At 39.3% G+C, this 140,511-nt stretch overlaps 3 protein-coding genes across 5 annotated transcripts; 1 reads left to right on the forward strand and 2 right to left on the reverse strand.

Moving 5' to 3' along the window:
• Positions 1-13,234: 13,234 nt before the first annotated feature.
• On the reverse strand, positions 13,235-25,461 carry atp6v0e1 (ATPase, H+ transporting, lysosomal 9kDa, V0 subunit e1). The gene is made up of 4 exons (NM_001171686.2): positions 25,240-25,461; positions 23,556-23,603; positions 14,419-14,540; positions 13,235-13,798 (listed from the first exon to the last, which is right to left on the reverse strand). Exons 1-3 carry the CDS (start codon positions 25,341-25,343, stop codon positions 14,447-14,449), a joined length of 246 nt encoding a protein of 81 aa, NP_001165157.1. The 5' UTR covers positions 25,344-25,461; the 3' UTR covers positions 13,235-13,798; positions 14,419-14,446.
• A 7,772-nt stretch (positions 25,462-33,233) lies between these two features.
• Positions 33,234-40,088, reverse strand: rpl26 (ribosomal protein L26). 2 transcript variants are annotated; one of them, NM_001005104.2, is made up of 4 exons: positions 40,053-40,088; positions 38,378-38,550; positions 37,440-37,580; positions 33,234-33,395 (listed from the first exon to the last, which is right to left on the reverse strand). In NM_001005104.2, the coding sequence occupies exons 2-4, from the start codon at positions 38,543-38,545 to the stop codon at positions 33,267-33,269; spliced, it is 438 nt and encodes a 145-aa protein (NP_001005104.1). In that variant the 5' UTR covers positions 38,546-38,550; positions 40,053-40,088; the 3' UTR covers positions 33,234-33,266. The 2 variants fall into 2 exon arrangements, with proteins under 2 accessions (NP_001005104.1, XP_012814308.1); XM_012958854.3 differs by lacking the exon at positions 40,053-40,088 and adding an exon at positions 39,456-39,532.
• A 6,565-nt stretch (positions 40,089-46,653) lies between these two features.
• Positions 46,654-114,343, forward strand: jakmip2 (janus kinase and microtubule interacting protein 2). 2 transcript variants are annotated; one of them, XM_002936708.5, is made up of 23 exons: positions 46,654-46,819; positions 77,268-77,317; positions 78,231-78,484; positions 79,928-80,425; positions 81,256-81,465; positions 82,921-83,019; positions 83,353-83,499; positions 85,585-85,725; positions 86,685-86,741; positions 87,972-88,091; positions 89,268-89,396; positions 90,389-90,472; positions 97,013-97,075; positions 97,609-97,707; positions 101,503-101,601; positions 103,835-103,888; positions 105,177-105,242; positions 108,441-108,509; positions 108,807-108,884; positions 109,012-109,215; positions 110,189-110,254; positions 112,107-112,174; positions 113,031-114,343. In XM_002936708.5, the coding sequence occupies exons 3-22, from the start codon at positions 78,356-78,358 to the stop codon at positions 112,155-112,157; spliced, it is 2,463 nt and encodes an 820-aa protein (XP_002936754.2). In that variant the 5' UTR covers positions 46,654-46,819; positions 77,268-77,317; positions 78,231-78,355; the 3' UTR covers positions 112,158-112,174; positions 113,031-114,343. The 2 variants fall into 2 exon arrangements, with proteins under 2 accessions (XP_002936754.2, XP_012815259.1); XM_012959805.3 differs by lacking the exon at positions 112,107-112,174.
• Positions 114,344-140,511: the final 26,168 nt, after the last annotated feature.

Below are 140,511 nucleotides of genomic sequence, written 5' to 3' on the forward strand. Positions count from 1 at the left end.
AGTGACGTACCCGCCCCGCCCACCAGCTGCTTATATAAATAACCTGCTTTCAAGCGTTAGTTCCCCATATACAGGTATGGGACAAGGGAATCTGCTTAGTGCTGCAGCTCTAGCGCATGTGAAAGCTGTGCCAAACCGTGGTAGCTGCGATTTATGTGTCATTTTAGGGCCAGAATAAATATATATATATTTACATTATGAGGCCAGATTCACCAATGTGAATGAAACATTTCCAGCCTAAAGCCCTCCAGTTGTTGTCTGTTTAGCTACTAGCCTCAGTATCACCACATAAGGCCTTCTTATGCCTAAAGGTAGCATATCCTTGACATAAATGCTAATAATCATAAGTTTGTTTTGTGACCAAGCTAATTTTTTACCATAGGCCCCACCCACTGGACTTTTGGTGCTGAGATAATTCTCCCGAACTGTCTTAAAGTGGCAGTATACCCCCTTGTTTAAAATATTGTTTGGCAATGCAAATCTGTGTTTTCTATTATTTTTTTCAATAATTTAATATAATAATTTGTTAGAAGGAGTCTATTGCAGTGGTAAATCTAAATATCTACTTTGCAAGGACCAAACACAAAGTAGCAAAACCAGAGATTTTCTAAGTATGTTCAGCACAATCCTACTAATTGAACTCATGTTAAACAGGGGTGTAACACAACTTTAAGGGCTGGCATATCTGAGATGTGCATTTCCCTGCGGAGAAGTTCTCCTGCGTTCCACCACAAGATGTAACACATCATATTCTTTCTTATGGGGCTGTACTGACACAGGCCCATGTATGTGCCGAACACAGCATTGCCTGACATACTGAGGCTCATTTAGCAACACTGCACAAACTTTCTGGGGCTCTGCAATTAATGGGAGAATTACTGAATAAGGGGGTAACTTGTGGGCCACTGCCACATGGCAGGGGCGTACATGCTCCAGTTGCAGCCTGTCTACACATTCTCTGCCTTCTGACTTGATGATCATATCACAATAGGAGGGTGATGGGAGGTAATTAGTTAGGTTGTGGGCAGCTGGCCTGACATACTGGGGCTCATAGATCAACACTGGACAAATTTGCACATGAGCAGTAACCCATAGCAACCAATCAGTGATTGCCTTTTTTTTTCTGCCAGCTGCAGATAGAACAATGCCATAATTTGATTGGTTGCCATGTGTTACTGCCCATGTGCAACCCAGTGTTGATAAATGACCCTCACAGTGTAAGCATTGGCAAAGCTAAAACTGCAAGCTGAACCAGAAATACCTTAAGTGAAGCTGGGGGAAAAGCTAATGACTTTAAAGAGAAATTAATAAATAAAGGTAGAGTCAACCTTTATAAACTCCAAACTTCTTTCTGTGGTTCTTTTGGAAGAGTTGACTCAGGGTGAATTAAAGAGGTTGAACATGATGGACTTTTTTTTTTGTAACCCAATGTAACTTGTAAAATCAGTCTAATTTGTAGCTTAATCCACGTACTTAGTTTCTATTTTAGCTTCTTTAAAAATAACTATGAAAACAGAAAGTGTATTTTGACAATTTACAATTTAACTCATCTTTAATGATTTAATGAATGCAAGCTTGCAGAGAACAAGATATATGTTTTCCTTTGTCATTTGTTTTCCCAGGAAACTTACAATTACACAGTATGTACTGTATGCACTTGAAACCTAGTAATGCACTTAAAGAGCCCCAGCACTCTATGTGGCTTGTAACGCCGGCAGTAGGGAGTAAACTGCCCACTTGAAAGATCAAAGGTACCTGCATTTCTTAACCATAAGTGGACCTGTCACCCAGACATGAAAATCTGTATAATAAAAGTCCTGTTCAAATTAAGCATGAAACCCAAATTCATTTTTATATTAACACATCCAAACCCATTATAAAGGCATTTAAGAATCACAGCTGTCAATCATATATTGCTTGCCCCGCCTCTATGCCTTAGGCATAGAGGCGGGGCAGACAATAACTTTAGCTTTCCATTCAGCACTTCCTAGATGTCACTGCACATCTCACTTTCCCCCTCCCTCCTCATCATCTAACTGTGTAGCCAGTGCATGGGCCTGGGCATCAGGTCCCCCATTCTGGCACATAAACAAGATTTTGGCATGATACAAAGCTTGTCTTAATAACAGTGTCCACAAAATGGTGCCTGCCTGCTTGCTTTGACTGAGTAATTCCAAGACAGAAGGAAACAAGATTTATATTATTTATATAGAGTAAGTAAAGTTTAATTTGCTCAACTAACAATATAGAAAATAATTTGGACTTATTTCTTAGGGTGACAGGTCCGCTTTAACCATACAATTTGTGTATTGGACAGCAACAACAATTCCCAGTAATGATTATACTTACATGCAGGCAGAGCTGGGCTTCTGGGGGTCAAGCTAATCACTGCAATGGATATTAACCAACCCATACTCAAGCTCAGGTCCTTACTCTGGTGATAACATCCATCGCACTAACCCTACTAGCACGGGCATGCTAGTCCTCCTTATCTTCTGATGTTATAAAGCCTATCACAGAATGCTAGCCCTCTCTGTCTATCATGTCACTCAGGTCTAATTCCTGGCTTAATCTTCTGATAATAATACCTATACCTATAATACCCCAGGCTATCTGCACACATCAACTTTTAAAGCCTAACTTCTTCTCAGCCATATATACTTTCAATTTTATTCCTTTCCTTCCACAGGGTAGGTATTACACACCGGGTGGAGCTACCCTAAGCCCTCTCAACAGATACATTTTTTTGTATCTAAAGGGAAGCTGTAGCTTAAGCATTGTCACCTTTGGCCTCAGGTAAGGAGCTCTTCTCAAACAGCCTGTCATGATATCAGAAAGCCTGACCCCATCCACCTAAAATATGCCTCTGGGTAATGTTGAAACAAGAATGGGCCTGGGCTGATCAACTAGGAACATTTCTCTCAGCAATTATGGTTTTATAAAAGACCTGATTTCACAGCAGAGAAACTTTATACAGTAATGGAAAACTTCAGATTTTCGTAATCGTTAGCATAGAAATGTAACGATATGCTGGATTTTCTGCTATGTCAAACCCATTACTAAAAGAGAAAATTTAATTTACTATAATTGAATTACCTGGAGATTCAGAGTGTTTTTATGTGTTTAAAAAGTTATTAAATAATCTAATATTATAGTTTATCTTCTAGTTTTAGTATTATGCATAAGCATATTGCTTGGCCCTTGAATTTACTGCAGTTATGTAATTCCTGCCCGAAGGAACAACAATTCAACTTGAATATTGACGAGTTTGCATTGAATTGTTGTCTGTGGCTCCAACTAATCATTTAGCTAAATTTAGTTCCACATTCCCACCATTAATCAGCCCAAGTGTATCCCTTTCGCTGGGGCCATATAAAACGTGTGCACACCATGATAATGCAAATAAGCAAATGCACACTGTTTACAATAAACCAACAAACTTTAATAGGAGCATCAACATTTAGCACTGCATATCTATTGTGGCTAATCAAGCATATTAATTATATACATTGCCAGGGCAAGAGGTACTTCCACCAAAGTGAATTACCTCTTGTCCTGGCATTCACTCTCCACAACCCCACCCCCCCACGGTCTTGCTGCAACAGCCCACCACTTGTGCACACCCCTCCCACTCACCTTTCAGGAACTTGGAGTTTGAGCCAACTATGTTCACATATGCCCCATTCACTTTCCTAATGTGGAAAAGGGGGGTATACTAAACTACCCCCTTAATGTGTCCACTGGCAGTATCCATGCTGCATTTTAGGCAATGGCTTGACATCAGGCTGCATAACTCAGGTGACATCTATATTCTATTAGCTTTCAGGGGTGCTGGGAGTTAAAAGGTCAAAAGTAGATAGAAGACTGGCATATTTAGGCACAGCAAGAAAATATGCTCTGTGTAGCACAAAAAGTGCATTCGGTTAAAAGTCGGTCATGGCAGCTGGGTGACTGAGAGACTGAATCTTGGCCCACAGGAGGAATTTTTCTTTCTCAACATTGAGGAAGTTCATTCTTATGCCAGCAATGCTTCTGATTAGATCCCTCTCTGATTCAACAAAGAAGGCTTTGTGATTTTCTCTCCCTGTTTGTTTGCTTGTTATGCTTTATTCCTTCAAACGCTGACATTACAGTGCCTGCATGTTTCAATTCTCCATTTATCATTGTCTTTTTTTTCTGGAATGTATTTTTTCCCAGGGATTTCCAATAAGCAGGCTAAGCTAACTGAAAGCGACCCAGATGTACACTCTATCTCTAAACATTTACAGCCAGTGAAGTAACTTGAAATGGAAACCAGGCATTTCTCAAACTTGAAAGCAGGCCAAGTCACGGCAGCTGTTTTATTACATTATATAAGATTTTCTGAATGTGTTCATTAATTTCTGCTCTTAATGCAATGGCCATTCATGTGACAAAAGAAACTGTTAGCTTAATAGAGAGGTTTACTATGTTATTTGAATAATACATGCAAGTTATTGAGTTACACTGATTGCAAAGGAGCACTATTATAAAGATTTTTTTTTAAAAAATAGTTTTATTAGTGTGCTTTCTCAAACAAAATAACCAGAACTCTTGGCCTTCAAACCACCAATTTTATCCAGATATAAACTACTTTTATTTTTTAGTTGTGCTTAGTCAATACAGTGGATATAAAAAGTCTACACATCCCTGGTAAAATGTCAGGTTCCTGTGCTGTACAAAAATGAGACAAAGATAAATCCACCTTTAATGTGACCTATAAACTGTACCACTCAATTGAAAAACAAACTGAAATATCTTAGGTGGAGGGAAGAAAACCAAAAAAACTAAAAAAATGTGGTTGCATAAGTGTGCACACCCTCCTCTAACTGGGGATGTCGCTGTGTTCAGAATTAAGTAATCACATTCAAAATCATGTTAAATAGGAGTCAGCATACACCTGCCATCATTTAAAGTGCCTCTGATTAACCCCAAATAAAGTTCAGCTGCTCTAGTTGGTCTTTCCTGACATTTTTTTTAGTCGCATCCCACAGCAAAAGCCATGGTCCACAGAGAGCTTCCAAAGCATCAGAGGGATCTCATTGTTAAAAGATATCAGTCAGGAGAAGGGTACGAAAGAATTTCCAGGGCATTAGATATACCATGGAACACAGTGAAGACAGTCATCATCAAGTGGAGAAAATATGGCACAACAGTGACAATACCAAGAACTGGATGTCCCTCCAAAATTGATGAAAAGACAAGAAGAAAACTGGTCAGGGAGGCTAACAAGAGGCCTACAGCAACATTAAAGGAGCTGCAGGAATATCTGGCAATTACTGGCTGTGTGGTACATGTGACAACAAGGGGAAAGCCTTTTCTTACCAAGACAAACATCCAAGCCAGGCTACATTTTGCAAAAACACATCAGAAATCATTTGTGGGAAAAGGTGTTATGGTCTGATGAAACCAAGGTTGAACTTTTTTCAGCTAGAAAGCTGAAGATGAGGAGGAACTTCATCTTTCAGAATGACAACGACCCGAAGCATACATCCAAATCAACAAAGGAATGGCTTCACCAGATTAAAGTTTTGGAATGGCCCAACCAGAGCCCAGACCTGAATCCGCTTGAAAATCTGAGGGGTGATCTGAAGAGGGCTGTGCACAGGAGATGCCCTAGTAACCTGACAGACTTGGAGTGTTTCTGCAAAGAAGAGTGGGCAAATCTTGCAAAGTCAAAATGTGCCATGCTGATAGACTCATACCCAAAAAGAGAGTGCTGTAATAAAATCAAAAGGTGCTTCAACAAAGTATTAGTTTAAGGGTGTGCACACTTATGCAACCACATTATTTTAGTTTTTTTGTTTTTCTTCCCTCCACCTAAAAGATTTCAGTTTGTTTTTCAATTGAGTGGTACAGTTTATAGGTCACAATTTGCTTTGGCTGTTGGCTTGTGGGCATACTCAGTTGTTCCAAGCTCAGATTACTAAATACGCCCTCCAGTCTTGCAGCCAGTAAAGAGATGGCATTGCTGGTTCCCATAGAAATTCAGCTCTAGCTGTCTTCTTCAGTTTTTTTCTTCCAACCAACTCCTGAGCTCAGCTCAAACAAAGCAGAACTTCAAAGACAGTTCTGCCAGTGTGAGCTTGTATTCTTGATGAAATATATGCTGAATAAGGGTCTGTGTGTGTGTGTGTGTGTATATACTGTTTGCAGATTTAAATGTATCTGATTATGTAATCAGATGAAAAATGGCTACCAGGTGAGAGCTGCTATTTGCTTTAGGATGTGATGGTGCTAGCAAATGAAGGGGATATATGCAGTACAAATAATGAGGTGAGGGAGACGTGCCCAACTGATATACATTGTAGGCAAATGTAGGCTTTACATGTCCTTTAACAAAGAATAGTCAGAATGCATGCTAGTTTTTATTAGGCTAAGTAATCCACATTGAAAATATCCCACTACTTTCCCTGGTTCCCTGATAGCAGTGAGAATGCTGCTATTAAACATAGAAGTTATTGTGGAATTTTGGCTTTATATGCTAAGTACAGGGCGCTTTTATTATTATTATTACCATTTATTTATAAAGCGCCAACATATTCTGCAGCGATGTACAATAAGTGGGTTTCATACATTGGACATACAGAGTAACATATAAAGCAATCATAACCGATACAAGAGGTGAAGAGAGCCCTGCCCAAAAGAGCTTACAATCTACAAGGAGAAAGGGTTGAGACACAAGGTTTGGGAGTGGGCAAGACCAGAGTTGCAGATTGCACCCCCGACTGCATTTAAATGACATGTTAAAGGACCAGTAACACAAAATTTTAATACCTTATGTACCCCAAAACATCTCTAATAATAGGCCTAGCCTTTTCCCCCCTTGTATTTTTTAAATGCTCCAGGTATAATTTTAGTTACAAACAGCTCCGTAGCAGCAAGGCAAAAAAGCTGACAGGTGCTTGAATTTCTGTGTGCGCTGAACCGGAAGTTGGCTTCCCATCTGAGGACCTTCGGCACTTATCTTTTTTTTATCAGTTGCACCAAGTTTTTAAAAAAAACTCTTTATGTGTAATATCTTGTATTTAACGTACTGCACCATTTGTTTTATTCTTGTTTTATTTTTCATGCGCTTCCTATATGTATGGATATGTCTTGAGGTCTTATTGAAGCTGACTTTTTAAGGAAGCTGCGGGCAATTTTCAGCACATCACAAAGAAGTGTTCATCTAAAGAGGCCCGTTTAGTGTTGAGTATTATTGTCACATAAGCTTTTTATCAGTGCCTGCCATTTAAATTTATGTTTTGGTTTTTCGGACAGTTTGGGGGGTAATGTTGTGATCATCAATTTAAACTGCAGGCGCAGATAAAAAAAAAAACAAAAAACTACTGACCTCACCAAACAATAAAAATCTTACAACGTATGGCCAGCTTTAGGTCTAAACGCCTCAGGAGATTTTGTAGGATGGTGTTGGATCAATAAAATAAAGTTGCACATCGATAAAATAAAGTTGGATGTAGTCGCATGGGTCAAATATAAAGGGACTGATACAAAAATCTGATGTGTAAACTACATGAAAGGATTGCCATCTGTCATGACACACCTGTCGATAAGGACAGCATGCTGCGTCTTCATCCGACGAGATAAAATCTGATGGTGTCTGACTTTATCTGATCCAACTTTACATTACAACTGATGGAGATTGGATTTTGTAGGATCCTACAGAATCTTGTGCTGTTGCTTGGTGTTACATGGTGCCGTACGATAGTATCGGTGCGTGTAAGGCCAGCTTTAGTCTCACTTCAAACTAACCACAAATGTAGCCAATCCCAACCTTTCCTGCTCTATATAATAGCTACTAAGCAAAGGACAAGAGAAACAATAGTTTTTATTGTATGTGCATATTATAAATTATGATAAAATATCTGAAAGATTAAAATGACATGCAAATTCAGGCTCTCCACTAGTACTACACTTTGCATCCATGTGCCTGTGAAATCTAAACAGATTTCCATTCCAAATGGTTTCCTAGCATAATAAATGCTTAGTACAGAAGGTGCTGTTCAGTGTTAGCAGAATTAAAAACAGAAATGATGCTCCAGGCAGAAGCCAGAAAGCACATAACTGCTACATGTTAGATTTGATGTAGGGTACAAAAAATCTAGACTGTTAAATAAATGCATTTTTTTTTAAATACTTTATTTGGTTTATCCTGGATTGAGAAAAAGTATTTTACAGTGGCTTAAACCAAGATCTTGGCAGGGTAAAAAGCTAATTAGTGGGCCCCTTCAGCCCACTGCTCCCAATTAATTTGCCCTCACCCTACAATACACACATCTGGACTGATAACCCTAACTTGTACCTAACATTGTGACTTAGCCTTTTCTTCTCCTTTAAAAAGGTTGGTTACCTTTCAGTTAAGAGTGTGACATTCTAAGAAAATTTACATTTGGTCTTATTTTACATTTTGGTCTTGTTTATTTAATAATTTCAACTTTTGTTCAGAAACTTCAATACTTTTTCGCCTAACTCAAAGCTAGAAAGAGTCAGAAGAAGGCAAAAAAAATAAAAACTATAAAAAAAAAAAAAAAAGAACGTTGCTTAGAACTGGCCATTTTAGAACAAGCTTAGAGTAAACGTAAAGGTGAGCTACCCATGCCTCCCTATATTGACAACAAGGAAAAAAAGAAAAAACAATTGTTGCCAAGAGAGTATTCGAACGACAACAAAACATGAAAACATTCAAAAGAGATATTGCCACAAACATGGATTTATTAAAGGGGACCTGTCACCCTAAAAACTAATTTCAAATCCTTTTCTATCATGTTAGTTGAGTAAAATAAACATGCATTTGCCTAGGCGATATCTAGGAAGTGCTGAATAAGATACTGACAGCAGAAATAAAACTGTTGTTTTTTAAATATATTATAACATGTCTTTGCTTGCTCTTTATAATTTTGCCTTAAACGTATTTGCCCAGTGCTTTTACATTACCTCTCTGATCCCCCATGTTCCACTATGAGGGGGCTGCCATATTTGTGCAGCAGGAGGCCATTAGCATTAGAAGCTATAACTGACAGGCTGAGAAGGGACAGTCAGGTTCCCTAAACCTGAATGTTTTATGTAACAATTACTTACAAAAGTGAAACATTATCAACACAACCTATAGGTGACTTAATGTACACTAATATTTTAAAAAGTAGTTTTTTAGTGTCAGTATCACTTTAAACTAATTATGTATGGGGGCAGAGAGGCGAGGCAGGCAAAATATGATTGACAGCTCAGATTTTTAAATACATTTATAAATGAATTTACATAAGAGATATGAAGTTACTTGGTACTATTTTATATTGCAAGCTATTAGGATCAGTACTTTGTTTCATAACACATCATTTTGATTGTAAACTCTGATGAGCAGAGGCCTTTTTACCTCTTGTATCTGACAGTATTTGTATATAGTCTGTTTTTTTTTATATATGCACCTCTGTATTGCACAGCTCTGACACTGTTGGTGACTGTTATTACCAAAATAATAACAGTAATAATGATAATGTGATGTAGCTAGTACACACATGGGCAGACACAGACATGCATACAAGTGCCCACGATGCTTATGAAAGGGTCACTCTGAAGACTGCATGCTACCAGCCATTCTTGCAACCTGCTGGCTGTTTGTCAAATCTGAAGTGCTAACATATGGTATTTCTCAGGCCAGTGAAATAATAGCAGCACAAGCTACAATCATAGGACAATCTTTCAGAATAAGACTTCAGACTGTCAATAAATTACAGTTCAATAAGGGCTGGAGTGATACAGGCTGAAAAGTCCTACTGTAGCCATAACAGAACGGCTAATTTCTACTCCTTAATTTATAATCTGTGCTTTCTCTAGATGGTCTGTAATTAAACCGAGCAGAATTCTGGCAACATACCAGTTTGACCTTTTAAAGTATTCAGATGCTATAAGAATGGTTGCACAACTTCGGTATGTTTATCTTAAAAGTGCTTTTCCCCTAGATGAGTGAAATAAAATTAAACAAGTGCAAAAGAATGTAGATCACTAATTTCTGAGAAATTAGAGACAAAAAAAAAAAAATACCCAATCTAATGATTTATGTAAAGTTTCAGTTTTTACGATTTCTTCACACAGGGATGGCTTTAATATTGAAGTTAAACATATATGCATATATAGATTAGATCTATGCATACAGTGGCAAAAGTATACGGCCCCCTTGAACTTTTCCACATTTTGTCACATTACAGCCACAAACATGAATCAATTTTATTGGAATTCCACGTGAAAGACTAATACAAAGAAATAACTGCAAAGTGGGGTGTGCGTAATTATTCAGCCCCCTTTGGTCGGAGTGCAGTCAGCTGGGCATAGACATTGCCTGATGAGTGCTAATGACTAAATAGAGTGCACCTGTGTGTAATCTAATGTCAGTACAAATACAGCTGCTCTGTGACGGCCTCAGAGGTTGTCTAAGAGAATATTGGGAGCAGCAACACCATGAAGTCCAAAGAACACACCAGACAGGTCAGGGATAAAGTTATTGAGAAATTTAAAGCAGGCTTAGGCTACAAAAAGATTTCCAAAGCCTTGAACATCCCACGGAGCACTGTTCAAGCGATAATTCAGAAATGGAAGGAGTATGGCACAACTGTAAACCTACCAAGACAAGGCCGTCCACCTTAACTCACAGGCCGAACAAGGAGAGCGCTGATCAGAAATGCAGCCAAGAGGCCCATGGACGAGCTGCAGAGATCTACAGCTCAGGTGGGGGAATCTGTCCATAGAACAACTATTAGTCGTGCACTGCACAAAGTTGGCCTTTATGGAAGAGTGGCAAGAAGAAAGCCATTGTAGAAAACCATAAGAAGTCCCGTTTGCAGTTAGCCACAAGCCATGTGGGGGACACAGCAAACATGTGGAAGAAGGTGCTCTGGTCAGATGAGACCAAAATGGAACTTTTTGGCCAAAATGCAAAACGCTATGTGTGGCGGAAAACTAACACTGCACATCACTCTGAACACACCATCCCCACTGTCAAATATGGTGGTGGCAGCATCATGCTCTGGGGGTGCTTCTCTTCAGCAGGGACAGGGAAGCTGGTCAGAGTTGATGGGAAGATGGATGGAGCCAAATACAGGGCAATCTTGGAAGAAAACCTCTTGGAGTCTGCAAAAGACTTGAGACTGGGCGGAGGTTCACCTTCCAGCAGGACAACGACCCTAAACATAAAGCCAGGGCAATAATGGAATGGTTTAAAACAAAACATAACATGTTAGAATGGCCCAGTCAAAGTCCAGATCTAAATCCAATCGAGAATCTGTGGCAAGATCTGAAAACTGCTGTTCACAAACACTGTCCATCTAATCTGACTGAGCTGGAGCTGTTTTGCAAAGAAGAATGGGCAAGGATTTCAGTCTCTAGATGTGCAAAGCTGGTAGAGAGATACCCTAAAAGACTGGCAGCTGTAATTGCAGCAAAAGGTGATTCTACAAAGTATTGACTCAGGGGGCTGAATAATTACGCACACCCCACTTTGCAGTTATTTATTTGTAAAAAATGTTTGGAATCATGTATGATTTTCATTCCACTTCTCACTTGTACACCACTTTGTATTGGTCTTTCACGTGGAATTCCAATAAAATTGATTCATGTTTGTGGCTGTAATGTGACAAAATGTGGAAAAGTTTAAGGGGGTTTAAGGGGTAGTTCACCTTTAAATTCAATTTTACTATGACATAGGCAGTAATTTAGCTTTTTGTTCTGCAGCTCTCCAGTTTGGTTTTTCAACAGCTAACTGGTTGCTAGGGTCTTAGTTACCCTAGTAACCAGACAGTGCTTTGAATGAAAGGCTGGAATATAAAAAAAAGAGAAAAAAAGTGACAATAATAAAAAAAATTGTAGCCATAGTTGTTTTTGGCTGCAGGGGGTAAGTGACCCCCATTTAAAAGCTGAAAAGAGGCAGAAGAGAAAGGCAAATAATTAAACTATATATATAAAATAAATAAATAAAATAATGAAGATACAAAGTTGCTATAAACATAGTAAAAAAGTTAACTTAAGATGAACAACCCCTTAATTTTTTCTAATTAAAAAACTTTTCCATAGACAATAGTTTAGCAATTATACTTTATTAACTAACAGTTAGATAAGCAGCTTTGGACTTCCCCGCTATAGAAGGGGGTCAGTGATTCTTTTTCTCTGTAATAAGCAGTACCTTGTCTTTGATACCAACTTAGATATAATTAATCCTAATTGGAGGCAAAACAATTGGGTTTATTTAACGTTTATATTTTTGTAAACCTAGTATGGTGGTCCAAATTACCTTATACAAAACCCCAGGTAGGTTCAGAGCATTCTGGTTAACAGGTCCCATACCTTTACAAACAAATGACATGGTAAATACTAAAAGATAGCATAATTACAGGGAAATATACCATAGGAGTATGCTTTCTTATACCTATATATAGCGAATGAGGCCAAAGTAATCTTCCTGTTTGTGTTCATTCAAATGACTGGGTGAAGCCATGACCAAATCATGGCCTGTGTTGGTAAAATGGTGGAAGGTTTGGATAGATTTACAAAAACAGTACATTTAAACAGATATGGGAGTACTTTTTTTTTTTTTTTTTTTCAAAGGTGTTTATTTATTTATTTGTAACATAAAACAACATAAAACTTTGACATTGGTTCTACAAGCGTGTTCTTTTCATGCCAGAATGTAACGGTACATTGGGTTAAATAATCAGTAGTGTCCTACTCAAAATGGTGTTCAGATTCCTATCAAGAGGGGGAGGGGGAGGGGGAGGGTTTAGGATTACCAGTGGAGGTTCAAGTTCCCCAAAGAGGCCCCTGTGGCGTTATTCCATGGCTTCGACCCATGTTCCTCATACCTTATCATATTTTTGAGGGCATCCTCTTGCTATATAGGTGAGTTGTATCAGTGGTAGGAGGGCTTTAAGTAAATTGAGCCAGCTGGCAGTTGTTGGGCGAGAGTGTGCCATCCACTGAAAGAGGATAGTTTTGATATGGGAGTACTTTTAAGATACAATTATTGACCCTTACGCTGCTTCAGTGTCTTAGGAGTATTAAGAACAGAAAATTAACCCCAAAGAACACTGAAGCAGGGTACGTGTTATGCTAATATTCTCTAACTTATGTGCCAAAAGGTTCCAGACCAAAATATTAAACATCAACTTGCATTATTACAATTACTATTTTTCACATATGATGCAATCAATCTGCAGAAAAGAAAGAGCACTTTGTTTAACTTTGAACCACTTTTATTTTCATAAAAACAAAACATTTTCATCCATGGAATCAAAGGCACGCCGAGAGCTGAAATGGCAGTAAAGAGCAGTCAGAACGGAATGTACTTAACAGAAAATTGTGTGGAAGAAAAAAAAAAAAAAAACTAGAATCAAAATTCAATATAAATAAATAAGATGTTCTGTTTTCAGTGACTCTTTTAGTGCCGGAGGAAAGGAGATTGTAGACCTTTAGCACAATATGATTTAATTCACATATATTCCAATGAAACGCAATCCCTGTAGTTCACGTAATTAAACTATGAAATAAGGGGAATGTCTTTGCAATGTAAAATGATTTAATAAGAAGGGACCTAGAGACAGAAGCCTAAAATGACCTCCTCATCATAGAAAACGTAGATATTTAACAGAGCTCTCTGCAAGAAGGAACAATACTGTGTCTCTATGGAAGAAATGTACGGTTCCAGGAAAATGTCTTATAATACGAAGGTTAAGGCATTTTGTGAGAAAATTTGGTATTCAGCAAGTAGATTTAAGGCAATCTTTCAAACACTCCCCTGGAAAACAAAAATAAATAAATAAACCTTTATGCTAAGTGATCCTATTAAACATGATTATTCAAGATTACATATGTGATTGACAAACATATCTTGGTTTATACATCTATGTCTGATTTAGATCAGTGCTGTCCAACCTTCTTTATGCAATGGGCTACCTAGTTAATATGCCCCCTACACACATATGGTATACTAAATAAACAATGTTACACAGAGAAGTGAGGGAAACACTTTGGCAGGCTAGAGTGGTAAAAAATCTCTCAGAGGGACAGGCTTTTCTGTAGGCCTCAATTGACCAGCCCCAGCAAAACTATACAAGGAATGGATGCTAAATAAGTGTAATGTATTTCTAAAAATTGTTTAGGAAGATCCTTAAAAAATCAGTTTCAGTATGCTGCTTCTACAGAAACAAATATCTGCTGTGCTTGGCTACATATCACATGACTTCTCTTTAGGTAGGTGTAAAACACTATTTTTGCACCAGTGTTGCTTACATGTTGGCAATAATAAATTTTTATGGCAATGCTCATGTGTAAAAGGACAAGTAAAATATAAAACGTAAAAAAAAACAGCACCACCCTTTATTTGTGGTCTTATTCTTTTGTAGTGTGCAAGTTTACCTGGAAAACTCCAGAATGCAGTATTAACTCAGGGCCAGTGGTTTTTCAGGTAGTAAATAGTTTCAGAAGTCAACTGTGGTCCAAACAGAGGATTAAGCTGGGCCAGGATAGCAATTAGCCAACTGCAAAGCAAAAGCACAAGCCAAAAGAAGATTATCAAATGTCCTCAAGCTATTCAGCATTATTATTATATACACATGTACATATAGGCAAAAGAAGAAACCCTTAACACCACTGGAATTCTTCTTACAAGTGTTTTCAAAGATTATTTTCTTTTCAATAGACAAAAGAGCATGAAGTCAGTTTATGTACACATCATATTCCTTTTCCTTCATATTCACATTTATACATGAGTGGGAACTGGCAATCAATGTTGGCAGCCCCTAGTGTTGATACACTGCTAGAGCTGTTGCTCGGTTTGGAGAATTTTCATATTTATCTCAGCAGATGCCTGCAGTATGGCACCTCCCAATAATAAATATAAAATTAACTGTAAAGAGGGTAAATATGCTATACATGCTAGTAACAGATTATCTGCTATCTCCAAAATCATTTGGATTACATAAATTAAGTCTACTTAAAAAAAAATTAAAATCCAATAGGATTATTTTGCCACCATCTATATCTCCGACTTTGTGAATCAATTGTATTGAATCGAATTGTTTCTAGCTTCCAAACAGTGGAAACTTCCAGACATATATAAATGTCAAGAACGATCTGAGCCATGCGTGTGCCAGAGTGGGTACTGCCCAGGGCTGCAGTACCAGGGCTGTGGAGTCGGAAAAAAAATGAACCGACTCCGACTCCTAATTTAAATGGGAATAAAAAATAAATAAATAAAGCAAGTTTAAATGTCCCAATTCACAAACAGTCATAATTAATTACTTCTCTGCTATAAGAATAAAGCCCAATGCACGCAGTGCATAAACGAACACGTTGAGTGACCATGAAGCTTTTCATTGACTGTATGCTTCACTAAATGGGACGTAACACACAGTTAAGGTGCGGCAGCTCCACTACGTCATGTTCCTCTGTTACAGGGAACACAATGCCCACTGTGAACCTAGCCTAACTCTCACTGATAACTAATTAAGTAAAAAAAATTTGCAGGACTAGAAATACTTGTATACGTGAAGGGAATGGATAGTCAATAGTTTAAGACTGAAGCTTTTAAACATTTGAAAAACTGCTGTAATTCAGCTGTAATGTTAGCTTAAACTTTAAACATGACTATGGGATTCTAGGGAAATCATTAGGAGTAGGAGTATAGATAAAATTGTCTATCAGTTTATTATCAGTTCAGTTGTGTTTTAAGTGCCCCTTCCCCCCTGCCCCTTCCTGGATGTATAAAATACATTAGCACAGTGCTGTCCAACTTCTGCGGTGCTGAGGGACGGAGTTTCTCGCGCATACATGGTGGAGGGCCGCTAATGGAAGCCAGTTTTGACCACTCCCCCTTTTAAACCACACCCACTTCAAACCACACCCATTTTATCACAATGGTGGTAGTGCAGCAAAAACCCAAAGGCTTGGTCCTCACTGCAGGGATATCAACCATCATTCATATGTGAAAACATTATATTATGTCATATTAAGACACACCCTAAAATCCATATGACTCCTCCTCCCCTGTGGATAGCACAGCAACCCCCAGCATATAATTACACACCTTAGGGACCATTTAATGGCTATTTCCAACTGCAAACAAACTCCCAGAACAAACCCCTGCCAGGTTCACCTCCCACAGGCAGCATAGGGTAGAAAGAGTATATGGCACACACAGGCAGCACTCTGCCTGCCCTACGCTACCTGTGTGTGTCATACTCTGCCTGCCCTATGATGCTGTGTCTGCCCTATGCTGCCTGTGTGCCATACTCTGCCTGCCCTATGCTGCCTGTGTGCCATACTCTGCCTGCCCTATGCTGCCTGTGTGCCATACTCTCCCTGCCCTATGCTGCCTGTGTGTGCCATACTCTCCCTGTCCTATGCTGCCTGTGTGTGCCATACTCTCCCTGCCATATGCTGCCTGTGTGTGCCATACTCTCCCTGCCCTATGCTGCCTGTGTGTGCCATACTCTCCCTGCCCTACGCTGCCTGTGTGTGCCATACTCTCCCTGCCCTACGCTGCCTGTGTGTGCCATACTCTGCCCTACCCTGCCTGTGTGTGCCATACTCTGCCCTACCCTGCCTGTGTGTGCCATACTCTGCCCTACCCTGCCTGTGTGTGCCATACTCTGCCCTACCCTGCCTGTGTGTGCCATACTCTGCCCTACCCTGCCTGTGTGTGCCATACTCTGCCCTACCCTGCCTGTGTGTGCCATACCCTGCCTGTGTGTGCCATACTCTGCCTACCATTTGCTGCCTGTGTGTGCCATACTCTTCCCTACCCTGCCTGTGTGTGCCATACTCTCCCTGTCCTATGCTGCCTGTGTGTGCCATACTCTCCCTGCCATATGCTGCCTGTGTGTGCCATACTCTCCCTGCCCTATGCTGCCTGTGTGTGCCATACTCTCCCTGCCCTACGCTGCCTGTGTGTGCCATACTCTCCCTGCCCTACGCTGCCTGTGTGTGCCATACTCTGCCCTACCCTGCCTGTGTGTGCCATACTCTGCCCTACCCTGCCTGTGTGTGCCATACTCTGCCCTACCCTGCCTGTGTGTGCCATACTCTGCCCTACCCTGCCTGTGTGTGCCATACTCTGCCCTACCCTGCCTGTGTGTGCCATACTCTGCCCTACCCTGCCTGTGTGTGCCATACCCTGCCTGTGTGTGCCATACTCTGCCTACCATTTGCTGCCTGTGTGTGCCATACTCTTCCCTACCCTGCCTGTGTGTGCCATACTCTCCCTGCCATATGCTGCCTGTGTGTGCCATATTCTGCCCTACCCTGCCTGTGTGTGCCATACTCTGCCTGCCATATGCTGCCTGTGTGTGCCATTACTCTCCCTGCCCTATGCTGCCTGTTTGTGCCATACCCTCCCTGCCCTATGCTGCCTATATGTGCCATACTCTGCCTACCCTATGCTGCCTACACACAGGCAGCATAGACCAGGCAGTACATACAATGTCTGAGGTGTGAACAGACGAACAATGTGGGTGATTACAGCCTGAGCAGGAGGTGTGAACAATGCAGGGGGTGAACAATGCATAGATTAAAAGGTGTGAACAGTACAGGGGGTTAGATGTTTAAACAATACAGAGGGATTACAGCCTGAATCTGTGGTAAGAACCATGCAGTTAATCTCAGTACTGATACCATTTAAAGTTTACACAAGTCTAAACCATCAAAGCAGCCAGACAGGTGGGGGGCCACACAGAGGGGGGCCCGCGGGCCGCCAGTTGGACAGCACTGCATTATCATATTAAAAACAGAGGAGTCGGAGTCGTGGAGTCGGAAGTATCAGAAACTGAGGAGTCGGAAAATTTATCTACCGACTCCACAGCCCTGTGCAGTACAACAGCTTCATGCAATATAAATGAAGGCTCTTCAAAGCCCTGACTTGCTCTTCCCTAGATCAGGGTGCACCCCTAGAGAGTGGCATTTTTTTTTTGCCTGCTTGTGTGTCCAGAGCACCTTTGAACTCTGGGTGGCTCTGTTGATGCAGGGCAGGACTGCACATGGCCAGTTCAAAAAAGGTGTATATATTAGTCGGTGCACACAGCGTAGCATTGCTCAGTGGTATGTTTTGTTCTTTAAGGGCTCTGGCACACGGGGAGATTAGTCGCCCGCGACAAATCTCCCTGTTCGCGGGCGACTAATCTCCCCGAGTTGCCATCAGTTGCCATTCCACCGGCGAAAATGTAAGTCGCTGGTGGGATGGCACACGCGGCGGCGCGATTTCAGCAAATCGCTGAAAATGCCTCGCGAGGCAACTTCGGCGATTTGCCAAAATCGCCTGCGCAGCGTGTACCATCCCACCGGCGACTTACATGTTCGCCGGTGGGATGGTAGTTCGGGGAGATTAGTCGCCCGTGACAAGGGAGATTTGTCGCAGGCGGCTAATCTCCCCGTGTGCCAGAGCCCTAAAAGGGATTCTGTCATGATTTTTATGGTGTACTTTTCATTTCTAAATTACACTGTTTACATAGCATATAATTCACTCTACCATTTAAGATTTTATTCTTGAACCAATAAATGTATTTTTATTTGTTGTAATATTGGTGTGTAGGCATCCATCTCAGTGCATTGTGCCTGAGTCTGAGCTTTTAGAAAGAGCCAGCCCTACACATTAGAACTGCTTTCAGATAACCTATTGTTTCTCCTACCCACATGTAACCCCTAAGATGGTTTTGGATTTCTAACAATTAAATGCTGATCTGATCAACTGGGAGCTGCTATCTTGCTACCCTCCCATTGTTCTGCTGATTGGCTGCTGAGGAGAAGGGAGGTGAGTGATATCACTCCAACTTGCAGCGCAGCAGTAAAGTGTGACTGAAGTTTACCAGAGCACATGGCTGTAGCACCCTGGGAAATAAAGAATGTGGATAACCCCATGAGAAATTTCAAAATTAAATATAAAAAAAATCTGTGTTTTTGAAAAACAGATTTCAATACAGGATTCTGCTAGAGAAGCTCTATTAACTGAATCATTTTGAAAAAAAAAAAAACGTTTTCCCATGACAGTATTCCTTTAAAATCCTTTTTAAAAACGACACAAACGTAGCACCACAGTCTGTGTGACGCAGAAGGGTTCTGTACACCTGGAGTCAGTTCCTTTATGAACAACACTGGCCCCTACTAGTATAATTAGCTTACCAAACTGTGCCAAATAAATAGCCAAATAGGAAGGTACCTCTGTTTCTTAAGACTGAATATTAAGTGCATATATTGTGCATTTCTCTTTCACATTGCTGTCAGCTGTACAGTGCTGTCTATATTGTTGGCACACAACAAATACATATATATAGGCAGACATGCATGAAAAAAGATGACATGGGGTTAAAGACTAACAAAAAGAAGAGATTTCCCAGCAGGTTTGCACACAGCACTTTTCCCACCCTCTTGTTTGTAGCATTGCAGAGTTTCAAAGGCAAAAAAAAAAATCCAAGCTGAAGACTGCAGAACTGCTGGCACGAATAAGGTTATATAATACTGCCCCAGAAACCTCAGCAATTACTTATAACAGGCCCCGCCATGCCCTCCAGGGTAACACAACATTAAGGAGCTGCTGGGCTTAGGACCAAATATAAAGAATCTGCTGTTTGGTGAATGAAAAAAAAAAAAAAAATCTTTGTTTATTAGAGGCGAACAAGCAGACAAGGAAGTGTGCAAATACACCAGGGTAGGATGGCTGTGGAATTCTCACACTCTGCCTCCAACTGTGATCCTTTTAGCCTTTGTAATAAAGCAGAATCACTCTGGTCCCAGTGTATAAGAGTTACATTGTGGATTTACAGTTGCTATAGACTGGTTACTTAACGGCACAGCCTGTAGAACTGAATTGAGGAAGCGTCCCCTTTACAATAGAATGTGTGGAAGAATAATAATTAGCAGCCTCCCTCTGGGGGTAAGGGATTTGATCTAAATAGTAATTAAACCAAAATGAATGGAAAAACACAGGGGTCATAACGATTGAGGAGGAGCATGCCATTAATAAGAGGCGGGAAGGCTGGATGCAAAATGCAGCCCAGTGGGAAGGCTTCCCAGGCAATTCTGAGCATAAAGGAAAAACCCACATTCTCAAGGTATGGGAAAACTCAGGCCTTTGTTTCTCCAGCATTAGCCTGTTATGATTAGGTAAGAGAGGCAGCAAACAACACTTAGGCATTTTGTGAGGAGAAAAGAAGAGAATGCTTTCATAATTGGAAACAGAATAAGCAGAAACAACATTGCAAAAAAAACAAAACAGGATTTTAAAACACAAAGGCATTATGTATAGCAGTATTCTAATGTGACCTGACTATATAAAGCTATGAACTACAGTTATATCTACAGATTAGTGTCTGAACTGTGTGGTAACTGTCAGACCCATTAGTCACCCTGACCACTGCCCTGGACCCTATATTTGCCCAACCAGCAAATCATACAATAAAGACAGCAAATTAATTAATCATCAATACCCTAATAAGAACCTTCTGGACAACAGAGTAACAGCAATTGATCTGCAGAAATCTTAAATCCTCTTTTGGCAGCCATTGCTAAGGACGTTGCCCCACCCCTGCTATGGATGCGCCAAATATCTCATCCAAAATTCAGGACTGAATTCAAATAAATTACTCAAATCTTAGGGTAATGGCACACAGGACTTATTGTGCTGTCACCTGTGCTAAAATGCAATGTTAAAGTTGGCGTCAGAAGCAATTTTGGGTACTTGTTACCGACTCCAACTCCTAATAAATTTAAATTGTAATTTAATGTAAGGTAATAGTCATAAAGTACTTTACTGCTGTAAATAAATTTAAAAAAAATCATTTTTTTTTGTTTTTTGTTTCAACTTTAGGTTTAAGGAATGTTGTTTCTTTAAGAAATAAAATGAAACAATGACAAAGGCTTAAGGTCCCTTGGACCGATTCGGCAGCTAATCGGCCCGTGTATTGGCATAACAGAGCGGCCTGGCCGACTGATATCTGGCCTGAAATTGGCCAGATCTTGATCGGCCAAACGATCGGATTATTTTTTTTTTAAGTTACTTGCTACCCGATATCGCCCACCCGTAGGTGGGGATATCGGGTGAAGATCCGCTCGCTTGGCGATCTTATAGTGTATGGGCACCTTTAGTTATAGATTTAGGTCCAAACTTGAACAGTATCCTCATTCATGTTGGCAGTGACAGGCCTGGATGGCCAATAGGGCAGTGGGTCAGCTTCCTAGCCAGTAGTTTTATGGTTTGTTCCCAAACGCAGAAACAATCTTCATACAGCTTTAAAATTGCTGAGCTTTGGCAGTGATGAAATGGCTTGTATGTTGTGTTGTTTCAATCAACATTGAACATACATGAGTATATTTAAAACATAGGTTTTAGGTACCATAAACTGAAGTCGCAGACAAAAGATTTATGTACCAACTACACACCCATGAGTTCAGAGACTTCAAATACTCAAACAGCTCTGCAAAGGCCAAATATAAATCACCAGTTAATAAAAGCCTACAGCAGCCCCTCTGGCATCTTAGAGTTTTCAAACAGCCAGTCCAAGCCTAACCCCCAGGTAATAAAAGACATTAACTTAGTATAAATTATTCTGGACTATAGTTTACCATTAAAGGGCATAATGTCATTGCAAACATAGAACACAATCACTCATTGTTCACTCATATGTTGCCCTGGACCCATGCTTATCACGTGTGGTGTCAATGTATTTTCTATGGCACCAACCTATTATTTTTTAAAAAACTACCCATGGCATATAGTGGGCATTTAAACAGTCTCCGGTTGCTCACTAAGGGCTCTGGCACACGGGGAGATTAGTCGCCCGCGGCAAAACTCCCTGTTCGCGGGCGACTAATCTCCCCGAGTTGCCTACCCCTGCCATCCCACCGGCGAACATGTAAGTCATATTATGTTCCTGGGGGCACTTTTTTGGTTGCACTACGGTATCAGACCATGAAATGTATAAAAGTATTACCTGAAAACCTCATGGGATTTTGTATTTTCAAAATAAAGTATGAGTATTATCAATACAAATCTGCTTGCCATGCTTACTGGGTTCATCACTAAGAACTAAGGTGCTGTTCTATGTACATCACAACTAAGTATGTGTACACAAAATACACATTAAATAGCCTGTGTTAAATAAAGGACAACAGTGTTTACCCATAAACTAAGGGCCTTTTGAGAAACAGCCAGAATGAGACAGGAATTTCTTGAACAATTCAGTTAGGTCAAGCCAAGAGTTAATAGAACACAGTGTAGAAATACTACTATACTGACCTCACCTATATACCATTTTGGAGTCAACTCTGGTTCTATGCCTTACAAAGCAGTCAAACCAATGTCATTTTTAGAACATTTAGTAAGTAATCAGACTTTCTGGCTTTTGGGTCCCTTTGCTTTGCACAAAATAGATATGTCAAATAAAAATGTTAAATGTATACTAGAAAGTTGCTTAGATTTACATCTGAAAAAGGATTTGAATACAAGAATTACAATGTTAATCTGTATCAAACATTATTCAGAATCGTTGATTCCACTGAACAAGGTGATGTGTTATCAGTAGATTTATTTTTTACTTAGAAGGCATCTAACCCCAAAATATAAACTGATACTTGTATTTTAAGCCTGCTAATACCAGAATTTTGGCTCAACTGCGGCAGCAACCCAAGGGTTAACGGAATCCAGAAAGTGAATAGACAGTAAGGGCAAAGACAAACGGTGATTAGTTGAAGGGACTAATCACTACATTGCTATAACAATGCATGCAGCATATATCAGACGCGGCGACCTTTAAGTTTGCGTGTGGAAATAGCCATTGTGGCAATCAGATTTTTAAAAACTGTGGAGACTAATCGCATCATTTGTCTTCGCACTTAGGGTAGCTGACACTCAAGACACACTGTCGAGTTGAAAGCCTTGCCTAGCAGTAAAAACTGTCTAAAACTGCTTACATCCCATAAACCACTAAAAATATGACTATAATTGCAATATGTAAAAATTCTCAGAAGACCACTGTGAATAGGTTTGCTTTTATTCATTACTTGCGGTTAGTTCCCCTTTAAGTACTCAATAAGGCAATAATCAACAGCAAAAATATATGCATTTAGATGAGCAGTATACACCAATATAATTCTTTCTTAATGAGCAAAAAAAAAAATCTGCCTTTGTGATTTAAAAAAAAAAATCCATAATCCTACTGCAATTTATTATAAAGCAGCTGAGGATTGTTTTTTTTCTGTGTACACTGTAATGAAATAATGTGGCTCCATCTCAGTCTATGGCGCAGGCCCATGCTCCAAGGAATGTTCAAGACAGCAAGTCTTTCTGAATTCTTAAGTATTATAGAATTGAAAAAAGGAGAGTTTTTTTTTATATTTGTATGATAATTGGACTTTGCCTGAATATGGTCAGTTTGACTAAATACTTTTTGTTTCCCCTTGGTGTTAAGTAGTTAATAATGCCTGCTTGATAGCCATCTGCCTGTACACACAGGGCGGGGTAAAAAAGCCAGACTAGGCTGGCTGACAATAAGATTGTTTATACTCACAACAGATAGCAGCATACTGAGCACGTAACCAACATGGTATTGATGACCCTGAAACAAAAGGGAGAACTTTTAGAGACACATAACGTCATCAACTACTATAGCCAGTGGTCACTGTAATACAATATTTTGCCACCAACTTGTCTTCTGTCCGACACATAACGCTTATTATACAGTATTATATTTGTATTTTTTAGAACACATACTTGATGCACAATACAGTACAAAAAAATAAAACACATACTGTATTAATGAATGACTTAAAATGTTGCACTTTTAACTTTTAGGGTGAAGACACACGGAGCTACTTGCCATGGCTATAAAAATAGACAATCGATAATGTACTGATTATTGTCTCTACGTGTGTTTTAGCAGAGGCCATTCTCAGTATTGTTTTTGGCAGGGTATTTTCTGGCATTTTGTATCTGCCTCCAAGTAGCTCTGCATGTTTTCGCCCTAAAGCCCTAATGCAGAAACTTAAGTGCTGTATGACACAAATGATACATTATATGATCTTTTTTCCTATCTACCTGAGATTCTGTTATCTTACAACTGATTTCTGGGCTTTCATTACAGACAGAATGGCAAGAGTGTGCCCTTGAGTTGCCCTCCAAACACAGTGCATCACTGATACAGGAACAACTCCTTCTATATTTATATTTATAAGCACAAGATTCCAATGAAAATGATAGCTTTGGACAACAATAATAATGCCAGTTAGTAGGAATTGATAGACACTCCTTTGCCTTCAGGGGTATGGGGAAGACAAGCCATAAGCAGAATCAGTTACAAAATGCACAGGAAAAGCAGAAGTTATCAGACTTCTTTTTTTCCAGTTTGTCATAAGATCACACAGGACTGTGCAAACCGGCATGACAGCCTCAGGCATGGAACAGGTTAAACCAAATTATGGCAATAAACATAGTAACAAGAGACATATCAAATTTTTACTTAAGTGTAAGATACTAAAGCACACACTTTTGGTTATAATGTAAAATGCATGGATCAAACTTGCAATTAACTAGACAGGCTAGAAAACAATATTAAAGATGGGCAACATTTAGCTATTATGGGGCTAAAGAGCATTGCAAATGAAATCTTAACTGTGGTTCTTAAGGGGATCTAAACCTAAACAGAAATTAATGTCATTGCTATTGTTAAATGGCACTTTTGCAATTTGCCTATATTTTTTGTTTTTAATGTTTTAGCAGCTTTATACTGCAGGCAGTATGCTCCACAGCTCTTGCAGAGTGACATTAACTATGTGCTGCATAATCAGTTAATCCTGACATCCTGACTCTAAAAAAGAGCTGTTGAGCTGAAAGTCTACATTAAAGCAGTCTAAAACGGATGGTATCTCAGGAACCACTAAAAACAGAAAAGTATGAGAAAGTTTACATTTATTTTCTGTTTACATTCTCTCAATATCTTTTAATACAAATGTATTCACTTAAAGCTCCCAGCATTCCAGGTCAGTCTCGCACAGTTGCACTGCAGTAAAGATGATTTAAGGAAGTACAGGCTCCTTGGCATATTAGCTGAGGCTACAGCCCGCAAGGAATACTTAAACCAAGTGCCATTTTTAATTACAAGTTGGTTGATGTAATTAGCCTCCAGTCAAGTTTGATGGCGAAAAACCAAAGCAAAAGTCTAAAATAGTCTGCTCTAAGTATTAATCAAAACTCACCCCCTGTTCGGTCCCTTCGGTATAAACCATGGCAAAATAGCGCCGATAAAGCCCCAGAACACGGTCATGACGATGATAGGCACAGTCAAACCAGAGTACGCCATGATTATTCACACAAGAAACACTCCTACTGGTGTTACAGCAACTCCGTAAGAACTAAAGTTCTGCCTGCAAGTCATGTGACAGCTCAGCCATCAGGTGACGGGCACCAAAGCCTCGCCCTCTTCTGTGACGTGGCGAAGCAGAGAGTCCGTCACGTGACGTGTAAAAATTTCTGAAGCTTTGGGTTCACACCTGACTTGTGCTTGTAAAGCTGATAATAAGGGAAATACAGCAGTACAAAATGAGAAGCTGTTATCATGAAAGGTATTTCCTAAAGGGTTTGTGAGTACTGTTTACACCTTATTTTCCCCTACACGCAAGCGCAAATGAGGACGTAAATAGGTCATATAGTTACAGATTTGTATCTATTCCAACATGTGTCAATACGGCAGGGGGATTCTATATATATGGTTTAGAATAACTAATGAGGAGAAGAGCAAGGAGTGTAAAAAGAAATGGCTCAAATACAGCTACCCAACCTGTGGCCTTCCTCATGTCTCAGCAGAATAAAACTCCCAGATATTGTGAGATCAGTTCAAGTAATTATTAGAGATTGTTGGAAGAACGTCACTGTGCTCTACCTAGGGGCCGATTTACTAATCCACGAATGGATCGAAAGCGGCCGAATGCATTTTTTTTGTAATGATCGGTATTTTGCGATTTTTTTCGTCGCCGTCGCAACTTTTTCGGAAATTGACGCAACTTTTACATAGCCGTTACGACTTGCGCAAATTGTCGCGACTTTTTCGTAGTCGTCGCGAACAAATCGGAAAGGTTTGCCCGCCGTTTACTAGCGCTCAATACGAAAAAGTTGCGACAATTTGCGCAAGTTGTAACGGCTACGAAAAAGTCGCGACAATGGCTACGAAAAAGTCGCAACAATTCACGAAAAAGTCGCGACAATGGCTACGAAAAAGTCGCAACAATTCACGAAAAAGTCGCGACGGCGCCCAAAAAATCTCACAAAAGTCACAAAATGTTAGTTTCCAATCCGATTTTTTCCCATTTGGGATTCGGATTCGTGGATTAGTAAATCAGCCCCCTAGAGTTGCCACGCCTGGTTCTGAGCTCTTATACTCCCCAAAGTCGAGTTTTAACAAGTCCAACTTTATATTTTTCATTTTATTTAAAAAGACATAAACACAAGTGTAGCTCTGTAACCATATCTACAGTAAAACAATTACAACTAGTTAATTATGAAAGCTTCCAGGAAGGGACTGTATCTGTAATATAGTATATATAGTAGGGAGAGATGGTGCTTATAGTAGCAGTGGGATAATAGTCTCTGGGAAGGGACTGGGGCTGTGGGATAGCAGGTATAGTAGGGAGAGATGGTGCCTATAGTAGCAGTGGGGGGATAATAGCCTCTGGGAAGGGACTGTGGGATAGCAGGTATAGTAGGGAGAGATGGTGCCTATAGTAGCAGTGGGGGGATAATAGCCTCTGGGAAGGGACTGTGGGATAGCAGGTATAGTAGGGAGAGATGGTGCCTATAGTAGCAGTGGGATAATAGCCTCTGGGAAGGGACTGTGGGATAGCAGGTATAGTAGGGAGAGATGGTGTCTATAGTAGCAGTGGGATAATAGCCTCTGGGAAGGGACTGTGGCTGTGGGATAGCAGGTATAGTAGGGAGAGATGGTGCCTATAGTAGCAGTGGGGGGATAATAGCCTCTGGAAAGGGACTGTGGCTGTGGGATAGCAGGTATAGTAGGGAGCAGGGCCGCCATCAGGGGGGCACAGGGGGTACGACCGTCCCGGGCCCGGGCATTTTTAGCTGTAAAGGGGGCCCGGCCGCGCCAGAGTTTCCGGGCCCCCTTTCATCAAGCCCGGCCCGGGCCCAATCTTCAGTTGCGTCTTCCTCTACGTGCCGCGGCTCTCTGCTGCATCCTCGCTTTTATAAGGTTGCGCCCGTGCGTACTGACGTCACACGCACGGAGCACAACCTTATAAAAGCACAGAAGCAGCTGGGAGCCGCGGCACAGAGAGGAGGACATCATGGGAGCAGGACGCTGCTGGGAGGAAATTGAAGGTGCTTGGGGCCCTGGGGGAAGCTGAAGGATGCCCTGGGGGAAGCTGAAGGATGCCCTGGTGGAAGATGAAGGATGCCCTGGTGGAAGATGAAGGATGCTTTGGGGGGGGGGCCCTGGTGGAAGATGAAGGATGCTTTGAGGGGGGGCCCTGGTGGAAGATGAAGGATGCTTTGGGGGGGTGCCCTGGTGGAAGATAAAGGATGCTTTGGGGGGGTGCCCTGGTGGAAGATGAAGGATGCTTTGGGGGGGGGGCCCTGGTGGAAGATGAAGGATGCTTGGGGGGGGGCCCTGGTGGAAAATGAAGGATGCTTGGGGGGGGGCCCTGGTGGAAGATGAAGGATGCTTGGGGGGGGCCCTGGTGGAAGATGAAGGATGCTTGGGGGGGGCCCTGGTGGAAGATGAAGGATGCTTGGGGGGGGGGCCCTGGTGGAAGATGAAGGATGCTTGGGGGGGGGGGGCTGGTGGAAGATGAAGGATGCTTGGGGGGGGGGCTGGTGGAAGATGAAGGATGCTTGGGGGGGCCCTGGTGGAAGATGAAGGATGCTTTGGGGGGGGGGGCCCTGGTGGAAGATGCAGGATGCTTGGGGGGGGGGGCCCTGGTGGAAGATGAAGGATGCTTTGGGGGGGGGGGGGCCCTGGTGGAAGATGAAGGATGCTTGGGGTGGGGGGGCCCTGGTGGAAGATGAAGGATGCTTGGGGGGGGGCCCTGGTGGAAGATGAAGGATGCTTGGGGGGGGGCCCTGGTGGAAGATGAAGGATGCTTGGGGGGGGCCCTGGTGGAAGATGAAGGATGCTTGGGGGGGGCCTGGTGGAAGATGAAGGATGCTTGGGGGGGGCCCTTGGGGAAGCTGAAGGATGCTTGGGGGGGCCGGAGGATGCTGGGGGTGCCCTGCGGTATGTGTAATTTGGGGGAGGACCACTGATGTTTTAGGGGGCCCTGGGCTGGCTAGCAATGATTTAGGGGGTACCTGCCCTGGCACCAATGCAAAACGTAACCCCTGGCTACCAATGTCTGTATGTCTTTTGTATTGATGGGGGTGTGTGGGAGGGGCCATTGGGGGTGTGGGAGGAGGGGGGCCCAGAAAATTTTTTTGTGAGGGGCCCCGTGATTTCTGATGGCGGCCCTGGTAGGGAGAGATGGTGCCTATAGTAGCAGTGGGATAATAGCCTCTGGGAAGGGACTGTGGCTGTGGGATAGCAGGTATAGTAGGGTGAGATGGTGCCTATAGTAGCAGTGGGATAATAGTCTCTGGGAAGGGACTGTGGCTGTGGGATAGCAGGTACAGTAGGGAGAGATGGTGCCTATAGTAGCAGTAGGGATAATAGCCTCTGGAAAGGGACTGTGGCTGTGGGATAGCAGGTATAGTAGGGAGAGATGGTGCCTATAGTAGCAGTGGGATTATAGCCTCTGGGAAGGGACTGTGGGATAGCAGGTATAGTAGGGAGAGATGATGCCTATTGTAGCAGTGGGATAATAGTTTACTTTCTGCAAAGGGACTGTGGCTGTGGAATAGCAGGTATAGTAGGGAGAGATGGTGCCTATAGTAGCAGTGGGGATAACAGACTCTGGGAAGGGACTGCGGTTGTGGGATAGCAAGTATAGTAGGGAGAGATGGTGCCTATAGTAGCAGTGGGGGAATAATAGTCTCTGGGAAGGGACTGGCTGTTGGATAGCTGGTATAGTAGGAAAGATGGTGCCTATAGTAGCAGTAGGGATAATAGCCTCTGGGAAGGGACTGTGGCTGTGGGATAGCAGGTATAGTAGGGAGAGATAGTGCCTATAGTAGCAGTGGGGGGGATAATAGCCTCTGGGAAGGGACTGTGGCTGTGGGCTAGCAGGTATAGTAGGGAGAGATAGTGCCTATAGTAGCAGTGGGATTATAGCCTCTGGGAAGGGACTGTGGTTGTGAGATAGCAGAAATAGTAAGATGGTGTGTAACAATGGGCTTAGAAATCATTGGTGTGGGTTTGTAGGTAAAGTATGACAAACAGTAACACTATTGCAGTACATCATTTCTGTCCCTTGCTGAGGGTTGCTAGAGCTCAACTTTTCTTAATCGTGAGCTACAGTCAAATGTAAAAAGAGCAACACAAGCACCATAAAAGTTCATGGAGGTGCCTAATAAGGGCTAAGATTGACTATTAGGTAGCCTCTATGCACACTATTAGCTTACAGGGTGCTTTATCTGGTAGTAAATCTTGTTTTTATTCAACCAAAACTTCAAAAATAACTACCTGGATTGGGGGCACTGAGAGCAACATCCAAGGGATTGGTGAGCAACATGTTGCTCACGAGTCACTGGTTGGGGATCACTGCCTTAGGGAAATAACAGAAGTAAGTGTATTTATACCCGATGCTTCACTGTTACTTCTGTCATTTATCTTTGAGAAAGGCCCTAAAGTGTGCCAAAACGTTGGATGAACAGATGCACAAAATAAAAACCACTGCAAATTGTAATGCAAGTCCTTTTGTTATATATATATATAATTTGAGTCTCTGCAGTGTCTGCACTCCAATGCCAAAAACTTTGTATCTTGTGGGGTGCACAGCCAAATTTAATTATTTTGCAATAAATGTTCCACAACCGGCACACTCTATAAAAAACATTTTATATTTTATTTCAGCCCTGTTGAGGACCGAAACGTCGGATATTTTATATGTTTGCAATAAACTTGACAATTTTACAGGGTGTGCCAGTCGTGGAATATTTATTGCTAGATATATATATATATATATCATAAGAACCACTAATAATGTTCCAGTGCACACCTGATACTCTTTTGAGGCACAGTGCCTATAACCAGACACCAGTGTCAAGCGGTCACTATGGAATGTTTGCTTGTGATATATTGGAAAAACAAAACCAGGGCAAAAAGGACATTTCTGGCATTGCAGAAAATACTATTAAACAGACATCCAGGATAAAGGAGTGCATATAGCCTGGTAGCAATATGCAGTTACATGGCTGGTAAATCTCATTTTCTGCTTCTGAACAGCTGCCCAAAGCACACTGAGCATGTGAAGTGTCACTCACACTCCTAGCAAAATCCATAATCACTAAGATGGTGAGCTCCTGCCTCCTTTGAAGGTCTGATCATTGTAATAGAGATGCCGAACCTTTAGGCTGCTGCAGTTAAGCCAGCATATAAAATGACATTTCTAAACATTCATTTTTAGACCACTTTTCCATAAAAGCCTAGTTTCACAAATGCAGAAGGGCCACTCAAGGCTTTCACCAGTTATTTATACTGCTCAATTGATCAGTGTTATATATGTACAGTTGCTGTACTTAATGTACATCACTTTGAAAGCAAACACAAACTGGTATGGGTTTGTCAACTGGATATGATTACATAAAATGTTATATAATTAAGCAGTCATATAGCCGCTTTAATTCTTTACCCATACAGTTAAGGAAAAGAGGTGGATGTCCGTGCTGCTGCCCAGTTTTAGGCAACGTCAGGCACAATGCTGGATTTGATGAAAAACCTGAAAACATGAATTTAAGTGCTGAAAAGATTTAAAACATTGCTGCCCAAGAATATTTCTATCTGGGGTAAAGCAAAGTTTATTTAACCCAACTAGTCACCTGTGTGCAATGGTGTTATTATCAAAGCAAGTGCTAATTTTTTTAATTCCTGGCTTGATGGCACATTTTGGTGGAAAAAAAAAAAGTCTACTGCCTCTTAATGTGGGGGTGCCTTAGGGCTCTGTGTTTGGGCCGTTGTTGTTCTCCCTTTACACGCTGTCTTTGGGAGATCTTATCCGTTCATTTGGCTTTAAATATTATCTGTATGCTGATGATACCCAAATTTACTTTTCGACCCCTTCGTTAACACTCGAAACTTAGACTCAAACCTCTAACTGCCTCCTGGCCATCTCCAATTGGATGAATCAACGCCACCTCAAACTCAACCTAACAAAAACTGAACTAATGATCTTTCCGCCTAAGCCTGGTCCTATTGAAGGCGCCCTTATCAACCTGGTCGATTCGGCGCATTGTTTGGGGGTGATCTTTGACTCCTGTCTCTCCTTCTCTGACCACATTAACACCACTGTCAAAACCTGTCACTTTTTCCTGCGCAATATTGCCAAAATCCGTCCCTTTTTCTCAACTGCAACAGCTAGTCTGCTCATGCATGCTCTCATCCTATCCTGACTTGACTACTGTAACCTGCTACTAATCGGCCTCCCTAACTCCCATCTTTCCCCCCTAGAGTCTATATTAAATACTGCTGCCAGAATTCTCCTCCTCTCATCCAGGAGAGTTCAGGCCCTTCCCCTGCTAAAGTCCTTATCGTGGCTTCCTATTAAACAAAGAATATTTTACAAACTCCTTCTCTTAACCTTCAAAGCCCTCCATTCCTCACTACATCTCTTCCCTTGCGTCTCCGTAAGTTCCTGGCCGACTCCTTCGTTCCTCGCAGAGCAATCGTTTGGTTGCGCCCCCCACTACTACTGCTATTTCCCACCTTAAAACCTTTCTGCCTCTTACATTTGGAATGCCCTCCCTGATTTCCCTCCGGAGAGAATCCTCCCTCAGTCTTTTTAAAACCAAACTAAAAGACTACCTTTTGGAGCACTCACCCAGCACCTGACCAGGGAACTAGCACTTATATTGTAATGTCACCCACTGTGACCTACAGCACTTATATTTGCCTATTTGTGTCTGTAAGTTACCCTCCCAATATAGATTGTAAACTCTTCGGGGCAGGGACCTCCATCCTCTTGTGTCTTTGACTCTATCTTATTACAATTGTATCTTTTATTTATTTGTGCTTATTGCAATACTTTGTATTTATCTATTTTAATACCCCGTTTATATTAATGTATTCTACTGTACAGCGCTGCGTACATAAGTAGCACTTTATAAATAAAGATAAACATAATGCCAAACAGCCTCCTGTAGGCTGCCAGTCCACATAGGGACTACCAAATAGACAATTATAGACAATATTTGACACCCCTAGGAACTTTTTACATACTTGTGTTGTCCCTGACTGGTTTTACATTTATATGTGGCTCACAGGTTAAAAAAAAAGTTGAACTCTGCTCTAGGGGCACCTATGTCCAGTCAACACCAAAGCTGTAGTAAGACTTCACGGTCATTACTAAGTACACTATCTTTTCAATGCTACATACACCAGCTTTAGAATAAGACTCCCTCGTCAAATGGCGCTCCACAAATGGCTTATCAGCTATGTAGCTATGTAAGTGGAGAATAACTTGGTAAAAACACATATTCCAAAAATTGTTTATATGGAAAGTTCTATATAATTAATACTAGTTAAAAGGGGATGTTTGCCTTTGTTAAAGTAAATAGGAATCACTCCAGTCTGTAGAGCAGTGCTTCCAAACTGTGGGTCTGGCCTAAGCCTGAAGGCATTTTTGGATACTGTTATAACAGCTTGAAGGTCAGTTAGGGTGATTTTTAAGTTAAAAACATTTAAGATACTATATAATCCTCAAACTATATCTAACCTGCTAATAAAAGAAGTCATATATTTGTAACCTTACTATAAGCTAAGAGGACCACATTTTGGACCACAAATGGGGGCCTGGACTGAACACTGAAAATCACTGCTGCTTCTTGCAGATCTGACAAAAAAAAAAAAAAAGTACCCATGCGGATGTCTGTTTATTGCTTGTATGGAGACACTGAATACCATTTATAATTTGTGAAAAATCCCAGTGAAAGTTTGGCCTTGTTGAAGGAAGTTTGTAAATGTGACATAAGTAGAAAATGTCTAACCTATTTTCCTTTGAAAGGGGAACATTCGTTTTATAGACTACATAAACCTTAAACATACATTTGGTATAATAAACATACATTTGGTTAATAAACACACGCACACAAAGCATTGTAGAAACCAAACAGTATATTTATTGACATATTACTCTTGCATCTTTTCTATGGTTTCTTCCTTGTATTTGCCCTTCTCTTTGCCAACTTGGCGAGACTTGGCCTTGCGCTCCAAGATCTTCTTGCGATCTTTGTCAAGTTTTAGTCTTGTGATCACCACCTGTAGAAAAGAATGCAATAAAAGGTAAAGTTTTAGACAAACAGGGGGACCCAAAAAGTCATCTGGTGACCTGCAGATCACAGCAGCCAACTCTGATGCCATAACTTCACTGTAAATAGATCATGCAACGGTAAAGTCTGGGATACAAGGTATTCAAATTTTAACCCGTTTGTGGTACGCCCAGAGAGGGTCAAACACCTGCTAATCATTATTGGTCCTCTTGCTTTCTTGACAATATGAAGGCCACCTCAAATCCACAGATTATAGTGTATCCTTGTGAAGGGCAACTTTTGCCAAAGAAAATAGACAATTGGCAAGTAGGTGTTTTTAAAGGGGACCTGTCACCCTAAGAAATAATTCAAAATTATTTTATATTGTGTTTGTTAAGCAAAATAACCTTCACTTACACTATATAAGTAATATAAATCTTGTTTTCTTCAGTCTGGGAAATGACAATGTCATCAACATCAAGCTTTGTATCACCCCAAAATCTTGTGTATGTGCCAGAATGGGGGGGCCAGATGCCCAGGCCGATGCACTGGCTACACAGTTAGATGGTTAGGAAGGAGGGGGGGGAAGTAAGAGCTGAATTCAAAGTTAAAGTACTTGTTTGCCCTGCCTCTATGCCTAAGGCATAGAGGCAGGGCAGGCAATATTTGAGTGGCAGCTGGGATCTTGTTTAACTTGAAAAGGACTTTTATTATACAGCTTTTTATGTCTGGGTGAGAGGTGCACTTTAAGCACTCTTAACACGTAAAATGCTTATAAAAGGTAAACCTCATGTCAAAAGGAACGAACAACTGCTTGTGGTTGACCAAATTTTAATGCTCACAGAGCAACTACAGTTTAGTATTTCTATGTACAGAGTTGGTCATTCCAAAGCAAACAAAGTGTATCCATCTATGTGGAAAGGTGTATAACAGATACAAGATAACATGTTAAAGAAGAACAAATTCACCAAGTATATGGTGTGGTCTAGGTGCATCAACCCCAAACCCTCAGTAAGGGGAGCAGAAACCCACATATAAACCAAAGACATGGCTGGCACTTAGAAAACCATACAGGTCATCAAAAAATATATTAAAATTCTCTGTCATAGAAATGCTTTCTAGGATGTCAATATTTTTTTCTAATATTTAGACATTTTTGGTGACCAGTGCAGTTTACAAGTGTCTACCCTATCTTTGGTTTATATATGGATTTATGCTATGAGAAAATGTATCATGAAAATTTACATGACAGGAGGGAAGATATAACCTTCAAGTTAAACTGGTCTTATATGCAATAGAAACTACAACAGAGGTTTGTATCCAAGGTGATCACTATTAATCATGTAGGCCATGGGCTTACCCTAAACAGTTATTAAAAAAAAAAAGTTTAATTTGCGTTTAAACATTTGGCACACCAAGAACAGTAAAGAAACCAGTACTGTAAGGAAAAAGTTTTTTCAACAAGCAAGATACAGATGCATAAGACCTTACTCGCATCAGCATTTCCGTGACTCAGTTCCAACTAGTTTAGCATCACTGTAATGTCAGAGACATGTTGAATAACACTTGTTTGAGCCGAGAGCTAGTTAATATTTTGAATGGGAATCTTGCGATTTTTCTGGCACAGGGTTTCACTCAGGAACACAAACTTTATGATATAAAATCGGCCACCATCAGATGGTGTGTATGGGTATTTCAGGAGCACTGCAATTTTTTATTTTACATTAAGCCAGAGCAGTACTTAGACTTAGGTTTTTTAACTGGGGAGAATTTGTATTTTAACAGACACACTATAAGCGATATTCAGAGCAATCATTATTAAACTCTGCCAACTAGTCAGATTCTATATAGCACAACCATAATGTGCACTGCTTTATACATAATTTGCATAATGTTGCTTCCCTGCCATAGTGAAGCAACATTCTAAGGTCCCTAACACACACCATAGACCATTTTCTATTAGGAGCCAAATAACCTGCATGTATGTTTCTGAGGTGTGATAGGAAATCCATGCAAACACTGGAAGAACATATAAACTCTTTGCAAGCAGTGATGTGGGCAGAATCCTACCTAGGATCCCAACCCTCCAAGGCAGCCTAGCTAATGACGGCATAAAACTGGGTTGTGCACATAAGACAGCAGTTCATTCATGCATCCGATAGGTTGAAAAAGGTGACACATGGCATACTCTCTAGCACAAATATTTTGAAGAAAATACTGGTTTGCTATCCAAGCATATTAAAGATGGGGCGGAAGTCTGACTGTATTCGCCTTAGTGGAGAAAGCACACGTGACACTAGCCTAAGGTCCACAGCACACCAGGTGTTTCCTCCACCACTGTATAAGCTGGGAGAGAAACCGCTGATCCACCTTTTTCTGCACTGACAGGAACTGCAAGGCACAGATGGATTTCAGCACTAAAAATCAAATTGCCCCAAAAAGGCCAGTCAGTCCACATTGATGAAGATCTGCATTTTCTCCTTCAGTTTCCCATGCAGATATGCCAGCTCATAAACACCTACTGTGACATGGCCCTTAAATCTAAAAGAAAAAAGGGAAACACTAACAAACAGTCCCTCTATGGTCCTCTGTCTCACACCACGTCTAACAAATTAACCAAATTTCTTAAAAATTTCAATGCCTTAAGGATTATTTAAAACAATGTTTACAACACAAAACAAGAGTTAAAGGAGTAAAGCAATAATTAGTGATGGTGCAGAACACTAAGAAATCTGATTTCTGATAAAGAAATCAAAGCCACTTTCACTTTCTACCTTTCTGGTAGGGAATAAGTGAAAACATCCTTTTGAAATAGCAACAGTTTTGCCATGTATTTCCTGTAACTGAATACTATACACAGGCTGAAGCACTGAAGATTCAGTTTTAAATGAAATGTGCTAAATGTACTTTAGAATTAACCAGCTTTGAAAGGCATGGCACAGCAACAATGACACTGAAGGAAAATAACTGCTCTCATCTGCAGCTCCTGAGTGCAGCTACACAGCGGAGATGGGGCTGAAAAAACACGATTATCTCCATGGAGGAGCACTCAGAGGCTGTGGATGAGAGTGGATCTGTTTCTCAGTTTGCCTACAAAACAGGCAAAGTAAAGCAGAGCATAAGCAAGGTCTGACAATTTAATTTATACACAATGTATTATCTTGGCAAGTTAGCTATGGCAAGTAAAATCAAAGATTATTATCTCACCTTCTTAAAGTAGACATTGTATATAAAAAAAAAATCATTTTCAGTTATGTGTCATTCATCAAAATATGTAATGCAGAAAAACGTTTTGAATGCATTTTACCTCAAACTATAAATTATATCAGAGCTGCAGAGAGAACATCTCATGTCTGTGTCTAGGCTAAAATGAGCTAGGAGTGTCTTCATTTTCCCACAGGAAGTGGTCATAGCATTGACTGATAGGCTGTGTCCCAGCCTGCATATAGCTGTCTTATGCAGCTGTTTGATCTTGATTTTTGGGGATTTTATTTATGTAACTTCCTGTATACAGATCTCAAATTCCACAACACTAGCAGCTCTGATATTTTCCTGTAATTCCCTGCATCCTGGGACAGTGTTTCTAAGCATCAGTATCAAGTTCTCCAATTTAATATCAACATGCAGAGACACTATATCATTGTTGCAGGGAGTTACAGCAAAAGGTAGGTTAAAGGTTTTTGAAACAGACTATATGATACATTGTGGACTCCTTATCTATATTCATTTTATGAACTGGAGAGCTTGACCAAACGCTGGTAGGTGCAAAAACAGGCACTACACAGTGAAATAAATCATCAACTTTGAGTGGAAAGAAACATTTCTTTTGTTTAGAGAATAAACCCTTTTTTTTTTCTTCTATCTCCAAAATTACTATTAATAGTGTGCAGAACCACATACCTTTAAAAACCATAAACACCAACTTAAGAGAATAGGTCCATCTATAACATACTAAGCATTCATAGTAAAGCTCATCTACTAGAATTGTTTCCCTCTGAAGTCTGGATTCAATATAGTCTATAACATCTATATGTCCCACTATAAGAGCACATACCTTGCTAGGGTGAATTCCGACATGAACAGTAGTGCCATTTGCCTTTTCACGCTGCACGCGTTCAATGTAGATGACGTATTTCTTTCTGTACACTTGTACTACTTTGCCAATCTGCTGGCCTTTGTAATGTCCACGAACCACCTAGAAGCACAGACAGGTTATTATGTAGTCAGAGTTATGATGCATAAATTAAAGAAAGCAAACAAAATCCTATTTATTTCTCCTGCTCATGAGGTGCAGAGTCACTGGACAAAACACCGCTCCAGTCCAGAAGAATTAATCTACCTCCCACTTAACAGCCCTCCATACACAGGTATAAAGGGGAAGTCTCAGAAGGGAGGTGGAACATCTACGCTATAAGAACTGAAGTATTATAAATGCAGTTGTCTACAAAACAAAAACATAGAAGTAAATTAAATGTAAACATGTAAAATTACAGAGCTCTTAATGCAATTTTCAAATTATTTATTTGCTAGCTGTCAAGAAATTAGCGGTTTTTACACTGCCTATATAATTAGAGTCCTGCATCGGGTCAGGTACCCATAGAACACTCACAAAGTAGTGAGGTTTTAGAAAGAAATTTCCACCAAGCGGGCGGCCCGTACCCAGGTTGACTGCAGGCTTGCATTCCCCCCCCCACCTCCAAGCGGGTGGCCGTACCCAGGTTGATTGCAGGCTTGCAATCTGCTTAACTTCATGCTTCTAAAACTCACTCAGAATAGAAAGCTACAAACTATGCTCATACATTACTGCCTGCCACAGTATTAATTGAATTACTCACAATATACATTTATGAAGTCAAGTCTAGAGTTTAAGAAATTGTCCCTAAGACCAGGCTTAATAAAGAGCTAAACCTTTAGAACCGTTGAATATTCTCTTAAATGCAAACACAAAAAAGCTGGACAAAAAAATGCAAAGTAAATTTCACAGGCTCTTACCTGCACTTCATCATCTTTGCGGATAGGCATGGAGCGGACGCTGTATTTTTGCCTTAGCTCCTTAGAGAGGGGAGAAGACATGATCTTTCTGCGCACATGGGAGGGGGCATTAAAGTGCCTCTTGCGGTTCTTGCTGCGGTCTGAGGTGACAAACGGACTGAACTTCATGGTTACTATAAGAAAAAAGTGTAATAGACACATAAAGGGACTATACAGAAATTTATTCTACAACTCGTGTATTAAGATATTGCCAAAAACCCCCAACAAAATATTGTATATTCCTGTTAACTAAAGTGGCATTTCTAAAAACCAAAGGAGTTGTTTAAAGTTCACAAGGCAATTTGCCAGCAATTACCTAAATTACTTCAAAAACCATTCATTAAAAAAGCAGAGATGTTAAATATCCGCAGTCCTCTAAGTACAATACATCTGACCATTTAGTTTCAGTAACCCCTTACAGGATATGCTGCACATTTGTAGCAAAGTTCCCCAGCTTATGCCATTTTGCCACAAGACAAAAAAAAAGCTGATTATAGGGTATATTCAGCTCCTAGTACTGATCATAAGGTAAACCCTGCACTGACCTATGCACACCTATTCCTAACTCAGGTAGGCACAGAGCAATATAAAGCCTTCCAATATAGACTTTCACCCATACTACCCCAAAATCTACTAATACTGCACAAAGTAAAGCTGGCCATACACAAACCAATAGAATTGTACAAAACCTAGTTTCGGGCAGGTTAGAAAATTTTCGGTCGGCTAACAATATAATCTGTGCGTGTACTGTGTATCGGACAATATGCTTGGGGGACCTACAATGGAAGTCACTTTCGTACAAACATCCTTCGATTTGTATTTTAAGGGCTTAATCCTACAATTTCAGTCTGAAGACTAAAATCTGAATACATATGGCCACCTTTACTCCAGTAGCCAATTGCAAATGATTTTTCATAGTATCTGATCAGAACACAGGAGCTCCCAAAACGTTGCAGTCATTTGAAGAACTACCTGCATCTGAGCATTTATTGGTCAAATAACTAAACATTTGTGGAACCAGAGTGCCAATTAAATTTACCAGTGACCAGCAGAAAAGTCCTTGATCCGGCAGAATGTTGCCTATGCACATTTCTTTGTATTTAGATGAAAGCGGCACTTAACTGTTGAAAAGGTTACAATAGATTAACAAGGCCATAGGTTTTAGAGAAGGGCCGTGGCTCTAAGCCATTAGGACAATATATACTGCAAACAAGACTCAATTCCAAGTTATTTTCTAATAAATTTATTGTATGATCAGGTTTACCCAGGGAATTCGGTAAGATCAACCCTCTGATCCCATTGCCCATACCACTCCAAATTCAGAATAGTAAAAGCCATACGAGTTATACTTTTAATGCATTCCAGGTAAAACAAAACAGAGCAATGCCGCAGCACGGAAACATACTAATGGGCACTGCTAGCGCACAGACAGGCCACGGCGCATACACACGGGAGATAGAGGCTCCGATGACAGTTCAACCTCTCCCGTAAAATACATTTAATCCCAGCCATACGCGCCTATAACGCTAGTCAGGACTCCATTTAAGCTGCTGAGACACCAAACCAGAACACAACGAGCACCCAGAGGGCAGATGGCTGCGGATTTTAACTCTCCCAAACCCCGATAACGCCTTACCCAGCCGCTCAGTCTACTATGGCCGCCGGAAAAGAGAAATAGTAGCAACTTCCGCTCGCATTAGTCGAGCAGAGAAGTCTCGCGAGAACCATGTGCATGTACGAGATTATCTCTGGCGATGCGTTTGGGCGATAATAACTAGTGTGTGATAGTTGCGCAGGGCCAAGGAAAAACTGCAAAGGATCGGGGGTGTTGCGATGAATGGAAAGTGCTACAGATTACTTGTTATTAAACGGCACTGATGCTGTCGTGTGGCATAGCGCTCTACCATTGGCTTTGAGTTACTGTGGCGAAAGGCAGTACCGGTGTCTTAGTGCTCCACCGATCTCTTTCCGAATCCCAACTCAGACAAGCGTGAAACACGAGAAGTATATCAGCAGGGGGCTAATAGTATTGTGAATACGTTATTAAAACGTCTCGGACATGTTCACAGCACGAAGTTTCAATATGTAGTTGTTACAGAGCCCCATTATCATCATCAGCCATGCTAAACTTTGGGAATAAGACATTTTTCAAAACTATACTGACTGTTTATCAGTCAATGCCCTCTTGGGCCCCCTAGACTGTCTGGGTCCCCAGGCCCAGCAGTCGCAAGGCATGCTTTAGTGGCATAGCTACAATCTAATGTCATAATGCATAACCTAGCAAGTCATAACGCAAGTGTTCTCTGCCTGTTATTATGTTGTCGTTTATACTGTAGGCAGACTTAGGGGCTGATTTACTAAGACACAAATTCGGATCCGAATTGGAAAAATTCCGATTGGAAAACAAACATTTTGCAACTTTTTTGTGTTTTTTTCGGCGCCTTTACGACTTTTCGGAAATTGTCGCGACTTTTTCGTTACCAATACGATTTGCGCGAAAAAACGCGAGTTTTTCATAGCCATTACGATTCGCTTGTATCTTGTCTCGACTTTTTCGTATTGAGCGCTCGTAAGCGGCGGGCGAAACTTTCAGACTTAGCATGATTTTGGAAGCCTCCCATAGGACTCAATGGCACTCTGCAGCTCCAACCTGGCCCAAGAAAAGTCACTATACTGAAGCTTGAATGAATCCGAACGCTACGAAAAAATCGCAACATTTTGCGCAACTTTCAGAATGGCTACGAAAAAGGCACGACTTTTCGCGCAAGTTTTAACGCTACGAAAAAATCGCCAGATTTTGCGCAACATTCGGAATGACAACGAAAAAGTCGCGATCATTTTCCGAAAAATCGCCAAATACCGATCATTACGAAAAAAAACGCAATCGGACGCATTCGGCCCGTTCGTGGGTTAGTAAATGTGCCCCTTAGAATTAGAACACATAATGGATCCTCCCTGTATGTCATAATAACTGAAGACCACCACTTTCCAAATGACATACTCAGTTAATTTTGTAAGTGTAAAGTAGTAACAACTACTGAAACAGAAATATTGTGGGGTTTCAGGTCCAACAACGTGTGGACTCACATTTTAAATAGGGTATATATTTTTAATATTTTCATGGTTATTTTAAGTACATACATGGATTGAGTGATTAGCTTTTTTTATAGCAACATTATAATATTTATTAATATTACATTCTTCAAATAAAAACACTGTGAATAATGTCTGCATAGTTTGTCATGGTTACGCATAAGGACTAATGCAGTTTAGGTCCCTGAGCTAAGAATACATCTCAATTAGATAGGCATCCTCTTTCTATTTGTACTTGAACCTTTTGGAAAGTATCCTTGCCTCAGTGGTTTATGTGTATTTCTGTATTTGCATTACCAATGTAAAACTTGGTGTTTCATTAAAATCAAGGCCATTAACCTCTAGGTGACTGTGACACTGTCTTCAAAAGTGCATCTGAAATTTAATTTGTCTTTTTACCAATCCACAGATTTATTATTTGATCAAAGAAACCAAATGATATTAGTGTGTTTTCATGCTGAATTCCATATATTGAATAAAATGGGATTGCGATTGTGTGTTGTTATGTGCCATGTGTAAATAAGACTAATAATGGGGTGTACCCCCTGCTCTCCGATTATAAAAGTAAATCTGAATGGACAAAGTAGGACTTTGCAGGGCTCTACAGTTGCTCCATGCTTTTACCAATCTCGGCTAAAGGAATCTAAACCCTGAAAACAAATTGATGTAAAATTGCTCTTCTAAGCATGTTTGCAATTTAAATACATTATATTTTTCTAGATTTCAAGATATTAGACATTTTTACACTGCTAATATAACTAATACATCTATTTTTAACAGGCCATCATAATGAAATTGACACAGTTCTGTCAAATGGCCTGACAGAAAGTTATAAATTCTGTGGTCTTTTGTCAGCAGAAATTTAACTTGTCAGTAGTGACCTGCAGGTGGTGCTGTTTTTCAATTTTATTATAATACTGTAATAAACACCTTATGATTTAATAGGCAAACAGATGCTTTTAGAAAAACATAGATACTATTAAGAAGTGTACCTTGCAGTGGAGTTTTAAACATGAACTACCCATCCACCTTTTGTTACTGGCACAAGGATAAACAAATTGTAATGGTTGCCTATTAGAAATATGAATGTTTTATTACATGAAATTAGTTGGCATTCTACTACAGTTTTTTCCCAGAATTCTGTGTTTTTCTTGTGACACAGCAGTGATAATGTAATTTTTGGACAAACAGTTTAGAATTGGTATCCCCACAGTAGCAAGAGTGAGTTCCTATGCTTGTATTCTTTGGCTTCAATTGATTTTTACTTTTTGCAGGTAATAATTGTAATAATTAAATCTGGCATTAGGTGTTGAGATGCAAGACATTGCAAAATAATACATAATGATATCATAGGAGTTAGTAAATGGCAGTCAGAGCAAAGCATCATGCGTTAGGTGTTTTAATTCTAACCGTGGCAAGAGAGTACATTATGACAAAATAGCTAGGACAAACAGTTTGGATAAACAGTGCATTATGACATGAATAAAAGTAAAACCTGCATTATTGGAGAAATGGGAAAAATTCAGGCAACAAGTAAATTCTATCAGTAAAAAGGGGTATTACAAATGGATGATCGCCAGCATCAGTGTGATTGTTACTGGTGAGAGATGGTGCTGCCAAAGAGAATAGCTGGACTGTGATCTAAAGCAATTCTGAATTAAACAGAGGAGAGAATCAGACACATACCTTGCAAAGAAATTTTAATCTGAACAAGACTGAAAATGAACATAAGTAAATATCAAATGCTTCACAATTAACATATATGGTATATATGTACCTGTAAGTAGGCACAATACATTTTGTGAATAAAAATAAAACTGTTACTCATGTAACACAACATGCTTTTGGCCATTTAGTATTTATATCGCAATATGTATGTTATCAACTATAATATAATGGTAGTAAATTAAAGGCAACCAATTGTCTCAATTAATTTTCTAACTTGTTTGTCAGTTTACTACCAGTAAGTTTCAATACAGCAAAAGTGATCTGCATTGAATAAAAGAGGAGCAGTAACATTGCATATGCTAAATCATATAAAAATGTGTCCATAGACACAATCTCTATATCTGACAGTTTTCTGCTAACAACTTTGAATAAAGCATAACTGCCCTGAAATAAACAGGAGAGAATCAGACACACATCTTAGGGCAGTGGCACAAGGGGATATTAGTTGCCCGTGGTTAAATCTAGGCTACCACAGGCAACTTCCCGAAATACCTTCCCACCAGCAATAAAGGGAATAGTTGGTGGGAATGCGCATACGGTATTACACTTTCCGAAGTTGGTCGAAGTTTCCTGCACAGGAAACTTTGGCCAACTTTGGGAAACAAAGCTTAGTGTCTTTTGCCACCAAGAGAGATTTCTTGCCAGTGATAACCAAGATTTAACCAAGGGCAACAAATCTCTCCATGAGCCACTGCCCTTAAGGTAGCCATACATGGGCTGATTGTAGTTGCCAATATCGGTCCCTTGGACCAATTCGGCCTTTGCAAGGGCAGAATCGATTGGGCAGGTTAAAAGATTTAGTCGGATCGGGGACCGCATCGGCTCGTTGACTGCGCCCATTGCCTGATATCGCCCACCCGTAGGTGATCCGCTTGCTTGGTGAGGTCTTAACGTTTATGGCCACCTTTAGGGCTCTGGCACACGGGGAGATTAGTCGCCCGCGACAAATCTCCCCGAACTACCATCCCACCGGCGAAAATGTAAGTCGCCGGTGGGATGGCACACGCTGCGCAGGCGATTTCGGCAAATCGGCGAAGTTGCCTTGCAAGGCATTTTCGGCGATTTGCCGAAATCGCCTGCGCAGCGTGTCCAATCCCACCGGCGACTTATATATTCGCTGGTGGGATGGCAATCAGGGGAGATTAGTCGCCTGCAAACAGGGAGATTTGTCGCGGGCGACTAATCTCCTTGTGTGCCAGAGCCCTTACTCAGTTGCATAGAGGTTTTAACCTGATGTCAATAAGGCAAGACTGTACTCTCCCTCTGTAGGATTCTGAGCAAGATAGTTTCTCTGCTCCCTACTATTGCTCTGCAGCTGGTGGCAGCTCCAATAAAGCACTTGATGTGCCTCATCATTCACATACTAATTACTTGATGATCCGTTCCTCTCCCAACAGGTCTATATAGGCCCCTATTATGATCTGATTGTTGGCCCAGGGGTTAATTTAGGTCATGCTTTGGTGGGCTAAACCTCAGCCTTGCCAAAATGAGCTGATCTTATCATGTATGTCTAGCTTTATCCTGTAATAATAAGAACAGAGCAGGTGCCACATCTAAATAAACACCATTTATTAGTTTCACCCTCCAAACAGTTTTTCCAGTTCAGTTGTTATCAAACGGTACATTTGCTAAAACAGAAACTTTAGCTCCTACTGAAGCCCATTCTGAGCCTTACTGAAAGGGGAACTCCGGCTTCCAACCCAAAATTTGTTAAAGAGCCCCACACAACACAGAAACCTCTAATATACCTATCGCATGAATAAAGACCATTTTTATATGCTGAAATCCAGCTGCAAAACAGTTCTCTTTTTGCATAATTTGAAATCCTGGCAGGGGAGGAGGGACTAAAACACTGACGTTACAAATTGTAACAACTTCTCCACAGTTTACAGAGAGCATGCAGGAACTACATAATCCACAATACATTGCACTGTGTTGTTACTTTCCTTATTGACATCAAGTTTACAGGGAAATGTGGAATTTGGAGGATGCAGGCTGAAATCTAGCTGAGGACAGTTATCTGTTACATTTTTTTGAGTTTCAAAGTAGTCAGCCAGATCAGCAGGAGAACAGGGGCAGGCTTGGGTAACTGTTCCAACCCATATTATTTAGAGATTCTGGATTCAAGCCTTTTTCAGCAGGATTCAGATTAGGGCTAAATCCACGCTCTTGGCCGAACAGGATCCTTAAAATTATGTGCCTTTTTGTCACATAAACATGGAAGTTGATTTTTTTTTTCTTTAACCATTCCTTGTCCTGATTTGCATATGCAAATTCTGATTCGGTTCAGTATTCGGCCGAATCTTTCACATATGTTCAGCCAAATCTGAAAATAGTGGATTTGGTTCATCCCTAATATTATTACATTAAAAAAAGGCTGCATATTTTTTAATTGGTTGCTTGAAATTATGTTTACTATTCAAAAAGCTTAACTTGTGTTTCTGTGGGGTCCCCTTGAAGGCTGTCACAAAGCAATTCTTACAGGTGATAGATTTGTTACTGGTATTTCTTGGATGCTGCTGAGATATGTATCAAGTAGTAAAGCAAGCAGCAGAGGGAGCAAAAAAAGAAAAAAAAACCTATTACTTTCACACAGAAATCACCGTTTAATACTTTCACTTACAAAACAGCTCTCTGGTATCAGACAGTTAGCGCAAAAATTCAGCCACGCTCCAATTGCTTGTTGCAATTCCTCTCTAGACTCCAGGCTCCCATCTAGCACCCTGTCCCAAATATTCCTGGAGTAAATGAAGGGTGTAAATGGTGAAATGAAAAATAGGGTGAGAAAAAAAGTCAAAGAAGGTATAGTTAGATACAAAAAATGATGTAAGGTCCTTTTAAGAGGTATTTGGATATATTATTGACATAATATATGGACATGTCTCCATTTCTAGCGCTAACAATCCCATATGCTTTAATAAATGATCAGTACTAAGATTAATGCTATTGTTGTGCTTTCTGGGAGCAAGGTGGCAGTAGCTGCCTTCTTCAATCCTCACTTCCTGTTCAGGAGGCTGCAGGCCAAGGTCTGAGTGAGGACACCAGATGTTGTGAACTACAAATCCCAGAATCCTCATGCAACAGCTGCTAGAAAAATTGCTGATCCACTGATCTGGGTAAGTAGCTAATTCAGCATCACATAATCAAAAAGAATGCATGTATTATAAATATGCAGATACACATAAGAAGACAATTATACATAGATAGATTATTTCCACTATTTCTTAATATAAAGGCAATATGATGATTCTCATAAATGCCTTAGTGTTCATGTTCCTTTAAGGTACCACGGGCTCTGTAGTTGATCCCCTACAGAGCAATCCTACATGTTGATGGCAGCCCAGTTTCCATAGGAACCATTTAGGGAGGGAGACTGCAGTTCGAGGCTCCATGAGCTCATTCTGTGTCTGCCAGTACTGGAGGAGGAGGGAGGGGCAGCTGCTTTCTTCCCTGCTGCCTGCCATCCAGCCATCCTCAGCATCATCACAAGCACAGCTGCTGATGTGTGGCTTATACAGTGAGCAGCAAGATGGACACTGGATTCACATTGCTCAGCTTATTTCCCTGCCAGACCTCAACATGGTAAGAATGCAATGTCCTATTCCCCTTTGCCCTTCCCATGGAAGACAGTAACCTCTATACTGTGATACTCAAGGATTTCTTTATAATAGGTTTTAATTTATTACCGGTTGGAAAGAAACTGCTGGATTTGAATATATATTGTGCAAAAATTGATGTATTAATATCTGACATAGGTATTTAAGGTAATATGAACAGGGAATGCTTTTGTACAGCTAAGCAACTGATATTCTGATTCCAGTCCATTTAGGATGGGCCTTTAGCTCCTGCTTATCTGGTTAAATATGTTTTTCCTTTGACTCGAGTTCATTTATATTTATTTATCATATATATATGAGATGAATCTGTTAGATTTTCACTTTAGCGTTCACCTATTTTCTTCTTTTAAAAGAATGAGACAGAATATGAAATATCTAGAGCCATTATTATTGAAAAATGGCTGCAAGGTGTGTAAATATTTTATAAGAGAAATACCTCTGTACATCTCTGGCTTGGAAGAACATTATTATTTGCTGTTGTAAAAAAGAGATATGACAAGGAGATATCAAGATAAATAAGAATATAATGATATACCTTATATTTGGTATTTGTTACATCTCTAAAACCATTGTTTATAGCTTAACCCAATATGAAGTATGTAATAGCTTGATAAATATGGTGATAACGTGGTGCTGTACTTATGCTGTACTTGTGTGCCTTGTATAGAGATTTGTGTGTCTGTGTAGTAAACTGTTTAATGCTGTGCAGCAGGCATGTCCCAGACACAGCACTGCCTTTAACTATCTGACAATAATATACCCTGTTTGTATATGCCTGTTGTCTTTGGTGTGTCCTTGATTATCTACTAGGAGATATAGTATGTTTATCGCTTATGAATTCATATGATTCTACATTTTAGCCTTGCTAAGAATGAAGCCTAGGTTGGATCTTGTTTGGTATCTCACTTGCTTATGTATCTTGGTGAGAAACACATGGATATCTGCTCTGCACCATTTTACCGCTAGATTACCTTTTCTACTACAGTGAATAGTGGATGAGCTAGAGGCCCATGTAATTCAATGTGTGTGCTTTGTGCCAGCAATGAAATATGTACCATTCTAACTGCATTTTTGCTTGCCAAACCGGTTTTCAAAAATCAATTTACTATTCTGCTATAACCATGTATTTCCGGGAGCTAATGCTGTAAAACACTGACTGGATATTGCTTTTTTCAATTATTATTCTTTGTTCTGGAAAGGCTGCTCATGTCCAGGCATGGGCTCTTGTGTTGCCACCATTTTTTTTTACCTTTGCAAAGTATATGCCAGAATATTACCCTGGAGAGCTTATTTGAATTAAATCAGGAGACAGATTGGCTTTGTGATGGAGCAACTGGGGTCTGTCGCTCAACATTATAATTGTCAGCTCTACTGAGAAGATTTATCTGTTACACATAACACTCTTTAACCAGTTAAATTAATCTCATCAACAATTGTCAAATTGTCTTGCCAGTGTAACATATTTAATGCACATCCTAGTTCTAATCACATGTCGAAAATTGGGTAAATAGCAAGTATACCTTCCAGGTACACTATACCTCTATAGTTGTAATTTAGTTTACACTACATTCTTTAGCTATAATTCACTGTGCAAATCTGAACAAAGGCCCAAAATTACATTATCTGACAAACAGTTTGTTGTCTTCAGTCCATGTACTGACTACTTTATAAGTAGAGTGGAAGTGACCAAGATTTCAGTAGCCATATTATTATCATTATTATTGTTATCATGTATTTCTAAAGCGAAACATATTCCACAGCACTGTAGAATAAATGATGTTGAATATACAGATTTGCATAGAAAAACAACCAATGCCCAAATAAGCTTACAATCTGAAAGGAGAAGGGGTATGAGACATAGTATGTGTGGATGGGCAAGATCAGGAGATGGCAAGGTGAGAGATGTGACATTGTACATTGCATTTAGCAGCAGGTAGTGCACACTGAGACAATTCTAAACTAGATGAGAGTAAACTTCTCTAAAAAGCAGGGCCAGAACCAGGGGTAGGGAGAAAAGGTGCCTGCCACCTAGGGCGCCATAGTGGGGGTGCCAACTAGGCACGTATACACACAGACAACAACAAACAGAGGTGTGTGGGGGACAGCAGTGGAGGAAATTTTGTTGAATGGGGAGTGTAAGTTGAGGGAGACTTTGAGGGGAAAGGTGAGTGGGGGAGGGAGGAGGGGATCTTGCCTTGGAGGTCCATTTGCCCTGCTCTGCCAAACTGGGAGAAAGAAGAATTGAGAGACAATTCTAGAGAAGGGGCACAGCCCTAGTAAAATCTTAAAGGGCATGTCAACCCCAAAATAATTTTTTGCATAATGAAAGAAAACATAATTCTAAGCAACTTTCCAATATGTAATAATTAAAAATGTGTAGCGCTTCATACGTTATTTGTAAATGTTATTGCTATTGAAAGCAGCATTTGCTGAACTCTTGGTTGTTACATTTTAAACAATGTTGCAAAGGTCTTGATTCTCCAGCAATGCAGGTCTGTCATTCTGCTGCCTTGTGTTACATTGTTTCAACAGTCAGAGCCACCAGGGCAGAGAATAGAAAAGGACAGGTAAACACTGCTTCTAATAGCAATTATAAATACAAATAATTCAAAAACCATTACAAACTTGTAATAAATGTATAAATGTATAATGTATAATTATTATATAAATATTATATAAATATTTAAATTATATAATATATTATATATATATTATATATATATATATATATATATATATATAATATATATTATATATATATATATATATTATATATATATATTATATATTATTATAATATATATTATTATAATATATTATATATATATATAATATATTATAATTATATAAATATTATATAAATATATTATTGCAAAGCTGCTTAGAATTTTGGTTTCTTTTATTAGGCAAAAATTATATTTTGCGTTGCCTTGTTCTTTAAATACAAGTGTGTCAGGAGGTAATGAGAGAGAAGTTGAGGTCATAAGAGGCACCAGGCCTGGGTTAGTGGAAAGGTCACAAAGGCCCGGGCCTAGGGCGGCAGAAATTTAGGGGTGGCATGTTCATGCGCGATCAGGGAGGGGGGGGGAATGAGCCTTGGGGTGCCCGGAACACAAATCCAGTGCTGAGAGGCACATAACAAGCAGTTTGGTGAATACCACAAAGTGGCAAGGCAGAAAAGAGTGGTTGCTGAATTGTATAAGCTTAGAGGCAGTATTTACTATGGCTAATTGGTCATATATGCCCAAGTATCCACCGACTTTCACCCATTGATAAATGTGCTTCTAAAAATCCCATAGAAATAATTATATATTAAGTTCTAAATGCACATTCTAGGAAAATCTGTCCCTTAGTGTTCAGTTGAACTGAATATGAACCCTAAAAGTTATGTGACTGGACTGCTGAAAGTGAAACATTTTACCCACATGAGGTAATATTTGAGGGGACATTGCTCAAACTGAAAATTTAGACTTTGTTCAGTATTTGGCCAAATAAAAACATTATTAATGTAGTGCATGTCTAAATCAAACCTAAACAGAAGTTTGTTAGAAAATGTTAATGAACTGTTGCGAGGTAGTTGTAGTATGAACTGAATATATCCTCTTTCATAGGTGGTATACCTTTCTTCTAAGCCCTTGTTTTTTTTGAATGGTGGTTAGGTGGCTGTGCAGTACAGTACAGTTTGCTGCAGACCATATACAGTAGCCAACATGGTCCTTATCTATACTGATTACAAATATTGTATACCATTGTCCTGTTTTATGGAAAATAATCTTTAGTTGGTTTTCTTGCACCCTATTGATCATGACCATCAATTCTTAATTGCAGCTTGCACTGATCATTGTGTACAGACCAGAAGTGTATACCAGAAGTGGTATTGAAAATCTCTGGTCTTGTCTCTGGTCTTGTCATAATACAGTAAACATTGTTATTCATATTTTTATCAGTTTCGGTTGTACAAAAAATACATATTGTTTTTGTTTCCTTACACAAAAGGAAATTTTGACCACCACTATGTTCTGTGGCTATAAAAACACATTTTCCCACCTGACATATGTTATTTTGGAATGGTGTTTTGCTGGTCATACTGGGCCCACTAATAAGGGCATATTTACTTGAGGCATAGATGTAGTCTTTATTTTCAGCTTGAAAAATTCACTGTAAGGAGCAGAGCAAAGTGCTGTCAGGACCTGCTGCGCCCTGCACCTGCTGGAACTCTCTAACCTATGAACATGAACTGGTCAGACGTTCCCTGGGCCTATTGGAGAAAACCTCCCTCCAACAAGGCATAGGTGGCAGAACTGAGATTGTTAAGCAGTAGGGGAAGTCAGCTTCTTGGGTCCCCTATGCTCTAGGTGCAAAGGGCAGAACAGGATGAAAACTTTGAAAAAGCATCATGATTTACATCTGTTTTTGCACTTTGCACCTTACACTACATTTTGTCAAATGCTGTAAATGGACTAGAATTCATTGTTTAATGAGGGGGCTAAAGTTTGGATTTATGGACTTATTTTGTTGTCTGCCTCTTTGCCACCTTCAATATATGCAACTAGACTGCAAATTATTGAATATTTGGCAGTATAATCAAAAAATATGTGAAATAAAAAGGAAAATGTAATAATAGATTTATAGGCACTAACCCTGATCAGAGAGGCAAATTACCATATTCCTTTGTTACCAAGATTGACATGATACTTGGTATGGGAGTATTATTTTAGCGGCAAGAATTAAGTCTTTAAAGGGATACTGTCATGATTTTTATGGTTTACTTTTTATTTCTAAATTACACTGTTTACATAGCAAATAATTCACTCTACCATTTAAAATTTTATTCTTGAACCAACAAATTTTTTTTGTTGTTGTAATATTGGTGTGTAGGCGCCATCTCAGTGCACTGTGCCTATCTGATCTTTCAGAAAGTGCCAGCACTACACATTAGAACTGCTTTCAGATAACCTATTCTTTCTTGTACTCCCATGTAACTGGAGGAGTTGCAAGCCGGACTTGGATTTCTTACTATTGAGTGCTATTTTGATATCTACTGGGAGCTGCTATCTTGCTACCTTCCTATTGGGAGCTGCTTGAAACCCACCAACTCTTGACAGACCCAGGCCCCTTTGTCAAGCAAAAATACAAATGAAAGCTGGAAAGGCACAGCATACTGTATATACTGTTAGATTATTGAAATAGGTTCACTGTGCGATCTAATTGTTGGCCCAATGCATGGGTGGCAAAATATGGCAGAGATGCGTTTGTTTGGCAACCTTGCCAAAGGAGCCGATCTCATCCTATATGGCCAGTTTGACATTGCAACCAACCTGTATTTTATTTAAACCTTATACTCGTAAGCTACCATACAACACTTTTCTTATTCCTTTTTCACATGTACAACTCCAGATATTCCTTAGTGTTTTACTGCTTTTTGCCATTCCTTTCAGTGCTTAACTAGGCTTCTCCCTTATGTTGATATGATAAGGTTAATAAAACAGAAATACCATGTATGAGGCACAGGGATCTGTGACAAACAGACATTCATTCAAAAAAACACTTTATTGAGCTTGTCACTGATACAAGAACTCTGTGTGTGGGTCAAAAGTGGTACAATTTTGCACACAATAGCACTCCACCTTTCAAAAAACCTTTCTCAGTTCCTATGCTTTCTGGCTGATGTTTTGGTCACTTTTGAATTCTGGCGGTGCTTTTACTCTAGTGGTAGCAAGAGTTGGAGTCTACAACCCACACAAATGGCTCTACACAAAGCACTACACAAGTTTTGTTTAATATGGACTTTAAGGGGTCTATTTACTAATGGGTGTTTTTTTTTGCGCAAAAAGGGCCTGATTCACTAAAGTCCGAAATAAGGAGTGCTATTTATAGCATGCGTTAAAAATCTTATCACTTCTTATTTTTCGCTCGATTCACTAAAAGGACACTTGTCATAATTAAGAAGCTATGTTCTTGGCGTTATTTATCTTGCAACGACATATTTTCAAGCAATATATTACGCAGCGCACAACATATTACGCAGCGTGCGATATTTTACGCAGAGCGCAATATATTACCCACGTAACCATTACTTTCTGAAGACTACCGTTCTGAAAATTTTGCGCTCTGCGTAAAATATCGCGTGCTGCGTAATATGTTGTGCGCTGCGTAATATATAGCTTGAAAATATGTCGTTGCAAGATAAATAACGCCAAGAACATCGCTTCTTAATTATGACAAGTGTCCTTTTAGTGAATCGAGCGAAAAATAAGAAGTGATAAGATTTTTAACGCATGCTATAAATAGCACTCCTTATTTCGGACTTTAGTGAATCGGGCCCAAAGTTGCACAAAAAGCATTGAGGATTTTTTGAGATTTACTATGCAGTAGAACGGCTAAATATTCAAATCCAACAATTTGCCAACTAACATTTGTCAAGATCACGTAGAAGTCAATGGCAGAATTTCCCTCCCTTCACTTGAAGATCTTTTTTTGCTTCGAAACTTTAGAGTATTTGAGTTCTAGTAAACTAACATTTGTAGTAGTACAGTCAAGCTGATATCCCCTATAATTTAAGTATTTTGAGTACATTTTCCACTCACATAGTTCTAGCAATGAATTTTTTATGCTGCAGCACTGATTGGTGAACGATGAAGGGTTATTGTAACTATGGTTGGTCAGACAAGTTGACAGTAGGATTTAGAGATCTCTACACTGATCGACCGAGTCAGGCCATTTTAGGTTAGCGTATCCATTATTTTGGATATTGAGTTCTCAGCCTGATTTGACACAATGCTTAAATATCTGTTCAAATGCCTTTTCTGCATCCAGACAAAGGCAACAAATCTTAACAAGATTCAACTACTGAGTTCCACCTCTGATCCCATATAATAATGGCAAATACAGTGGCCTGACAGTGTGTTCACAACTTTCCCTAACCTGGAAGCAACATAAGTAGGGTTGCCACCTGGCCAGTATTTTACCTGCCTGGCCAGTAAAATAAATGCTTGATGCCAATGTTATTAATAGGTAAAAAAAGGCACAAATATAGAAAGGTTGGTATTTTTTTCCAGAAAAGGTGGTATCCCCACAGAAGTACATGAAAAATGCAAATGACAGAAAGAGAAATAACAAGGATTGAGTTTCAGTCCCACATATTTGGCATACTGTGTTTTCCTTAAAAATGTGTCTAACAAACATATATATACCATCTGCTCCTATTTAGCTTCTTTTTTACAATATATCTGTAGAGGCTTTTTATAGATCACCCTCAATAATTTAAAATATGTGTGTGCAAGGCAGTTATTAAGAAACCCACAATACAAATTCATGTATGGCAAATTGTATAGTTTACATGGCAATGAAAGTGAAAGGCACTGATGTCAGCATTTATTATTAATCATATATTTATTTATAAACCGCCAACATATGTCACAGCCTCTTCAGCAATATATGGCTTTAGTGCATCACTAAAATCATCTAGAAGCCATACTAGGGGTATTAAAAGTGCATGGCATGGTGCAAAGTGGTGCAATCTGACTCTTTTTGCACTCTGCACCCTGTCCAGTTCAATCTATCTATCATCTATCTATCTATCTATCTATCTATCTATCTATCTATCTATCTATCTATCTATCTGTCATGGCATATATATATGCCTTTTGTGTCTAATATTTTTACAGTTACTCTGCTGACTGCTGTCTGTACAAAATGAACCCTCAGAAATAAGGTCAGTGTTACATGATCCATTCAAACCCCAGGGAAATGAGGATTACCATGAATGCTTGGGGGTATGCTTAGCTAGTGGCCTAATTGTTACCATGGTAATTGAAACTGTAAAGGGGAGTTAGGCTCTCTGGAGGATTTCAGAGGAGGGGTAAGAACCATGCATTTGGTGTGACGCTGATAATCCAGGTTATACTTCAGAATATATGTTCCACAGGAATGAACACTTCTAAATGTGCTTTATTACCTTAATGGCAGCATTTGGACATCAATATTCAGATTACTGAGTGAATCCTTAAATGGTGGATGCCAGTCATAAAAGTACATTTGTAGTGCATGCTATGATGATGATTAAAATGGCAGAAATGGCAAAACACTGGGTGCAGTGCCTCAAATCTGAATCTTACAGATTCTAACAAGTGGAGATGACAAATTGTCAGTTACAGTACTTATCAAAGGATAATGACAGAGCAGTTGCTGCCATCATAGGCTGAATGTAGAACATGCACGTGTTTCTTTATTCAAAAATAATCACAGAAACAAAAACATACACACACATAGAAAGCCGTTTTTCATCATTTTTAAAAATGAATTTGTATATAACTTGTTTATAACTTTTAGGAGTAGCTACTCCTTAAATGTGTTCATATGAAGTCAGCAGTCTTTCAATTTACATAGTGATGGGACAAAAGGCATAAATCCAACCTACAAAATAATTTTCATATTGAGTAACTAACCACCCCCACCCATAACAGGAAGGGCAGTACGTTAAATACTGATGTAAAGAACATTTAATACAGAGCACAGTGAATTCTTAATGGGGACCTGTCATGTCTAAATTCATATAACTATTCAATTTCTTGCTATGAAATTCCCTCTGCTCTGAGATTTGCGTGACTGGATGGAGCACCAGAAATTCCTTTCAGTGATTGGCACAAATATTTTTTCAGGGCTAATAATCCTTGATCTGCAAGGATCGGTCTAAGTGACCCAACAACTGGCAATACATGCCCTTGTTTGGTTGGGCATTTTGACCAGTTACACCCATACTCTCCAGCCATTTGCTCATCTATGGCCAGTTGTGGTTCTGGTCAGATCAAAAAGTTCCATTGGATGTCTAAAAGAAAGAAAAGAGGATCTTCTTGTCTGCTGTTCTAAACAATCTGACCAATGGAAAGGGGGCTAAGTATGTGTTTTGCCCCTTGTGAGGTATTGGCCTTTCAACCTACAGACCAATCATTCAGATAGTATGTGGGTCAGCAGCCTTAACTGTGTTTCCTAATATTTCCACTCTCACTGTGTGCAGATGGTACCAGCTGTTCTATGCTTGAAACCATGTATTGAATTGAATTATGTATGTATGGATGGATACACAGCACTGTACAATCTTACAATACATACAATTACACACTGGGAAGACAAGTGTTATAATAAATACAATAAATAAATAAGTATAAATACACAGAGATTAAATGCCATGTAGTGTAAGACACAGTAGGAAGGAGGTCCCTGTCCTGTAGAGCTTACAATACTATAGAAACCTAGCCATATCCATTGAATAATAATACTTAGCAAAAACCACAAAGGGAACAAATTTTAATCTAATTTGCATGTTGTATCATGGTGCACAAATCCAAACACTTCAACCTCCTAGTTTCATCAGCTGTCAGGGGTGTTGATAGGCCTGATAATCTTGTGGTAGGTGTACTTTGCCAACTGCCACAGGTATCAATAAACACATCAGTTAATGCAGGCTGGTCCCATTATAATCCAAAGTATTGCCTACATTGAATGTGTGTGCCAGAGTCTTTTGATAAGCCAGCAAAACCTACAGAAGCTGGCATGCATTTGTGCAGTCATCCCACTTCTTGAGGCAATATCATAAGATAATGATTAAATGAGGGATCTTGGGTTGGCTTTCAATGGAACAGCATCATGAATATTATCTTTTTTAGTGAGCATTTAAAATTCTTTTACTCAATAGAAATGATTTGTATTCAGATGTTGCAGTAAATGTATCAGATGGCACCACAAAAAGTACAGTATAGGAAATGGTGCCTACTTGGATGGACTACACCACAATGAACTGAAAGCTAGGATGTCATCTTCTTTAGCTATTTAATAAATCATATAAACAGAATGAATCTTTGAGCACGATCATTTGTAAGAGCGGAGGAACATACCCATTAAAATTCATTCCCTGAGGCTGCTTGTGTGATTGTATTAAAGAAAATTAATTATTTGGGCACGGGATCTGCTTCAAATTCCCGTAAATGTTTTCAATGTTTGGTTATGCAGGATTATGTGTGAGAGGCTGTAATTAATGTAAATTAGAACTTTCAGGTCACTCATGTGGTAAGGAGATAAAAGGGCAAGTTTTTTCTTTATTTAAAGGTCACTCTTCCAGTAGGATTGCCACTGAATAGGTCTAAACATGCAAAGTATTCTTAATGATCATTCATTTTCCTGAAGGAAAGGATAAGAGATCCATTATAAGTACTGATTTGCTATAAGAATAATGCAATTTCATTTTTGTCTCTGTATCGATTCAAAAGCACAAACATTACCAGCACTACCTTCTCAAAATCCTCTCTGATATTCAATAGTGAAACACAAAGCAGAATAAAACAGTTCAATATTCTACAAATATCCTTTGGATCTAAAGGCAAATTTGCACATGTGTAATATGTTATACAGTATTAATTACGTTACGTTGTCTTTGATTCAGCAATCCCACTTTGTGCTGTGCTGGGAACAACATCAGTGGCCGCATTTGGCACATCAGCTGCTAAGTAGTAAAATCGGAACCAAGCTGAGCAACTGGCTTGAAATCCCAAACCACCAATGTAAATCTCATTCAAATTCCTTCCTGTGCTCATGCTCCAGTCACACATCAGAATTATCACATCCATCCAGCACTTCCCTTGTGAAGCCTAAGACAGGCAAATCTGGAGATATATGACAGCAAGTTGGGCAGAACCTATGTGATTAATGGGTGGACAATATCAAAAGCTGGCAAGGTCACAGATTTAGTTATATTACTATATGGATCCTTTTCAACTAAATGAAAACTGTAAATGCCCTTCTTAGTATTAAGTTGTGCGTTTATTTTAAAAGACATTGTCCTAGGGCTAAAACCCTGCGTCAACTATATTTTTTTAATGCCAATTTTTTTGGCACAGGTACTGTTATGGTATCCGCTATCTAGAAACCCATTTTCCACCAGTAGGCTCATTACTAAGGGGGCAGTACCTTGTCCTATATAATAGCTAAAATAGCATAAATCCCTGTTCATAGCAAAATAATACGATTGGATTGTTTTCCATTTGTAAATGTTTAGTAGCCTTAAGAAATGGTGCTCCACATTACAAAAATAAAAATTATCCAGAAATTCCCCTTTCCCTAACATTCCAGATAATAGATCCAGTACCTGTTCAACAACCCTAGTTATTATATCCTAATTTCCTGGATATTATGCCATACGGCCATATGCTTTAAACTGAGATCATGCCAGTTCCCAGACTGGCACGCTACAGTGGATCATGGGACATGTAGGGCATTGCAGCACCCTTTACAAGTGCTCAGCCCTAGGTGCAGGGGATGAGAGAGTACCCAGAAGCCAGATCCAGAAAATAAGTGAGAGTTGAAATAAGAGACTTGTATGTGGCACTCCTGGGAACTGGCAGCTATGTGCCATAATAGTATTCATTAAAAACACAACTGACCCACAATTGACCTAAAGACCGGGTCTGCTTGGTGTCAGGTATATAGAGAAATTAATTATTTTGGCCAAGAAAATAACTAATGGATTAAACCAAATAAATTAGGGACAATATCTTGGATAATAATATGGAATATTAAAGAATGATAATTTAGCATATATTCACAAAGATTGCCCTGCCATCTGCCATATTGATTTACTTAATGCTGGCTTTATGAGCACATTTGTATAGTCACATTTGCAAACACTGTCTATGGAAAATGCTTTGTTTAAGAACATAATGATCTGTGCACATAAATGCAAGTAGTCATTCAAAGAAGATAGTGTCCACTCAGTAAGCCAAACCCTCTTAGTGTACTCTACTTTTTGTCGAAGAAAAAACATACGGAATATAAGAACTGCATTAAAACAGAACACTGAGTCACTGTAACTTATTTTTTTCCAAACAACAGACAATGGATTTACAAAAGAACAGATTATATCCATTAGCTTAGAAGAACCTTGCACACCATTTTACCCTTTGTTAGAAGCTTTATTACACAGTGCAAGCAGTATCTAAGTGGAATAATATAGTACCACACTGAACAATGGAACTCTTTATTGATAAACCTAGCCCCAGGTGCATAACTGCATTATTTGGATACTGTCTTCTGCACAACCACGTGTCTGCACTTTTAAGCATTACAGTGCTAGTGGCACTTTAGTGAGAAAAATAAATCTGTCCTACATAATTTTACTACATTGTGGACTGATCAAGTATAAAGTGCTAGGGCCTTTCTCCATTGTATATCAAGCAGTTGCAATTAGCTCTTAATGTAGCCTTATTCAGAGCTTACAGCTATAGGGCCTGTCTGCTTACTCTAGCATAAAGCAAAAAATGGGTTTATATGAAGAGAGAGAAAGAAATTCAGCATTTCATAGTATATACACTACCTAAACTTTCCAATAACAGAACCTAAAATGTGGTGAAAATGTGCAAACTACCACCATTTTATAATATTTCCTTTTGTTCTCCCTCTCACCCTTTCCTCCAACTCATAACAGAATTAAAGAATTAATGGGCCAGTAAAACTCACGACATGTGGAGACAGAAAAACACCTGCGATATCCCATGTCTTTGATTATAAAATAGTGATTTTCCATCTTTTTTAGAGATGTCCAAATTTGGTCAGGTGCCTATGAAAAGAGCCATTTACAAATAGTTTCAAGTAACCCCAGGAATAAATGAGCTTGTATCCCATATCTCACCCTGTTTGACTGGAAAACTGGATTTACTGGAGTATTTAGAAAAGCAAATTAGCATCGATCAGAAATGTCAGCGTTATGAAATTTCCACTATAGTCAGTGATAGATGACAGTCAGATCTGTTGTGCCCCAGAGAAGATGGCACATTGGCCATAAGCTACCATAAAGTAAAAAAAAAGTGTATTTACATTTAGGCTAAAGGTGCATAAGGCAAGATGTGCTGACATTACTTCTGACACATCCCCTTGATTTCAGTGAAAGCTGCGCAACACCGCTCGTTAGCAGGCTGTTATTGGCTGTACTTGCATTTTACTATGTTGGAAACTTGTCAGAGGCTATGTCGGAGCCTTTATGGACCTTTGTACAAATAGAGAATGTTCATAGTAGAAAAACATGGCACACTCTGACAGCTGTTTGTGCTTTGTGCCTTGCCTCAGCATTGTAAATGAACCCTTAAAATCATTTACTGATTTTTAACAGCATCATATTCCCACAAATATGTTAATTGTCCTGGAGATCCAGGCGATGTTACTCTAAGCAGTTAGACAGCTCTGTATGAACCCATGCCTGCTCTGTGCTAGGGTCTTTAAGGGAGGCATCTGGGTATAACCTGTATATTGCCCAACCTAGGTCTTTCAAACCAACATACATCTCATTAGCCTTTAATGAATTTATGCTGCCAACACTTTTTTCCCTCTCATGGTGGATCTAGAAATGCATGTAATAACTATCCGAAGCACAAAGAAGTATATTGGATACTGTCAGTGTTGTTAGCCATCCATATGGTAGGCCACTGTTGGGAAAAAAGGTCAGCATTCCCACACAGCACAAACTGGAAACAAATATAACTATTCATTGTCCTGCCAGGAATTTAATTTCAACATTTTTGTATGATCAACAGAATACACTGACTCACAATGCTGTGGTGCGGAGTACATTTGTTTAGCCATGAGAGCCACATTTCCTTTCCAGTGTAATTGCTTAAGGGTAAATTTATTAGAATTACAGTTAACAATTGTACTATTTATGATTTTTTTTTTTAATTTATAGATTTTCCTCACTTTTTCTTGACAGTATTTTCTCAACTATAAGGGTAATGCCACATGGGTCTGACTCTTGGCTTGTGTTTATCCACAGGCTGAGAATCCCTTCCTGTGTGGCATTATCCTAAAATTCAGAAGCTCAAACTTACCGGGATTTACCCAAACCAATAGCAAAATTATAATTTCTTTAATGGATTATCTTTCCATTGCCCACTTACTCAGGAATGCTCAAGAGTTGTCAATAGAGTGACTGAAATCTTTTAAAATGTAAACATTTGAAGAATTGGTAATGCTTAAAGTGACATTAAAATCCTTATTCATTTTTTTATATTAGTACATACAGCTGTGTAACATGTTGCTTTCATGCCAGCCTCATAGAAGAAGGAACAAGATATCAGTACCTTATCTTCTCTGTGTGGAACAACAGTCCTGTGGACATAACCTATAATTACAAGTTACAGTGTAGTCCTACTGAAGTACACAATCAGATACGGGAGGATCCTGTGGTTAATCACCCACTCTACCTTTTCACTGGATACTGGTGCTACCAGCTACCTAAAAACTTAGGGGCAAAGAGCCCTTTGTCGTCACAATAAACTACTTACAGTTTATTAAAATATGTTGCACTCATGGTGGAGACATAAAAGTGGCAGAAAAATCTGCAGTGACAAATACACATATTACACATCACTCACTCCAATCATAGAGAGCAGGGTGATCTATAACCCATAAGAGCAATAAAACTTGATGCCCTTTGCATTACGATTAATCAAGTTTGTAGAAACTTAAGGACAGAACTCCAGCAGGATGCCTGAGGGCTCTTTAACAGAATAGGCAGTAAAGTACTATTTTGAATCATGTACACCTATAGGAATTAGTTCTCCCTTAGAGAACTCCCTTAGAGAAATCTCAAATCAGCTAAAAAAAATTCAGCAGTCTTTCTGGAGATGTGTAAAGGTGGCCATACACGAGCAGATCCGCTCGCTTGGCGATGTCGCCAAGCGAGCGGATCTTCCCCCGATATCCCCACCTACGGGTGGGCGATATCGGGGACCATTTAGGTAAAAAAAATAATAATCCGATCGTTTGGCCCTGGGGCCAGACGATCGGATTATGTGGGCGGCAATGGGGCAGTCGGATCGGGGACCGCATCAGCGAGCCGATGCGGTCCCCGATCCGACCAGATTTTCTAACCTGGCCGATCGAGATCTGGCCAATTTCAGGCCAGATATCGGTCGGCCAGGCCGCTCTGCTCTCCCCATACACGGGCCGATTAGCTGCCGAATCGGCAGCTATAGTCGGCCCGTGTATGGCCACCTTTAGTCCCTGGGTGCCACAAACAGTTCATATGTGTAATTGGAATTCTGCTAACAATATATTCCACAATGAAACCAATATCCAAGCTCAGGGTTGGACTGGGTCAGCTCCCCCACTAACCTCCCTCCTGGGATTGCGCTTAGCTACACTTGGGGGCTGTGGGAGACCCCTGGGGTTGCAGTCCCAGAGGGCCCCATTCACCCTAGTCTGACCCTGTCTAAGCTAACCTATTTGAAAATTACATGGGACCTCAAGTGTTTTTTTTTTTATTTTTTAAATGTAAAGGCATACTTGTTGGCTGCATAAAAGTACAGCAGTGCTGTGACAATTATTTCTCATATAGCATGATGGATGACTGGATTAAATTAAAATGATGATGTCATACAGTGGAGCCTATGGACCCTTTGGGGCACATTTACTAAGCCACGAACGGGCCGAATGCGTCCGATTGCGTTTTTTTCGTAATGATCGGTATTTTGCGATTTTTCCGGAAAAATGTCGCGACTTTTTCGTTACTAATACGATTTGTGCGAAAAAAACGCGTGTTTTTCGTAGCCATTCCGAAAGCTGCGCAAAATCTGCCGATTTTTTGTAGCGTTAAAACTTGCGCAAAAAGTTGCGCTTTTTTCGTAGCGTTAAAACTTGCACGAAACGTCGCACCTTTTAAGTTTTAACGCTACGAAAAAGGCGCAACTTTTCGCGCAAGTTTTAACGCTACGAAAAAATCGGCAGATTTTGCTAAACTTTCGGAATGGCTACGAAAAACTCGCGGTTTTTCCGCGCAAATCGTATTGGTAACGAAAAAGTCGTAAAGACGCCGAAAAAATCGCAAAAAATACGAAAAAGTCGCAAAATGTTCGTTTTCAAATCGGAATTTTTCCAATTTGGTTCAGATTCGTGTCTTAGTAAATGTGCCCCTTTGAGTAGACTGGTAGACCATGATCTACCTTCTGGGCACCCCTGGCTTTGAGCTAACATTGGCCCTAGCAATCAGAGAACTGCTGAAATGACAATCTGGAGACCTGCTTAAAGAAAAGCTTAATAATGAATAAAAAACATTAAAAAATCAAGACTATCAGGGCAGATTTATTGAAATGTGAGATTAGAGCTCACCACAGAAAAATGCCCCCACTTTCTGTTTATTCCTATGGGATTTTTAGAAGTGTATTTATAAAATGGTGAACTCTAACTTTAACCCATTGATAAATACGCTTCTAAAAATTGCATAGGAGTAAATAGAAAGTGGATGTTAACAATTGTCTATTGAAGGATGAAAAGTTGCTACAGTGAAGAAGATTGTGGTGATTGTGGCATCTCTTTATGTTATAGGAAGGTTTAGAAATAAATATTATATCAATGGGAAAATGTGGTGCTGAGTTTTAAGAGGAATTAAATTCTGTGAACGTATATTAGGGCAAGTGCACATGTGGTTTTTGCCTCCGGTGTGAAATTGTGCTAGCGCCCAGTGTGACAAAATGCCTGTAGATCCCTTTGCGTTGGACAACATTGGATTCTGCTTTTTCCCCAATATGTAATAAAAGGTACAAACTTGCCCTTGTGCAGTAACTCATGGCAAACAATTAAAACAGATGACCAGTAAATGCTACTTCTCTTCTTAAGAACCAGAGAACAGAAAAGGATAAACAAACACTGCTTTCAACTGCAATTACATTTACAAAAAAGAAACAACTTTAAAAACATTGAACATTTATAGGAAATGTATACAGGAAAGTAGCTTAGAATTACATTTTATTTCATTATGCAATTACAAGGGAGTCCCTTTTTAATTATATTATGAAAGTTTGCCAGTCGCAGTGACAGATTTTATACTTAATACAGGTATTTTTATTATGCCTGAATTGAATCAGGTCACACTGCACACAAATGTCATGTATTGCTGTGAAAAAGTAGCACAAAGAGAGCAATAAATGTAGATGTGCCATAAATTCTAAATGCAGATAAGTAGTACATTTATCAGATATGCCTACTGTAGTGTTGCAGTTTGGATTTTTAGAACAGACACTTGCCTGCCATCTGCAGTGGCAGCTTTATTACATTTTCTGCCCAGCCATGTTAACTTGCTCATTTACATTCTGCTCTGCAGTTACACTAAGAAGCTGCTACACAAAGAGGACCTGGCAAATTGCTGCAGTGCAACCAGCCAAAGCCTCTCCACCCCTCCGCAACCAGACCCAGAAGGTCTTCATAATCATCTTTATATAATTAGCCTGTTATTTCAGCCATCCATCTAGTGATTATCACTGGCTATATGTGCTTTCAGAGCATCTACCAACAACACTATTTAACTGCTACAGTGAAAAACGCCATCCTTTCTAACCATCTTTTTGTGCTCATTTGTATAATGGTATTTAGCAAGATATACATACATACAAGCGTTTTGGGTGAATTATACTATCATTTTAGAATTTTGAACTCTTTTCTATGCTGGAATAATTTGTTTCAAAATAAAAAAAATATATGGCTGAATTCTAAAGCATTGGTACAATGTACCTCTATTTAAATATCAGCCCCTAAATCTAAACAAAAATCCAACATGCTACTTGCCTTGGGGAGTAAGGATTTAGAAAGGGGATAGTCATGCTGCTGTACAGCACTGAACACTATCACTTTATAGGGCAGAATGATGCTCAACTACTCAAAGCATTTATGATATTGACACTGGTACAGTTTCATCTTTGATGAATGTGCTTTCCTGACAGTCAGGAAAGTTTGTTAGAAAAGTAGATTGAACTGCCAGGATTTTCACAGGTGATATTGCCCATAGCAACCAATCAGCAATTAGATTTGAACAGTCACCTACAAGTTAAATAATATAAGCAAAAAATAAAAGCAAAGATCTGATTGGTTGCTATAGGCAACATCATCAGTGATGTTGGCTTACACTCTATAATAAATATGCCCCAATGTTCTGTGTTTTTCCCTGTGTGTAAGTAAGGGAGAGTCAGGAACCAGGGGACACTATAGCGACCAGGGTCACCTAGCCCTTTAAGTGTTAGAAAGGACCAAGGCACATGATCAGAAGTGTACACAAATCTAGAAATGAGGACAGGAATGTACAACTGGGAAAGTGACCTAACAAGAAGGGGCTGGTGTCACTGAGATTTTTATAACTGAATTCCACACAAAAGTGCAGTATGCTGGCTTAAAATCTGATGTGTAATGTGAGCTTTTCCTCAGTGGTCACATCACCGTCAATGGTTCAGTGACTTCTTTTGGGCTGGCAGGTACTCACTAATGTTATTTACTTGGGGCTCCCTAGTTAAATAGATATAGAGTCCTTGTTAGGGAAGAATGTTATTAGCAAGTGGGCCTGTCCGAGACTAGTAACTGTGATATTTCTTCATTTCTCCCTCAAAGAACATATAGGGAGAGTGTAGACCTGAAGATATGATAGAATGCTTCATAGAAACAAGAAACAATACTAACCATCATGGTTACCTAATCCTATTCCACCTTTCTAGATTCTTGAATGGTTTGGTTGCAGGTTGGAAAACTTTAATATTCAGATAAGGTATCCAATGGACTAGCTGGTCACTAGAGTCCTTTGTGAGAGTGCTTCAAAGCAGAGAGCAGGGGGAGAGGAGCTAGGACAAGAAAGTTTTTTTTTTCGTTTTTGTGATTTATCCATTCTTTCTGTTTCATTCTCTCTTTGTATTCTACCCAAAAGTATTGACGTGCAGCTAATTGGCTCGCAATCAGTTGTGGCAACTTGTGCATTAATCTATGGTGGCTAAATCACGGCGATTAGTCACCACGATCATAGCTGCAACAACTAACCATCCCATGTGTCTTCTCCCTGAAGGGTGCTTCATTTGTTCTCTAGCCCCATCTAACGCTCTAGCTATTGCAAGTAGGCATACTTGAAATGCAGTGAGATCAGTTTTTATTGTTGGATTTTAGGTTTATGTTAAATCATGTTAAAATACCCAAATATTTAACAAAGACCCTACTTATTATGTGGCCATAGAGGCCAGAATACTTGGAAAGAATGCAAATGAAACCCTGATTCAAAGTGCCTAGTAGTTGCAAACTTCCTGTTCCTATAGCTTTGAGGTATCTGTGTCCCTGTCCCAAAGAGATCACAATAAGGCTTGGTTCCAGGGCAAGGGAAGATTGGTAGTTATGGTTTATTACAGTAAAATATCCCTAGTACCTTAACCACAGAGCTGCTCCTTTAGTACAGGTATAGGACCTGTTATCCAGAATGCTTGGGACCAAGGGTATTCCAGATAAGGGGTCTTTCTGTTATTTGGATCTCAATAAAACATTAAATAAACCCAATAGGATTGGTTTGCATCCAATAAGTATTATTTATATCTTAGTTGAGATCAATTACAAGGTACTGTTTTATTACTACAGAGAAAAAGAAAATCAGTTTTAAAATACTGGATTATTTGATTAAAATGGAGTCTATGGAAGACAGGCTTTCCATAATTCGGAGCTTTCCGGATAATGGGTTTCCGGATAAGGGATCCCATACTATGGTACTACTGTAGTACTACGGTAATACTACTGTACTATGATTTTAAAATACAGTTACTATGTTAAGTAGATTCCAAAGACTATGGAAAAGCTATTAGGTCTAGTAACCAATAGCAATAAATCAGTTGTGTGCTTCCAAACAGCTAACCAGTAGCAAACTTTGTACTTCCATTACCCCATTTGACACCACATCCTTTTTCTCAGCTTATTGTCATTGAAATTGTGCACCCCTTTTAAGCCAAATACTGTCAGTGCTGCTGTGGCTGTAACGACAAAATTAATATATATATATATTGATAATGGGTGAGTGCAGAGGATCTCTTGTTGTTGTCTATATAAATTTTGTCTATATATAGAACACAATATATATATATATATATATATATATATATATATATATATATATATATATATATATATATATATATAAAATCAAACGTATGTCTCCAAAATTATCTGTTTATGTTTTTACCCTGAGGTAACCCATTTTTAATATTTACCATTCCTCCAGAAAAAAAACAACATTTCCATGTTTAATAAAATGTAAGAATGCATTTATTTTATTAGTATCGTGCCATGAATGTACATCATGCTTCCCTGAGGCACTGTATTGTGTTATCATATGAAATGTCAGGCTACGAATAGCTTGTGTGTGATTGCAGATAGCAAGACACGTCTACTGCAGTGGTATCAGATTCTGAACAATCAAAGGGAAGCATGTGACTCCCCACAGCCAATGGAATTTAGAGATTTGCCTGCTTCATTGTCTGCCGATGTATTACGGTACTATTTGTTCGGTAGTTAATCAGTTCACCTTGAGCCAAAGCTGTCTATTACAGCCCAAAATCCACTCTAGTCTAGAATAAGGTTCTAGTTTATTGGGCCTTTTATTATTGCATATCATAAATAATAATGTTTATTTTGTATTTATCTTCCATAAATGATTGGTGTACTTACTTTAATTCGCATGGATAATAAAATTACGATAAATGACTTTGGTGCAAGGTATCTGGGCAGATATGAGTTTAACCACATAATTTGTTGCTTTTCTTCTTGTCACTGTGAATGGCTTGCATTTATTTGTGATCCATTGCCAGAATAGATTGGGAGAGAAGCATTTGGCTAATTAAACCAAAGACATTTACACACAATCTACTCTAAGTGCCACATGCTGAGAAATGGAGCTGACACAGGCGAATCTGAAATGCTCAGTGAGCAAGAAATTGTTTTTTAAGAAAGGTAGTTTGATTTCTGTACACACATTTTGTGTAAATATTGCAGCACATATATTGAACATATTGGTCTATTATTTTTAATTTATAGATTAATAATACAGAACACAATGAACAATATATGGGGAATGTGCTTTCCTATATTTAGCACTTCTTACTTCCTTTTTTAGATCTCAGTATTTTCATGAGCTACTATAGATCAGAGATATTATTTATGGAGCCTAAGGGCCACTATGCTTTGGGTGTCAGTGAATTTGCTGTTTCTTTACTGAATGTTTTGTCCTATTAGTTATGAGGGATTATTGATGGGGGCAGCTACCAAGGTGTGGTTTGGGACAGCTGATATGTTGATTTGTATTATCCAATTACAATACACAAAGGCTACGAATAAAAGTGGCCATACACCCATACATGGGCTGATTGTAGCTGGCGATATCGGCCCCTTGGACCGATTCGGCAGCTTATCAGCCCGTGTAGGGGAAACAATGACTGGCCTGCCTGACTGATATCGGGCAGATATCGATCGAGCAGGTTAAAAAATTCAGTCGGATCGGGGACCGCATCGGGTCGTTGATGCGTTCCCTAAACCGACTGCACCTATTCCAGTCATTATAATTCGATCATTTGGCCTCAGGGCCATACGACCGAATTAACCTAAATTCCCCCCGATATCGCCCACCCGTAGGTGGGAATATCAGGAGAAGATCCGTTCACTTGGCGACCTCGCCAGGCGAGTGGATCTTTACGTGTATGGCCACCTTAACTTGTAAAATAAATCCTGGTATCCCACAAGATGAACATCTTATTTCACACCAGTGACTTTCAGTAGATTTCTAAATTATAGTAGTAAGTACCTTAAAGATTGTTTAGTACTGTTAGAAGCAGTGCTTATGCGGTTGCTTGTATTACATGACTACTTAAAGAAAGACTACTTTTAAGAAAAATGCCTCATTTATGACTGCAACATTTGTGCTAAAATGGGCACAAGCATTGTGTATATTGATGCTAACCATTAAAGGTGCTTGGTCCATGTGCTTGCCCAGTCTGCTGAAAGCAGCAGTTATGTTAGAGTTTCCACTGTAGGCTGCATTAATAGGCAAGGCAGATTTGTTCCCACAGAATCCCATGCAAACTCATATGAATGCCCAAAATGACACAACCCTGACTTTTAACAACTTTGACTGCAACAACTGTGAACATTTGAAGGCATCAGAAGAGACTTCAAATGGGACAGATTCATAGTTACATAGTTAAGTTAGTTGAAAAAGACCAAGGTCCATCATGTTCAACCCCCTTGTGCCTTTATATGGTTATGGAACTCCTTGTGCCTTTTCATACCCTTATATTTTTTATTAGGGGGCACATATATTCCCCATGTAAGAGGTTCTTTGTATACAATGCACACATTCAAATACTAATGGGGATCTAAAGTTTAATATGAAAGTTGGCTTGAAACACTACCTGTGATGTTTTGGGCTTTTTCTCTAGCCCAAGGTACCCACCTAATCAATACAAGTCTAATTAGTAATAAATTCAGATTCCCATTACATGGCAGCTTAGAATCCAGTGCCATTATGCCTCAGAATTCAGAATCTATAACATAGAAACCTAATTTTCTGCCTGATATTTCCCAACAAAGCTCAGCTTTCTGGCAGCTGCCAAGAGGACAGCAGTGTCACTGACTCTCAAAAGTTGACCTATCAAGTTCCAAGATGGGCAGCTCCTGCAGACAACTTAGAAGGCCTTGATTATTAATATTATAGGATGGCTGAACATTTCTGCTGTTCAGTATTTAATATACAGTATTATTTACAGCCATATTTATTTTTAGACTTCTGTTCGCCTTTTATTAGCAGATGTAAAGGTAGGAATGCTTTCACTGTGCATTACATACCCACTCAATTAAAGGTGCAGCGTGCATTTACTAAAGACATGTATAATAATATTACCTCAACCTGTACCAAAAATTTTTGTGCTGCAAGTTTCAGCAGCTTTGAAACACACGCAAAATATATGTTTTTTGGTATGTAGCATGAGTGCCAAGGATTTTGATTTATAGATATCATTTAATACACAGAGCAGGAGAGAATAGGTGAAAATCAAGACTGAAATTGTTTGAAAGAAATTGTAGAATGCTACTATAAATAGCACTTGGTCGATATGTTTAATGATGTGGTCTTGCTTCATAAGTTAAGAAGATTGGCCAATAGGCATATTAGTAGCGATCTGATTTTTTAGGCGCTCTAAAATGTAAAATTCCTCTTAAGCAATGCTTTTAACTCATCCCACACTGCTCCCGGGGGAATTAAAAACCCAAAGCATTCATTGATTTGCTTAACAAGGGGGGGGGGGGGTGTAGAAGTGCTCTATGGAAGTCAGAAATACAGGCAGTGGATTTAATATACATCCGTTAAAAAGGTTATGGCTAAATATGGAATTAACTACCCCTTTCCAGAAATACCACGTGTATGAGTACTGGACAACATATTCTGTTTAAAATAATCATGAAAGGGCAGCTGTTACCAGTAATACAAGGCTGTCCATTATAAGAGATTATTTTGGTAGAAATCTGATTTGTCAGTCTATATTGTTAGTACAGATATAGAATTAATTATGTGGAATGCTTTGGGTCCTGGGGTTTTGGGGATGAGGGGTTTTAGGGCTGACTCTGGTAGGTTTTCCTCTTGGCAGCTCATGCTATAGGGCATATTTATTATAGTGTATAAGCCAATATCACTGGTGAAGTCCAACTTTTGCATCATTCCTGTGATGTTGCCCATGGCAACCAGTCACCAATTAGATTTGAACATTCACCTACTTGATAGAAAACAATAACAAATATTTAATTGGTTGCTATGGGTAACATTACTGGTGATGTTGGCTTACACATTATAATAAATATGACCCTATGGGGCTGATTCACTAAAGTGCGATAATGCTTATCGCATGCTTTTTTGCATTAAAAAGCATGCGATAAATAAGTACCGATTATTACCGAATATAGCAAGCGGCGAAATATATCACGCTCAGCGGGAAATAATGCAGGAGGTGGAAAATAACGCAAGAAAAATGCTCATCGCAAGTTAAATAACGCAAAGAACATCACGTCTAAATTATGACGCCTGTCCTTTTAGTGAATCGTGCGTTAAGTTGCAAAAAATAAGAAGCGATAACATTTTTAACACATGCTATAAATAGCATTCATTGTAACGCACTTTAGTGAATCGGCCCCTATGTGTGAAACGTTTCTGAGGCTAAGGGGCCGATTTACTAATTCACAAACGGATCGAAAGCGTCCGAATGTGCTTTTTTCATAATGAACGGTATTTAGCGATTTTTTCGTCGCCGTCGTGACTTTTTCGTAAATTGTCGCGGCTTTTTCGTAGCCGTTACGACTTGCATGAATTGTCACGACTTTTTCGTAGCCGTCGCGAAAAAATCGGAAAGGTTTGCCCGCCATTTACTAACGCTCAGTACGAAAAATTCGCAACAATTTGCGCAAGTCGTAACAGCTACAAAAAAGTCGCGTCAATTCGCACAAGTCGTAACGGCTACGAAAAAGTCGCGACGGCGACAAAAAAATCGCAAAAAATACGAAAAAGTCACAAAATGTTCGTTTCCAATACGATTTTTTCCCATTCGGGATTTGGATTTGTGGATTAGTAAATCAGCCCCTAAGAGTTTCTGCAACATAGTAACTGGGGCAGTATTTTCACAGGGTTATATTGAGAAAGCAAATGGCATTGTTTTAAAATGCTACATATAAATATATACGTCTCTGTATATTCCCTCTTGAAACAAAAATTTGTAAGACACAAATCAAAACAGAGGCTCTTCATGTTGGATTTTGTTAGAAGTAAGCTCTGGGCAGCTGTTGAGAAGCTAAGCTTAGGGAGCATGGCAAATCATCAAGCAGAAAATGAGGTTGTATCAGTCATATAAGCTGATTAATTGCACTGGTTTGGAAACTGCCATGTAATGTGAATCTGAATCAATTACTAATCAGCCTTGTATCATAACATTTATATTCACCAAACAGTATAACGTGAGTCAGTCTCTAAGCCCAGGTAATTGACAGCAGGCACAGATCTTCACAGCTTATGGGCTTTGGTCCTCTTGGGCTGGTACCTAAACCCAAAACATAATGTGCAGCTTTTTCGCCCTACTTTTTTTTATTAAGCTTTAGTTCTTTAATGAAGGTTTACTTACATATATAGTCAGATTTACTCTGCCTTGGTGGCCAATCTTATTGTCTTGTTAAACAGTTTATGAAGCTTAACTGATGGATTTAAAATTGTTTTAAAAAATGGCAGGTCTGTATATGCGTATATATCTATGTAATCTTAACAACTGAGTGACCGTGAGTTTGGCATTGCAAGTATTTTACTAAAAATACTTCAGGTTTTTGGTGAGTCCACCCCAAGAGTCTAACAGTACTGGAAGCACAGGCAAAAATAACATAATGTTAGTTATACACTAAACAGAATTGTGTGTGGGCCACTTTAATCAACAAGGGTGTGGGGAATATTGTAAATAACTGTTAGAAACCTGGTCCGGCCTGAACATGGTTCTAGCCTGTCCCCTATTCATGAACTGGCCCCACCATAGGTCCCTGGCCTGACTGCATGGACTCTGCTGTGTTCCTTGATTGTGTTCCTGGCTTTTGGATCCTGCTTCTTGTCTACTATGCAGTATTCACACTATCTTGCATGGCAAAGTAAGAAACTCTGCACATTACTGCTTACCTAAAGGTCCCCATACACTGGCAGATCAAGCAAACGGATCTTCTCCCGATATCCCCCACCTACGGGTGGGTGATATTGGGAGAATCAAGGGTAATTCGATCGTTTGGCCCCAGGGATTACAATGATGGGCATAGGAGAAGTCGGTCTGGGGACCACATCAACGAGCCGATGCGGTCAACGATCCGACTAGATTTCTAACCTGCCTGATCGAGATCTGCCCGATTTCAGGCCAGATATCGGTTGGGCAGGCCCGTCGGTAGTGCCCATACACAGGCCGATTAGCTGCCGAATCGGCCCAAGGGACCATAACAGTTTACACTGCAACTATCTCTGACTTACCTCCTCTCTCAATTTAATTCTCCTCTGTATTGTTTCTTTGCAAATAACCAGAAAATACTGTGTTAAATGTTTATCTGTCTGTAAAGTTGTTTTGTTGCATATTATTACATACCTGTGGCAAAGTCTCAGTTTCCCATTCTCTGCTGCACCTTCAGCATGTGTTATAGCTTGTAATTCATGTTTCAGCTACTTACCTTTGTCCCTTTCTTGTCATGTTAGCCAGCCTTAAGGCCTTCACACAAATTCTTTCCTGCACTGAGCCTGACAATATCAGACTCTGCAATTCTTGCCAGTGTCTGCTAGCTAATAAAATATTAAAAAGGCTGCTGCCTAGGATAAAAGCATTATTTTGCCTCTTATTAAATCTGCTTTTAAGGCCTCACTTTGAGTATGCAGTGGGGTTTTAGGCGGCATTCCATAGGAAGAATATTAATGAGTTGAAAAGAGTGTGGTTATGTGCAACTAAACTGGTGAAAGAAATGGAACAAACTATTAGTAAAGATCATGAAAGTTAGGGGAGTGACTTGTGAGGGAACATGGTTTATCTCTACAAATATTTTAGAAGATATTATAGACAGAGAGAGGGTGATCTTTATTTTACACAGAAAGAACAAATAACAATTTGTGAAATATAATATATGAATACCTTTGAAAGATACTCAAATGGATTCTTGAGGGTGATCAAGACGGGTGATCGAAAAAAGAGTTGTCTTTTTTCAACCCAGATTAACTGCTAACAATGTGCACAAATGCAACCATATTGGAAAGTTTAAATATGAGCCAGATTCAAATATAGTCACTCACAGAGGGACACATTTACATGTTACTATGGAAAAAGAAGAAGCAACCACATCTTTTTGAAGGATGAAACACTTGACAGATGGAGTTTAATTCCTCCCTCCCTTGAAATGTTATACTCAGTGCATCTATCAACATCTAAAATACTTTGTAAAGGGGTTTCTGCTATATTCAGTCTATGCGTCCATTACGGGTCCATTTCTTTGGTTTTTCTTTTGCTCCAAATGGTAAATTATGTTAGCAAAGGCTGCTTCAGTTCTTACTTGTTAAACATCTTGCCAGACCTGTATAATGCAGCTGCCATGTGAATTCTGTGCAGACTTGGTGCTTATAGCCGCCCTGCTTGCCTGCCTCTGCAGCAATATATGGGCCTTCATTCAACGAATGTCAGCTAAGGGCTTGAAATGTGACAAGTCAGACATTTTTTCAAGGAATTTTACTGTTCTATGTAATTAGGGCTTCCTTGTTGATTAAAAAATGTTTCATCTGACACATTTTCAATGCATTTACCTTTCAGTGCTTTACAAATAGGCAGTTCTTTTTCCCCCTCAAAAACATGAATGTACGCTGAAATAATATTCATTTCAATTCGAAGTTTACACATAAGGCAGTAAGATTAATGAGAACACAGAAAATGTCAGAGAAAGTGTATGAATGATTTTGCAACTACAGAGAGGAAGCAGAAATACTACCTAGGTGGTTAAGCAACTGAAATTATCATTGGAAAACTACAAATCTTCCTTTAACTTGGCAGGACAAAAGCTTTTTTTTGTCTGTCTGTTATATAATTTGCTTCTTTATAAAGATAAGGAGGCTTCTCTATAATCTTTCTGTATTTCATAATTTACTGGAGGGGCTTCTTGGCAGTTCTGTGACAGCCTCCCTGGAAACAAAAAGATCCCTCTTAGTCTAAATGAATAAGCATTGTTAACATTTGTTCTTCATTCACAGCATGAATACAGTTTGACTCTGCCCGGTGCTAGTTAAACTGGAGTGCGCCACACAGAGGCATTTCATTAACTCTTTAATACTTTGTAGGGGCTTTCCATGTACCAGAGCTACTCTGGTTAAAATAACAAGTTTTCCAAGCAAAGTATAGGTGTTATTATGGATGGTACTTATAAAACCATATTAATGGGCCAATGACCAACTAGCATGTTAAGAACTTAGTGCTTAGTTCCTATTTTAAACCAGTTTCTAGTATCATGTACAAACAAATATATAGTATACAGTCTTGTACATGCTGAATAACAATAACATAAAGAGGCCAGGACTATCTGGAATATTGATATTAGACATCATGGAGCTGTAATAGAGCTGCTTATAGCTCAGAGACACTGAAATGCGTCCATTACAGAGGGTTCCACATTTTCAGCCTAACATTGTGTGAAGCCATTGTTGCACTTGAGTTGCAGAATTGCTATGTATGTATTATAGGACTAATATAGTCAGTGGCATAAATAGTATTTACTTGGACCCACAGCAGTGCATTATTAAAACCTGAGCCCTGATGAAGGACATCTGTTATATATACATAACTTAAATATTTGCATCAACCAGGACCCACTGCAGGCCTTTTGTACTCCGTGGCCATTTATTAGCGACTGGGTTTGGGGGTCTATTGCTACACTCCCCCGCTTTCAAACATTAATGGCAAGTAAAGTTATACTCGCTTTGAAAAACCTACCCTCCTTTTCTGAAAGCATTTTTTTTATATAAAAGGCTTCCAGAACTGTTAGACTCTTGGGATGGACCAAGAACCTGAAGTAAGAGGCCCAGGTGCACATGCCACAAACCTTCAGGATATAGGGACATTTTTGAAATCATAATGGTGGAAACAGCTGGCACAAACTGGACAAAAAAATAAAGTGGTGCAGTTAAAACATATTGTTTATTTAGAAAACAAGGATCTCAAAAAAAGCCTTATGCGTTTCATGCCTAAGAGCAGTTAATCATAGGCTAAAAGCTTTTTTAAATAACAGAATATTTAAAACCACCAATCGCCATACATAATTAGTTATCCACTCACATAACCAAATTGATCCACCAATCAAAAATGGTTATACAAAGAAGTAATAGATGCATGTTAAACATAAGTACATACATATATACTTGTAGTTTAAGACTTGTTAACTTTTTCAAAACAGTCAGAAGATAGAAAATGTATAAATATTGTACAGAATCTGGCTCCAATATATTATATATATATATATATGGTTAAAGAAAACATAAAAAGTTTTAAATGTGCATCAGACAAAACATAATATATTGTATTCAAAGTTCCTACCCAGTGGTTGTCTGGTGCCAAGATGAAAAATCCATTGTGCTTCATTTCTAAGTAATCTGTTTAAGACACTATCTCCTCATTTGTGTGGGATTATTCTTTCAATCCCACTACCGAGAAAAAATGTATAGATCTATCAGTACATTCAGCAGTGTTTAGCAACAGTGGTTTCTTATTTAGTATCTTTAATACTTAGTATATGTTCTCTTATAATAATAATATTATTTTGTTTCAAAAAGCTTTTAGCCTATGATTAAGTGCCCCTGCTCTTAGGCATGAAACATATAAGGCTTTTCTTTAGATGCTTGTATTCTAATTAAACAATGTGTTTTAACTGCACCACTTTATTTTTTTGGTCCAGTTTGTGCCAGCTGATTCCACCATTATGATTTCAAAAATGTCCCTATATCCTGAAGGTTTGTGGCATGTGCACCTGGACCTCTTACTTCAGGTTCTTGGTCCACCCCGAGGGTCTAACAGTTCTGGAAGCCTTTTATATAAAAAAAATGCTTTCAGAAAAGGAGGGTAGGTTTTTCAAAGCGAGTATAACTTTACTTGCCATTAATGTTATATTCTTTTCTGAATTGAGAGTCTGGTATTCTTACCTAGGAGCTATTGGCTAAGCATCTATGGCAGCGGTTCTCAACCTGTGGGTCAGGACCCCTTTGGGGGTTGAAAGACTCTTTCATAGGGGCCGCCTAAGAGCATCGGAAGACACACATTTCCTATGGACTTAGGAACCGTGACACCGCTCTTCTATGTTTGGGGGTCTCCACAACATGAGGAACTGTATTAAAGGGTCACAGCATTAGGAAGGCTGAGAACCACTGATCTGTGGCCAGCATCTCAGTATCTCTGACCCTATTCTGACCATGTCTTCCTGCAAGAGTTTCTTACATGCTTGTTTCCTTACTGATTAACAGACAGACAATACAGTAATTGTTCTCCAGTATTCTAGGTATATTTAATCAACTTGATCATTATTTTATAACAATGACATGTAACTGATTGCATGGGGGCAGTATTATAGACTAACAGGCTCAAATAAAAAGAACCAGTTAAGACTGCCATACACAGGCCGATTCTAGCTGCTGATATCGGTCCCTTAGATCGATTCGGCAGCTTATCCGCCGCATATAGGCACTAACAACGGGCCTGCCCGACCAACATCTGGCCTGAAATTGGCCAGATCTCGATCGGGCAGGTTTGAAATTAAGTCGGATCGGGGACTGTATCGGCTCATTGATGCGGTTCCCAAACTGACGGACGCCTATACTCGTCATTATAATTCGATCATTTGGCAAACAACCTAATTAGCCTGATATCGCCCACCTGTAGGCATGTTTGGCCACCTTTAGAAATGATTCTTGGGTTAAAGTGTTCAGGCTCAATTTAGGAACTTCCCAATTGCTCTGTAATTGTTTTGCTGTAAAATCATTGAGATAATAATGTATGTAAAATTTACTCTTACAACAGATATGGACAGGAACATTGGAGACAATGGATGTGGACGGTTGAACTCACAGGTAAAAGGGATTCACAGAATATTTGTAAATGTTCAAAATTTTGAAAATAATGAGGATAACATTCATAGTGATAACCCCTAATAAAATCTGGTCGTTTTGTTGGGCAACCAAAGCCCTAATATATTGTCACTTCAACTAAAGTACTCTAAGAAGGGAACTGGTATATATTTCTGATTACACACTTGCTCCGTGTAATGATAGTAGTGACAATCATACACTCACACATTCTGCTGCTTCAGTATATCCACACTTCTTGGGAAATGCCAGTAAATATCTGCATACAGAGGGAAAACCTTCACACAGATTAGAGTGGCAGCATTTGTAAAGCAAAGGCCTAGTGAATGGTCAGTAGGATTTTCTATTAATGTACAGAAAATCAAGGCAAGTGTAAGACCTGCACTTGCCTTTTAATGTGGTTAGGATATGAATTATAGCACACATTTCTTGATTAGTGACGAGTGAATCTCTCCTTTTTTGCTTCTCTGAAAAATTTGTGAAACTGCTGAAAAATTTGCGAAACTGAAATATTCCCGAAATACGGCTACTGCATACATTTTTCAATGCGTGCAACTTTTTTTCATGCAACCAAGACTTTTTCTTCACTTGCCAACTTTTGTCACAACAACTTTTTTCTGTGGCAAATTTTGCAAAAAAAATCACCAGTTGCGAAATGTGGAATTTGCCAGCGATTCCATGCCTGCTGAAAAAATTTGCTCACCACTACTCTTGATGAATTCACTATAGGAAAACACATCTCTTCCATTTAGCCTAGTACATCATTACTAGCCTTACTAGTAACACTCCTGTATAAATACCTTATACAATCTATGCCTAAACAAAGGGACTAAACACCAAATTAATTCAGCAACTGTAGTGACATAATAAAAAATTAAACATTTTTAAATTATTTCAGGGCTTCCAAGAGTGCAAAGGGTGGTACTTCCCTGCATCATAACATAAGAGGGGCCCAACATCCACTGGGGATGGCTGCTCCTAACTGAGTCGCGAGGTTGGACCAACACAAAGTAGGCAGCAATCATGTCTAAGAAAGGCAGAAACAAGGCTGAAAAGCCGGAAGCTCTTTTACTTGCTCTTCAAGCTGCTAATGAAGACCTCAGGGCAAAATTAACAGACATTCAAATTGAGCTGCATCAGGAAAAGTCTAAGGTAAGAAAAGCCATTTAGCTTCTGATCAGCATGTCCAGATGTCCAAATGTCCAGTCTTCACCATAAATGATCCCAGATGACACAAGCACAATGTCCATCCTGCAACTTTCCTCTTCCAAAAGTAAAGAAGATTTCATATTCTCTGCTGAAGGGAATGATAGCTGTAAGTAAATGGCTGGGGCAATATAGGCTGGAATGGTAAGGGGTCTTCAGTCCAACACAACAGTAGTTGTGTTCATCCTTATCACTAATTTTTCTCTACACCCATGGTGTAACTAGAAACTATTGTAATTTTACAGTTCCGTAAAGTTTGAGAATAAAACATTTTTCATAAATATAGGCTGAACCTACTTTTCAATCAGAGCTCCACTGGTCCCCCTATACCTCCAGGCTCCCCAGCTCTCACTGGTTGTGCTTCCTCTATCTATCACAGTGTAAAATAAAATGGCCATTTTTCAGTTTCATGATATTCCTGTCCAACAGCTCTTCCAAAACCAAGTGCTTTAATCAGGACCAGAATGGGAATAGGGTTTAGGAAACAGAGGTGGCTGTCTAGGGCCAAGGTGACTGCCTAGGGCTGCAGAAGCACCATTTTAATTGAGATGCTAGTAGAAGCACTTATGTAGTGCAAATTCATTATAAGCATTTATATTTACCAGAATTATTTCCTGTGCTCCCAGATCAACTATGACATACACTGTTCATTGTAGGCAATGGCATTGCATGTCTACTAATATAAGACAACAAAAAGCCTTGGTCTGTAGAGACATGGTGAAGCTAGTTTTAGTCTCTTCTGGCTATGTAACTGGAGACTTTATGTTACCTAAATCATGAAAATTGAGGTCCTGTCGTCTGTCATATAATGAACTTTTCACAGGCTCAGGCTAGCTCTCTGACAGCACCAGCAAATGCCACTATGCTCTCTATAACTTGTATTGGCATTTACAGGAATTGTGTACACAGTCCTTTAAGGGTTAGTGTGATAAAATGCCAGAACATTATTATTATTAATCTCACTGTGTTACTGACATTTTAATGGAAATCTGATTTTTTGAACAACATTTTAAAGAAAAGTATTGCCTGTGCTGGTATTTTCTCCAAAAACAAAACAAAAACAATACTTCAGAGCATTAGAAAAGTATGCTGACTCTTTTGTATTTTTATAGAGAAGGGTCAATATCACTGCCCCTTCTGTTATATAATAGTGACCCACCTGTTTAGCTGGCGGCGTGCACAGTTTATGTACTGGAATGGAGGAAAGTGGAGGAGCCCAAAGATGCTGGAAAACCAATTTAAACTGCGTCCCTGACCTATACCCAGGCCAGAATGAAGGCTGCGTATTGGTTTTCTTTTATGAAAATGTATTTAATTTGCATAATACTAATTATCATTAGATATGTAATTCTGTTTATTGTTAACTCTTGTGCTTTCTCCAAAACACAGGTAAGTAAACTTGAACGGGAGAAGAACCAGGAAAGCAAACGCATTAAGGAGCAAGAGCAGCACAGACACACTGTTACAGTTACCGAACTAAAGTCAAAGCTTCATGAAGAGAAGATGAAGGAGCTTCAGGCGGTGAGGGAAAACCTAATCAAACAGCACGAGCAGGAAATGTCAAGAATGGTCAAACTAAAAGAGGCAGAGATCCTGCGTCTCAAGTCAACTGTCAATGCCTTGAGGGATGGCAGTAGTGACAAAATAAGGACAGCACTGAGCACTGAGGCGCGGGAGGAGGCCAGAAAGGTTTTTGACTCTGAGCGCCTCAAGCTCTTACAGGAAATTACAGAGCTAAAGTCGGCCAAGAAGCAAGTGGACGAGGCCCTTAATAATATGATACAGGCAGACAAAATTAAAGCTGGAGATCTGCGGAGTGAACACCAGTCCCATCAAGAGGCCATTGCCAAGATTAAATGGGAAAGTGAAAGGGACATCAGAAGACTGGTAAAACCTAATTTTATTCTTATAAAAAGAGATATGTTTACAATGTTAAAAAATATATATCACAGGGAAAAAAATACTTGCAATATTTTAAGTAGGACAAAAGAGATACCTTCCTGGCTCCATAGCAGGGTACATGTAAATAAATCAGATATAAGTGTATGGAGCAGGACAAAATGTTGTAGAACAGTATACACCTTAAGACACCTTTGCTAAAAATGAGCACATTAAATAGCATTGTGTTGAAATTACATTCAACATATTGTTTTCATTTTAAAAAAATCCATATTTTCCTATTTTTGCCATTATAAAGCACTAATATGAAAACTGGACTATTTCCTTAAACTTAATCCCAACGTTCTTTAAAAACAGGTCAATTTTTCCTATCAACCTTTGAAGAAACAAACCCCTCCCTTCTCTAAGCAACTGAGTAGCTTATTATCAGGGACTTCTCAGGTGTCTAATTTTCGTTATCAGCTTCTGAGCCTTTTAATGCCCCCAAACCATACTCTGTAAAGTAACTTGTCTAAAGTCAAAAGAGATTGGCCAAAACAAGGTTTTGCATCACTGGGGTAAATGCCATTTGGCACAATTATACACCACATAACTCCAGGTTAGGCACAAGACTAGGCAGAGTTGCACTGTTCTGTGCCATATGTATATGTCAAGGTTTTTGCATTGTGGCACAACCTGGGCACCAATATGTGGATGTGCCGATTGTTGCTTTGTAAAGTATTGTTTTTTCAATCAGTATGATGCTTTTTATAAAAAATCTTATATGGAATAATAACATAACCTTTTCTTTTTTTTTTTTTTTTAATGTTGTGCTTCAGATGGATGAAATAAAAGCAAAGGACAGGATAATCTTCTCATTAGAGAAAGAACTAGAAACCCAGACCGGTTTTGTGCAGAAGCTCCAGCTCCAGAAAGAGGCTTTGGATGAGCAGCTATTTCTAGTAAAGGAGGCAGAGTGCAACGTAGGGAGCCCTAAAAGGGAGATCCCAGGGCGAGCAGGGGATGGCTCTGAACATTGTGGCAGCCCGGTAACAGAATTTCATCTAATTTTCCTTCAGTGCTATATACTGTAGGTGTGTTTGTCTGCACATGAGTGGGGCCATAAAACAGATGTATAGGGCCAAAATGGAAAAAAATGTTTACCAGCAAGAGGCTGTAGACTTTTACGTGGACTCATCCATCAGCTTTTTTGCTCTTTAATTCCTAGGATTCTTTAACAGCCTTTCTCAGCAGCATTACTAAAGCAAACAGTACTATTCACAGTAATGTGTTTGCTACTAGTTGCCCTTTAAATGAACCAGGGATTCTTCAATGGTAAACTGCTTAATAAAACAAATTTTCATAACAGTAGCATACCTTATATTATCAATAAAGTCAAATGTATTGGTTTACCACAGGCTCCTAACTTTCCCCAATGTTACCATAAGGTATAATAAAGTACCAAATCATCTGAGAAAAATCAGGGATTTTTCCACCCAAAGAGGATGAAAGCATTGCATTTAATTTAAATACAATTGCTATGATATCAGTGCATTTGTCCCTAAATTTCCAGTTGATCTGATAAGCTTAGAGTCTTAAGCCTGCCTAAGATTTACATTCATGCTGACAAGGAGAAACATCACTCATGGAAGCACTCAATAGTACAAGCTAGCCCCATGTTATTAAAGAAGACATATAGGATAAATGGGGAAAAACGCTAATTTTGTAGGCAATTATGAATAATATACGGTGCTGGTTTCACTTTGTGCTAAAAATGAATCCTCTCTGTAAAAATTGGACCCTTTATTGGAGCTCCCTATAGATCGTATCACTTCTCCGTCCAGTGTGAAATGAAGAGTGGGCGTGTCCTAATGGTCCCTACCAGAAGCACAGTAGGAGGGGGAGAGCCAATCACAGCCCTGCACTCCCACAAGCAAAGACAGGCTTCAGTTCCCTATCAGGTCAGCCTAGCTGCTGATTGGTTCCTATCTTACAGTGCAGTGTACTGAGGGCCGCCGGCTCCCCAGCTTATCCAGAGAATTCAGCCAGCAGGAAGTGGAACAGATGGGCGGGGTTAGTGGGGTTTTGGGGGAATTTCTCAATAAATCAGTCCAAAACACAACTTTTTTAGCACAATCCTTCTATATCTAGAGGAGTATAATTCCCTGGTACATTCTTAATTTTTATAGGACATGTCTCCTTTAAAGCAACACTCTTGACTGGATGTGCCAAGATATATTAATACTGCAAATTCTCATGATTCCTTCATGTGTCTTCCAGTCTAAAAGTCAACAAGGAAAACTGATCATGACAGAGGGGTTTATCTAATGTATAACTGATACTTATTTTTGTTGTTTTGAGTTTGTTTAATGATGGAGCTTAATTTATGTAATTTTACTGTTTTAAAAGTCACAACAATCTGGTCAATTTTCATATGGTTGCCAGATGTTTCTTTTTGCTGCACATGATGTTCTAAATAATAATGCATTAATGTTTGACTCTAGGACTTACGCAGAAACCAGAAACGAATAGCTGAATTGAATGCTACCATAAGAAAACTTGAGGACAGGAATACTTTACTGGTGGATGAGAGGAACGAGCTGGTAATATAACAGCTAAAGTTATTTATTTTGTTTAACAGAAAGGCTTTAACAGGATTAGGCCTTCATACATTTTAATCCAGTTCTAGCCTAATGTTGAAACTGGATTCAACTTGATGAAAGATGAATGTGATGGGCCCATTCCTTTACCTTTTCAACTTCACAAATGAAATCTGTGAAAACTTGGATCATCGTAGCTTCATCAAAGCTGCATTTGACATGTTATTTTATTCTTTGGTGTATACTTTTTTAAAAGATAAATAAAGCAAATCAATATAGACTTGTCTAATTAGTATTATGGCTCAGCAATACTGTATCATGTTCCTAAAATTACAGCTAAGGAGAGTCAGGGAAGCAGAAAAGCAATGCAAACCTCTTCTGGAGAAGAACAAGTGCCTCACTAAAAGGAACGATGAGTTAATGCAGTCTTTACAACGTATGGAGGAGAAGCTGAAAACTATCACAAGAGAAAATGCAGAAATGGTAAGTGCCAAAGATTTGTGTTGTTTGAAGCCCAACTTCATTTATATGGCTACAGCAAAGCAAGATAAGTTTATACGTATAAGGCTGAGTGGTACGTCTTTCTGGAAGGAGAGGAAGAACTCATTTAACTGGTCATATGTAGTGCAAAGGGATCTGCTGGACCACTCTTGCCACAGCAAACACAGGCACTTTTGGAATTCAATGGCAAAATCAGATCAAATTTTGCAGGAGAACATACAGTACAAAATTCCATGCAAAGAAAAGTGAACCATGTGTAACCTGTATTCAACTTAATTAAGATGTTTCACCTTCATATTATGTATAGAAGCAAACAAATATTGAAACCATAAACCACAAGGTTAGAACTTGGAACTTGGAATGCAAATACAAAATCTAAAAGATATACATTTTATTCTTCAGCATCATAGCAATTAATTAAAAACATCCTAATCCCATAAAAACACAATAAAGCATCAGTTAGAGAGTGACCCTCCTATAGAATGTAAATATATACCACCATAAGCAATTGATGTAATATTATACCATACAGAAGAGAAAGCCTATTTTTAAAAAAAGAGTCTAAAGAATCTGTGAGTATCAGGGAGTATGCAGTCTCTTTATGTTGTAAGCTCTCCAGTACTGTATTTTCCAGCAGTGCATGTGTATCTTAAATGTCCTCTAGTTTAGCCAGGAAGGGCCCTCCATTCCTAACTGCTGCCAAACTCCCCCTTGCAGTGTCCAGAATAGAAGTGAAACCAGGTCTGCGGAACTGCAAGGCAGCAATGCTAACAAGTGAATCATTAAGCTGCCTGTAATGTTTATGGAATGTGTTGTTATTTGCAACCTGCCTTTGCAACATTTTAGAAGTAAAAAAACGATTGGGGCAGACAGACAAAGCTCCGAGAGTAACCCTTAATGTCATAGGAAAGTTGAGCCTGACAGGACAGTAGTAAGCATCGGTGCTTGAAACCTTTTTTTCCTGTCTGTCTGGCATGCAGTGCCGACCCCTAGACTTATGATGAGTACAGCCTCAGTTGTTTGTTTTACACTCTCATTATTTGCTTGTCAAATTATGCAGTCCCATTTTCTGTTGAGTTACGATTTAAGCAGTTAAGGGCAATGGCAGATAGGGTGGAATATTTCAAAACTTGCCACCCAGGCATTTTATAGCTTTGTGTGCAGGGCCCCCCACATCCACTTTGAATTGCCATTGCCTGACAGCACTGTTATACTTCCATGAAAGCTGATTATTGCTCTGTAATTCTAAGGGCACAGAGGGAGATTTGTCAACCATAGTCAAATCTGTACTACCATAGTTGACAGATCTCCCTAAAAGTCTTTTTTGCTTTGGCTCTGGTAATAAAGAAAACGAAGAGTCGCATTATTGCCAAAGAGAAAGCATTTTAAGGAGATTTGTCACCCATGGTAATGCAAATGTAACTGCAAGCGACAAATACCCCCATGTGCCATTACCTAAACTGGTACATTTTTACATGACAGTTGTCATAGGTGCAGGCAATTGCCATTGAGATAACTAGAAAAACATTCCAGGTGTTTTGCCGCCTTCCAGCAGAGCTCCGAAACATTTGGATAATAAAACACACAGAGTCACTGCATGTACCATATCTCTTAGTTACTCTTAAGGTGGCCATACACACACCGATAATATCGTACGGAACGAGGTGCGTGTATGGTATGTCGGCGTGTATGGTAAGTCGGCGAGTCGACCGATATCGCAGGAAGCTGCTGATATCGGCCGACTCGCCGATCGGACCAGTTTGAAAATTTTGATCAGGTGCCATAGAAGGCGCCTGACCAAAATCTCCCTTCAGCGCTGAATCGGCAGAAGGAGGTAGAAATTCTATTGTTTCTACCTCCTTACCTGCCGATTCAGCCCTGAATGGTGTGTGGCGGATCTGACGATGTTTCGTGCGAGTCAGATCGCCACGTGTATGGCCAGCTTTAGTTCTCTTAGTTGCTCAAAAGGCATAGAGTATCAATAGCCTTAATATAGCTTCCTAACTTCCTACAGTTTATTAACAGAAATAAATGTTTTTTTCCAATTTATTTACATTTTATGTTTAGCGAGAGAAGATCACATCTCATCCTCCACTGAAGAAACTGAGATCTTTGAATGATCTCGACCAGGCAGAGGAGGAGCAAGAAATTGAATTTTTAAAGTTACAAGTGATCGAACAACAGAATATTATTGATGATTTGACACGGGTATGCTTGGCACCATTTTGAGCTTTATAATGTTTATTCTTTCCCTCCACCTTGATGAAATGACTCTCAGATGTAAGTTAAAAAGAAGCAAACGTGTCTAAACACTAGTATAAACAGGATTCAGTGGTTCCCTAAGTAAAAGCTTGCACTATCATGAAAAGGCTTTTCTCCCAAAATTGTTATTGTTTTTTTCATTTATATTTATATTGCATTTGCTAAGCTCCCTACCAGACTCCCAATCCTTCAAGTCCTTTAGTTGTACTGTCTCCATGGCTATGCCCCTGCAGAAATTCTACATCATCTCACTAGCAGCGATTAAATTAATAATCATTAAGTTTAAATGCACTTCTTGTAAAATATTTTTTATGTCAATATATCTCGAGTACCTGGGGTTTTCCGGATAAGGGATCTTTCCTTAATTTGGATCTCCATAACCATGTTTTGCCTTCAATAACGATTAATTATATCTTAGTACAAGGTACTGTTTAATTATTACAGAGAGAAAGGAAATCATTTTTAAAAATGAGAATTGTTTGCTTATAATGGAGTCTATGGGATATGGCCTTTCTGTAATTCTGAACTTTCTGGATAATGGGTTTCCAGATAAGGGATCCCATACCTGTATGATGTTTTAGATATTGAGTTTATCTGGGTTGCCAACTGCTGAAGCTATTCTTCAGCAGTTGACAACCTGATGTTTTATTTATGGCTTCTATAACATGGCTAATTTACTCACATAGGTGCTAAATGGCACCATCCATAGCTACCAATCAGATTTATGTTTTTATGCTCTAACTTGTAGCTGAATAATGAATACTAATTTGTTGCAATTGGCAATTGCAATTTAGGGCCTAGGTTAGAAAATATGCCCCAAATGAGCTGCCTCAATTGTGATTTTTTTATGCCAATTTCATTGTGTTCCTTTATTATAAGATAATTCTAACATTTTTGAATCATAGGACAGGGAAAAGCTTATCCGACGGAAGAAGCATAAAAGAAGCTCCAAACCTATAAAGGTAAGTGTTTGGGAACCCCAAGTGTCACAGTAATAAGTTGCTAAGCCCATTGCCATTCAGTTTCAACAGTGATGTCAGTCTGCAGTGTAAAGCCAACTATACAAGATCCTTGATGATATAAATAAAAAGAAGCAATAAAGAATAGGAGTCATTGCTGGGACCTCCATCTAAATATCTATAGGCATTTGATATTAGAGATTTTACGATATATTAGGATGAGGGAGAATGCTAAAAAAGCTGTGAACTCAACTCTACTCCAATGCCATTGCTAAAGCAAGGTTATTAATGTGAGATTGGCACTATTCAGGAAGATTTATAGATGTGGAGCAGTAAGTTAATACGTTGTATATTTGGAAATTCCCAACAAAAAGCTGAATGCTATGACTTTTAAAATACAAATTTAGGACATCACAAATAATGTCAGATCCACGAAAGGTTAAGAAGTTCTGGGCACTTATTTTACTGTGTAACTCATCACATCAATGAAAAATATTTAATTTCAGGATCTATGTGCTGTCACAGTATAAAAGACAAATACCTGTAGGTATTAATGCTATATATTGCTCCCTATGTTAGATAAATGCCTCAGAATCTAGGTGCAATATAGTATATTGGTCATGTAGGTTATTGTCCATAAAGGGACATCAGCACATTTGTAATTTCTACCTATACACTTAGGGGCTGATTTACTAACCCACGAACGGGTCGAAATGAGTCCGATTGCGTTTTTTTCGTAAAGATCTGTATTTTGCGTTTTTTTCGTATTTTTTGCGATTTTTTCGGCGTCTTTACGAATTTTTCGTTACCAATACGATTTTTGCGTAAAAACACGAGTTTTTCGTAGCCATTACAAAAGTTGTGTAAAATCTTGCGATTTTTCGTAGCGTTAAAACTTACGTGAAAAGTTGTGCCTTTTTCGTAGCGTTAAAACTTAAAAGGTGCGAAGTTTCGCGTAAGTTTTAACGCTACGAAAAAAGCGCAACTTTTTGCGCAAGTTTTAACGCTACGAAAAATCGCAAGATTTTACACAACTTTTGTAAAGGCTACTAAAAACTCGTGTTTTTACGCAAAAATCGTATTGGTAACGAAAAATTCGTAAAGACGCTGAAAAAATAGCAAAACATACGAAAAAGTCGCAAAATGTTCGTTTTCAAGTCGGAACTTTTCTAATTCGGGTCGGATTCATGGGTTAGTAAATCAGCCCCTTAGAATGTTGTACTACTTTTACAGAGGCACCTAGTTGATACAGTGTTTGGCTACGATGATGATTCTATGGATTCAGAAACCTCTTCTGTTGCTTCATATCGGACGGATCGAACACCTGCAACACCAGATGATGATTTAGATGAAGTAAGAAAAATGTCCTTGCAGATTACCCAAGGGTTTTTATGGATTTTCAGTACTGTATTCTGGATATATTTAGATGCCATTATGGCGGCAGTGAATGCACACAAATAATTAAAAGGCACTTTAAGATTAAGCTTCAGCCATTGTTATTTGCATTGACACCCTAAATATCAATAACAGCATAATGGTCAAGAATTTTGGCAGGTGCTAAATCAGATCTCACTTACAGCTTATACATTGTTGGAGCTCACCAATGCCCTCAAAACATTATTCCCTACTTTGGCCATACACAAAGGGGCACATTCATTAAAATATGACAGGTCCAATTACAAAAATTTTTTATTTTTTCCAAAGTTTACAACTTTTGCGTATCTTCTGCAATATTTACATTAATTTGCGCAACTTTTTTGTACTTTGCGACAATTTGTGAGACAAAATCGTATTTGTTGCAACAAGTACGAAGGTTTCGGATTCATTCAAGCTTCGGTATTGTGACTTTCCTTGGGCCAGGTTGGAGCTGCAGAGTGCCATTGAGCCCTATGGGAGACTTTCCTTGGGCCAGGTTGGAGCTGCAGAGTGCCATTGAGTCCTATGGCAGGCTTCCAAAATCATGCACTGAAGGTTCAGAAAGTCAGAAAGGTTTTCGCGTCGTTTACGATCGTTCGGATGCGAAAAGTTTGTAACTTTCGGATCGTTCCAGAATATATTCGCCCAAGCACAACACAAATTTTTTGCAAAATTATTGCACATCAGAAATTTTTGTATTTAATGCGAATTTTTCAAATCGTATTCGTAATTCATACATTAATGAATCTGGCCCCAAGAGTATTTTAAATGATGGAAGATCTACCTCCACTGAAGCTTCTGAGGATAAACACACTAGAAAGCAGTAGACACAAGTATACAGTACATACAAATTTTCATTACACCTTCCTCATGCTGTGCATATTTCACAAAATAACTCTAAGAACTAAATATATCTCCTATATCTTGGCTCCTTTATATGAGGCCACCCTTTGCTATTGGAATTTTTCCATGTTCAGACTAAAAATAATGTAGTTGTAGCAAGAATTATGTAAGTAGAGACCATCTTACAACTGATATTTTCACCTGTTGCATTTTCAATGAAAGGTACATTCACATCAAATCTATAAGTAATTATTTTTTGTCTATTCAAAGAACCTTGCAGCGGAGGAATCAGAGCTGCGATTTCGGCAGTTAACAAAGGAGTATCAGGCACTGCAGAGGGCATATGCATTGCTGCAAGAACACACAGGAGGCTTTACAGACGCTGAGAGAGAAGCAAAGGTATATCATGTCATTCAGATTTAGTACTGTGCCATTCAGTACAACCCCATCTACAGCTTAAATATTTGCCTGTGTTGAATTTCTTATTTTTATTCACATTTCTTAAATATGAAAGACATTTCTTATTGAAACACAAACTCCATGGAGATACCCAGGAAAGAATTCTTCTCTGTAGTAATAACTAATTGTAGCCAAATGGTATCAAAATGTATCATTTGTTGTATTTTATTAAAGAGGGAAAATGTTCAACACTGCTGAAGCCCATATATTATATAGATACTTTTAATAGGTCAGAAAGGAAGAATATTTAGATTTACTATTTTTGAGCAATAAAAAAAGTTTACGACTAACTAGATCTGATGAATATTTGCTGTGCTATGTGATTTACATCAAATACCTTTTTACTGAAGTGTATGGCAGCCTGTCATACTATTAAGATAATTACATTTTATTAGGATACATTTCACTTGGGTGTTGCTTTCACACAATAATGACACAGGGGGCTCTGTGGAGCAAAATACAGTTGCCTCTTGCAAGTCTGGACTGGGATTTAAAATAGACCCTGGCATTTAAGTACACAGAGCCATAACAGCCCTCATTGGCCCAATAAATAGTGACTATGGCATCTTACAGCAGCCACTCTGGCATTTGCCAGAATCCACAGATTGACAGTCTGGGCCTGAATTTGTGTTACCAGTAAAACCCTTGTCCTGGGGTGGATAGAGACTGCCTTGCTGGCTGTTGGTTTACCAAAAACATTTTTACACTGATCATAAGTCAGTTCACATGGAAGCTAATGGAAAGGATAACTTACATACCTTTGCTGGTTGGACTCTTCCAAAAATGTTGTCTCAATAACAAAACCATAGGATTTTTTGAAATATTACCTGCTACTATAACTTGAGTTACCCATTGGGACATATACTTTATAGCAAGTGTCACATGCTGTGTGAAAATGAATGAGTAATAAACGTGTGCAATGTATTTCGTAGGCGCAGGAGCAGATGCAAACAGAAGTTCTGCGCTACAAAGCAAAGGTTGAAGACCTGGAGAAAACACTGGCACAGAAGGGGCAGGTTGGTTAATTTCACTGCGTATATATTTTCTAAAACTGGTATTGTTAAGTAGATACATTTAATAAGAAAAAATAAAAGAGCACTTTTTTATATGGGCTAAAACATCTGTAACACAACAAAAGAGAGGAGGATGTAAATTCACTATCCAATAAGCTTTATAAGAGTCTTGGAACTTCAAAGGATGACAGGATATCAGAACCTTAAAAGAAACAGAACATCTTTCTAGTCATATGGAATTGTCTTCAAAAGAGAAGTACTAATATAGAAAATCTGCCATGTTCATTCTGAACAACTGTATTTTTTAGCTACATCATCATGGTGCCAGAATCACCTCTCCAGGCTTCATCTATGGCAAAGGGCTATTCTTCATATAGGTATCCATTTAAGAGTACAGGTTCCTAGAAAATGTACACATATTTTTATTGTTTTCTTATATTGCTAATGAGATAGCAGCAAAGCAACCACAGCCACACTAACAACCTTCAACGGTATTAACAACATAGGAGCCCTGTGTTGCCATGGGCAGATCCAAGGACCTGGGGCCTTATGACAACTGTGAAAAAATAATTTCTCTTGCGTCCTGGGGGACACAGGCACCATGGGGTTAAATCCCCTCCCATCAGGAGGCAGGACACTGTATAATTTTGATTTCTCTCCCCTATATAACCTCTTCCCCCACCCAGGTACCTCAGTTTTTTTAGTGTCCTCGCAAACAGGAGGTTGGACAGAAGAGTCTCTAGGAGACACAACTTGAAAGGATCACTACGGTTCAGGGCTTAGCCCTAACACCCGGGGTGGTACCTGAGGCAGCCTAGGCTGCACTCGCTGCGTCAGCCCCCTACGCTGGACGGCTCCTTGAGCCTGCTGCCTAGAAAAGGCAATGTACCCGACGGCCGCCCCCCCCCCTCCCTACAACGGGGGCCCACGGCACAAACCCGGGATTACAGAGGAGCATGAGGTCCCCTCTAGTCTCTTCTAACCCTCCGCACCGACCACAGGTAGCGAGAGTGAACAGGGGTTTACAGCCCCTCCTCACACACGGGAGATCCCAACCTCTCCCCCATACCTACATCTGGCAGGCGGAGGGTCAGGGTATCCTCCGGCAGCCGCCCCTACACTCTCACACGGCGCGCCTGCTGTGACGCAGCCGGCGAGAGAGTGAGGCAGAGGGAGCCCGGCAGGTAATGGATGGTACGCGCCTTCCGCACCCTCAATAACCGCACCGAGACTTCCGGCCGTACCGCCGGAAGTGCGCGCGGCTCACGTGACCTCCCCACATTCGCGCCCTCAGTCGGCTCCTCCCCTTCCGGCATCCGACAGAGCGCGCGCTCGCAGCTACGCTACACGGCAGCCCTGCTCCCAACGCAGTCAGAACGCCACAGGTCTCTCACCCTCCATATCTCCTCTTCCCTCTACCAGGCACAGATACGGTAAAAGGGTCACTAAGCCAACATGGCTGAGGGGTCAGGGGATGCACTATTCCTCAGAGGGGGGAAACAGGCGTCCAAAGTAACTTTCTTTGCATGTACTCAATGCAAGAAAAAGTTTAAGGTGGCACAAAAAGACCCAGTTTGTAAAGCTTGCACCACTGCTACCACGGATGCAGAGCAACCCACGCCACAATTAACAGACCAGGGGGAGAATGTACAGGCAGCACTACCCTCAACATCGGGCAATGTGGCTACAGAAGCCCCTGAGGCTCCAGCCTGGGCAGTTTCACTATCTAATTCCCAAGCTAATCTGCAGGGAATCCCACTATTAGCATCATCTCTAGATAAAATCCTAGACAAACTAGCATCTCCTAATGTAGTTAAGAGCACATCTAAACGCAAGTGCCCATTACCTAATGACTCTACTGCACCCTCCTCACCTGAGTCCCATTCGGACCAGGAAGGGCTCAGCGAAGGGGAATTATCCCACTCCGCATCAGAGGGCGACTCTGCCTCAACCGCCCAGGACTCTGCCAGGTCACCAAATGACCTGATTGTGGCAGTCCTTCAGGCCCTTAACATTGAGGATACTGACAAGGGGGCTAAGACCTCTAAGGGTCTATTCCGCAGAACGGCCTCGCACGAAATAAATTTCCCAGCCCATGAACAACTCCAAGCCATCATCCAGGAGGAATGGAACCTCCCGGAACACAAGTTCCAAGTCACCCGAAAATTCTCAAAACTTTATCCCTTTCCAAAAGAGGACCTGGGAAAATGGAGCACCCCACCTCTAGTGGATGCTCCGGTATCGCGGTTGTCAAAAGCCACCGCCTTACCCGTCCCAGACGCATCTGCCTTTAAGGACGCCACCGACAAAAAACTGGAAGGCTTCCTTAAAGCTATCTTTACCTCTGCAGGTACAGCCTTTAGACCCATTCTTGCCATGGCATGGGTAAGTCGGGCTCTGGAAGTGTGGTCTGACGCCATCCTCACCGGTCTACAGAGCGAAACTGCCATCGAGGACGTCGAGTCCGTCGCACTACACATCCAAGAGGCGAGTTCCTTCCTCAGTGAGGCTTCACTGGATGCCCTGAAGCTGCTGGCCCGCACATCCGCTCTCTCAGTAGCCGCACGCCGCTCCCTGTGGCTTCGACTATGGTCGGCTGACCTTAGCTCAAAAAAGTCACTTACCTCTCTTCCCTTCAAAGGTTCCCGCCTTTTCGGCGAAGAACTAGAAAAAATTATCTCACAAGCAACGGGGGGCAAAAGTACACTGTTGCCCCAGCAAAAACCCAAGAGCAGACCCTCTACTACATCTTACAAGAGACAGCGCTTTTTTCGAGGCCAAGGTACGCGTTTCTCAAAAGGATCACCTCCATCCAGATCCTCCTCTTCTGCCAGAGGTGGGCCCACCTCCAGAGGCAGAACAACCTGGCAGTCTCGCAAGACATTTACCAAGAACTCTAACGAGAAGAGCTCCTCAGCATGACTGGCCGCACGACACTTGGCCAGACATTCAGGTCGGGGGACGTCTCAAACACTTCGCCACCACCTGGGCCGAACTCATAGACGACCCCTGGGTCATAGACTCAATATCTTCCGGTTACAGGATAGAATTCCACAGAACACCTCCACAGAGGTTCTTCATGTCCCGGGTTCCCATAGAACCCCAAAAACAAACCGCCTTCTTATCCATCGTACAGGAACTGGCACGGGCCGGAGTAATAACTCCGGTTCCTCCACTTCAAAGGTTCCAAGGGTTCTACTCGAACCTCTTCGTGGTCCCCAAGAAAGACGGCTCATACCGTCCTATCTTGGACCTCAAACTTCTCAACAAATGGGTGTACTACCGACGATTCAAGATGGAATCACTGAGATCGGTAATCCGGGCACTAGAACCCCGGGAGTTTCTGACATCCCTGGACATGAAGGACGCATACCTTCATGTCCCAATCCATCCTCTTCACCAAAAGTTCCTGCGATTTGCTTACCACAATCACCACTACCAGTTTGTGGCCCTCCCCTTCGGCCTATCATCGGCCCCACGTATCTTCACGAAAATAATGGCCACCATGGCAGCCTTTCTCCGAGTCCGTGGGGTGTATATCACTCCATACTTGGACGACCTCTTGATCAAAGCGCCCTCACTGCACCAGGCACAAGAGGACCTGGACCTGTCCATCCGGGTCCTTCAGAGCTTCGGCTGGACGATCAACATGACCAAGTCATGCCTTTTCCCATCACAACGAATTCAGTTCCTCGGGCTCCTTCTCGACACCCACCTAGGAAGAGTTCTCCTACCAGAGGAAAAGGTCCACAAGACACACTTGCTGGTCCGACAGATCTATCCCCAAACCATCCCTCAGGTTTTGCATGAAGGTTTTGGGGGTCATGGTCGCTTCCACAGAAGCGGTCCCATTTGCACAATTCCATCTGAGGCCCCTTCAAAGGACCATTATCTCAGAGTGGCGCAAACATCACCTTATCAACCAGAGGATCTCCCTACCGACTCAGACGGTCGACTCTCTGAATTGGTGGCTGACCCCACCTCACCTAACACAAGGAAGACCCTTTGCGGACCCGGACTGGCAAATCATCACAACCGATGCCAGTCTGTCGGGCTGGGGAGCCACCTTCCAGAACTTTTCGGCACAAGGCCTATGGACAACAGCGGAATCCAGACTGCCGATAAACATATTAGAGATCAGGGCCATTTTCAGAGCCCTGACCCACTGGGAAACCCGACTGACAGGACTAGCCATCAGAATCCAGTCCGACAACGCCACTGCTGTGGCGTACCTCAATCGCCAAGGGGGAACCAAGAGTGTGGCAGCAGCAGGCGAAATCAGCAAGATCCTTCGCTGGGCAGAGAACAACGTCCCACAGATCTCCGCAGTCCACATTCCAGGCCTTCTGAACTGGGAAGCGGACTATCTCAGTCGCTACAGACTAGACCCGACGGAATGGGAACTGAATGCCGAGGTTTTCGACATCATAGCGAAACAATGGGGCAGACCAGACTTAGACCTAATGGCGTCTCGCCACAACAAAAAGGTTCCACTATTCATCTCCAAGACCAGGGACCATCTAGCAGCAGGGGTAGATGCCCTGACTGCACCGTGGGGGGTCCCGCTGGCCTACGCCTTTCCCCCCCTTGCCATGCTACCACGTCTCATCAAGAGGATGAGGAAGGAGAGCGGCACGTTCATCATAATCGCTCCAAATTGGCCACGGAGGTCGTGGTTCACAGACCTGGTAAATCTCTCCATCGATCCGCCCATGGCACTTCCCGTTCGGGCAGACTTGCTTCACCAAGGCCCAATCCTCCACCACAACCCTCAAATGTTCCATTTGATGGCGTGGCACTTGAGACCGCTATTCTGACCCGGAAAGGGTTTTCAATAGTAGTGGCTCAGACTATGATTAGGGCCAGGAAGGAGGTATCCTCTAAGGTATACCATAGAATCTGGAACCTCTTCATCCACTGGTGCGCACAAAAGCAAGTAGTTTATCAGAGTGCAAACGTTCCTCTGATCCTCCAATTCCTGCAAGATGACCTGGACAAGGGCTTGAGCCTAGGGTCCCTTAAAGTCCAGGTATCAGCCTTGTCCATTCTGCTACAGAAGAAACTGGCAGGGCTAGGAGATGTAAGAACATTCTTACAGGGAGTAGCTCACCTGTCACCGGCCTGGAGACCCCCGGTGCCACCCTGGGACCTCAATCTCGTCTTGTCGGCACTCTTGGAGGCCCCCTTTGAACCCATCCACACCATTGAGCTTCCCTGGCTTACCTGGAAAGTAGTCTTCCTCACGGCCATTTCTTCAGCAAGACGCGTTTCGGAACTAAGTGCACTGTCGTGCGACTCTCCTCACTTAATTTTCCATGAGGAAAAAGCAGTCCTGCGCACAGTTCCTTCCTTCCTACCGAAAGTGGTATCACCCTTTCACCTAAACGAAGAGATAGTTCTCCCTTCCTTCTGTAGCTCGCCCAAAAATCCCAAAGAAGCCAAACTACACAAACTAGACGTAGTTAGATCAATGAAAGTCTATGTAGACAGGACAGCTCACTTCCGCAAAACCAGGAATCTCTTCGTGATTCCGTCAGGCAGCCGTAAGGGCTGTTCAGCTTCAAAAGCCACAATTGCTCGCTGGATCAGGGAAACTGTTCGCCGGGCGTACATATCCCTGGGAAAAACACCCCCCTTCGGGATAAAAGCACATTCCACCAGAGCACTAGGGGCATCCTGGGCATGCAGGAACCGGGCTTCCGCGGAGCAGCTGTGTAAAGCGGCAACCTGGTCTTCCGCGCACACCTTTACAAAATTCTATCGCTTCGATACCTTCGCCTCGGCCGAGGCAGCCTTCGGGCGTAAAGTTCTGCAGTCGGTAGTTCAAAGCTAGACTGCAATTAATCCTAGTTCAGTTTCCTCCCTCCCAGGGGGGACGGCTTTGGTATGTCCCCATGGTGCCTGTGTCCCCCAGGACGCAAGAGAAAAGGGGATTTATACTTACCGTTACATCCTTTTCTCTTAGTCCTATAGGGGACACAGGCACCATGGGGTTAAATCCCCTCCCATCAGGAGGCAGGACACTGTATAATTTTGATTTCTCTCCCCTATATAACCTCTTCCCCCACCCAGGTACCTCAGTTATGTAACAAGACCGAGCAAACAGTGCTCTTAACTTAATAACTATAAGCTATAACACAGCTGAGTGAGAAGGTATGCATGATCCCTAAGTTTCCAGGGAGGGTGGCCTGTGTCCCCTATAGGACTAAGAGAAAAGGATGTAACGGTAAGTATAAATCCCCTTATTTGTCAAAATAAATTGATAATTAAAAAAATAGAAAAAACATTTATGCAAGGTTTTCTAATTTATCCTCTATTTTATTCTGAAATGTACTCCCTATCCCTATAAGGAATTCATGTCAAAATGGGCATTATTATAAGTGCAAATATTGTTATAAGCAAATTATATATATAAATGATATATAGAATATAATTATGTATGCAGTATGTATGTATATATATATATATATATATATATATATATATATAGTACTTTCCTTTGTCTATAGACACATTTCAGAACAGAATTCTTTTGTTCAACAGGACTCACACTGGGTAGATGAGAAGCAACTCTTCATTAAACGCAACCAGGAGCTTTTGGACAGGGTATGTTTCCTTTTTAATATGAATGCATGTTGTAGACCTATTGGACGGATGAGCAGCATTCTCCTGTACATGTTTACTGCATGTTTACTGTGACCCCACCTGATGCAGCTACTACCACAGAGATCAGCAGAACATTGAGATATATATATATATACAGACCACTGTAAAGTAATATAGTAATCACTTTTTTGACATTTACATGCAGTGATCAGACACATTCAATTTTATAAACTGTTTTAATAAAGAATATCCATTTACCCCAATGAACCCTTTCTGTGTGGGCCCAGATTTAGTTTTAACATCTTCAAAACAAAGGTGTACAAAAATCATACAATATTCTCCCATTCTTTTGGCCCTTCGAGATTGGTAACTGGATGGTTCAATGGACATAGTACAAAGAAAATAGAAACAGCATATTAAGTCACAGATTGAATTGTGCAGTGAATTCAGGTTGGTTACCTTACAGGTTGGCACCTGTACTTGTTTTTGTTCATTTTTTCCCTTTTTTTCTTATATGCAATAATTTATTTTAGATTGAGAGACTGGAGTCAGAGAACAGCCGATTGCAGCAGGAACTGCAGGATTCCAGAGATCAAAATGAGTTACTGGAGTTTCGAAACCTTGAGCTAGAAGTAAGATTTTCCAATAAAATATTATTTATCATTTATTAATTGTTAATGTATTATAATTTATTCAAAGCAAGTGCAGTTGCAGCCATGCAACTTTGAGAATCTGGCACTTACATCATTTTGACACAGAGCACCAGAAAGGACAATTGTCATTGCAATGTAGCATGCATATGAATAAGCATAGGAGGAGCATTTAGCATAGGAGCATTTAGCCCAGGCCAGTGCAGTGATTTAGCCTTTCCTTCTCCTGTAAGTGTGCAAGAATTTGTATATGATGATAAACAAGCATTCTACTTCCAGTCCATCAGTTTTACAGCCAATGTCTACTGCCTGCTTGACCATAGCTATATGAACCACTTGGAAAAAAAGCTTTGATGGGGTGGACTACAATCACCAGTATTTGCAATATGGCTATCCGTGCATATGACCTATATCCAACTATTGGGCCTGAAGCCTATTTGTTTGCATAACCTGAAAATCAGCTTGTGTGGCCTACTTCAGAAAGAAACATTAGCTGAAGTGCTGCAGGAGAGAAACGTCAAGATGCTATAATTAGACTCCATAAAACAGAACCTCTATGTGGAACTGTCATGTATAATATAAATATGTAGGAAATGGTCTAGGCATGATGGACTTTTAGAAACCATTGACATTTCCATTTAGAGAAGACATTGTACTGATGTCAGCAGCTGACTCATGCCAGATGCTGCTTTTGGACTGACATTACAGAAAATATCACACCATAACAAACTCTGACCTGGCCAGTCATTACATTTATATAATGTGGGTATTCATTTCTTATTTTATGTATAATGTATATGTATAATGTGTATAATTTGTTTAATATGTATACTATGTATATTATATGTATAATACAAAAAGAAGTGAGAGCATACTGTACTGATGTAATATAATGCAATGATGTAATGTACAGGTATGGGACCTATTATCCAGAATGCTAGGGACCTGGGGTTTTCCGGATAAGGAATCTTTCCGTAATTTGGATCTCCATAACATAAGTCTGCTAAAAATCATCTCGATATTGAATAAACCCCTTAGGCTTGTATTGCCTCCAATAAGAATTAATTATATCTTAGTTGGGATCAAATACAAGGTACTGTTTTATTGTTACAGAGAAAAAGGATATCATTTTTTAAAATTAGAATTATTCGCTTATAATGGAGTCTATGGGAGATGGCCTTTCTGTAATTCGGAACTTTCTGGATAACGGGTTTCCGGATAAGGGATCCCATACCTGTACTGATATAATATAAGATACTGATATAATAAATATATATATATATATATAAAACAGTCCACACGACAGCACCACACTCCAAAATCTGCTGCTCTGCAGTTGCCCCTGTGCACGGGATATCATATAAATATCAAAATAAAACAGCCAGCACCAAGGGTCTTTGTGTTTCAAAAAATCTCTCGTGTATTAAAATTGCATGTACAACCGACGTTTCGGTCCCTTTTGGAAAAAGGTCCCAAAAGGGACCGAAACGTCGGTTGTACATGCAATTTTAATACACGAGAGATTTTTTGAAACACAAAGACCCTTGGTGCTGGCTGTTTTATTTTGATATATATATATATATATATGGGATAACCCATTATCCGGAAAGTTCTGAATTAGAAAAAGGCCATCTCCCATAGACTCCATTATAAGCAAATAATTCTAATTTTTAAAAATAATTTCCTTTTTCCCTGTAATAATAAAACAGTACCTTGTACTTGACCCCAACTAAGATATAATTAATCGTTATTGGAGGCAAAACAAGCCTATTGGGTTTATTCAATATGTTTAATAATAATGTTTTTTAGCAGACTTAAGTTATGGAGTTCCAAATTATGGAAAGATCCCTTATCCAGAAAACCCCATGTCCCGAGAATTCTGGATAATAGTACTACAAAAAGAAATGAGAGCATGCTGTACTGAATCTGAGAATCTGAACAGACTTTGGCTGCTTTGTAGTTGCAGAAAGAACATAGTACCTGATTCTGAGGGAATCAGATGTCTCTTTAAATACCCATTCATGTGTAGTCTAAGGGCAGTGGCACACAGGGATATTAGTCGCTTGCAATAAATCTTCACTATTGCAGGCGACTAATCTCCCTGACATGCCATCTTACCAGCAAGAAAATAAATTGCTGGTGGGACGGCATATGCATTGACAACTTTGGGCGTCTTTGGAAAACCGAAGCAACGCGTATGCCATCCCACCGGCTGATTCCCTGCACATGCTTTGTGCTGCTGTCACATGTGCTGCATATTTAACCATATTCATTTTTAGGGTTTATTTCTCCTTTAAATACTCTGAAGGAAATGCCATTATATGACTAATAGCCAAACACAGTTTTCTATATAGGGTTACAGTTGACATAAAAAGAGCAAAGGAGATTAATTTGATACCATAAAAATGAAGAGATCTGAGAAACAACTGTATCTTAGAGAGGATGAGGGAAATTGGATGCCAATAAGGCTGCCATAGAGAAAGCAGCTGTAAGGAGGGAGAATTTAACATATGCTAGGGGCTAGTGTAGAAAGCAGAAATTGTGTGAGACGGAAGTGAGATGCAGATATCATCTGGCTGGTAGGAAACAGCTGACTGACATTTATTAGGAGGAAGGAATTGCTCTGCCAAAAGGGTGATGGGTGTGAGAGTTAAAAGGAGAATAATACTGTCCCATTGGCATGAGAGGAAGATTGGGGGAAAGCCAGCTGGGTGTGATATAGGCAGCAGCATCTGCATCCAGAGTAACACTAGGAGAACAAGTTCACAGAAGAGAGAATTAACACCAGGTACACCATAGTTAATTTATATGACAGACATTACATGGCAACTCAAACAGCAAATCCCATGAATTCATCTACAAGGAAGTACAATGTTAAACATGTATTTTAGTGTATAGTTTGTTCATATTAGTGGAATCATTTGCAGATATCTCACACATGCCTTCATGCATTTTTGGTCTTCTGCCATAAAGTCGTATCATATTTTCCCTAAGGAAATGCCACAGTTGAAGTTTTTGTCTCTGAAATCCCATCAAGTACATGCACACTTTACATATTTACCCCCTTAGCCCTTCAGTCCTTTAGTTATAGTACTGCCATTTATAAACGTTTATAGTGAGATTTTCTAATTGTATTGGTACTGGGGAAATTATTCTGCCAGCCCTTATGTTGGTGTCTAGTTTCATTGGAGACTATATACACTGTTGCTGCAGTTTTTACATTGGTCTGATAGCTCCTTGTAAGAATGAATGAATGTTTTTCTATATAAGAAAGCAATATGATAGGTTTAAAGTACTAGAAGCCTTTATTCCATTATTCCTGTACACTAGACACTATTAAGTAGGTACCTGTAGGTGCTGATCTGGGTTTTGTTGAATGAAACCAGATTAGAGTCATAAATCTAAGAAATTGTTGCATTGACGTACAGCATAGTACAACTATGGAGAAACCTTGTTCTATTGGCATTTTATTATATAGGCATAAATAAGCAGGATGAACAATTTTGCCAAAATATTTACATGGGTTCAGCATTCAGCTGGATAAGTTTTGTGAGATGCATCTGATCGGAAATGTGACCAGAGCTTTCTTTGGCTAAGCTCCTTATGGAGTATAACAGCAACAGCATTTAATACTCTCAAAAGACAACAAGCAATGGGCACTGGGTTTTAAATTTTACTCACTGTACTATTTTATTTGTCTTCATACACTGTAGCATGTACCAGAATTACATTAACAACACTTACTTGTTCTTATATGCACCTGTATCTTCTTTTAAGGAGAGAGAAAGACGATCGCCGCCATTTAATCTCCAGATCCACCCATTCGCTGATGGAGTCAGTGCATTGCAGATCTACTGTATGAAGGAAGGAGTAAAGGTATGGGACATGTACTTACTGTATCTACCTAACTTATAGAAACATGGAATGTTACACAGTGCCTAGATAACAGACATGAAGCTTAATGGTTCAGATCTGAATCTTTGTACTCAGGCGCAGGTATAGGATCATGTTTAAATTACATAGCTGTATAGAATGAAGACCCTAGTCGTTTAAAACATCCTAGAGAGAAAAAAGATGAAGGAAGCCACTTTCAGGATGGATATTTCCCTGGGGTAGAGATAGTGGGGTTGGCTTTTATTAGGGTTAACCGATCACCTGAAAATTTAGGGACGGTATGCAAGCCCGGACTGGGATTCAAAATAGGCTCTTGCATTCCAAGTACACAGAGGCCCAAACAGCCCTCACCAGCCCAATAAATAGTGACTGTCTATGGTATTTTACAGCAGCCCCTCTGGCATTTGCTAGAATTTTCAGATTGCCAATCCAGGCCTGCATGGTTTTGCACTAAGGGACAGACGGAATCAGGTAACTGAGAGTATTTATAGGGGGAATTGGCTGTTTTTCCATTATGTGTGCCTTAGCCTTCTGAAGGTCAGTCTTGATTTAATTCTATTTTGTAAATGTTCATCTGGTTATTGGAAGATGTAAATATTGTGTTCTATTCAAACTCTTAGGGGCTGATTTACTTACCCACGAACGGGTCGAATGGAGTCCGATTGCGTTTTTTTCGTAATGATCGGTACTTTGCGATTTTTTCGGATTCTTTACGAATTTTTCGGATCCAATACGATTTTTGCGTAAAAACGCGAGTTTTCCTATCCATTACGAAAGTTGCGTAAAAAGTTGCGCATTTTGCGTAGCGTTAAAACTTACGCGAAAAGTTGCGCATTTTTCGTAGCGTTAAGTTTTAACGCTACGAAAAATGCGCAACTTTTTACGCAACTTTCGTAATGGATACGAAAAACTCGCGTTTTTACGCAAAAATCGTATTGGTAACGAAAAATTCGTACAGAATCCGAAAAAATCGCAAAACATACGAAAAAGTCGCAAAATGTTCGTTTTCAAGTCGGAACTTTTCCAATTCGGGTCGGATTCGTGGGTTAGTAAATCAGCCCCTTAGTATTTTTCACATAAAAACCAGTTCTAAATGACTGCACTATTCAATTCCTATTATTATAACTCGCTCAGAATACACTTCTGTTTTACCAGAGATTTTGTGCTATAACAGATTATGTGTCCCCTACTGTTCTTAATAAGGATATTACAAGGCACCTGCAGCCTGATCCTCTGTGACTACAAATCTCCTTACAGACTTGCAGTATCATTTCTATGCACAGTAGGGGATACCTTACCGTTTGAGTAGACCTTAGTATTCTACTGGGTTAATTCCTGCTTACTGGGATTTCATATGGACCAGTGCATAAAAATCACTGCTGCTTATAAGGATGGGGATAAGGGAACTCAGTATGAACAACTCATTATTCTTTTCATTGCTTTTCAAACCTTCTTTTAAATATTTTGAAAAGAAGAATTAATTTTCTTCTGCTTTCTGCTATATAATAATATAACATATGGTACTTTTCCCATCATGGAAAAATAGCCTGGACACTGATAATATTCATTTACATCTTACTTACATCACTGGCACCTTTACTTGGGCATTGACTCCATCCCACACATTACCATTCCAATTCCTTATTGTTAACCCAGCTCTAATGGGGTAACAAGAAGGAATTGGATCCCCATCCACTCTTGCCCATACCCCTAGCTCAGCCATCTTTCACCCTCACAGTTACCCTAACAATTAAAACATGCAACCTGTATAAGAATTTTGTATAGCTGTTGTAAGATCCTGGCCATCTTGTGTGTCCTCTAATATTTAATCCTTTTAACAGCGTTTAGACACCAGCCATAAAGATTTAAGGATTCTTGTTGTACATTTATTTATGATGCAAGACAACCTCCAGGTTTCACAAAGGACATGAGAAAGCATTGCCATGCTGTGACTCCATCTCTGCTTTCTATTGATCCTTGAAAGGGACATTAGATGGAAGCTAATCAATATTTACCTAAGTTATGCACAATAAAAAAACACATATACTTACTGTCTGATTCACTTCCTCCTTTGATGTCTGGCTATCCACAGCTAATACTCTATAATAGAATCATCTCACATCCTTCCAACAACTTCAGCTTTGATTATGCGTATGTGCTGTATGCCAAGCTATGAAGTTCAGAGCTGAATCAGGCTGTGTTTCTGTGTTTCTAGGATGTCAGTATACCGGACCTCATCAAACAGCTGGACATACTGGGTGACAATGGGGTAAGCAGAGCTGGATTTTAGAATTTTGTTTTTACATATAGTAAATCATTTCATAATTAAAATGTGTATGATTATTATAAAGACCTAAGGAATAATAATATAAAGGGCAAAACACAACACTGTATGTATAAAAGAAAATTGTTCCCTGAGTATGAATACTTAACCAACAGATAGTTTATATCATATTAAATGGATTATTAAAAAAATTATACAATACTGGAATATATATACGAGTAAATATTGCCCTTTTACTTCTGTTACCTTGTCTACGTTCCCCTCAGAGATCACCTGACAGTGGGAGCAAAAGACAGAACTTCATTTATTGTTCATTTATTGACTGACGGGGCACAGCATGTATATGTCCCTTAGCTTGTTTGTGTGCTCTGTGAATCCTTAGTACGTACATTGATAATTTTCTATTTAGGATTACCCAGTGGCGCATACTAATAAAAAAGTATATTTTTATGAAAATAGTTTATTTAGATGAAGCAGGGTTTTACATACAAATTTTTTATGTGATATATTTTATAGAGCCCTACATTGTTTGGGGTATAGTTTTCCTTTACTGTTGACAAAGGCCATTTAGCCTGAGTATGCTCATTGTGCCAAGCACAAGTGCAGCAGTTCAGCCTGTTATTGTGTGCAACTGTGCACAAAGTGTAAAGTACAGAGCACAGAGATGCAAGGGAGCCCTGAAATCTTCATCTTCAGCCTTAAGGGGCTTGTGTTTTCTTGGCAGGTTGTGCCTACACACAACTAACTTGCACCTAGTGAATTGCAGACTAATATTTTTACCGTCACATGCATCTGTGTGCCAGATGCATATGGACAATGACTAACAAACCTGCAACAAACACAAATCTACGAACACGGGTATGAATTTGCACCTGCATTACACACTATTATGTGGGTGTATGCTATTAACCTGGACTTTTGCCCAGGAGCACTCCTGCCATGCAAACTGAGTAACTTGCCTCAGGCGGCAGCACCCTGCAGGTTACTAGGGATGGCAAAACGCTGCCCCAGGTAACTTTAAGAGCCAAAATTGTGTTTTTTAAATGGGAATTTAGCCTTAGGGTGGAACTGAGTGATGCATCTTAACTGCTTTTGGGGAAATAATGCATTGCGGTAAAAAAACTGTAGATTGTGTAAATTGTGCCACCCAGTGCAAAAGTGCAGTTGTGTTAGTCCTAAAGTGTTTTAGCAAAATATCAAGGAGCCATGAGAAAAATGTGAGCAAATTATCAATGATATTATTTATATGCTTTCCTTTTTCCTGTCCCTGCAGAATCTGAGAAATGAAGAACAAGTTGCCATTATACAAGCTAGTACCGTGCTGTCCCTGGCTGAAAAGGTAAAGCATTAGACTGGTCCTGGAATAACGTTCATGTGGTACTCACTAATGAGAAATATTTATAGATTCAGTTTACTTATCTTGTACTGTATATTTAACTATTAAACAGAAACAGGTTTATAATACCAAGATATATTTAATGGTAGACATAACATATATTGTAAGATAAATTACATTTGCTGCTTATATATATATATATATATATATATAAACTGTTTAGAGAGCTAATGCAAAAGCTATTTAATGCATGGGTTGATCAAATTATATCAATCTTCACTAGACTCACTCATTCCTCTCTGTGCCACTTGGCATTATGTATGAGTGACTGCTAGGGGTTTAGCCTAGGGAAAAATGGTTTATAAAGACAGGGTGAAACCCAGGGTAAAATGTGAGAATTGACTTAAGGGGCAGAGAAAAGGGAAAGAATTGGAAAGGATACCCAGAACAGTGATTAATACAATAGGTATGTGCGTCATTTATTTTAAAAAACAATTCTTGTCACCTTAAACTAAAGGGCATTCATTTAGAAGGCATCATTTTAACTTAAACAACAGAAGGCAGTGTGCAAAAATGGCTGATCAATGACATTTTGCACTTTGCATACTACATTCTCCAATATAAATGACCTCTGAATATGTAAGCACCTTCCCTTATTTTGGCGAGAAAGCAGCATTTTTAACTTATATCTATAGTGACATCTTGTGGGCATTTAATGAATAGGAACCCAACTGTAAAACAGTAAAATTAAAGTAGGCAGGATGACTTTATAATGTAAAAAAAAGCATTATAATATTGTTTATAAATGTTGCTAATTTTGCTGATTGTTGATAAGTTTTCGAGGATTATGTTATATTTTGGCACAGTTGGGGGCATATTTACTTCAGTGTGAAATGTAAAATGTAACACACTTTCAACAAAAAAGAAAATTTGCCACCACAACATTGGTAATTTAGTTGACACTTTGCTTTGAGAAGCATTCTCATTGTTTTACCAGGAGTTATTATACCACTGAGAAACTACAAAAATACACCTATTTAACAAACCACCAGGCTGGCGAAATACCATTATAAATATATAGAAGCCACTTTAGCATCTCACTATCTGCATCATATCCTCAATGCTAATATCCCACATATGCCATTGCTTTATGGCATAACCCCTTGTTTTGTAACTGACTGTGTTACCAGGGTGATATTTCTTTTCAATATTTTGAATTTTTATTTTGAATTTTATTTGGGTTTTATTATTTGCTTTCTGCTACTGTCATTTCTAGAATTTATTTTCTTCCATGGGTACAAATGTCCCAAGGGGATCTTTCTTTTCTTTTCTTGTGATATTAAATGAATAGGCAGCTTGTGAGGTTCTGCTTGTTTGCCTTCCAACAATGATGGCAAGATGAGGTGTTACCTTCTCTCCCTGGGAAAGTCTGGCTGTGTTTCCTTCCACAGCACATATTAAGGGTATGTGATGCCTTTAATAAAAGCTCAGTGAAAGCAGTGTTGAAACTGGACCTCATAGGAACCTGACATAGGGACCCACTCTCACAATAATTAGATGTAGACAGTGGCAAATGTGGCAGGCGTCATAATGGACATAAGAAAGGGCTGATGAAAATTGTCCTTGGCTTGGGGCCCGCTAGAGTTGTTATCACCAGGAGATCCTTGCCAGTTCAACCCTAACTTCATGATACACAGTTTAAAACAGGTAGCACATGTCATCTGCAGACTCCAGGGGAGACATAAGTTGGGTTGCGTGGGGGAACCATGCCTTGTGACATCTGAATGCTTGCCGCGCATGCACACAAGCTGCCTCTGATGTCACTAAATGCTTTGTGCACATTGAATGCAATGGAGAAACTGGAAAATCCAGGGGAATGATGTATGGTGACAGGATACCGGGGGGGAGTTGACATGTCTGTGTGTGTGTGTGTATGTATGTATATATATAGATATATATAAATATAAATATGAGGCTTTATTCAGTCCACAAACAAATAGAATAAGTGACCAAAAACATATAAAAATGATAAATAAGCACCACAAAGAGTGCCTAAGAAATTATATACATAAGGACATTTAGTCCAGGGCTAATGGGTACCAAATCATAAAGACCTCAGGGAGTGATGAAGAAAATGGACAGCCCCATCTTATTTCCCCACCCCTAGTGCTGGAAAGGAGCTGCGGGCACATAGGTATACCCATGTGTGTGGTTGCCTAGCAACAACTTTGGCGCCCTTTTGTACTTAAAAACGTGTGTACAGCACTGTGGTGTTCCTGTCCCTGATGAAAGTTCCAGATAGGAGCTGAAACGTCAGACTGAATAAAGCCTCATATTTATTCATCTACACCTATGTGATTCTTCGTGTAAATTCCCTGTGTGTGCTGTCAATTTAACCCTGTACATCTACGCTTCCTGCACGGGCATCCAGGTATTACCTTTTGCTTATGGTGTGCAGCTTTCCAGCAATTCGTATCTATATATATGTATATAGTCCCAAAGGAGGAACACTCACACTAAAAATACAGTATATTATCTTCCTGGGTGCTAATAATAAATAATGTAATAGTCCCACGAAGTACAGCACTCAACAGGTCTTATGCAAGCAAAAATACGTTTTTTTAAATTTAATTTACAAACCCATATATATATATATATTCTTTATTCTGACAAATTAGAGATGTGCATGTATTAAGGACGGTCATGATAAAGCTGCAATCACAAAATGTGTACCCATGAGAAAAATACCAGCTGCTGTAAAAGGAGTAACTCTGCATTCAGACATGAAACACTTTGCTGCTTTTTTATTACTTTTAACTTGTTCTTGTGTGATTGTGGTTTATTCACTCTCATGGCTTTTGGGCTAAAGTTGCACATCTAGTCCCACATCAACTTTGGTCAACACAAAGTGCTCAGTCTTGCTATGGGTTTGCAAGCTTGTTCCTTAACGCCTTCACTTTTACTCAATTCCTTCCTCATATTTATCAGGCAGGTCAATGTTGATTTTAAACCTGTTAATTCTTTATGTTTCTTAGTGCCTTCAGTGGCCTTAAATTAAATATAAATGTGCTTCTTAGCAAAGGTAACAACCCAGTGGGACAATCAGCTCTTTAAAATCATCTTTTCAAAATATCATCACAACTGATATAGATTCTGAACAGCAGCCGTAGGACTTCATAATTTATTTTCTTCTCCCCCCAGTGGATCCAGCAGATAGAAGGGGCTGAAGCTGCTCTGCATCGGAAGATGATGGAATTAGAGAGTGACATGGTAATTACAGTCCCAGATAGACCCTATCTTTTTGTATTTGAGAACAAACATCAGATAAATAAGTCTCAGTTCTGTGCACAAGCTCCTGTTGTGTCACTCATAGACCCACCTCTGGCTCAGCTATACATTTTGCAAAGAAGCTATGTTAGTTAAATGCAGAATGTTCTGGGAAAGCTGGGAGGAAACAGGGAAAACTCATTCTTGAGCGTATGGTAAGGGAATGTTGTTCATGGTATGAGCTACCTACTGTGATTTACCACACTGCTGCCTAATCATTGAATTTGTATTTTATCCCAGGAGCAGTTCTGCAAGCTGAAAGGCTACTTAGAAGAAGAGTTAGATTACAGAAAGCAAGCCCTGGACCAAGCCTACATGGTATGTGTATGTGTGTACAGATAAGGTATAAATGATGATCTTCTTCCACACTGACCTGTAACTATAAAGATACCATATAAAGAATTATATATAAGAAGGCATGCTTATTTGTTTGGATTGGTCTCAGAGAATCCAAGAGTTGGAGGCCACGCTGTATAATGCATTGCAACAAGACACCGTGATCAAGTTCGGAGAGCTTTTAAATGACAAGCAACAAGATGAGCTCAGAATGGCAGTGGAGAAACTGCGGAGGCAAATGCTGAGGAAGAGCCGGGAGTTTGACTGTCAAATCCTCCAGGAGAGAATGGAGCTACTCCATCAGGCACATCAAGTAAGGCTTACCGGCAGTGGATATTCATTCAAACTTTATAAATAGTATACATCTTACTCCGTTAACTCAGAAGTGAATATGATTGCTTGTGGAGAAATTCAAAGACCTTCTGATCTGGTCAAATATAGACAGCTTTCAAATGCTAGAGTCCTGAGTGCTACTATGTGGCAAAAGTAGAAGCTTATGCCCATCTTACTGGTCTATTATCAAGCAGAAAAGTTGTGCAGACTTTTGATTTACTTGCATGTAGAGTATAATACCCCTTAAGGTAAAGTATGAGGATATTAGAAGTTACCTTGAAGTACCATGACCATATAATGGTACAAGGCCAAAATCCAAGTGGTTTTACACAGGTTATGGAACTCCAAGGTGACTTAGAATATCCCCTTATTTTACAACAGGGGGTACAATTTTCAATGAGTCACGTGGCACAAGTTGCATCATTAACTAATTATAACCGATGACATCACTAAGCACTACTAAGGATATAATTTACATTGAATTCATGGCTCTTTGCTGCCAAGACTGTGCCGATGAAGGTGGGATAATTTCAAAAGAATTACTGGCATGCTAGAAAAAATATATTTGTAACCCCAAACACACATCAGTGCTGAAACCATTGGCATTTGTTACATTGTTGTACATATAATTTTCAGAAGACAGGGATCCTATTCAAAGAACATAGACAAATATTGGCCTCATCATAGCCACACATTACCTATATCTGATTTAGTACTTATACTTTATTTTTTTAATATGTTTGTCAAGAGCAGTTCCAAACTGGCAACTAAACAACAATATGATGGAATCTCTATTACTCTGGAGCTAAATAGCTCTCGCTGTTCCATGCAGTTTCCATTTTCTTCCCCCCCCCCTCATTTTGCCTAACTGAGAGATTTATGTACAGTAAGATATAAAGTGCAGCTTTGCATGTCCAACAAGTCCTCTTGCTGACATTTCCTTTCATTTCCAGAGGATACGAGATCTGGAGGATAAAACCGATATTCAGAAGAGACAGATTAAAGATTTAGAGGAAAAGGTTTGTTTGAATGCATTTTAAACCTGCAAGATTATATATTTCTCTTAATTCTTATGGTCAGACTTGGCATTAGTTCCTAAAAGATGAAAAATAGACTACAGATATAAAGAATTTCATGTCTGCTTTAACTATTATCCAATATGCAGGAATATTCCAACATCCAAACCATTTTACATCAAACTAATGTTGCCTCCTAATATAGGAGTATCACTAACGTGGAAAGGGGTGTGGATATTATTGGTGGCAGCGGGTGGGGAGGTCAGGTCCTCCTGTGTGACAAAGGGTCCCCAATCTTATTTTTTATAATTTCATCTGGCAGCCAACTCACCCTCTGAATATACCTGTATGTGTAGGTAGCCCAGCAGCAGAGGTTAATTTTTCATACCCCCCTTGCACTAGTCAATGACTGGCATTTGGTCCATGTAGTAAAGTCCAGGAACTCCACATGGAGTGATGTGCAAGTACTATACTTCCCATGCATATCTTCCTCATAGCGTTTTTTTTACTTTTTCTTTTCTTTGCTGGGTTACCTCTATTTTTCCACTGCCCAGCAGCCCCATCACAGTCTGTGCTTTTACTTTTTTTTGTGATTGCCTTGCTGTCTTTATGATTCTGTCCCTGCTCTTCTTCTCTTTGTTTTTCTTTTATTTCCTCCTTTCATATATACCCTGTCATATTTTGTCCCCTTTGTGTAATCTCTTCCATCCCTAATATGCCTTTCCCCATACACTTCTCCTGTTTTAATTTTATTCCTTCCTTTTTATCATATATCCCTGCTTTTGTTTTTTTACTTTGCCACCTCCTCTCTGTTCTTCCTGTATATTTCTCTCTCCTGTTTAGCTTTGTGCTGAATTAAAGGGATACTAACCTTTTTAATTGTTTAAGGGTGTCATACCCAGGACCCAGTATCCCAAGGTTAGAGAATTTCATGCTTGTTCTTCTTTATGGGTGTACTGCCTAAAGCACTCTCCAGCTATTTATGGGCTACTGTAATCCAAAAATGTTGTGCTTAAAAAATACAATCCTGAGCATATTGGGTCCTAGGAATATTAATATTCAGGTAAGGGACCTGTAATCTAGAATGCTCTGGACCTGGGGTTTTCAAGATAAGGGGTCTTTCTGTTATTTAGACCTTCATACCTTAAGGCTACTAAAAAAATCATGTAAACATTAAATGAACCCAATAGGATTGTTTTGCCTCCAATAAGGATTAATTACAGTATATGTTAGTTAACATCAAGTACATGGTACTGTTTTATTATTACAGAGAAAAAGGAGATGTTTTTAATACATTTTTAAGTATTTGATTAGTATGGAGCCTATAGCAGATGGCCTACCTGTAATTCTGAGCTTTCTGGATAACGGGTTTCCGGATAACAGGCCCCATACCTGTATTTAATAATAAATGGGCTACAATTTGTGTCAGTACCCCTTTATTAGCCCCTCAAGCCTAAAACTAACAATGATACGAACAGGCCTATAACTTGAAAAGATTGAGATTTTTAAATGAGAAGGACCACCAAAACCTATTGCCACCAGAGAAAAAATGTATTGCCCTGTTATTCTAAAACATTTCCACAACAAGTGTAGAGAAGGGTGGGAAAAATGAAAGGTTAGTAAAAATGAAATAGTTTTCTGCGTGTGACTCTGCCATGAAACAAAGCTGTATTTAATAATTGTAATATTTAATAATGTAATAATATTATTTAATAATAATACTTTAGTTATTAGTTATTACCGTAGTTGTTAATTGAGAGAGACAATGGGTGATATATTGTAATAGTAGTGAATATTAAGCCTTACTCTCAGTTGGCACACAGTGCTTATCTGTCCTATTCTCTTCCCTCTGCAGTTTCTTTTTCTATTCTTGTTCTTCTCTCTCGCCTTTATTCTTTGGCCTTGATGTTCCCACTTGACCAGGTAAGTGCTGTAATTTGCTTCTGTCTCACCACTGACTTATTGGTGAAATGCCCATGCCTGTTCTCATACACTCATACAGTAACAGTAGCTCCATCACAAATGCCTTCCACTAGATTTTACCCATAAATCCTAAAACGCAGCTGTAGCAACTATATTTCTGTATAAGTTATAGTGTAATTGCTGGTTAAATTTTAATATCTGGCTAGCGAACAACCTGACTTACAAGAAATAGTATATATTATGGGGTAGATAAAGTATCGGACTGGACTGACACAATCCCAGAAGTGCTATCAGTGTTGGGAGAAAATTACCATTGGGTAATTTAGGGAAACATTCCCATTAACACTTTCTTATTTCCATTATAAGCCTATATAAGCTTCATACCATTTAATACTGTCTCCATCCAAGTGTTTCGAGAGTGGGCCCTGAATGTTTGGTGGGCTCTAGGAGGCCAGATTTACAAAATAATGAGGGCCCAGACTAGTGGTAGGCTGAGAGAAGAGGTACATGCCCACACCCCCACCATTATACCTTAGGCATGTGTCTCTTGTGCTTAACTTTAGTTCCATCCCTTTTTACAAACAGAAATAACTTTTAAACTATTGTAAATCTATCATCTGTGTATATCAGAATGTTGCTGGCAACTACATTTTCTTTCATTGGGCCAATTGTTTATATAGTTTATATCCCCTTTTAGCTCAATATATCATCCAAGAGTAAGCAATTCTTGCAACAAAAAAGGTAGGTTATTATTGTCAAATGTGCCACCTACATACAGTGATGTCTATCGGGTTACAATGAAATACAGGGGTACTGCACTAAGCAGATCTTAACACAATTGCCTTGTCTATTGCAGACTGCTAGACAACATGGATAAACCCCTTGCAAACAGACAAATGCTTCCATAGTTGCAGAGAGGGGAACCTTGTTTACACCTGTGCTGAATGTGCTGACTGACAAAACCCTGACTGCTGGGCCTTTGAATTAAAGCCATTGCTCCTGATCTTCTACTTGACAGCTCCATGTTGGTCTTGTTCAAATCTCCAGTATATGCTGCATTCAGTGACACCGTAAGCACTGATTCTAAAGGAGGAAATGAAACTCATGTCCTTCAGAACAGCACCAGTGGGACAAGAGGAATATGTGTCTTGGGCAAAGAACCAAAGCTACAGAGAAACAATCTATTCCCTGCTGTGCAGGGGGAAACTTTTAGCGGAAGACTTTATACATCCAATAAAAGCATTGACATTAAATAATAATTAAAAAAAAAAAAAATCTTCAACGGACAAAGCCGGAGACCGATCCACAGCCCTGCAGAGGTTATTTACAATAAAATCTTAAATTCTTTCCGTCTGGTTTACTTAATACAGGGATGGGGTTTGTTTTAACTCAGGAACAGAGACAGTTTTAATGTGATTGTGGCAGTTAAATTATTAGAATTAACTTTCCCTTTGCTCTCTAAGGTGATGTTTAAAGCGAAAGTTTAGCATTATTTGAAGGTCATCTCTATATTTCATCTGTAATTTCTAATCCAACTCTTGGATTTGGGGGATGCAAAACAATGAGGTCCAGTTCATTTGATCTTTGTGTTTACACTGAATATTATGTTTGCAATTTAGTTTGGGTACAGTTGTCTGACATGCCTGCAATGAAAAGGTGTCATCCTTTGCAGATGAAGCAAACTTTGTTTTGATATTATACGGCAACCATGGCAAAACATGCCCCACTATATAGATAAAAAAATGCAGAATAATGATGTGTTTAATTAAAGTGATATATGGTGGGATGGCAAATTCCCTATCTCAAGTTTGCTCCATCTCAATGTTATTGTTCTGAAATCTGGCCAGAGAGAACCTTGGTTGTTAATAGGGAGTTCACTTGACAAGAAAACCCAGATTTACTTGTTGCCAAAATATTAGGTGCTCCCCCATGAGAATTAAATTGCTAAGTTTTTTTCCCTGGGACAGAATTCCTTTTAGGAAAGAATTCATTGGACCAGGTAAAAAAAAAGTTACCATATTTTTTAATATTTTTTTCTTAGCATCCCTTGACAGAATAATGCTGGCGATACACTGAAAGATCAGCTTGTTTGCTGAGGATGCCAAACAAGGGGATTTTCCCTTATATGCCCCCCTTCGAGGTGGGCGATATTGGCTCGTGAGGGCCAAACAATTGAATCACAGTAATGGGATCTAGGCCCTTAGGGGAAGGAGCGCATTAATGATTAGTGATGAGCGAATCTGTCCCCTTTCGCTTCGCCGAAAAATTTCACGAAACATCGAAAATGTTTCGCGTCAAAAAAATTGTCGCTCGCAGCTATTCTTTTGTCGCCCACGGCTATTCTTTTGTCGCTCGCAGCTATTCTTTTGTTGCGCATCTATTCTTTTGTCGTCCGCGACTATTCTTTTGTCACTCGCAGCTATTCTTTTGTCGCGCAGCTATTCTTTTGTCACCCGCGGCTATTCTTTTGTTGCGCAGCAAATTTTTTGCGGCGCATTTTTTCATCCGTTTTGCGAAACAATCTGCCAATAGCGTAACGCAGAAATTCGCCACTAATCCATGCCTGGCGAAACATTTCACCCATCACTATTAATGATCCAATGTGCTCTTTAACCCAAGCAAGTTCTACTCTAAGGCCAAGTCTAACTCTGTTGAGGAATGCCTGGAAAGGGTGGGAAACTCGGTGGTAAATCAAGCTTTAGTTGTCCTTTACAATAAAGTCTTGCAGTGTATTTTGCTAATGCTTTATATGGACAACAAAGAAGCTCAAAAATATACTGTCAAGCATTTTCCCCATTGTTGGTTGCAGTGACCCCTCCACTTTTATGGCTTCTTATTTATGTTATTTATTTGTGTTTCATGCATTTTTAGGGAATAACGCAGATAGAATTTTGATTGCTGTTTCTTGTTGCAGAGATTAAAAAAAGCTACTAGCCGTCATAAATTGCCATTGCCTCAAAGGGGAAGCAGTGCAAGTTGGCCACATTTCAGAGGGATATTTACCTGTACAGTGTGACCTGCATTGCTAGCCTTTCAAGTTAGTGGAAAACACCCATGTGCTACGGCCCCACAGTTATTTGTCATTACATTCCACCTCTCCAACTTGACCTCAAAATGATGGTCATTAGAAAATGCAATGTCTGCTCTGTACAAGTCATCTGTTTTTGGGAGACAGACAGATAGAGTGTGTGAGTGTCTTAGTGTGTGTAGTTGTGTATCAAATACCCTCTTATTTTCTTACACTATCCAGTGTCCTATCCCAGTCTGGTTGCTGCATAATCTATTTAGGTAGATAAAAAAAGATCCATAAATTCTGTACATAAATCATATTACAGCAACATATAGGTATAAGGTTTTCTATAGGTTTAGTTAGCAACAGTAAACAGCTAGCAGGTATTATTCACTTGTTATCTATTTAAAAGTAAACATCTGAGTGGTTGCCATGGATAACAGCCTTGGGCAATCTTTGTGCCTTTTTATTACATTCCCCAGCAATTTTCAGGTGACTTCCCCTTGGGTGTTTACGAAAATAGCATTCATAATTTCAGAAAAAAGACATAATGCCACATGGATTCACATATAGGATGGTGAGGCACACAACAATGATATAAATTCCTCACTGGGCACATATCATATCATTGCTATCAATGTTAATGAACCAGATGTTTGGATTGGAATTCTACAGCTAGCAATGGCAGTTTAGCATTTGTAGTGCCTTATGCAAGAAAACCTCAGAGCTTCATGTGACTGTGCTACAAGGGGCAGCATTTGTGGTTTGTGGAGGTCCGTTGCCAGGGTGGAGACATATAGCATTGCAGGTTTTATCACCGATTAGCACTTATGTGTATCATGCTGATAAAGTATGCTTCTCCTGCTCACCATGTATAATTTGGCCACCAGTCACTTTCATCAGTTTCTGGAGATTGTCCTGTCCATCCTTACTAATGTTCCTTCTAAAGGTTTGCAGTAGCAGGACGGTTAACCTATGGGTTTAAAGTTTTAGGCTGCTAATCATAGACACTAAAAGTGAGTTGGGCTGAATCTGGGTCAAAATTATTTCTGGTGTGGTCCCCTCAGTGATGGTGATGGACTTGCACCAATCTGCAGGTTAATGTAGTTATATGTGTACATGCAAGATTCTGTGATTTTCTAGTGTGCACGCACCTGAGCTTGCAGCATAGGAGGCGCATTGGTCCTGACTATTACAAAGCATGGATAGGATATATTAAATGTTGCTAAAAATGTTTAGTTCTCAAAATCACTTTGCATACCATAGCTGGGGAATTGTGGGCATTGTAGTTTCAGTAAACCTAAAGGCACCTTTGCTAACATTCAGTTTAAATATGAGGTTGGGTTTGGCTTCAGTTGAATTAAGTAATTGGTTACTTAGAGAATACCATTTCATCTCCTGGCATCCTAGTCATTCCACTGTGTTCTACTATTACATAGGATTAAAGTCATAATGACATAATGAAAGCTGCTATTATTTCATATCACCCACTTTTCAGCCTTCAGTTGTGCTTTTTGGCTTTGTTTCCAAGGAGCACTACTGTCGCATTCTGGTGCCCAGTTCTCTTTGCCTGCATCACTTACCAACAATTATTCAGAGCTGCCATTGAGAATTCGGCACAATAAGTGATGAGTGGCACATAGCTGTGACAGAAAGTAGGCATTGCTATGGATGCCCTCTGCCTGCTGCAGCTATATATTCTCCCCTGGGCTGGGTGTAGAATGGGTGTGCCACCCACTGCCTTAATTCAGTACTGACATCTTGAAAAAAAAGAGAAAATCTTGGCCAAAAGGTTTGGAGAAAAATATAACATAATTATCCAAACAGAATTTTCTATAATTAAAGAGAGTCATTCTTAGCAACTTTCCAATATACTTTAATTCAAAATGTCCAGTTTACATTATTTGTAAATGCCATTGCTGTTTCAAAGTTTCATCTGTCTCTTTCTATTCTCTGCACTGCTGATTCTGGCTCTTGAAACAGAGCGCAGGAATGCAGTTCACCTCTCTTTTTACAATGCCTTGCGTGTAACAGACTTGTGACTGTTTTCAATAGCAATACAATTTCAAAGAATGTAAATAATTTACATTGCTGAATAAATGTATAGTGGAATGTTGTTTAGTATTAGAAAGCCCTCTTTAAAAAAACAGCATCAGTTTATATTGTAGGATTTGGGCATTCCAATGTTCTTAAATCAGTTTCTTATCTTGACACAACACCATTTCTGACTGCCACCAAATTCCTAAGCCTGACCGAATATTCTGGCACTTTCCCCAGCAAGGCTGCCTTTACATAACATTAATGTGACTCTATAGAGTGTTCTTTGGGAAATTATTATGCACCCTCTCTCTATTAATCCCTTGTACATAATAAAGCCTCTAAACCTTCATTTTTGGTTCCTTGCTGCTTCCCAATGAGTGTGGAGGGCACCGCGGATTTCAGGATTTTGCATGACGGTGCCTTTCACAGAGGGAACATACCTAAAATGAGGAAGCAATAAAGAGTAGGATTGTACAGTGTATAAATGTTGCTTACTGTTTCTATTGTATCCCGTAGCATATAACTACCCTTTTTTACTGTTAACGGGTGACTTTGCTTTTACATTAGGAACCCTTCAGCTGTTAGTTCCCACTTCTATCACTTGCATATACAACCTTGTTGTGGTTATACTGTAATTGTCTTTAGCTCCAGGGCTAATGGTTCATATAGCTGTCTAAGGATTGGATTTAGGAAAGGTTAATACATGTACCAAGGGTTACAGTACTATATTACAAGGGCTGTTCTTAAAGCGGGTTGTTGCACTCCATATTCTGTTGTGTCTTACCTTGCTTAGTAAAGTGTGACCAGGATGCTAAATGGGAAAAAAAAGTGTGTTTCTGATATGTTCCACACCATAGTTAATAAAATATTGGGTATTATTAACCAAGCTGGGCAACAGAAAGTCTTACAAATGGAGTTTTCTTGCAATAGAAAGAAACACTTCTGGCATCATTATCCCTTGATATAAGCATAGCCTCAGTTAAGTGGCTAAAAAAAGCTGTAACCATGTAACCATTAAAGTGCATTTTTGTCTTGAAATAAAAAAGCAGTATTACATTATCCAAAGCTATGACCATATGCACTCAATAGACTGTTCATTTGATGTAATTAACCTGCAGTGCTGGGATACCCATTCTCCCAATATGCTGTCCCAAAGTTCTGCACTGTGGCAAGGGTCAATATCTATCAGTCCTTCTTGTTCTCTACATTACAATTCCTCTGATCTGTTATCTACATCACATCAATATGCACACCATTGGTGCCACATTATTAATACTGCCGGCTAATAAACACTTATTGTGACCGAACAAAGACTGTAAATAATGATGTTATTATTGTATATAGTAGGATGTTTTAGCTTACAAAAGTGTACTTCCTATGGATAATAAGACTGAAATGCTTATTAAACTGTACAGTTTGATTTTGTACCACGTTTCTGGCTAAAAGTCATTTATATCTTTTTGTATTTCTACAAATGTATCCTATTGGGTAATGATAATTGTTAATTATCATGATGATTTACTGGAAAGTTGATGAGAATTCTGTTTCCTATGAAGGTGCTGTAATAACAACTCCTTTGGCACCAAACATCAGATATGCATTCTTCTCTAAAGGAAGAATATCCCTTAAATCATTCAGTTGTTTTTACTGTATGTACAAACAGTGCATAAATATTATCTGAACTTCCTAAAATAAATAGAAATGTATTTTTTTACATCGACATAGCTGATTCCACAAATTGAAAGGAAACCATGAAAGTCTGTCTTTCTGCTGGTTCTATTGTGAAGTGATGGATTATGGGACCTAAAGTTATTCTGCTTTCCAGAGAATCTGTACATCACCCAATAAAGAAAGCAGTAGGTTTTCAAGTCCCAGAATCCCACAATGGAAGTCTGTCTCACCTAAAGGTAAGCTCATTTATAGACCATAAACAGAGGTTTATGTAAAATGATTGCATTGTATGCTCATTATTGTATTCTGTGATATACTGCAAAGTCAGAAAAATACTAATCACTGGCAGTACCATTCTATCTAGAATAAATGTGTACACCCAAGGATAATGCCATAATGCTACAAAAGCACAAATAAGAGTGCTGGTGCACAAATATGCAGTTCAGTATAATGCTTATGAACAGCTCAAATGATATTTAGCTCTATAGGCCACCCCTAAAAAACAGAAATGTGTATTAGGTTATGAGCAACCAGCCCTTCTACGCCTTCTATGATGGGCAGCGACATGTTCTTTTTTGGACGCCATGAATTCACATTACTTAATTGGTAGGTAAGTGCATGGTTATATTGTTTTGGTTATAACAACGTCTTATACAAATGTAACCTTATTATGTGCTAAGTGGGGCCAAAAACAAATTGGACTGTAAGAGGAGCCTGATGCCAAAAAGATCAAAAACCTCTACTATGATACAAGAGCAGCAGAAATCAATTTCCCTCTGTTCTGACTCCCCCTAAAATAAAACTAAAGTATTTTCTCAGCATCTGTGATAGCTTGTAAAGGCAGATACAGTTGTTTAGGTAAACATTCACCTGTTTCTAAATCTAGACTTGCGTTATTGTGTGACTTGCGTGAGTGTTAAGGTGGCCATACATGGGCCGGTATTGGTCCCTTGGACCAATTTGTCAGCTTATTGGCCTGTGTAGGGGCAGGAACGACGGGCCTGCCCGACCGATATCTGGCCTGAAATTGGCCAGATATCAGTTGGGCAGGTTAAAAGATTTAGTCGGATCGGGGACCGCATCGGCTCATTGATGCGGTCCCCGAACCGACTGCGCCCATTGCCACCATTATAATTCAATCGTTTGGCCCCAGGGCAAAGAGACCGAATTAGACTACATTTGCCCAATATCCCCCACCCGTAGGTAGGGATATCGGGAGAAGATCCGCTCACTTGGCGACCTCGCCAAGCAAGCGGATCTTAACGTGTATGGCCACCTTAAATCCTGATTCTGGTGTCTGGATACCATTAATTTGTAGAACAGAGATTTGGTCTGGTTTGGGATTTGTATTACTGTATTTTGGTCACTTTAAGCCACACAATGGAAATAATACACTTTCTAGACCAGAAGATTTCAGACTTTTTTGAGTGAAGCCCTCCACCCCCAACACACACACTTTTGAGGACATCTTTTGTTTTCTAGCACTCAAATGGGTTTTTTTTTATAAATTAGAGAGGGTCCAAAGAAGGGCAAATAAGCTGGTAAATTGTATGGAAAGTCTCAGTTATGAAGAAAGACTGGCTAAGTTGGGGTTGTTTACACTGGAGAAGAGGCACTTAAGGGGGGGGATATGATAACTATGTATAAATATATAAGAGAACCACGCAATAAACGCTTATGTTTTATTTACCAGTAGGTCCTTTTAGTAGACAGGAGGGCATATATTCTGATTAAAAGAAAGGAGGTTCCATCTAAATATTTGGAAAGGTTTTTTACAGTGAGAGCTTTAAAGTTGTTGAATTCTCTCCAGGGCTGGATTTTAAATATGTGTGCCCCTAGGCCCCTCTTCAAATGGGTTTTTTGACTCTGGTCTAAGTAGCAGTAAGACAGGTTTTATTTTAGATGAGGGGGTTGAGTTTGATGGACGTGTCCTTTTTCCAACCTAGGTTACTATGTAACCTTGTAAAATGTGCATTACTATGTTGTAGCAACCATTGTAACAAATAAATAAAAACATTGTATTATTCCAGAAAGCACATTAGATCAGAATGCTGAAATCTGGGCCATGTGGCATGTGTCAGAAGCCCTATAAGTTGTCTAAACCCACCAGAAACAAATGTAAAACCATTGAGACATCTTTTAATCACTTTTGCAATTTTCAATTAATCTACTTTTCTTTTTTTTAAGATATGAGCAGTATTAAACTGCTAATATATTGATTTGGCAAAGCAGCTCTGACAGCTGGCCAGGTTCCTGAGGGTTAAATGGCTGATGATTACATCTCCTTTGGAAATAGTTCTGCACAGTTTCTCTGGTTTTGACCTTTAAAGCACAAATTGAAAACTGCTTTTGGGTGCAACTTTTGCAAGGTTCACCTGGTGGCACTTATCCATTGCAATGACCGATAAACAGGGGTCAAAAGTCATTCATGGCTCTCTATAGAATTACAGGGAGAAAGATCATCTCTAATATAAACCAATATGGGGCCGATTCACTAAAGTGCGATAAAACGTGCGCTATTTATAAAAAATTTTTATCGCGTCTTAATTTTCGCGACTTTTCGCACGATTCACTATAAGCATACTTGTGCTATTTTACGCGCGATATTTCATGCGATATTTTTGTCGCGATAAATAACGCGCACTGTATTTTTCGCATGCACGCTATTTATCGCAAGCGCTAATTGTCGCGACATTACGCACGCGACAATCGGCAGCATAAAACTGGCGACATTTTGCCCTGGGAGAGCACAGAGTGCTAGAGAGGTGCTGTATAAATGTTTATTTGCAAAAAAAACCCCCAAAAAACCAATAAAAATATAAGTAAGAAAAAAAAAGAAGTGCTAGAGTACTGAAAGTATACTGTAAAAGCATAATAAAGTACAATAATTACCTTCTGCAATTTCAGCTATCAGATCGGAATTCCTGCGCTTCAGGTCAGACCATATGCGCTGGAGCAGGCGGAGGTCCACATCAATGCGAAAGCCCCTGTGCAACCCGTCTTGGAGGTCGCGCAGGATGGCCCTCTTCCTCTCGTGGACCCCTAAGGGCCCCAGCGGCGGGTTGTCATATCCTGAGCGCAGGAAAAAGCTGATAATATAGCGCCTCTCCCCTGGTAGCAGATCAGAAACCCCAGGCATGATGCTCCTCTTAGTGTGACTGCAGGCTCAATGACACAAAATGGCCCCAAGTCGCACATGTCAGATTACAAAATCGCTACAAAATGTCCGCCAGTCGCGAGATTACAAAGTCGCACCAAAATATACCTAGTAATGTATTTTGTGTGACTAAATATTTACCGCTACAGTACTGTATATTATGGCAACTAAAGATTTACCGCTATAGTACTGTATATTATGGCGACTAAAGATTTACCGCTATAGTACTGTATATTATGGCGACTAAATATTTACCGCTATAGTACTGTATATTATGGCGACTAAATATTTACCGCTATAGTACTGTATATTATGGCGACTAAAGATTTACCGCTATAGTAGCGAAATTCCATACATGCCAAGACTTTAGTAAAATTGAGTAAAAAGACACATACTTGAATAAATAAGTCCATATTTTATTGGCAAAAACTAATTTACTGTACTTTTCTATAATTTATCGCCTGCCTGTAGTAGGTGTTAATTTTCGCATAGACCAATGCGATATTTAGCGCGCCTAAGTGTTTGTGAATCATGCGATCGTATTCTTTTCAGCGCAAAAATTAATGCATGCGTTAAAACTAGTGCATGCGGTCGCGCGAAAATTAACGCATGCGATATGGCGACTTAGCGCGCGCTATAATACTATGGTGAATCGCGCGCTAATTATCGCGACTAATTTAACGCAAAAAAGTGTGTGATAAATTTTATCGCGCTTTAGTGAATCAGGCCCTATATGTTTTGCTGAGAAATATATTATTATAAGTGCTGGATAAACTTCAATATTTCTTCAATATTTTTTAGTATTCAGATTTAAATGTCACTTTGCTTGGCAAAACTGACTGCATGTAAACTAGGATATTGTATCCAGGAAAAACTTTACTTATTCTTTACTTCCTTTACACAGCCTTAAAATAACACCGTTCTTTTGTGTAATGGCATTAATACACTTAGTATTCCTGACATTTCCTCCCCTTCCTCATTCGCAGTTCAGTTCCCATGGCAATCGGCTGTGGATCTCAGAGGCACAGACAGGGTAGAACAGCTATAAACGGATATGCAGAGACTTATCACCTTTTAACTGTTACCCTTGAAAACTTCTTTTCTCATTAAATGGTTATGGATATTGGCTGCCACTAGGGGGCATCAAACTTCATTGTAATGTTACATTTGTAGGGCTGGGTCCTTTGGAAATGTCTAGCTCCTAAACCAGAAAAATAGTAGTGTGAAAAATGCCTTGCTAAATACAGCATACTATTCTCTATTTAATAAAATACAATCAAACATCATTATATTTTTGTTGATTCAGCTACTGTGCCCTGAAAGAAGCAGCCAGGCTAGCAGTATATAGAGGATATAGATAGAGGGACGCTGGTGTAAAGGGTGCTATTTAAATCTGGGTGGGCAATGCACAAATGATGTTTTATATGGCTCATTCAAGGGTAAGCTAGCATATATTTCATGTAAAATTCATAACACGAGACTACACTGGAAACAGTAGCACTTTATAATTAAAACAGTCATATGGATTTGGCCCTCTCTCCCAGTCACCCGCTGTAACAGCTCAGTCTCCTGCTTCCTACAGTTTGCACTTGGGTTCATTTAACACCATCATTAAAAACTTTATAAACTCCCCCCCAATTTACCTTTGACGGAAGCAGAGCTGATGTGAATGGGTTAAATAATGTACCAATGGACCCGAGATATTTACTACTGAAGGAAATTGATGGTTAGTATATTTATTAAATTACCTTGTATCTCTGCCAATTACCTTGTGTCTCTACCAGTAGAGGAGTCTGCAAGCTTCCTTCTTAATCAAATCAACATGCTAATTTAAATTCAAAATGAGATAAGGAAAATACTCAGTACGGTTGTGCCATGCCTCAGTAAGGAACTAGTTTTATGTCTCCTATATAATTCAGAAAATAAATGTACAATGAATGAATGAAGGAAGCCAGACACAACAATCAGTGGCCAGGAATACTCCAGATTTGATTACTGCAATGAGCTACAAGATGGAAAGTTGAAACAGGAATTGAAGTCCATGTTGCAAGGCTGTGACCTTAGGCTAAACGCCAGGATCTGGGCTCTGTTGAAATATTCTCCTTTATTCTTCTGTACACCTGCCAGTTATGGTTGTGCTCAATCCCCCCTCACACCGTACTTAAATCTTATTTAGCAGCATAACCATGACTTCAGTGTATCCCAGAAACTTGATTTTTGAAAGCTCTGTTCTTACAATTCATCTTCTTTTCTGACTTTCAAACTGCTGCTTGGTTGCTAGAGAAATTAAGGGCCTAACAACAAGATAGCAGCTGAAATCCTAAGCCTGGGAGCTATAAAAGAAATAACGCAATTCTTTTCTAAGAACACCAAATAGAAAAATGAAGGCTAATGGCAATTTATCTCTAAAATATTCTGCCTCCATCATATAAAAAGTTAATTTTATTGTAAATGACTCATATTGAACTATCCATGGTTGCCTGTTGGGTTGAACACCAGTTTAGACAGTTTAGGGCTTAACAATGTCTCATCCTTCCCAATCAGAAGCAGCTGAAATATTCAGTTTGTTTGAGTTCTAAACTCTGTATTGGGCATATAGGATATAACAAAATCCACTGGAAAGCACATGCAACTTCTCTATGATTTTATTAGAGATGCATATGCATAGCACTACACGTTTCAGACCTCATTGGTCCTTGCTCTGGTGCAGTTTAAACAACACTTGTGTATACAACCTTTAAAGCCATAAACTCCCACACCATATAACATGACTTAATTACCTACTAGGGGCCTAATTACATCATTAACATTTACTAAGGAAATTACCAAATGGTTGGAAAAAGCACCTTGGTTGTATATATAGTGAGAAAGTGTAGTATTTCCAGGAGTCATTCAATACAATATTTGTCTATAACATGTTTCCTACCATCTAGTTGTATTCAGTCCATTGGTATAATGTCCATATAAATTCACACATAGAACCAGATGGAGGCATCAGTCTGTAAGAAAATATTAGCATTATTGAGATGGTAAATTTTACAACTAAGATCATAAGACACATTTAAAACTGACTGATCATGATTTGTTCACTCCTTTCAGTTCTATGGTATTGAGAATTTCTATCCACCTTGCTTCTTGCCTCAATAACATTGTTTTCCTGCCTTTACTCTGCTTCACAACCTGTTGGAGGACCAGCCACCTTAAAGTTGCTGCTTTTTGTTTCTCATTAAAAAACTGTCTGCCCGCCAGTGTATGTGTCATTTTCTTGTTTGGGTCATATGCTGTTATGGATCTCTGCAGCTAGTAGAGTGATATTTCTGCCAGCAGATATCATTTTATTAATGAACCCTGTGCCGAGAAGACGCATCTCTCTTAGTTACCTTATGAAACCAACTGGCCTGTGCATAATCTATGTAGAACAATGTTATCAGCTTGTAGATGACCTAAGAATTAGAGCATAATTCATTTGATTGACCTTGGTGCAGGAAAATCATTTATTGTGGAAAACAGGATACAAAATTAAAGGTTGTGGGAAACAAAAGCTGCACTATGTTTATTGGGCGGATGTCTAATAGAGCAGCTCCAGATTGTGACCAAAATTGTGAGGTCCTATGGCAATATGTTGGACATTTTTATCTCCCCTTCAGTATTTTCTGGGGAGTAGGAAGCACCCCCCCCAAAAACACAGAAAATATCACACACCACTTAATAGACAGATTTAATAAATGTTGATCACATAAAGTAAAAAGTAGAAAAAGTAGAAAATAACAGGCCCAAACTGCACTTACAGACAAAACACCCACTTTTTAATGTAAAATGAAGGCATTGGGTGTGGACCAAGAGGCTTTGCTACAAGTTTCATGCAATGCAGTTCTGACATCAGCCACCCAAGTAGCCTTTAAAGGAACAGTAACACTAAAAAATGAAAGAGCTTTAAAGTAATAAAAATATAATGCACTGTTGCCCTGCACTGGTAAAACTGGTGTGTTTGCTACAGTAACACTACTATAATTTATATAATAAGCTGCTGTGTAGCCATGGGGGCAGCCATTCAAGCTGGAAAAAAGGAGAAAAGGCACAGGTTACATAGCAGATAACAGATAAGTTCTGTAGAATACAATAGTGTTTTATCTGTTATCTGCTATGAGCCTGTGCCTTTTCTCCTTTGAATGGCTGCCTCCATGGCTACATAGCAGCTTATTTATATAAATTATAGTAGACTTTTTGAAGTAAACACACAACTTTTACCAGTACAGGGCAGCAGCACATTATATTTTAGTTACTTTTATACACTTTCATTTTTTGGTGTTACTGTTCCTTTAACTCTAGGTTGAGTTCGCTCTAATCCTAACTCATTCTGTAGATTTCTGGGTTATGTACATCTTCTTGATCATAGTTTTAACTGACCTAAAATAGTAGAGCTTGGGGCTGTTGCCTTCCTCTTCCCAGGGGTAGAATGATTCAGATTTTTTAGCACTGATTTTTTTGAGATTTACTATGCTACAAAACTGCTAAAGTCCAAATCTGACAATTCGCCAGCTAAAACTGTAGAAGTCAATGGCAGATGTCCTTTCCCTTCCTTGGAAGATACATTTTTTTTTGCGTCAAAACTTTAGAGATTTCCGTTTTTATATACTGTTTTTTTTGTTCAGTTCAGACTTTCTAGTAAATGTCAGACATTCATGAAAATTAGTTTAAAAATTAAAAAAAAAAAAAAAAATATGAGGAAAGTTAGAGTTTTAGTAAATCTGCCCCTATATATTTGTTAATACATCACATGCAAAACCCAGCTTGGTGAGAGCTTACTAGAGCAGTGGGATTGGTGGGGCTTAGAATCATTGTTTAGGAGTTTAATTTAACTACCACCTCCCCTTTTTTCGATAAAAGGCCACTTCACCCAGTCATCTCTTTTATAGCATCCTAGGAAACCTGACCCCCACTGTGCATTCCCCACTGTGATTCATATATATCAAAATCTAAGAACTGCAGTTTGTCATGGAGAAAGGTCTCAGTGGCAGGTGCATGGAACATTTCCATGGTTTGCTTCCATGAGAATAGGATAATATAGGTATGGGATCTGTTATCCAGAAACCGTTATCCAGAAAGATCCGAATTACGGAAAGCCTGTCTCCCATAGACTCCATTTTAATCAAATAATTCAGATTTTAAAAATTGATTTCCTTTTTCTCTGTAATAATAAAACAGAACATTGTATTTGATCCCAACTAAGATATAATTAATCCTTATTGGATGCAAAACAATCCTATTGGGTTTAATTAATGTTTTATTGATTTTTTAGTAGACTTAAGATATGGAGATCCAAATGACAGAAAGACCCCCTTGGTCCCGAGGAGTCTAGATGACGGGTCCTATACCTCTAATTGATTTTTATGCTCACTGCCAAACAACTAACAAAATACAATAAATAAATGACATTTGAAACCTAATTTCCACAAAATACCTAAATCAATCTGTAGACTGTAATAAAACAGAAGCCTCTAATGGTAAAATTATAACAGAAATGATAGGGCACTTGCTTGTATTGACTGAGCAATATGCATGGATAAACATATGTTCCATACATGAATGCATTGTGTTGTGTATCAGAAAAGCCATATGTAAAATGTATTATTTTCTAAGTCCATAGCTATCCAGTGTAATGTCCCAAGTATGGGATCCATTATCTGGAAACCCATTATCCAGAATGCTCTAACTTACGGTAAGGCCATCTCCCATAGACTCCATTTTAACCAAGTCAAAATGATTTCCCTTTGATTTCTCTGCAATTATAAAACACTACCTTGTACTAAGATATAATTAATTCTTACTGGAGGCAAAACAATCCTGTGGGGTTTAGGGGAAAAAACACAAGGCAATTAGCCGCTGCAACTTTTCAAAAAGTGGCACGATTAGTTGTGGCGACTTGTACATTAGACTATGGCAGCTAAATCGCAGTGATTACTTGACGCCATTGTAGTTGCGCTGTCTAATTGCCTCGTTTGTCTTCACCTTAAGTCCAAACCTCTACTACAAATCACTCATTAGTGGAGCTTTCAAAATGTAATACATAGCCATTATTCCTGCGTTTGTTTCTAGTATTGACATTATTCCCATGGAAACAATTATAATGCAGTGGGCTGTAGTGTGTAAAATGTTGATCTGTCAGGAAGGGATATTTTAGCTGGTGGAAAACAGCTACATATTTCATGACCAAATTAACCTAACGAGATTAAAGGCAGGAAGTGTAGCAAAGTGCATTGCAATGCAGAGATGTAATTCTCTGCACTCAGCAGAAACAGATTTCAAAATTGCTCCTAGTCTGATAACAATAACGCAGGATATTATATCTGTAAAGGGCAATTCACAGAGCTTCGCTGAAAAGGTCGGATTGATTTACCGTGTGGAAAGTGTTTGTGTGTTGCTGATATCATGTCAAAGAATCCCAGTGAATGAACAGCATCAGATAATGAAGCAAACGTTCATTTGATACCTGGTTACACATGCTGTGTGAGATGTATTCTATAGGCCCACATATCCATTAGATATAATCTTATTATATGTTTAACCCATAACATTTTCTTAAAGCCTGATTGTTTAAGGACAAGTCAACCCAGAATAGAATTTTTTTTCTAATAAAACAAAATTCTAAGCTACTTTGCGATATACATTCATTACAAATTTGCAATGGATTTTTTTTTACCTATTTGTATATGTAACTGCTATTACAAGAAGTGTTTGTGTGTCCCTTTCTATTCTCTGCCCTGGGGGCTCTGGCATTTGAAACAGTGTAACACAAGGCAGCCGACTGACAGACCTGTATTGCTGGAGGAGACTGACTTTTGCAACATTGTTTAAAAAGTAACAACTAGGAGTTCATTAAATGCTGCTTTCAATAGCAATTACATTTACAAATACCTTTTAAAGTTGTTTAGAATTATGTTTTCTTTTATTAGGCAAAAACTTATTTTTGGAGTTGATATGTCCTTTAAGGAACAATTTTATTATAATGAAAACAAAAAAAGGTTGCAAATATGAAATGACTTTAAATGCTTTAAAAACATGCCAAATAAAAGTTTTTGTACCTTTACATTTATATATATTTTTCAACCTGAAATGATCAAAATTCCATATATAAGACAATAGCAGATAGATACAGACCTAAATGCAGTACATAGCCAAGGTATTTTTGTGACCCACACTCAATAGCATCATAGACTTCTTTGAATAACATTTATTTTATTAAATTGACATGACAATTAATTGGCCCTCTACATGTAAACAGCTGGGCAGTTCTTTGTTGCCCAGTTCCCCAATTCAGCCAAATCTCTCTGGCAGCATCCTGCATGGAACCTACTGACAGGCATATTTGTTTAGTAGCTTTTTAAAAAAAATTGCAATTTCCTTCTGTATTTAAACCTTTGAATAGTATTTGCCAGGTAATATGCTGCCGAGATGTCTCCCTTAAAATTGAGCATCTAAAATGTTGTGCTCTAATCACTAACTAATAGCAGTGTCTCTGCAACATACCATGATATGATCACTATTCTCTAAATGCTTACCCACACTAGTGCTAGAAGTAATTATCAGTTATTACCAGATCCAAAAGAGAATCATTCCTAGTAGGTACTCGAACTTCCTGAAATAAAAAGTTGTCCCTTAGCATATTTACCAACCCACTAGCTTTTCCTGACTTGGCCACCCCATCACTCCGGTCAGTCTCTGGATAATTGAAGTCACCCATAGCTGCTTGACCAAGTTGTGAAGCTGAGCTTCATTCAGTCAGCAGCTTATTAACTTGTGTATGGGACTTGCCAACAGGCCTACCAACTGATATCTGGATGAAAATCATTCAGAAATTAATTGGGTCGGTTTGATTTTCCCATCATGGTGAGGATCATTTATGCGGTTCTCTTTTGACAGCTTGCATTGGCCTCTGTTATAATTCAATTGTTGGCCCTCATTTAGCCTGATATGGCCCAACCAGCAGCATTTTTGGGGCTGCAGCTGTCCCCCCCCACTCCTCTCTTACCTCTTCAGGGTCGGAGAACTCTGGGGTTCTGGGGGAGCCACATCACTAGCATAGAGAACTATTGCTCTCTCTGTGCTAGAAGGGCCAAATTTCTCCGGGGCTCCACATATAGGTGGCCACGTCAGGGAACTATCCTCTCATTTGGAGGTGTATGGCCAGATTTACACTTCCCAGTGTGTAGTATACACCAATGATAATATAGGGCCCAGTCACATACCTATAGGGCTCAGTAATAGGGATGTAGCGAACATCGCCAAAAATGTTCGCGGACCCGTTCGCGGACTTTCGGCAAAACTCGCGAATATTCGCGAACTTTGCGAACCCCATAGACTTCAATGGGAAGGCGAACTTTAAAACCTAGAAAAGCCATTTCTGGCCAGAAAACTGATTTTAAAGTTGTTTAAAGGGTGCCACGACCTGGGCAGTGGCATGCAGGAGGGGGATCAAGCAAAAATTTCTCTGAAAAATACTTTGTAAAAAAAACGCCAAAAAATAACGCCAAAAAAACGCCAAAAAAAACAGCCAAAAAATAACGAAAGCAAATAAAAAAAGCGCCAAAAAATAACGTAAAAAAAAAACGCGGCGAACCCAAAATGGCGAACATCGGCAAAAGTTCGCGAATTTGCGGACTTGCGAACACCCGATGTTCGCGCGAATTAGTTCGCCGGCGAACAGTTCGCTACATCTCCACTCAGTAATACCAATGAGAGCATCATTTTCTGTACATGCCATCATCTCCAGTGTTCCCATTTTGCCTGAAAAGCTCCATGCATATGAAAGAAGATAACAGAGGTCAAATACTTTGGTCTTTACATTATTCATTGAATAGTTACAGATTCTTTTTTAATGATAAGTGGGTGTGGCCTTTATAGTACACTTTTTTTTAAAAACAAAATACTCAAAATACAAACCCATTACTTATAGTAAAATGATTGCATGCCATTTTTACTCTAGAACTCATTAGCCAAACACCACTCTGTTACTGTGGAACAATCCATCTTCTGTGACAGAATCCCTCTATATAAGGAGATATATTCAGAGTGTATACAATACAGCACTCACATATGATTCTGCCTGCCCTAGCAGAATAGTAAGGGATAGCACTGGTGGTTGTTATGAAAACTAACATGTGCTAAAGGAAATAATTACATGAACAGATAAAGCAAAGGGTTGTGTTTTGGATTCCTTTATATATCAGAGATAAATGTTTGAGGTTAACTAGAGCAATATGTCGTAGACATATTGGAAAGTTCTTGTGCTATGATATCTTTCCTTAGGCTCACCTCAGGCCTTAGGGTCTGCCAGACATTCCTGTGAGTGGGACAGACAGACGGGCCCCTCCAGCCACTGTGTAGGAGTCATGCTTATCAAAATACATTTTTGCACAGCAGACTCATTATAGTCATATCCTGTAGAATAGCATTTTATTTTCAGTGCAAGGTTTTCTTGTGTGATTAATATATTGCATATCTCTGGGATGATTTACAAAGAAAGGTGCTAAACTTCAACGGTGCAGTTACCTATAGCAACCATTAATATCTTCACTTTCATTTTCAAACTTGTAGCAGCCTGTTGCTGATTTATTGCAGTTCCCAGCTGCAGGCATGCAATTTAGCATCTACAGTATGTTAGTAATTGAGCCCTTCTGTATTTGGTCTTATGCTACAGTAAATCCATAGAAGCTCCTTTTCCACTGTGTACAAAGTACAAAGTACAACCAGACTCAGTCAGTCAGGCCCCAATGATCACCAAAATCATCATTAACCCTATTACTGTGCCATGACTGCATTTGTTGTAGGCTAAGGACCTGTTTGCAGTTGCTGGGTAGGTAGAGTGGGGCCAGTTTGCACACTATCCCCATTTTAGCATCATTATAAGTCACTGTAGTTCAATTAAAATACCGCACATTGCTCTTTATGGAGGTCTATAAGTACAGAAATGTAAGATGTTTCTGACTCACAGCATTCCATAGAGAATTGCATGTTTTTCATTGGACACACATTTTTGTGGCTGATTCTAATTCCCCAAATGGAAGACAGTACATCAAGCAGGGAATATTTAAGTCAGTATGCCGCAAGTTTTTCATTAAACCTAAGCAGCAGTCAGTGAATAGAAATAGGCATATACTTATAATAGATCACAAGTCAGTTTTTGATATGGAGGTTAGCTCAGATATACTCACAAGGCCCTATTGCTTTTCCACTTTTTCTAGAACTGCCTCCGAAGCGCATACAATAGAAAACTGTACATGATAAAATTAATAATGCACATATTGCCTCCAAAAAGAGAATTTTAGAGGCTACCTTGGAGATGCATGATCTATAGATGGCTACGGAATTCAAATATATTTTCAGTAGTAACAAACTCTCTGATAGAATTTCTGATGGGCACAGTAGTTCTGGTAGAAAGATCTGTATTGATATTTCATATACTGACTGTTACTGCTCACAAACACAAAGATCTCACAAAGATCTGGATTAATTCATTTAGTTGCACCACCTCCCAATCTACCTCTACTGATGAACACTGTAGCCAGTTGCTCTTGTCTTTACTCACGGGTTAAGGGGTCAGGGTACAAGTTTTAATGGATTCAAGGAGCATCAGGGACCTGTGAGGTTTATGATGTGTTTATATTGGCAATTTCTGGCAATATTATAAGGTATTTGTGTGTTTAATTTCTACAATGGCTAGTCTCAGACTGGGCTGGCAGGACACTGGGAAAAACACTGTGGGCCCTATTGACCCAGGTTTGCTTCTGTACAACTGTAGGCACTCCGCCCCACCCATGACTGGGAGCAAGATAAACTGCGCAAAATAAAAATGTTTTCCTTATACTTAGTTAGGCAAAAATGTAATCTATAAAGGTTGAAGTTAGCAGATGTCTAACATAATAGCCAGAATATTACTTCTAACCTCATAGTTAGTTAATGGGGGTCTTTTATAAAATTAGCGGAGTGCAGAATTATTCACATAGTGAACATATTTGCCCTGCCCGTGTTTATATTTATAAATCTGGACAAGACTAGTACATTTAATTTGCAAGCATAATTGCTACATTTTATTCACAGTGCAATTGTCCTTAAAGCTTTTTAATTATGGCATATTCACAAATTGAAAATTTTTATGCGCACAATCTGCATCCAAGTTATGAGACAACTTTAGAAAAAATATTGGGTAAACTGATTTTGCAACTTGTAAACTTATATTTGCAAATATGAGAAAATTGGCGTTTTTTTCGCACATAATAAAAATGCAGAGAGGGCATTCTCATGCAAATCGCAATTTCATTTGCAAATTTTTGTGCGCATTTCACATTTCACTGCGATTTGCAAAAAAAGCAGAGGGGGCACAGCAGAGCAATATGTAAGCGCGTAGGGAAAAACATGCACAAACAACCATTACCCCCTGTAACTTTAGGGGGGCCACAGCACGCAGGTCAGATTCAATAGCAAACCAACTGAACAGTTATGTCCCATGCCCCCCCCTCAAGTCACTGATTGGTTACTGACTGCTAATAGCTTAGAGAGCTGTAAAGGAGGAAGTAGTGTTCTGGCTATTATGTTAAACATCCGTTCACGCCAGCCTTTATAGATTACGTTTTTGCCTAACAAACTATATTACAAATGTCTTTTTATTTTACACAGTTTAATTTTTACACTGAACTATTCCTATAATGGTATGCAGGGGGTGGTGTCAGGTTTGACACTCAAAGGAGCTCATGATTGGGGTGGGGGGCCCCTAAGGTATCTGCCCTGGTTGTCCCTGGACTCCCCATTCCAACACCCTACCCTTTCCTGATGTTAATATATCATCTGAATTGGTGTTTTTCTTCAATGCATCAATAGTTCTGAGAACTGCTCCCTTATCAGGATGCTAAATAAGACATTTAGATAAAATGTTTTTCCAGTTTTACGTGGGGCTAAATATTGTTTTAATCCCTGGTAGATGCACTAAGGACAATAGGGCAACTGGTACCTGTGCGTGCAGCTCAGACCTACGACAGGACCTCACATTTGGAAAACCCTTTAACAAGAGAATTAAACGATTCCAACCAGACGTTAGGGTTCATTATCCGGCCAGCATGATGGAATATATATTCCTTTATCATAGTAAAAGACAAACAAATTTTTTAAAGGATGGCTTGGTAATGTATTTTTGATTTTTATCAGATATTCAGCACATTCATTTCTTATGGTGTCATTTAAACACAAGAGCATCGCAGGGATTTACAATGAATTACAAAGCAATATGCTACACTTATTTCTGTGTCTCATTAACACAGCAATCCTAACTATGCCCCTAAGCCTGTGCCAATTTATCCAGGCTGTTACCCAGTACATTATATTTAAGTAGTTTAGCCCATATGAAGGGCGTATCTGGGTTCATGGCTAACAAAGTAGACGTGTTGGCTGTCCGGTCTCATACACTTTTTAATTTGCTTTTTTTTTTTTGCATCTCTCTGTTCCACCAAGTGATGTAATTGCTGGAGTTTGCTGGCCGAGTGCCACATGCTATAAAGTAGAACTGGCTCCTAAAGTGATTGTCTGGCTCTGTTTACATACGCAGATTATTCCATGGCAACAGCATTAAAGTGTTTCTAATGAACATCTGCATGATCTGTTTCACTTGTGACCTGCAAACATTTGACAGTCTATTTACATAAAAGCATGGAATGACTAAATAGGCATAAAATACTGTCCTTTGGGCACGATTCCCATTTTGGAGTCTATCTTTTATAACTGCAGATTAAAAGTTTGTCCTTTCATTTACTGATAAGTGAATCAATTGATACATACTTTTTGGTTTACAAAAGCTATATTAAATATGCTCAAAATAACAAAAAATCATTAGCATTGCACACAAACATTTACTACACTAGGAGGGGCCTAGAAATATGTTTCCCCAAGTACGAATTCATTTTAAGCACTGTCATAACAGCTCAGTTACCAATTTTGGTACAGGTATCCCCTAAAACAAACAAACAAACAAAAAATGATTTAAAGAATAATAAAAACTTCCTTTTCATAAGAGAACTCTTCTACTGCCAATAATCTGGCTGCCTTATGTTTCTAAAAGATAAAAGCAGGAACAACAGCAGACTCTGCAACAACATCAGAGAAATGCTTAATTGTTTTTACATTTGAAGGCAAAATGGTATGATAATGTACCCCTTAGCAGTTTATAGGCAAATTATTTTTTGCATACAATGCATACAAAGCCCTGTAAACAATAAACTGTGCCTTGTTTTTCAGTCCTGTATTTGCCTGCTGTATATGTCTCACACTGCCTGAAAACCTTATGTGATAATTTTGGTTCAGTACCCACCCCCCCAAGTGTTAGGTCAGAAGATGTTTCTCATTATCTCTCCAAGAAACATTTTTTAATGGTTATTCATAAATGGTTAGTTATTCGTAAATATAATTGCAGTCAAAAGTAGTATTTGTTTTTTTCTTCTCTGTTTCTGACTCAATTCATTCAGTAGTAATGCATTCAGTAGTAATTACTACCAAAAAGTAACTTTAAAACCACTGAGAATTTTTAATAAACTTACATATGAAAATTGCTTGCAATTATATTCTCTTTCATTAGGCAAGTAACAATTGTTGGTGAAGATCCCCTTTAAAAATACATTGTGATTGCCAGGGTAAGTGAGCCACAAAGCTGGATGACTCAGTGGCTAGTCTGTCATCCCCTGCCTTGTTGTCTACATTGACCATAGGGCAGATGTCCTATCTCTCATCCATGACATAAGCCAGCCATTCCGCAGACTGGGCCTTCTGACTGCAAAGAAGCAACTGTAAAGGATTACTGGGGAACTGCAGCAAAATAGAAATGCTCCTAAACTAGATCCTGTTTTGATATTTACAAATACATACACATATATATTCATATATATACATTAACAGAATTTGAGATGTTTTTCTTTATTAGTCTTACCCCCATATGTAATAAAAGGCACTACATTTGCCCAGGATCAGTCAAAAGTAAAGCTACTAGTAATATGCAAGTTAGCAGGGTAAAGGAAATCTCAACACATTTGTAACTAAATAAATACATATACTAGAATATACTTAAATAGCATGGGGGGGGGCTATAACTTCAACCACCCCTCCTAGAAACATATGACTCCTCCAGGCCCGGACAGGCAATCTGTGGATTCTGGCAAATGCCAGAGGGGGGTGCTGTAAGATGCTATAGACAGTCACTATTTATTGGGCCTGTGGGGGGCTGTTTGGGCCTCTGTGTTCTTGAAATGCCAGGACATATTTTGAATCCCAGTCTGGGCTTGGACTCCTCTTAGGAAACCATGTTGGTCAAAGTGCCCTTCTCTGCCTGCTACCACTCCTCATTCAACAGTGAGCATTTCCAAGTCATTTTAGCTGAAAACACCCTTTTGTGGGGGGCCAGAAAAAAGAACTTTATGCTGATCCACTTACTGTGGATGAATCGTCAAAATGTAAAAAAATGTTTATGAAACATGAATATTCTGTTCATTGCTCATAATTCATTTGCCCTTTGATTTGTAGCTCATACTCAAAACCAAAATAAAAAAGTGAATTTAGAGTAAACCAACATTACAGATATATGGCCATATGGGAATATCATCATGTTTTATTGTTATTTTGTAATGTCATATTTTAGATGAGTTTCTTAGAACAGATAGTATTTTTACTCTGTGCAGTAATAAATCTTATTAGTGCATCCTGACATTCATTGTCCATCTGGAAAAAATCATAAAATAAATCTATTTTTAATTTTGCTAATCAAGTCAAAGATCAAACATGCATTAAGCACACTAACACTGGTATACCATGATCTCCATCAGCTATGAAAGAAACCAGATCATTCATTAGGATTTTGGCTCTCCTGCAACAAAACATTTTGGCAACTATATTCTAGCTGGTTTGGCGCTGATTACAGTACATAGGGCTTTGCAGTGCCAGATATAGCCAAGGGCCATGCTATATTTCATTTCACTAACTATACAAAGGTGATGCTTCACTGCAAACAATTACTTATTTAAATGGTTCTGACAAGTTTGCAATAATAGTAAAGCTGAGTCAGTCATAAAAAAGCAACCTGACAGTGGCCCTTGTTTTTGGTAGGAAGACCACAGGCAGGGGTTCCCAAACTTTAGACCTACCCCTCAGGGACCCTCAAAGCTTTGGCTGACATTGCAACCAACATTTTAACAGAAACAGAGCACAGAGCAACTTCATAAAGGAAAGGCTTAGACTCACAAGGGAAAGTGTTGTATTTTGGTACAGGTACATTCATTTTGACATGCAACTGAGAAACATCAATCCTGCTTGCTGCTCTTTGTATATACTGTAAATATATATAAATATTGCAAACGTAATGCCAAACTTGTGTCCCACCAACTGTTGGAAGGCGAATGCCAACCTAATATAATCACAATAGCTAGTGTTGGATGTTTGACATCACTGGTGTACACGGTACAATCACCATTCATTATTTCACAGACAGATATCACTTGATATTCTGCTAGTTAATTAATGAGTCATTTGGACACTGTAGAAACAGGTAAACTAAAGCAGAAAGCTTGGCATGCCAATTATTTATTTATAGACCTAATATAAATTCTCACAAGATGATCAGAACTAAACAGTACATAAAAAGCATCTCTGTGTTTAATACTTATTTGCATTTGTGAACCCACTTGCAGTGTACGTCAGTTACAGATTAGTTAGTCAACCCTTAGATAAAGCTCAGTTTGATAGGATGGTGCTGACTGAGAGCTCATCTTTCAGGCTCAGTATGAGCTTACATTCATCATCTATTCTCTCAGCAAAGGTGGATCAAGGTGCTGAAAGAACAATACCAACCTTCCTTAGCTCTATTATTAAAAAGCAATAGGCTTTCCTATATGGGAACATTCTGGAAAATTACAACAAAACAAACACTGCAATTGCTGTCCCTCAGACAAAGTCTGGTTTCTATTATTCTCCCCAGTTCCTAGTTGTACACTTATGGGATCTATTATTTTGAAATCTGTTATCCAGAAAGCTTTGAAGTATTGCATAGTTTGTATTTGTAAAATACCAGTTCATAGATCCCATAAATGTAATATGTTTGTAACAATTTTATCTTCTACAACTCCAATTAGAAGAAAGAAGGTTCTATCTTAATATTCGGAAATGGTTTTTTACAGTTAGATCTGTGGAGTTTGTTTGTTTGTTTAAAATCAACTGCTATGTGTATGCCAATTTGGTAAGATTCTTTAACAGGTTGCCTATTATGATATAGATTATCTATTCAGTCCCTTCTTTATTCATCTTCCAGTATGACGTTCAAGACACTGCCTTACTAATAGGGTAAACTGGACAATAGCAACCAGATAGCTGCTGAAATTCCAAACTGAAGAGCTCCTGAACAAAGAGTTACATTATCAAAAATTCTGATCCAAAATCATTGAGAATCTTTAGCTAAACCTATCCAACCTATCAGGTTCTGTTTCCCCTGCTTGCTGTGAAAGTTGGGTAATTAGAATTCAAAGCCATGTTTCCACTAATCACAAATAGCACTGTACTCTGTTTTGTGGTATGTCTGCTTTTTATGTGACTCCAGCTTAAGCACTGAACTTTATTTTTCTGTGCATTCCCTACTAATCCAAAGGATCAGTGACCATCTCTCTGCATCCATATATAATAGCGCTTGTACCCTTCTGAATTCAATTCATTATTTAGGAAAGAATGCTACAGATCAGGTTCCAAGTAGTTATAATTTAATTAAAGGGATACTCTCAGGAGTTTTATAGTGTACTTTTAATTTCTAAATTACACCGTTTACATAGCAAATAATTCACTCTACCATTTAAAATCGTATTCTTGAACCAACAAATGTATTTTTTTAGCTGTAATATAGGCGTGTAGGCAGCCATCTCAGTGCATTGTGCCTGAGTCTGAGCTTTCAGAAGGAGCCAGCGCTGCACATTAGAACTGCTTTCAGATAGGGATGCACCGAATCTACTATTTTTGGATTCAGCCAAACCCCCAAATTCTTTGTGAATGATTCTGCCAGATACCAAACCGAATATGCAAATGCAAATTAGGACAAGGAAGGGTCAAAGAGAACTACATGCTGCATGCGTGATAAAGAACTTCCGTGTTTATGTGACAAAAAGTCACATTATTTTAAGAATTTGGTTTGGCCATGAGGATGGATTCGTCCAGATCTGAATCCTGCTGAAAAAGGCAGAATCTTGGCCAAATCCCAAACTGAGTGCATCCCTACTTACCGATAGCAGTTTCTCCTTCTTCCATGTAAATGGAGGAGTCCGAAGCCAGACTTGGATTTCTTACTATTTAGTGCTATTCTCTTGTCTACTAGTAGCTGCTATCTTGCTCCCTTCCCATTGTTCTGCTGATTGGCTGCTGGGAGGGGGTGATATCACTCTAATTTGCAGCACAGCAGTAAAGTGTGTCTGAATTTTATCAGAGTATATGTCATATGGCTGTGGCACCCTGGGAAATGAAGACCATGGCTAGCCCCATGTGAAATTAAATGTGAAAAAAAACTGTTTGAACTTTTGAAAAAATGGATTTTTGTGCAGGATTCTGCCTTTAACATGTCTGTAGTACCAAATGTGAATTGTAATCTGTTTTAGCTACAATATTAGATTTTAAAGGGGTGGTTCACCTTTACTTTAACTTTTAGTATGATATAGACATTGATGTTCACAATTTGCAATAGGTCTTCATTTTTTATATTTTAAAGCAGAAACGGAAGGCAAATAGCTAAAAACAATAAAAAATAAATAATGAAGACCACTGGCAAAGTTGCTAGGAACAGGACATATAACATACTAAAAGTTAACTTATCATCTGGGGAGAGAAAATTAATATTGCGGAGTTATAGGTTAGTCTTTAAAAAGGTAACAGAGGAAGAAATGTGTTTGACTGACTTTGAGAAGTCCGTCCCATTACTTCTAAAAAAGTGAGCTATAGTATAAATTATTATTAATATGTATTTATCAAGCACCAACATATTTCATAATATTCCAAACATACAAATGACATGCAAATATTTACCAATATGTGAGGCAAAAACAGCCCTGTTCAGTACAAGTAGTTTATAATCTAAAGAAGAAGAAGAAGAAGAAGAAGAAGAAGGGGGGTATAAAACACAAGTTGTGGAAATACTCCATTCTGGTTGGTGGGACTAAATGAATATCAGTTTGGGCCTTTAGACATTGTTTGATGAAAGGGGAGAGAAGACAGAAACTTTAGTAAACACTAAAGGTGGCCACACACGTGGCGATCTGACGATGGTCGCACGAAACATCGTCAGATCCGCCACACACCGTCATGGCTGAAACAGCAGATAAGGAGGTAAAAAACAATAGGATTTCTACCTCCTTCTGCCGATTCAGCCCTGACGGCAGATTTTGCTCAGGCGCCTTCTATGGC

Source organism: Xenopus tropicalis, chromosome 3 (genome assembly GCF_000004195.4).
Source record: "Xenopus tropicalis strain Nigerian chromosome 3, UCB_Xtro_10.0, whole genome shotgun sequence".
In the NCBI taxonomy this organism is placed as follows: Eukaryota; Metazoa; Chordata; class Amphibia; order Anura; family Pipidae; genus Xenopus; species Xenopus tropicalis.

Coding starts and splice junctions, on each gene's coding strand:
- jakmip2 (XM_002936708.5), top strand. CDS start 78,356: ATGTCTAAGAAAGGCAGAAACAAGGCTGAAAAGCCGGAAGCTCTTTTA. Junction 101,602..103,834: donor GTATGAAGGAAGGAGTAAAG/GTATGGGACATG, acceptor CTGTGTTTCTAG/GATGTCAGTATACCGGACCT. Junction 105,243..108,440: donor TGCTGTCCCTGGCTGAAAAG/GTAAAGCATTAG, acceptor TTCTCCCCCCAG/TGGATCCAGCAGATAGAAGG.
- rpl26 (NM_001005104.2), bottom strand. CDS start 38,545: ATGAAGTTCAGTCCGTTTGTCACCTCAGACCGCAGCAAGAACCGCAAG. Junction 37,581..38,377: donor GCAAAGATGATGAAGTGCAG/GTAAGAGCCTGT, acceptor CTGTGCTTCTAG/GTGGTTCGTGGACATTACAA. Junction 33,396..37,439: donor TCGGAATTCACCCTAGCAAG/GTATGTGCTCTT, acceptor TCTTTTCTACAG/GTGGTGATCACAAGACTAAA.
- atp6v0e1 (NM_001171686.2), bottom strand. CDS start 25,343: ATGGCGTACTCTGGTTTGACTGTGCCTATCATCGTCATGACCGTGTTC. Junction 23,604..25,239: donor CCGAAGGGACCGAACAGGGG/GTGAGTTTTGAT, acceptor CTTTTGTTTCAG/GGTCATCAATACCATGTTGG. Junction 14,541..23,555: donor TCAGTATGCTGCTATCTGTT/GTGAGTATAAAC, acceptor TTTGCTTTGCAG/TTGGCTAATTGCTATCCTGG.